This window comes from Cavia porcellus, unplaced genomic scaffold, assembly GCF_034190915.1.
Source record: "Cavia porcellus strain 051 isolate PalLab524CR breed Dunkin Hartley unplaced genomic scaffold, mCavPor4.1 scaffold_11, whole genome shotgun sequence".
Lineage (NCBI taxonomy): Eukaryota > Metazoa > Chordata > Mammalia > Rodentia > Caviidae > Cavia > Cavia porcellus.
This window is the reverse complement of record NW_026947494.1, coordinates 71,875,708-72,017,745: the sequence shown is the minus strand read 5'-3', so window position 1 is coordinate 72,017,745 and position 142,038 is coordinate 71,875,708. Positions and strand designations below refer to the sequence as shown.

Here is a 142,038-nt window from a genome sequence, read left to right as displayed (position 1 = left end):
GTGGTTTCTTTTGATGTGCAAAAGCTTTTTAATAAGATGAGATCCCAGTTGTTGAATCTTTGTGATTCTTATGTGATCAGGGTTTTTTTCATAAAGCCTTTGCCTACACCAATGTCTTCAAGAATTTTATCTACCTGCCAGCAGATTTAATGTTTCTGTTTTAATATTTAGATCTTTGATCCATTTTGATTTTAGTTTAATGGTAAGAGACATGGATCTAATTTTAGTCTTTGCTATGTGGAAAGTCAATTTTTCCAGCACTATTCATGAAAGAGGTTATCCTTCTTCTAGTAAATGTGTTTGGCACCTTTGTCAATGATAAGGCTGCTAAGTATGTCTAGACTTATTTCTGCATCCACTGATTTTCAGGTCTGCTGTTTTTTGTTTCTTTGTTTGTTTTCCAGTACCATGTTGCTTTTATCACAGTAGCTTTGTAGTGTAATTTGGAGTCAGGGATTGTGATGCCCAGAATTGCCTTTGCTGTTTTAGGTCTCTTCTGATTCCAAATGAATTTTAGGAATGGTTCCACTAATTCTGTGAGATATGCTGTTGGAATTTTGATCAGTTACATTAAATCTGAACAACAGTTTTGGAAGTGTGGCCATTTTCACTATATTGACTCTTTCTACCCAAGATCAAAGGATATCTTTCCATTTTCTTGGGGGTTTTTTGGATTTTTACTTTTTGTATTGGCAACTGAACTCAAGACCTTGCACTTTCCAGGTAGGTGCTTATGCCACTGAGCTATATCCCTGGCCCCTTCTTGCCATTTTCTGATATCCTCTTCAATCTCCTTTTTCACAGCATTATGGTTTTCAATGCAAAGGTCTTTTACTTCCTTCATTAGATCGATTCTTAAGTATATTATTTTGGGGGGTGCTATTATGAAAGTGTTGTTTCCTGAATTTCTCACTCAGTGAGTTTGTTATTTGTGTACAGGAATTCTATTATTTCTGAGAGTTGATTTTGTATCCAGCTGCACTGCTGAATTTGGTTACTAAATCTAGAAGTCTTTTGGTGGAGTTTTTGGGATCTTCTATGTAGAGTATCTTGTCATCCATAAATTATGATGATTTAACTTATTCCTTTCCTATCATTGTTCCTTTTATTTCTATCTCTTGTCTAATTGCCCTGGCTACAGTTTCCATAATTGTCTTGAGTAAGAGTGGTTGGTGGTAGAGGACAGCCTTGTCTTGTCCCTAACTTTCAAGTGAAAGCCTTCAGTTTTTGTCCCTTTAGTGTGATGCTGGCTGTTAGTTATAGATGACTTTTATCAGATTGAGGTAAAGACCATAATTCCAATTTTTCTGTTGGCTTTTTTTTTTATTACAAATGGGTGTCACACTTGTTTTTCGTTTTGTTTTTGTTTTTGTTTTAGATTTTGAGACAGAGACTTGCTAAGTTGCCCAAGCTGGGTTTCAACTGTATCAGTCTTCCTGAGCATGGGGATTACAAGCCTGGGCAACAATTCCCAGTCTTCTCTTTTTGTTTCTTTGTTTTTATTTTTGAGGCAGAGTCTGTTTATGTAATTCAGGAAACCCTTGAATTTGCTATCTAGTCATGCTGGCCTGGAACTTGTGATCTTTCTGCCTCTAACCATCTGTACACATTCAATATTTAAAGGGTTGGTGATGTTTAAGAAAGTGGGGCAAATTGGAAGATCTCATGGATTCACTTTCTTATACTAAACTCTAATTTTCAAAAACAATTATACCATCTAACAGATCTGAGATTTTCTTTCTTTCTTTCTTTCTTTTTTGTTTGTTTTTTCTGAGACATGGTCTTGCTGTGTAGTGTAGGTTGGCCTTGAATTCATGGTGATCTTCCTGCCTCAGCCTCTTAAGTGCCAGGATCACACCTGGCTTGAGCTTCTTACCTTGTTTCAGCCTATTGAGATTGAACATCAAACAGAGAGTTTTTTTAAAGCTAGAACTTGGACTTTTCTTTTTTCCCTAATCACTACTAGAACCCTGTGCACGCATATATTATTCTCATCAACCCCTTTGAAACTGACCTCTTGGTAGCGATTCTTTTTTTTTAGTTCATGACTCATATGAAGATTTAGGTAGCAGCTGCTGGGATCCAGGCTACGTTCAGAGGTGATGTGAGGGAGCGGCGGGTTGCTGAGGGAGTGACCCGGAAGGGGACTCTCTCATCTCCTGCTCCTCCCTTCTCCCTGCTTCGTGGTCACAGTGGGCTCAGCAGCCTCCCACTTTCCTCTGCCATGCTGTCCCCATGCCACCTCTACTCGGAGCCAGCCAACCCTGGACTGAGCCACTTAAACGTCTCCTCCTTTAAGTTGCAGATGTTGGATGTTTTGAGAACAGGACTAATAGAGCAACTGTTTGGATTTTGAATACTAGAAACAAAAAATATTTGATAAAAACTTTCACCTGAGAAAGAACAAAGCAAGCTGATAAAGCATACTTACTGTTGTGGGAAGTAAAAATACTTTTAATTGGTCCATATTCCTTAACTGCTCTAATAAGCCACTATGCTTAGATTTAGTTTGGTCACTAGCAGACAAGGACACACAGGCTGTACAAAGGCTCACTCTGGAGATAAGCTTCTGGGGTAGAGGGTGATTGCTCACAAGTGTTCCCAAGTCCTGGGAAGCCCAAAGGCTGAAAATGACCACAAAGAGAAACACAGAGGAAGGAAGGGTAAAAAGAGAAAGGTGTTTGGGGAAGAAACAACAGGTGTGGGATGAAAGTGATTGCCCAGGACAGTCTGTGAGCCCCAGACGCCAGGCCCCAGCATATGGGGGAGGAGCTCCTATGAGTCAGGCGTGAAAGCACACAGCCTCTCAGCCATACTGTGCCCATCTCTACGTGGACCAACTTGTGTGAGCTCTATACTAATGGCCTCACAGTCATGGCCTCTGGAGTCCAGTCGCTCCTCCCCCCAGCAGTGATGGGGGTGTTCCTGAATAAGAGAGATTATTTATTACAGTGGAAACAAGGAAAAATGAAAGAAAACAAAATATCTAAAAGTAATAGTAGCAGAAAATAAAAATGACCAGAGGTCAATGAAAAATAAAGACCAGTACTTAGAATTTAATTTGAAAACTGAAGTCAAATATAGTCTGTATTTGTTTGTTTCTTTCCATGTATTTTGTTTTATTTTTTTCTGAGGCAGGTTCTCAGTATATAGTTCAGGCTGACCCTGCACACACTGTGTAGCCCACGCTGACTCTCAGGGACCCTCCTGCCTCAGCCTCCCAAGTGCTGGGTGTAAGCCATCATATCTGACTGAAATAAAGCATTTTAACTGAAGAGTTAGGAAAATGGGTTAAGACTACCTTCCCAGCACTGGGAGAAAAAGAAAGTGATTTAAAAGAAAAGAACAGGTTACAGAACATGGAAAAATCAAACCAAGAACGAGAAAAAGAAGGAAAACAGATGACACAAATATTTCAAGGAAAAAAGCACAAGAAAATCTCCCAAAACTGAAGGGTGTAGACTGTCTGGATTGGAAAGGCTCTCTGAGTGTCTGGCGTCATGGGTAGTCAGCACTTCAGGAATAAGCAGGCAATGTTTTTTTGTTTGTTTGTTTTGTTGTGTTTGTTTGTTTTTGTTTTTGTTTTTGTTTTTTTGGTACAGGGGACAAATTCATGACCTCGTGCTTGCCAGGCAGGTGCTTGTGCTGCTGAGCTAACCTCCTGGCCGTGGTAATCTTAAAACCTTACAGTTTCAGAGTGACAAAACAGATTGTATATACAATAATGAGTCGGAGTGCCATGACATTTCTTACTGGACAGAAGAGATCATGAAATACACAGCACCTTTCAAAAGACCCCCCCAAACCACGAAGTAAGTGTGAGCAGGACTAAGACACTTTACTTCCTTGGAGCCTGCCAGGGTTGTGCTCCGGCGCACACAGAAGGGAAACCCAGGGAAGACCAGCACTGGGTCCTGAAAAACCTACCGGGCAGGACAGAGAGAAACCGCAGGGGAGAGGAGGGAATTCATGAGATGGTAGCTGTGCAGCAAGTTCTGCCAGGAGCTGTGCAGGCTGCAGGAAGGAGCAGGGTGAAGTGTGTGGAGGGGGCCCCAGCAGAGAAAGAAAAGGAGGGAACTGAAAGATTACCTAGCTTGCTTGAGTATCAAAGAAAACTTGAAGTTATTTAACAGGGCAAATGGGCCACGTAGTGGGAAAACATTACAAGTAAAAAATAGAATTTTAAAATCGTCAGTCCTAGAGAAACCAAAGTTTAGCTGAAGTACATAACGACTCAGATCATCACTAAGCCTATGTGCAGTCATAATGATACAGCAACCCCTGATTTATCTGGAGGAACAGGGAGGGTGGGAGATAACCGTGGACCAACTCATCGCCCACTTAATAGGAAGGTATAGCTTCAAATTGTTAAATCGAGAAACAAAAGCAGAGGGCTAAGATATATGAAGATACATAAGTGCCAGGGTTTTTTTAAACAAGCTAAATTAGATCGAGTAGTTCTTCTAGGGGGACAGGGCATGTCTTCTTGCTATGATCTTCCACACTATTGTGAGCCCCTACTACATGCCTGACTTAGACCTCACCCTCTCCTGTACCCTCGTCATCAGAGCCTGCGCTCCTCGGGAGACACAGCTGGAGGCCCCTTTAATGTGCCCCCAGGGCCCTGCTTGGACCCTCATTGCTTCTTTCATTTGTATCACCAGCGAATGACCCTGGCTTCCTTCCTTTGGCTTATAACAGTGTCCAAGAACTTCCAGGTTGGAAACTGACTGATGACTCTGGCCTCGTTCCCTGGGTTATGATCTCATTTCTTGGCACAGAGTATTGCTGGAATGCTACCCACTACGAATGAGCTCCCCTGGGCCAGCTCCAGGACCTCCCGCACAGGAGTGCTTGTCAAATCTGCTGTAGGCTACAGCTTGGGGTGCACAAAGCCAGCCCTACCCGCAGTGATGGGCAGGCACTTAGTTAGGCATGAGAAGTGCAGGAGCTGTGGCAATCACCTTAATACAGAGAGCAGTGGGACGAGAGAGTGAAGGGTGACTTTAAAGAGTGCGAGGTTGCTGGGCGTGGTGGTGCACGCCTGAACCCCAGCACCAGGGAAACCAAGGCAGGAGGATTACTGTGAGTTCAGTGCCACCCTGGGCTACATGGTGAGTTTAAGGCCAGCCTGAACTACGTAGTAAGACCCTGTCTCAAAAAATAAAGGTAATAAATCAAACCAAAAGTAAAGAATGCAGTGTCATTTCTGCCACTGGGAACTCAGGCACAGGGACCCTCAGTGAGAGAGCTAAGGCAGATGGGTTTTCAAATCTATTTTATTGCAAAGAGAGGAAAAAAAGGAAAAAGTCAAACACTTCAAACAGGAGGCAACAATGATACATACATTATACATTGTTGTCTCTAAATCATCACCCAGAGCACAAGACATCTGCATTTAATGGCCTGAACAATACCAGCACAAATCTTTCTCTTCAGTGAACTTAGAGAAATCTTAACTATTTTTATATACATATATGTATATATTCATATGTTGTAGCTTTCAGCTTCTTGCACTACTGAGACAATATTCTATTTACACTTATTTCAGCTATGAGTATGGTCTTAGTTGTTTCCACTTACCTATAAAAGCCTCAGGTTTATCCTTTTTTATAGCTGAGTAACACTCCATTGTATAAAATACCACTTTTTAAAATCCATTCCTCGGTTGATGGGCTTTGTGTTGTTTGCAAGATTTCACTGTTACAAACTGTGCTGCTATAAACATGGGTACACATATTGCACTGTGGTATGATGTATTTAATTCTTTTGGGAAAATACCCAGAAGAGAAACACCTGGATTGAATGGGACCTCCAATCCCAGTTTTTTGAGGAATCTCCACACTGATTTCCACAGTAGTTGTATCATTCTACATTCCTACCAGCACTGGAGAAGGGTTCATTTTTCCCTACAGCCCCACCAGCATTTGTTATTGATTTCTTGATGACAACCATGCTTTCTGGAGTAAGATGGAATCTCAGTGTTGCATTTCTCAAATGACCATTGATGTTGAGCATTTCTTCTTGTATTTATTTGACATTCATATTTCTTCATCTGAGAAGTATGTATTCATCTCAGATGTCCATTTTTGGATTGGACTTTTGAATTTGAGGGGCCTGTGTTTTCAATTCTTTAGGTGTTCTAGATAGAAGTCCTTTGTCTGAGGGACAGTTAACTAAAATTTTTTCCCATTCTGTGGATTTTCTTTTCACCCTGTTAGTGATTTCTTTTGATGTGAAAAAGTTTTTTAATAAGATGAGATCCCAGTTGTTGATTCTTTGACATATTTCCTATGCAGTTGGTATTTTGTTCATGAGCTCTTTGCCTACCTCTATGTCTTCAAGATTTCTACCTACCTTGTCTTCCAGTATATTTAGTGTTTGCTTTAATATTCAGATATTTGATCCATTTTGACTTTAGTTTAGCACAAGGTGGTAGACATGGGTTTAGTTTTAGTCTTTGGCATGTGAAAAGCCAATTTTTCCAGTACCATTTATTAAAGAGGCTATCCTTCTTCCAGTGAACATGGTTAGCCCCTTTGTCAAATGTAAGGTGGGTGAGTGTCTTTGTAGTTGTGCCTGAACCTTCTAATTTGTTCCACTGACCTTCAGGTTTGTTTTGTGGTTTTTGTTTTTGCCAGTACCATGCTGATTTATCACAGTAGCTTTGTAATGTAATTTCAAGTCAGGGATTGTGATGCCTCCTCACTTGCCTTCGTTGCCCAGGATTGACTTTGGTATTCTAGATCTCTTCTGTTTCAAAGTGAGTTTTATGCACATTTCCTCTCAATCTGAGGTATGCTAAGGATATTCTGAATGGAATTGCATTAAATCTATATAACAGTTTTGGGAGTATAGCCATTTTCAGCGTTGATTCTTCCTGTCCAAGAGCAAGGGATGTCTTTCTATTTTCTGATATCCTCTTAAATCTCCTTTTTTCAGAGTGCTGTAGCTTTCAATATATAGAATTTTTATATCCTTTGTTAGATTGACTCCTAAGTATTTCATTTGGGGGGATGCTATTGTGAAAGGTGTTGTTTCCATAATTTTTCTTTCAGTGAGTTTATTGTTTGTGTACAGGAATGCTTTTGATTTTTGAATGCTGACTTTCTATTCAGCTATGCTGCTGACTTTGCTTATTAATTCTAGTAGCCTTTTGGTGGAGTTTTTTGCGGTTTTCTATGTAGAGTACCTTGTCATCTGCAAATAGTGATAATTTAACTTCTTTCTTTCCTATTCTTATTCCTTTTGTTTCTCTCTCTTGTCTGATTGCTCTGGCTAAAATTTCCAGAACTATATTAAGTATGAGTGGTGATAATGGACATTCTTGTCTTGTTTGTGATTTTAGAGTGAAAGCCTTCAGTTTTTATCCATTTAATGTGATGCTGGCTGTTGGCTTGTCATACACAGATTTTATCAGATTGAGGTAGAAACCATCTATTCTGACTTTCTGTAGGATTTTTATCATGAATGAGGCAATACTGTGTTTTAACTATTGTTACTCAATTATTTTGTTATAGAATTTTCTTGTTAAAAAATGTGAAGAGCCCTATTGAGTCAATTTGAAAACAGAATAGTAAAACACATGGGTTTTTTTTTTTTAAAAAATGTGATCATGATGTCTGTATGTGCATGATGTCTGTGCTCAGGATAAATGTATTCAGTTATGAAAATCTTTCGTTTCAAAAGAAGAAACTGCAGTTCCCAATGTCTCCCAGTTTCCAGTTGAGTAACTTCTGAGTGCTACTTCTTAGAGTATTTTATGCCCAGACATTTTTTGGGAAAATCTTCCCTAAGTATCCCTTTCTTGAGCTGGATTTCTGTTATAAATGCTGCATGTATTCCCCAGGAAGCGGTTGGGGTAAAAGCGTTCTTCTTTATAAATCTCAGAAAGTGACAAGATAGAAGCTACTTGAGTGCTGCTATGCTTGGCTGGACAGGAGGCCTCTGGACTGCGTGGAGGGGAGCCCCAGAGTTATGCAGCCATGCAGGACTTTCCCTCCCCAGGAAGCAGCTCTGGACCTTTCTGGCACCCGGCTTAGTTGTGTCAGCTGTCCTGTGCAGTTCTGTGGCTTCAAGCCCATCGTGATCTCCCCGGGTTTAGAAAGGGCTGCTCTGTATTTGCCAGCATTTCTGCTGAGTAGTGACTGCTCTTCCTTTTACAGTCAGGAAAATTTCTCAAACATAACAATGCCTTCAATAGAGCTGAAGGGAACAGTCGAGCACAGAGGGACCTGGCAGTGATTTGAATCATTATGAGGCTCATTGCTAGATAACTGTAATGCTTGGCTAATACGCTGGGTGAGGTTTTATTTCACAGAACAGCAAAGCGACTCAGTTCACTGAACATACATAGTCTTTGGTAGAACATTCATTTGTTAAGGCCTAGTAAACTTTACGAAAGCAAAAGAAGAGTAATTCTTGAACATATGTTAACTATTAGCATTTGAAAACAGCCATAGGAATGAAAGTGGGTAAAAATGAAAGAAAAGTAAACATTAAAATCAAAATATCATATAAATGTTACCTACATGTTAGGTATTGGTTTTCACTTTTAGTGCCCGCACTGGAGACCAAACCCTGAGGCTTGCTCATGCGAGGCAAGCACTCTTTAGTGAGCTACACACCTAGCTCTAGGCAATATTTTAAGTACATTACATATATTAACTTGTTTGATAATATTACCTTCATTTTAGAGATGAAGACGCTGAGGAACATAGATTTTTTTAAGTTAAAAAAGTAAGACAGAGACCAAGAGAACACGACTCCCTCCCTCTCTCTGTCACTCTCTCTCTCTTCCTGCAAAAGAATACATCCACTAGGGAAAAAGGAAGGAAGAAGAAACTGAAGTGGCCAATAAACATAAAAAAGATGCACAATGTCAGCACTAATCGGAGCAATGCAAAGCAAAACCACAGCGAGACAGCATCCCCACTGCATCTGACTACCAAACATTTAAGCACGACAATGTCAAATGTTGCCAAGAATGGAGAACAACTGGAACATGTCACACCGTCCATTGCCACAGTCTGAAGCACTATTTGCCTCTGCTTAGTAAAGTGGAATCTTATGATTCAGTAACTCCATTTCAGGAGCAGAATACCCACGAGCAGTAACTGAAAGGAGGAAGGACTCACACTGGCTCGCAGTGGTAGTGGCGATAGTCCATGGTGACCTGCCCTGGTTACTGCGGTATTTAGTGAGGCTGAAATTCATAGCTGGGAACGACTTTAGAGCAGAGCATTCAGGAGGTAGAGAGAGCAGGAAGAAGGACATAAGCTCAGCACATTCCCTCCCATGGCACACCCTCAGTGACTCCCCACCTCCTAAGGTGTCCATCCCTCCCCAATAGTGCGGCCAGCTGGGGACAAAGCCATCCATACCGGAGCCTTTGGAGGGGAAGCATTCTAGATTCATTCTAGACCCACTCCTAAACATATATCTAGAAAATACAAGCTCATGAGCGCAAGGATGCGAAAGGCTGTTGAGCACTGTTTATGATGACTACATACGGAAACCATCTTAATTTATACCTCTGGGAGTGTTATGGCTTAGGTCAAGAATCTCTCAAGGCCTCCTACCCTCATAGGCAGAGCTTTTAAGGGGTGACTGAGTCCTGGGGGCAATAGAGCTGATTTGCTACCAGGAGGTGCGGTCTAGTTAGAAGGGGCGCTCACCAGGGATGTGGCCTGGGAGGGTGTGTCTCTCTCCCCGGCTCCTTCCTTCTCTCTCCACTTCCCGGTCACCATGATGTGAACAGCTGTCCTCTGCCCAGGCGCTTCCACCACGCCATGCTACCTTGAAGCCAGCTGACCACGGACCGCATCATGAGCCAAAATAAACCTCTCTTTAAATGGTGGGAATTTCTCTCAGCAAAGAAGAGAGTAAGACAAGGAAACAAGCTGTAATCAACTCAAATGCTAGAATAATCTGCAGCAGCAGAAATGAATGCTGTGGACCTGCTGCCCTGTGCCTCTGCGTATCCTTGTCTCCCCGCTTTGTCCTCTGTGGCCCTTCCTGGTCTCACCAGGGAAGATGTGTGATGTAGATAAGGCCCACATAATTAATTGTGCTTATTTATAAAATTACTTATTCCCATATCGACTACTGAGATTAACAAATTTTCATACTCTTTTTAATGTGAGAATGTCCATATTTCTCAGTCGCATATTCATACACAGTTGGTTGGTCGCCTCCTTCAAAGCACTAATCCCATTAAACCATGGTGAACGGTGCCTGCTTGCTTTATTGCGGCAGCGCTGTTTCTAAATCTCTGGGTTGCAACGTCTCCCTGTGATCTCCGTATAGAAAAGATAGCTACTTTTGAAAGATAGCTGGAGTTCACCCAGCAGCCGGGGTCAGCTGAGCCATGGAAACAGTGAAAAGCACAGTGATGCTAACAGCTGGGCTTGCGTGAGGACAGGTGAGCAGGTTATGAAGCACTGTGTGTGACTGCAGCAGTGTGGAGGCCCACTCCTAACATCCCAGGGGGACGGGGTGGCCCTGCGCAGTGTGGGAGGGAATGAAACACCAGCCGCTGCCCGTGACTGCCCTGCGCAATCGTGATCTTCCTTGTGCACTGCCCCCTGAGGGCTCCTCCTCATCACGGTGTGCAATATAGCTGGCAACATAACTTTGAAGAAATATGCTAAAAAAACACATTTTTGCAAGAAAATGCTTAGGAGGGGTAGGCTTCCTTTTGTTCCACCTGCAGCAGAGCCCTCTGAAAAGGGAACAGCATGGAGGGGAGGAGGCTGGAAGCAGAGGCAGCAGAGGCCTGACCACACAGGGCTTGCATGGCAGGTGCAGAGCACACTCCTCACCTGTTCAGGGATGCACAGGCAGCAGACGCTAGTGAGGGGTGTGTACCTTCTGAATAAACACCACAGTGTCCCACGTGGACACGTATGCGCATACGGGAGAGATTCCTCACAGTTAGACACACTGAGTAGATTTTTCAAGTATATATGCAAATATATACACAAATAGTTGCCTAATTTAGTCCTACACATATGCATACATATAGGAATATACAGATGGATATATGGAGTGTATGTATATACAAGGAATGTAATAGCATGTGCATGTATGATGTATGCACTTTGGCATATAACATACCTGTACACTGCTGCAGAGCAAACAATCCCAGAGAAACAGAAATAGAGACAGATATGGAGAAACTAGGGGGACATTTCCCCAACCATGAACCACGGTTACCTCTGAGGGCTGGTTTGGAGAACTTTCAGTTCCTATTTTATAGCCTTCTCTATTGTTTACATTTCCTGTGAGCATACATTTTGTCATATAAAAACCTCAAAAGCATAAAGTCTTTAGACTATCGGGCATTCTCAAGCTAACTGTAGGAAATATCCCACCTTGCCTAGGAATCCAGGAGTCCTGGCAGCGGAGGCAAGGCAGAAGCAGCTAGGCCACAGGAGGGTGGATGTGGGGCTGGGCCAAGATGAGGCCAGCAGGCCTCGGAGCAGATCCAGGAGAGAATGAGACATGTGTGACCTGCACCCTCTCACTGCAGAGGTGTTGCTCCTGCTGCTCCCTAAACCTGGAGTCTGTCTACCACCCCAACTTCTCCCTTGACTCAGATAAGGCTGGTCCTTCAAGGCTGAGTTCAAACCTTCAGTATTACCAAACCATTTTGTTTCCTCAAGGACACTGCTTCTTGCCTTAGTCTGTTCTTTGTTATTTGTATCTCTCAACTGGACTGTAACAACTTTGAAAGTAAGAATCATTTTCTAGCCAAACAAAAAAAGAAAAGAAAGCTCACACGAGACTATGTCACACATAGATTCTCAAGGAAAGTCATTCCAGGCACACTCCCCGTGATGAATGTGATCATAGTACAAAATGTACTAATAAAAACAGTATCTTGTTCTGAGATTAGAAAGCTTTTTAAAGCTGTAATTGCTAGGTGCAGTGGTTCCATCAGTTGTCTTAGCAACTTGGGAGGCTAAAGCAAGAAGATCCCTTGAGTCCAGGAGTTGGGGCCAACCTGGGCACCAAGCCAAGGCTGTCTGAGAAGAGAGAGAGAGAGAGAGAGAGAGAGAGAGAGAGAGAGACTTTTCTGTCCCCCTTACCTAATCCTTATTTTGGAAATTCTTCAGAGACTGCCAGCAGGCAGCCAGGGTTAAAGATACACCGATCTGTGTCCTTGACTTGCACCCCAAGGGAATGCCCTTAAACTGTTTTACCAATTCACAGGATTGTCTCAATCTCATTTGGTCATCTGGCTGGTTCTTTAGGCCCTCCTCATGCCATCAATATTGTAGCAATGATTTTAAAATATTATTTTATATATTATTTTATTTTTGGTTTTCTGAGACAGCCTCCCCAAGTAGCCCTGACTGGCCTCAAACTCACAGCAACTCTCCCCCTCAGGCTCCAGAGTGCTGGGATTATAGGCATGCACCACTATTTGACAACTAAATTAGGTAGGCAGTTAGACAGGACTAGGCCATCAAAAGACTTAATACAAAAGATAAACATACATGACTGTAAGGTTCCAATCAGACTGACTCCCCCCAGCCTCCACTCCATACCCCGCTCCCCCTACCCCACCTGCTTGCCAGCAAAAGCATTACCCCCTGCAGGAAACCCAGCTCTCAGCAGGAAACTCAGCTCAGTTCCCAGCCATGGCAAGCACAGCAAAGGAGGTAAACAGGACAAAGAATCCTGCAGCTCCTGGAACATCTGCAAACATCAGGAGAGACCCCAAAATTTACACTGGACACTTCAAGGACTCTTCCCACAGAGATGAAAGAATGCCAGAGAACTTTGGGAGCTCCTTGCCTAATGTCCCCTGCCTTCTCTCCATCCCTATAAAGATGGACACACTTTTCTTTGTGACAAATGGTCTTATTGTGCTCCCTGCCTGAACCCAGACACAATAAATTTCATGTCTTGTTGGCTTTACACAAACCTGTTGCTCTCCGCAGCTTCCCCCTTCCCTCTGCCTGTTACAGTTACAGCTGGGGAGGGAGGCACATCTGTGGGCGGCCAGGCCTCATGATGCAGATGGAGTGACCAGGCCTACGTGCCTCCCCTAGTGATAAAATAAGTGATAACACCTGGTAAAATAAAGTCTAGATAGACAACAGATAGATAGACCCAGACCCTCGGACGCATCCCTCCCTGAAAAGTGCTTTGTGTGAAAAGAACTTTCTTTCTCCCGTGCACACTGGCTTACCCATGGGATCAACATTACCTAAGTGGCTACACTTGTAATCTCACTGATTGATCACAGCTGCATCCTACCTTGTACCCATGTAGTTGTGCTCTATAAAACTTCCCCTGAGAAGTGGGGTTCTTGGTAATCTACTCGGGGCCCCTCTGCCTGTCAGGAGTTATCTCCCTCCCTCCCTCCCTCCCTCTCTCTCTCTCTCTTTCTCTCTCTCTCAATCAATACTTCCTACTCTTAACTTCTGTTGTTACTTAGAATTCATTCTTTGATATTCAAATGGGAAGGGGAACTAGGGAGGAGGCAGAGAAAAAGGAAGAAAAGGAAAAGAAAAAATGAGAAAAGAAAGAAAAAACGGAAGCAAAGATTTTGTAAATAAAGAGGGGACGGGAAAAGGTTGAACAGAGGGTAGAGGAAAGAGAATAATAAAATAATCAAGTTATACCATGTACAGTTACAAATTTCCTATAATGAATGTGATTTAATACATAATTGTATACCTAAAATGTACCAATAAACTTAATTAATTAAAAAAGCATTAATTAAAAAAAGCATTTTGAGAAACACGAACTTGATATATGTGACATCCAGCAGATTGAGAGTTATAGTATCTCCCCTGTTTCATTTGGAGGTCTGAGGCCAACCCTGCATCACACTATGCCGGGCATTACACTGCACTACTGGCCGTGGCTGACCAGTGCACGCCCCCTCGTTCTCCAAAGCACTTGTACTGACGTATCCTCAGATCAGCAGGCCTTCAGGCCCATTGCTCATGTCTTCCCCTGACTAATGAGTGGAAGGTACAAATGCTGATTGATTTAAGATATATTCTTACTATGGTTTTAGTATATAATGTCCTAACTATAAGATTAAGAATATATGGAGGTTTATTAGCCATTGGGTTTATATTTCTATTTATTGACTGTCAATTTCTTATATATATGTGTATGCCTGTGTATAAGGTGGGTATTTATATGTATAGTATATTTTTTAAAATATTAAATAGTAGATTTGGAAAAGGACTTGTACCCACAATATGTGAAGAGCTTCTACAGATCAGAAGAAAAAGACAAAAAAATTTTAAACACAAATGAGCAAAGATCTCAGGACGTTGCTCAGTGGTAGAATGCTTGACTGACTTGGGTGAGGCTGTGGGTTCAGTATCCAGTAGCACCAAGAGGAAAAGCAATGAGCAAAGACTTGAACAGACCCTTCGCATAAGAGGATAATCTACTGTCTGATAAGTTTATCATGGTGGTGTTTGTCAAAGGAACAAGTTGAATATAAAAGTGGAAAAAGGCATCGTGCAGACAGCAAAAGAGAACTAGAATGGCTAAGCTATCACAGTAGACTTGAATACCAAGAAGATTTTACAGAAATGAACAAACTTTTTAATGATGAAAGGATCATTAAAACTAGATGCATGAGCTGGCTGTGGTGGTGGTGCATTCCTAGAATCCCAGCACTTGGGAGGCTGAAGCAGGAGGATTGTCAGGTATTGGGACCTCCTCAGACCCAGTCCAGTGACAGGTTGTAGACACTAAAACACATCTTACTAAATTTTAAAAATTTAAAATTATATAAAGTATGTCTCTGATGCCCATGGAATGAAATTAGAAGTTAATGACACCTGAAATTTGGAAAACTCACAAACACATGCACATGAAACAATGCACATTTTAAAAAAATGGGATCAGAGAACAAATCTCTACAGATTTTTAAAAATGCTTTGAAATGAATAGGATGCAGCACAAATAGTGCACAAAGGGGAAAATATGCTAGTAAAAGCCTACATCACAAAATAAGAAAACTCTTAAATCAACCTGACGATCATTTTGAGAAAGTAGTAGTAACTTGCTTTTGCAAGATTAAAAATGTAAAGTACAAAGAAGAAAAAAGATGATAGATTTGAGTTGATAGTAGAAAAACAATACAGAAAATCAACAGAGTCAAACAATGGCTCTTTGGAAAAGATCAGCAAATCTGGCAAGTCTTTATTTATTTGGTTTTTTGAGATAGGGTCCCACTATGTAGCCGAAGCTGGCCTCAAATTCAGTTGATCTTCCTGCCTCAACCTACAAAATTCTGGGATTACAGGTGTGAGCCACCACACCTGGATCTGTCCTACTTTTAAAGAAAAATTAACACTAATCCTTCTCAAATACTGTCAAAAAATAGAACAGGAAATACTTCCTAAATCATTTTATGAAGCCAGTTTTACTCTGATAAAAAAAAGATATCACAAGGAAAGAAAACTATGAACACAGATGCAAAAATGCTCAACAATTACTAGGAAAGTAAATCACAGTGTAATACAAAAAGGACTATGTACCATAAGCAAGTGGGATTTATTCCACAACTACAAAATTGTTTACATTTGAAATTTAATCAGTGTAGTACATTGTGTGTTAGAATAAAAGAAATCCAGGATAATCTTAATAGAAAAAAATTCAACAATATCCAACTATTTTATGATAAGAACACTCAACAAAATATGGTAGCAATTTCTTCAAATTAATAAAGGGCATTTATGTAACATTTACAGCTAACATTATACTTCTTGGTGAAGGACAGAGATTTTCCCATAAGACAAGGAACAAAAACAAAGTTGTTTGCTCGTATTGTTTCTATTAAAGACAAGGTGATCCAAAGTTTCATATAGAAATACCAGAGAATCTCGAAGTGACTGATGCTCACCAATGAAAGCTATAAATGGATGATGGAAGAAGATACTCTACATTCAACAACATGAAAGAGTCTCATACATAATTTTTATTAAAGAACATAGATTTACATGATGTTCAAAAATAGTCAAATCTACGATATCAGGCATCAGAATAATGGTTACCTCTTGGGAGGGATATTGTGGGTTCGAACCTACTGGAGTGTTCACAATTGCTGTCTATCTGGATTTGAAGACTTGTCTTAGCCTAGTCAGGCTTCTATAACAAATATACCAAACAGCAGGTGGATTACAAACATCAGAAATATATTTTTCACACTTCTAGCGATTGGAAGTCCAAAATCAGGGTGCCAGTGGAGGTTCTAGATGGTGTTTTCTTCAAGTTACAGATGGTCCACTTCTCAAAGCCTCACATGACAGAAAGCAAGATCTCTCATGGTTCATAAAGATACTAATTCCATTCCTGAAGGCTCCACCCTCAGGACCTCATCTAATCCTTTTTACCTTCCAAAGGCTTCCCCTCCTAATATTGTCATAAGAGGGCATTGCATAAAGTATGTTTCAATGTAGAAGTTTGGGGGCACGTAAATATAAATTCATAGCCATAGTAGTTATCTAGGTGTCTACCAAGTAAATCTTCACTAAACAGTGCACTTAATAATATGTAATTTATGTATTTCCTGTTACTGTTAAATTTGAACACAGACTGTGGCAGTTAGAGAAGTATCAACCTGATAGGCTTTAAAATTTTTCTGGGAGATTGGTGGAGCATGCTTCTGGGTGTTTGTGTGGGTCATGTAGTCATGGGTTTGGTCCCCACTCTTTGTCTCTGGCACTGTTCTGCTATACCTCCCAGCCACTACGAACCGAATAGTTTTTCCTGACTACACCATTTTGCCATGATGTTTCTGCTTTGAAGTCATGTTATCATTGACTGAATCCCCTTGAAATGTGAGCCAAATCAAATCTCTCTTCTTCTAACTTGTAGACGTTGGTTATTATGCCTAGCATTGATAAGCAAACACAGAAAATTGGTATGAAGAGTGGGGTCATTGCTGTGACAGTGCCTGACCATGTGGTTTATGAGCTTTGAGAACTGGCTTGGAAAGTTTTGAAAATGTGAACTAGAGAAGTATTACAGTGTCATGAGCAGAATCTGATAGATAGTCAGATCCCAGAAGACCAGAATGCTGATAGGAATGCAGGTAGTAAAGGCCACGTACAGGAGGTTTCAGCTGGAAACAAGTAATCCATTAGCAGTTAGACTAACAGCCACAGGCACTACACTTTTACAGAAAATTCATCTACATTTTGCCAATGTCCTGAGACATTTGGGAAAATTAGATTAAGGGTGGTGAATCTATTGACCTAGAGGATGAAATTTCAAGGCAGCCCAACAGTCAGCCTATGGCATGGACACTGCTGCCTTCTTTAGCCAGATTTATAGTGAATATAGTATTAAAAGCAGAGCAGAAATTTTTGAAAAACTCATATTTGTCCCCACATGGAATCATGTGCAAAACTGGGGCCAAAAGAGGTGTGGCTGAGAAAGAGATTAGTGCTATTAAATAAAACTAGGAAGAAAGATGCATTGAGGGGATCTTAGAGAACAGCAAGACCCCATCCATGACAGGTTCAATGGTATAAAGTTAAATCTTTCATTGGAGGAAAGATCTCCTGGGAACCCTGCTTGAGAAGTGCAGCCTTGGGAATAGATTCCCAGGAATTAATGTCACTCTGCTCAGCTATCTAAAACTCAGAGGCAACTATAATCATGATCCAATGCAACCATGATCTCAGTCTGTTCTGATCAAACAGACTGGCATTGTCCTCATGATACTGATATTACCAGCATAAAGAATGTTAGTTAGTTGTGGGGTCAGGAAGGCTTCTACCTAGATTTTAAAGGAAGCCCTAGCAGGACAGGAAAGAAGCCCCTGAGAGGACAGTGTGTGAATGAATCTGTGGGAATAAAGCAAAAGGTGCGGTGGAGACCCCAGGAAATTGAAGGTGCCAGGAGTATAACACATCTACCGAGGAAGGCTGAAGACTATGGATGGACTCAACCAAAGAGAGAGGCCAGGTCATCTGTGACCAGCAAGGCCAGAGGGGTGAGGCCACCCAACTTCTCTGAAACTCGCATCCTATAACTATATGCCCCTGGTGCTGGATGTGGAGCTATAGGATGCAGTGTTTGCTGCATTTCAGTCCTGCGTTGGTTCTATATTTCTCCCTTCCTTCCTCCTCCCTTTTGGAATGAGAATGTTTATGCTGCCATTGTAACGTGAGATTTTGTAACTTGTTTTTTGTTTGTTTGTTTGTTTGTTTGTTTGTTTTGTTTTGTTTTTTTATCACTGCTAAGATTTTGCCTTAAATCTCAGAAAAGACTGACTTGGGCTTCTAAAAAGTGCAGGAACCGTCGAGACTTTGGGGAAGGGATCATTGTTGCTTTGATTGTGTGAAAAATCATTATATTATTCAGGCAGAGTTAGGAGCTTGCATTGTCTGTATCTGGAGACTGAGTACAGTTTAACTAGATGTGCTCAGGTGTGAAAGTGACAAGGACTGGGAGGTGACAGTGTGTACTCCCCACTTGATTGGCTTTGGGGTCCAGCTGGAGAAGTATAGCACATTTCTCAGGGTCTATGTCTGGTCCTTTGCCCCTTCCTCTCTGGTTCCCCTAGTCTGCTTCCCAGTCACTCTGAGCCAAGTGACTTCTCTGCACCAGTGTTTCTTGTTGGAGCCATCTGACCATTGACCATTATAGTGACTGAGTTTCCTTAAAATGTGAATAAAATCCAACCTCTCTTCCTATAAGTTGTGCATGTTGGTATTGTCTTCAGCAACAGGAACTTGACTAATACCCAAGGAAAAGTTATAAGTTGAAATTTCTTTATTTTGCCATAAATATGACTTCTTTTTCCAGTTTCTTATCAGCTATGAGTTTTGATAAAGATAGCACCTAAGGTAGTTTTTTGAAATACAGATTCAAGTAAAATGGGCAAATGCAGAATGACAAATATGTTATGATCTGGCTCACACTTGATATGACTTAAAATGCACCCCACCAAGGCTCATGAGTTCTCAGGTAGGGCTCTGGGGAGGTGAGTGGATCAAGGTGGTGGATTAGTGCACTGAAGAGCTTATAGCTAAATGCATGTTGGGAGGTGACACCTAGTCGGAGGAGGCCGGTCCCTGGGGATGCGGCCTAGAAAGGTCTGTCTCCCTTCCTCCTGCTCCATCTGTCTCTTGGTGCTTCCTGCCTACCATTCTGTAAGCCAGGTCTCCTCTGCTACACCACCCTTCTGCCATGCCATCCTGCCTTGGAGACAGCTAGCTAAGAACTGAAACTTCTACAAATTGTGAAGTAAAATAAACCTTTTTCCCTTTAAATTGCAGGTGTGAAGTACTGTGTTTCAGTGACTAGAAAGTCACCAAGACAATATCTAAATCCAAAACAGTGGATCTCACAGTAGAGAAAGTAGAATATGCTCCCTATCAAATGCAGAAGAGGAAAGGAAGGGAAAGGAGAGGTTAGTTACAGTTAGAAAGAATAAGTTCTGATGTGCTTAGGGTCACTATAGATAATGATAATGTACTGTGTGTTTTAAATTAGCTCAAAGAAGGTTGTGTACATCCTCACCACAAAAAAAAAAAAAAAAAAAAAAAACGGTGTTTGAGGTCCTTGATATGCTAATTACCTTGATTTGATTATTACAATGTATACTTGTATCAGAGTATCATATTATACCCCACAAAAACACTTATTATGTGTCAGTTAAAAAGAATGTATATCTTTTTTTAAAATGCAGTCTTTGGCTGTATTCTTGATCTCTTGGATTTGGAATTATTAGAGTGAGGAGACCCAGGACCTTTCGCTTCAATACAGAAATTCAAGAACCAGTGCTAAATGTGTGGAAGGCCCCAGAAACCAGTCCACACAGTCTACAATGAAGGCCTGATTCTGCGCATCCCCCAGCCCAGTGCTAATGGGTCTCACTGCGGCATTTTCAGACCAAGGCCAGGCTACAAAACTGAGACGCATTATGCATTGTTTCAGCCTTGATGTGGGGGAAGCAAAACTGTCCTTCCCTCAGCTTGGCAAGGCATGTTTTCCCCGAAGGAAATACTTCGTGTTCACTGAAAGTTCATCTCTGTTCCTGTCTCTCCTTTTGCATCTTTTCAATAAGAAACAATTCAAACATCCACTAGATCCTTTCTCCCCTAATTGTCCAAGCTGAGGTGGAGTATTTAGAGTTACACAGGCATTTGTTTGTCTGTTTGATTTTACTTTTAACCTGGAATGAAGAATTCATTGCTTTATGTTTTTCTTGCTTACACCTATTGCCTACATATGCAGATTTTTACTCTGAAAGCATATTAAGTTCTATCCTTATCTATAGGAGGGAATTTAGTTTATCATATCCCTTGTTTGGATAACTAATCAGGATGCAGAAAACCAAGCACTAATATTGTTTCCTCCTGTGTTAGAAGATCTTTCTAAATGTATACAAGAAGCTAATGGAGTGATTGAAGAGTTGAGTAGAAGGATGATTGGTGTGTGTGGCTAGATTATAGTGTCTTTCTAAAGTTAGTAAATACGGGGGTAAGTGTGCTATGGCTTAAATATGTAAAGACTCATGTATTTTTGGCTTTGGGAACTTCCCGGTGCAGCATTGTCAGAAGGGTGATAGAGATATGACTGGATCATGAGGCTACTGACCTCATCAATCAATTAATCCATTCATGTGTTTATGACTGAATGGATTTAGTAGGAGGTGGCACCTAACTGGATGAGGCCAGTCCCAGAAATCATGAATTTGAAGGTTATATGTTGTCCACAGAGCCTTCTTTGTTTTCTCTGTCTCTGTATTTCTGTCTCTATGTCTCTCTCTGTCTCTGTCTTCCTCCCTTTTCCCCTCCCTCTCTCTCTCCATTTTGGCTGCAATGAGATGAGCAGGTTTCTTCCCCCAAGCTCGTCAGCTCTGATGTTTCTGCCATACCTCAGGCCTAAAATCAATGGCACCCCGTAGCCATATACTTAATCCTCTGAAACCGTGAGCCTAAATAAATCTTTCTTCTTGTAAGTTGTATACCCCAGTTATTGGTCCTAGCCATAGAAAGTTGACCAATACAAAACAAAGTACTCCCCTTGTGTTCACTAATAGAGTGGTGCAAAGCATTGTCCTCAGAGTGTGGAATATGCCACCAAAACCCAAAATAATATGTTGAAATTAATATTGAGTGGTCTTGTCATAGGACTACAAAGGTGTTCTCAAATTATGTTGGGTCTGTTTTTCAGTGTCAAAAATTTTTGACCTAATACAATTCTGGTCACTTTAATACAGAAAGATACTTTGTGTGTACGTGTATGTGTGTATGTGTGTGTATGTGTGTGTGTGTGCTTATTAGAAAAACCTGTTTGCTTAGGTAGAAATATGCACCTCCCTCTGTCTGATGAAATTTACATTTTGGGCAGTTGGCTTGGTACCTGAGCCTGGGTAAGACTGTGTCTTTTTTTCTTTGTTCCTTCCCTTCCTTTCTTTCTTCTTTCCTTCCCTTCACCCATTTTTAAATCTTTTTCTTTTACAAAGCAGCCTGCTATGTAGTTCAAATTGGCTTCAAACTTGCTGTGTAACTCTGGTGTGGTGGCACATACCTGTAATCCCAGCATTTGGCAGGCTGAGGCAGGAGGATCACTGCGAGTTCAAGGCCAGCTTGGGGAAAAGTGAGTTCAAGACCTACCTGAACTACATAGTGAGATCCTGTCTCAAAATGACAAAAACAAAACAAAACAAACAAAATAAAATAAATAAAACAAAATTTTAAAAACTTGCTGCATAATCCAGTTGGCCTTGAACTTGCAATCCTCTTGCCATACCCTGGCACTAGGATTACAGATATGTGCCCCTAAGAGATTGCAGACTTTTGCATGTGTGTGACCTTGTGCAAGGGACTACTGGGTGGAGAAGCCACAGTACAAGGAAAGTAAGGCATGCACCAAGATCTCCCACAAGTGGACCTTACTGGGCACTACAGGATTACAGCACAGGGACTTCATATAATCGTGCAGAAAGACAACCCACTCAGTCGTCCCGGCTCTATCCCTACTTTTTGATCTTGTATATTAGCACAAATGCCTTCAGTCAAACCTCTGCCCTGAAAGTCTAGGCCAATTTCTGGCCATGCTTCAAGTAGCCCTTAGCCATGTCCCCATGATGGACCAGGCTCAGGACTGCCAAAGAAATTTATCATTTTTTCCAGTCAAATCGGCTCTTGATACATCCTTTGAAGCATTTATTTATTTATTTATTTAAAAGACTGTAGAACTGTGAATTCTTCCCCTGCCCCTCTGAAGTGTATGTGTTTGTATCTTCTACAATTCCAGATTGCCTTCTTTAAGAACTGAGAACCATTCCTTTGCATGTAATTAGCAGGAAGGACAGGGTGGCCTCTTTCTCCTGGACTTTCCATGGATGCATGCTAGTTAGCAGGTAAGGGGCTGGGGGCTCGACACACTGGCACTGACCATCTGCTCTACAACATTTTGCTTAATTTTTCAGTTCTCACACTGCTCCAGCTCAGATCACTCCCCATTCTTGCTTCTTCACTTCCTTTTACAAGTCTGAATTAATTTCAGCTCTTTTCTGTACTGTAGTAGCTACCGAAAAATACTTATCTTTGCCATCTTTAGTTTCGGCTCTGTTTACCATTGATGGCTCTTCTGCCAATGTCTTGTCCTGATGTTTTCACTGTAAAGCCATGTAACTTGTTAGAATTTGATGTTACAGCATTCATATTTATATATTGCTGCTTAGTTTCCATAAGTACATGCAGTCACTGCATATTATATACTACTTACCACAAGTTTCTTAGCCAAAAATCCATTAAATTTCCTTATTATAAAAGGACTATATGTTCACCATGAAAAATGAGAAGAATACAACAAACAAAATAAAAATTATCCATCTGGCAATCTCTGTACCCTGTCTTGCCTCTTTCTAATCTATCTGCAACTTTTTTTTCATCTCCAACTTTTGATGTTAACATTTCGTGTATGTCCCTCTAGCTTAAGTATTCTGAATATATCTATGTAATTTAGCATAATTCTATAAATTAAAGTGGCATCACACTTTTTAAACAGATGCTTTTTCTACTTGGCATTTTCCCATGTCACCTCAGAAATATGATCTAAAGCCACACAGCTCTCTTCTACTGGACACGATAACATGATCTAACAACCGCTTCACCATGGATCCCCCCCTTTTCCCTACTGCCAATGTTTGCCATTGCCGACAGTATGGAAGTCGTCTTGTGCTCACCATTAACTTTTTCCTTTAGATAAGTTATAAATCATAAAGGGAGCATTCATCTCTACTCATGATTTCCTTTCAGTTTCTGTGGCATCTTCCTTCTTTTCTTTCTTTCTTTCCTTCTCTCTCTTTCTTTCTTTTGAGATGTAGTCTCACTGTGTAGTTTAGGCTGGCCTCAAATTTATAGCACTTCTCCTGCCTCAGCTTCCCAAGTGTGGGGATTACAAGCATGTGCCACCACACCCAGTTATGTCCCCATACCCTTTCTTGTATCTGACCACATCTAGGATCCCTATCCTGGTCGTTGTGGTCCTATGAGAACTCAGCTGGGCCAGTTCTTTTCTTCCCCATTCTTTCTAAGCCAGCTCCATCATTCCAGTACCCTCCCTATGCAAACCTTTAGTGTAGATATCTCCCCTGAGCACCATCCTAGACACCTCACTATTTTGGATGTCCCCACCTGGGTAGCTCACAAGCCCATAAAATTCAGTGACAAAATTAAACTCATGACTATACTTTCTCTCACCAAGTCCTCATTCTGCAGTGATGTCTCTTTTAGTAAAAACACCAGCGTAGCCAGTGGATCGAGCAGAAACCTGGCTGTCTTGCTTCTCTATTATGTTGCACATTTTTCAGCTCCTGTTGAGTCTACTTTCCACCTTTGAGTTCTAGAATCCATTAACTTCTCTTCATGCTGTTGGCTCTAGACCAGGCTTTCATCTCTTTATTAACGAATAAATGTGGTTCTGTCTTCCTTAGACTTAAACTTTTTAAGTGAGTCACCACTGTCCTCAGGCTTGGTCCCTGACTGGCCAGGATTTCTTAAAAAGACTAGCTTGTCCTGCCTGAGCCTCCAGCTTCAGTTCTCAACTGCTCACATGCTGGTGTGTGTCACAGGTCCTCAGGCTACCTCTGTACTGTCTCTATCTGTCCCATCTACCACTGTCACTTCACAGGGTCTGTACTTAACAAATGTATAAATACTAGGAGAAAAGGTGTCAATGCAGTATCTTCTGGAAGCTGAGTACTGACTGAGAAGCAGCACAACTAAGTTGATAGTTCATCCTCTAAAGTCTAGAGTAATTCAGAACCTTAGGTCAATTTCTTCACTTTGATAAGTCGATTTCCTCTCTGTGAAATGAGGATAACAGTACTTCAAATAGGTATTGTGGAGATCAAATAAGAGAGGTCACTTACGTATAATATTTAGTACTTGTGTTAGTACTTTTTAAAAGGGCCATTTTTATGGTTTAGATCTAAAATGTCCCGCATCTTCTCATGTTTGTGGAAGGTAATTGAAACATGGTGACGCTATCCTCACGGGTGGACTCATTCAGTGATGAGTTCAGTAACTGACTGAGCTATTGGAGATGGGGCCAGGCTGGAGGTGATCACTGGGGGTGTTATGTGGAGGGAGATATTATTGTCCCTGCTTCTCATTTTCCTCTTTGGTTTCTGGCTTGCATAAGGTGAGTAGCCATTTTCTGCCCAGGTCAATCCTCCATGGTGTTTCTGCCTTAGAAACTGTAGACCATGGACCGAATCTTCTGAAATTGTGTGCCAAAATAAGACTCTCCTCCTTTAAATTGTAGGTGTTGGGTATTTTGTCCCAGGGACAAGGGAAATGACTAAGAAACCCTTGTTGATTACAGTAAGATAGCTGAAAAATGTATCTTTCTTTCATTTATAGTAATGTGCCTACTATTAGACATCCATGGTATTTGCACATTTTGGCTTCCTTTAAAGAACAACATGTTTCAGTGACATCTTTATGCACATAATTTTTTCTTCTTAAAATATTTCCATGGATAAGTTTATAGGGTGATATTATGGGTAATACATTCACATTTTCATCACTTTTGATATGTATTGCCAGGTTGATATCTAAAATATACAGACTACATTCTGTTATTCTTCTAGGTAGTGGGCACTGAACTCGGGATCTCATGCTTACCAGACAGGCACTGCACTGCTGAGCTGTGTTCCCAGCCCCTACATCCTCTAATTTTAGAATCCTTCTTTATATCTTGATTCTTCTACTTGTTTTTAATTTAAAAAAATGAAATTTATAAACCAAGCATGATGGTGCAAGCCTGTAATTCCAAGACTGGGAGGTTGAGACAGGAAGATTACAAATCTGAGGCCAGCCTAGGGTAACTTAGTGAGTCAGCAAAACCCTGCCTTAGAGGGAGAAAAAGTATAATTATACTTTTCCGTCTGCTTTTTATTGTTGGGTTGCCTCTTTCCTATTGGTGCATGTTGGTTATACAGACTAGTGGGTTTCTTTTTGGCAGATTCATTTAAGCACATAGCATACTTTGATCATTTTCATCTGCCTAAGGCCCCCTTTGCTCCACCCACCCGCCCAGTTTCACATTTTTGGAGAGAGTTTCAATTCATGTAATATATTTTGATCTTATCTATCTTCTCTATTACCTATCTTTATTTCCCTCCCCTTACTCCCTTTCTTCTTGTCTAGTAATAGTTCCTATCTACCTTTTTTTCATCTTTTTTTTGGATTCTACATATTAGGGAGAACATGCAGTATTTGTCATCTGAGCCAGCTTTTTTTACTCAACACAGTGATCTCCAGGTCCATCTGTTTTCCTGAAAATGATGAATCATTGTTTTATCTATGACCGAATAGTACTTCATTAAGCACACACAGTGCAGAGTGATCAGACGATATGGTGGTTGCTTAAATTAAAAAATTTATTACAGTGAAAGACACATTGTCTTTAGTCTCCCTCAAACTACTCACCCTTGATTCAAACTTACTTATCCCATCTTGCTTGCCACTTTCTGAAGCAGTTCTGGAATTCTTCTTTTGTGAGTGTCTTTTATAGTGTGATAAAAAAATATATTGAAATTTTGTGCTACTTGTCATCCATCTGAAAGGTAGGCTGATAAAAAAATTACAATATATTCTCATCTGCCTTATTCACAGGAGCTGGCATCATTTGACTCCTGGCTCTTTTCACAAAGTAATTGAGGTAGCCACAACAGGATAATTAAAGATTTTTACTTTTGGTTAATTTGGCCAAGGCTTTATGAATCTTATGTTTTCAAAGCATCATATCTTCATTTCATTGATCCTGTCTATTGTTCTAGTTAACTTAAGCTCTGATCTTTATTATTTCTTTCCTTTTGTTGCTTTAGTTTTGGTTTGTTCTTATTTTTGTAGGATCTTGAAATGAATGATTAATTTACTTGAGATCTGCTCTTTTGATGTGGACACTCATAGCTATAAACTTTGCTCTAAGAACTGCCTTTGTTGTATTTCCATTCTCATTTGATTCTAGTAATTTCTGCATTTCCTTCCTGATTTCTTCAAAAACCCACCAATCATTCAAAAAAGTGAATTGTTCAATCTCTATGTGTTTGTATGGTTTCTGTGGTTTGTATTGATAGTGGTGTCTAGTTTCATCCCATTATGATCTGATAAGATGCAAGAAATTTATTTTTTAAATTTGCTAAGGCTTGCTTCATGGTCTATTTTCTGTCTTTCTTTACTTGGAATGGTGATAACTAATGCCGTAACTTATTTCTACATTATTACAATTACCTGCTACCTGTCTCACTGTACAGTTAGGGACTTACCAAGACAATGCATGATATGAATAAAGTCACACCCACTAAATGAATATAAAATGTCCTTTCCTTTCCTTCTTCTACCTTCCTTTCCCTTCCTTCTTTTTCCTTTTCTTTGCAACTGGTGTCTTGTTATATTTCCCAGGTTTTCCTCAAACTTACACTCTTCCTGAGTAGCTGTGATTATAGGCGTGTACCATTTTGCCTGGATAAAGTTTGAAGTCAGGGTTTTATGAGTCTTCATTAAATTCTAGGTAGGTAAATTGTGGAGAATACTAAGTTCTGCAAGACAGTTACTTGGTCCAGAGGCAAAGTCAAAGGATAGGGTATGTATGTGTTTAGGGTAAGCTACAGATTTGTTCTTTTTTTTCTTCTGTACCAAAGACACAGTTTTGTTGTTGTTGTTGTTGTTGTTGTTTGTTGTTTGGTTCTGGGGATTGAACTCACAACCTCGCACTTGTCAGGCAGGCACTTATGCCACTAAGCTAATTCCCTGGCCCATAGACATAGTTTTTAACTTTGATATAAGTTAGGCTGTTCTTTGTTGCTAGCAACAAAGGAGAATGGTGGTATGGTCTGGAGCTGGTATAGAAACTCCATGACAACCTCATTGTCCCAGGTTTTTTTTTTTTTTTTTTTTTTGAAGATAGTAAAACACAACAGAACATATCTAGCTGAGACAGTGTAGTGAAATTGGTACAGAATATCACAACAGGTTACCAGGATAACAGTAATAGGTGCCATAGTATATCTCGTTATCTTCGCAATAGTTGTCTTTTCAATCAGGTATAGCAAAATCAATCCAAATACAGAACTCCATAGAACTTATCAAAACAGAATATTGAATAGAGCAATACAATCAATCAGAACAAAGCAAAACAGTGATAACAATATTTGCCTTCAAAGAGATGGTAAAAGGAAATCCCCCCTATTTGCTATACTGCATATAGTCATCCTTCCAAGAGATGTGCAGACCTCTGGCTCCCATTTGCTAACGGGCGTGGAGAGGGCAGCAGAAATTATATTTGATTCTCAGCCCGCATGCCAGTAGGCTCAGGGCTGCTTACCAGGGAGCTGGGCTGGTTGCTTGTTTCACAAGGCCCCAAGTTCCAACTGGTGTGGGAGACACTGGGTGGCTCTCCCCTTGGGGCAGCCGCCACTTGCCTGAGCCACAGCTGCTTACCAAGGAGCTGGGCTGCTTGCTTTGGCCCAGGTTTCTATCTCCGACCTCTGCTATGTAAGTTTCATTTTCATGATCACAAAATAGCTGATCTGTTCCTAAACTTAAGTCCTCCTTCCAGGCAGGAAGGAAAGAGCACAAAGGGCAAAAAGTACATGCTAGTTGAAGTTGTCCTTTTTAATTGGAAAAACAAATACTCTTTTGGAAACCATACCTCATAATCTGGTTATAGGTTAGTGGTTAAAATGGCCATGTACTATTCCAGCTACAAGAAGAGTAGCCCAGGGGAGAAGAGTTTCAGGTAGGCATGTTGCCCCCTGGAAAAACTGAGTTTGTTCAAAGAAGGAGGAAAATGGATGTTGACTAGGCAGCTTGCTGTATGTACCATGAATGTGAATCTGTTCTTTTTCACTAGTAATATAAGGAACACCGCATGCTATTTCTCTTAAACCCATGCTAAACATATCAGGAACTATGTCCTTAAACTTAAACCCCATGCTGAGATAGTTAGACACTGCAATGGTGGGACAGAAGGCTAAAATTGCAAAATAAGCCCCTGGTGCAAAAATTATGATCACTGTAGCATGGAACATTTCAATACACTCATCATGAGACCCTAGTAAAACCACAAAAATAGGGTGTTTGCATGAAGTGAGAAATTTTTGCAAAGAGTAAAATCCCTGTATCTTTATTACTTAGTCAACTTAAAATCACTAAATTCAGAAGTCACACAGCTAGACAATGCATGATTACTTTCCCAGTAGATGTGCTGTAGATTACACCTCTGACATATGGGTTATGAAAAGAGTTGCATGGGTTTTTTCCCTGGGCATTGAAGGCCATCTCTGCTGAGAATATGGGCTCTCCACATGGGCCCCCAGATGTCTGATGTGTGACCGGAGTGGCTAAAAATCTCAGAATTTCTATCTTCATAATGTGTCTGCCCCCTTTGCTGGCTTAAACCCTGAGTCAGATTCTTCTCAGCTCTGCACATGGATATGTCAAACATTGAAAAATTGTCTGTTCCAAGGCTATGATACAAGTTTGATTTGGTCTATTGTCTGGCAGAGCTGGTGTGTGTTTCTCCTACTCCAACCTCATGTTTTTTCAGCAGCCCAAGCACTGAGTGTCTCATGCCCTATTACAAAGACAGGGCATTTATACAAGATAAGAATACCTGGCAGAAGAGTTGAGTTACTCAGTTCCTGAGCAAAGTTGATCATCTGTTAATCAACCAACTGCAAAGTCAAATTGTTTCATTCAGAATGATGGTTCCAAATACACAAAAAGTCAACAGTCTCTATGATGAGTTGATGGTGAGCACCCAGTGGTCTTCCACATGAAAAAATATCTTTTGAAACCAGGTCCTTGACCAGTGACAATTCTTACACATTATCCCACCCTAACGAATCCATACAAATTTATTGCTCTCTGTTTTGTGAGCAGCAACTTGGTCACTCTCTGTCTGTAATATAAGGAACACTGCATGTTACGGCTAAAGAACTCCGACACCTCACCCCACCCTATACCTCCTGAAAAGGTTTTGCCCAACCCTTCCATAGAACAGGATGGTAGGGCTCCTGACTCTTGTTGCAGAGAAAGAAATTTTAGGATGCACCGAGTGGCTCAGGAAGAGTTTATTAGGCAGAAATTTTAGTGGTATACACTCACATGTGGAGTGCAAGTATGCAAAGATGAGACTTTTTGGGGATCAGGTACATTTATATTTCTTTTGAAGAGTGGAAACCTAGGAGAATGGGTGACCTAGCCCTTTAGGGGAGTACTCACTCATTCTGTATGAGTGGTTCCAGTTTGGTTTTTAGATAGGTAATTTAAACCATTTTTTGATTTTTCAACCTGTTCCTTTATCTTGGCATGAGGTTGCTGCTCTTCACTTTTTTTAACTAACCCAGTTTATGACCTCTTAGTTTTCTTGAGAAATTTTTGATACCATGGATCTAGAAGGAAAAAAGCCTAAATTTAACCAAAGGAATTTTGATATGGATCACCTTAGGTAACTTCAACTTGGACCTAGAAGCTGTATTCTTTTTTAGAGTACAAATTTTAATTATTATTGTGTCTCTTTTTATTTTTTTCTTTCCCTACATAGGCTGTCTCAGTCATAAAAAACTTCTCATTTTGATTTTATGAATGTAAAACATATAACGGGGCTCACTTCTACCTTTTAAAATCTTACCAGATTGTCAAAATTGTCTATAAAACTTTTTGCAAGAAATGTTTCTTTCTATTCACTAAATGAATATAAATAAAACTTACAATTTTCTCTAAAAGCCTGGAAAACAACAAGAACTCAGACCACAATTATCCCTAAAAGATGTGAAAAGAAAAAATGCACCTTTAAAAAACCAATAGATTATAAAATTTTGCTTACTATATATCAGAGAAAGCCTTATAACTTCTTTCTTTTTCCTTTTTATATGGAGGGATCTGGGGATTGAACCTAAGGCCTTCACACTGGGCTATATTCATGGTCCTTTTTAAAATTTTCAATTTTGAGGCAGGGTCTCCCTAAGTCATTAAGTTGGAAATCATTTAAGTATGAAAACATGGTGTACTGGATATGTTTCATAGCTTCACAGTACAGAATTATGTTTAAGGGAGTACACTACTATTTTTTTTTAAAAATTTGTTGTTACTAGTACATGTTTGCAGTACATGATGATTACACTCACGAGAGGGGCAGTATGTGAGAAGTTGGTGCCATCAATGGTAACAAGAATTTACCAATAGTCAAGGAATATAGAAAAGTTAGAGGTTTATTGATAAACTGCAAGAAAATAACAAGGGAGTTCAAGGAAATACTGCGCTGTCAGGGTTAAGGCTGCAGTTCTCACATTTGATCTTACGGTGAGGAGAGCATCTCAAAACGCCATCCCAGGAACGCTATCATCACAGCAATTCTCCTATGCGCCCTTCAGTTCTAAGGGCAGCCGGGTGTCATTTGAAGACTGAGAACTGTTTTGTTTGACAAAGTCCAGCGCTCCAGATGTTGTAAAAAAAATAGTTCTAAATAGAATTAATTAACAAATGTATGAGCATTGAGTAACATTTGTGCTCAAGGTCTCACTGGATGGGGTCTGAGGAGGTCTCTACAGCTGACATGAAGGACATAAGCCACCCTAAACATAGAATGTTTGAAGGGTTCCTAATTCTCATTGCGGAAATTGAAGTTTAGGACCAGTCAGTAACAAAGCATGGGGAAGGTTTTAATCAGCAGAAATTAGGCAATACACTCTCAAAAAAATAAAATAAGGGACCTCTGGAGAAAGTAATATACCACAATGTAGAGCTGGGAATATGTTTGGGATCTTGGGAGTATCTTTGTAGCCAGGTTTTGGGGTGCTGGCGTCTCTTTCCAGAGGTAGTTTCTAGGTTCTTTCTGTGAGTAAAGCATTGGTCAAGACAAATATAAGGTAGCAAAATTTTACTTTATGAAAAGTGGAAAAGAACAGAAATACGTTCTGCAGAGAGATTGTGGGCCAATTCAAAATAGTAAAAGTAGACTCTGAAGGGTGAAAGAAGACTCCTGTGAAGAGCGCATGATGACCCAGATCTCACGATGGCCATCTTTGTACCTTCCTCATTTCAGGCTGAGGTCAGGTCAAGGCCTTCTATCAAAACTGGCCCCAGTTCTTGTGAGAAGAACTGAAGATAACACTTTCTGATTGGTTCCACATAAAGAGCTTTGGGTACTTACTGTCCTGGAACTTTGTAATTAAAAAATCACTCCCACTTCCCAGTCTGATCATCCTAATCTGCCTGTCTTCAAGGTGGGCAATGTAGGATGTGTATTCCCATTGTTTGTCAGCCTGCCCATTTGACAGGCTGTGTCAGAATGCAAATCATCTACAAGCGTTTGAAGTTGAGCTTTGTTTCTCACAGTACCACTTCTTCCTTGAGGATAGAAGGAGTACAATTTACTGGTGAGAAGGGCAGGTTCAGAGCCCTGTATCTTTAAAATCTTTAGGAAGCAAGCCAAGTAATAAGGGTACTGTACATGGGAGGAACAAAGAGCTTTCTAGGAACGGATGAGTCTGAGGGTCTTGACCACCCACTGAGGTGACTGATGTCTGTCTAGGCTGTATTAGACTAGGTGTCTGTCACTACTTATCCCAGGCCTGGTCATTCCATCTGTATCTTGAGGAGATGCCTCTAACAGATGTGCATCTGGCCACAGTTTTAATAAGTTTCATCTTTGCCCTGACTCCCAGGCAGCCCCAGCATCATCTTGACTGTCTATAATATTTCTGCCTAACCCAGCTGTCTATAATACTTCAGGTCTATAAATTACCTTAGTTGAGTAGGTAAAAGGCAGAAAGCTGACCTTAGGAAAGTAATAGACTGGCCCCCAATTTCTCCTGTGAAATGGGCTATCCTTTCACCCGTAAAATGAGTCCTTACCCTTTTACCTGTGGGTGGGCCATTCTTGTTCTCTTGTAAACCAAGACAGAACTTTTTATGGATCCACAAATTCCATAGCTTTTCCACCCCCTCAGGAACAAACATTGTCTTACTTGTCTCCTTGCTGAGACAAAATCTAACACTCAAAGTTAAGGGGGGAAATGTTTGTTTAGTTCACAGTTTTTAGAGGTGTCAGTCCACAAGAGGTTGGCTCCAAAGCTGGGTGACTGCGAAGAGGGCCATCAGAGAGAAGAACAGTTGATGGCATCCACAAGATAGCAAAAGCAACAGGGGCCTTAACAGTTTTTCTGCCCCTTACATTTTATCCAGACTACTTAGGGTAAGTAGTACTCACACCCTTCATCCTAGTGCCCTTGAGCCTAGCATTGCACCAGGATTCAATTCCAGCATCACACATTCTAGAGCCAGCCATCCTTACCTAGGGATGAAAACCCCCACCTAGGACTCCATGAGGCTCTGGGAGGACATCTAAACACAAGTCATAGCAAACGGATGTATTCCCGGTTCTAGAAACTAATGTGCCTCTCTCTTGAGGGCTGACATGCTATCTCTTTGAATGTGTACTTTACATTCTAATAGATCACTTTATGCCTCTTGCTGGGAAGTCCTGAAAATGTCTTTTCTGTCAGTGGACTTGTAGCCTGTCCCATGGGCAGGGGCAAGACCAGTTTCCTCAGCTCCGTTTTGGGGACCTCCATGGACCCTTTCTGGTGACTCAGTCATTTCAAACATTTTAACACTAATTTTGTCATAAAGGCACTGGAGCACGGCTCTGTCAGACCCACATTTATTCTTTAGACTGTTTCCATTAATGAATTATTAACTTTAATTTTATGAGTTTATTTTATTAAATGAGTACTTAACAGTAAAAAAAATCACAAAAATAAAGTACTGAATTTGTAGTATCTAACAGTTTATAAAAACATCAAAAATTTGAACATTGACTTTTTAGATGTATGAAAACTAAAAAAAAAAACCAACACAAATAAATTCTTATGAACTACAATGAAACACCATTAGCACTTTACAAAAAAATAATCTTTACTTCAATTACCACAGCTAGGGCAGTCTGCACATATGACAATAGCACATTCTATACACACATATTGCTTTTATTGACAGCACATGTATTTTGCTTTCCTGGATTTTTTGTAGAATATACTTGACATCTTACTAGTTTTGCTGTTTTGTCAGGAGATTCTTATTATATTATGCAATGTGTACTTAACAGAAACACAAAATATCAATAAAATAAATTATGAAGTTCTTAACATGTATTGTATGCTTAGAATAAACATCAACATTTTCATATCAGCTGTGTACTTGCCTGTAAAAACCTCAAAGATAACAGCAGAAATAGATTCTTATATGAACTACAATGAAAATACTAACAGACTGCTACAAAAAAGTAATCTTTGCTTCAACTGTCACACTTAAGGCAGTCTGCACACATGATAACTGCATGCTCAATGCATGTTTTGCTTATATCGATAGCATATGTACTTAGCTTTCCTTTCCTATGTGGCAGTCTTGTCACTTCTTTTTCTGTTTTGGTTTGGTTTTTGGTACTGAGAATTGAACTCAGGATGTCACACTTGAAGGTAGGCACTTGTGCCACCGAAATATATTCCCAGCTCCTCTTTTTCTGTTTTGTCAGGAGTGTCCTACCATTGTATAACATACACTTAGCAGGGAAATTAGGTATCAATAAAATAAAATATCAAATCTGGAATGAGTGCTTAGAACAGACATAAACATTTTTACATCAAGTGTTGGCCTTCTTATAAAACCTAACAGATAAAATCAAAAATAAAAACTTACATGAACTACAATGCAAATACAAACATTTACCACAGAAATAAGTTTTACTTCAACTGTCACACCCATCGCAGTCTTCATACATGACAACTGCATATTCCATACACAAGTACCCTTTACACTGACGGCATGTATGTTGTTGTCCTGTTATTGTAGTAGATTTTTGGGGTGCTGCAACTACCTGTTCCCCTGTCAACTCACCAATGTGTTCCACAATTTTTTTGCATAGTTCCCTGGGCAAGAACATTTTGTTTTTCCTCTGCTGCAAATGATCTCCCCTGAGTTTTAGTCTCAATCCAATAAGAAAATTTCTGCATGGTATTTTGCACATTTTATTTTCTTTGTAAATTATCAAACTATTTACGGATCAAGTAAAACAGAGCCATTTTAGCCAATGCTTTGTTTTTTGAGTAACATCATAGTCGCAGCATAATTCGGCAACAATATCTATTACACCTCGGTTCTGTTATAAAAGATTTTCATCTCAGGCTTTTGCTTTGTTGAGGTTTCCCTGTCAATATTTTCTCTTCATGATGCAATGTTGACATCAGCAGTACGAGTTTGTTTTTCTTTGTCATGTACAAGGCCAATGTTATATCTTTCTCCAAAAATTGTATTGTACAATTCTGCTTTGAAATTACAACATTTCATTTGGAATTTCTGCTTTGTTCCTGTGTGTAATTCCTGTGCTGATTAACTTGTGCTGTTAGCAAAGGTAGCATCAAGTGCACTGGGGACCTGGCCTAGATCTCCAATCTCCCAAATGAGTATCTGGCAAAGACTTAAATAAGTGAGACAAGTAGTACGATTTTAGGGCTCCAGGAGGATCAAAATTCTCTGCAGAGTTTGAGACCCTGGGGGCTAAGACAAGCAATGTCTCTGGGTAGCCCATATTTATGTAGAATTCAAATAAGGAAGAGGTAGGGGCTGGGGATTTAGCTCAGCGGCATAAGAACCTGCCTTGCAAGCAGGCAGTCGTGAGTTTGATACCTGGTACCGATAAAAATGAAAAAGACAAAATAAATAAAATAAAATAAGGAAGAGGTTAGAGTGGAAAATGCAAGAAACCTGAGCAAGACCTTGGGAGGAGGTTCAAGGATCCCTCCAAGAACAGACTATGATAATTTAGAAGAACTCTTCTAGGAGAAAGTCTCCAGGTGGCTTTCACCACAGGAGTGAAATGCCTGCAGTTACAATCTCTGTCTTATCGACTGGGGTTGGAGCCAGGTATCCACAGCTGTGGCCTATCTTACACTTTGAGATGTCTCTTGTTCTCAGTTTAGTTATGCCTCAGCCATGCCACAGCCTTGCATGTGTATTAGGCATCGAAGGCTCCAAAAAACTGGAAACTGGTAAGCCAACTGTGTAATGTCACATTCAATTTAGTTTGGGAGATGGGAGCAACAAGTCTGTTCACAATGTCATTTGGTTTATTACTATATGAATAAAGACCTGATGGCTGAGTCTTAGATAAACATCTAAATTTAAATAGGTCTTTGCATCTATAAGGGCATAAATTTTTATACAATATTTATGCTTTTCCATATGACTTTCACATTCTTACAGTTACTATGAGAAATCCCTGCTAAGTATAGCAGACATATAAATGCTTTTTGACTATGGCTATTGGTGCATATAGAACACTTAGTTTTTCAGCCTTTGTGTACATTATAGTTTGTGTCTTAGTGTTCCCCCAGAGCTTCAAAGAGTTATCAGGTAGTGGACTTTCCAGAGGTGGCTGAATCTAGGTTGTGATTGATTCATGGCCCAATACTGGCATTAAGGGAATGAGTCCTGTACCCTTCATAGGGCAGGTAGCCTGCTGGTATGGTTTGTGCCTAGATGTCGCCCAAATCCTCATGTAGTCATGGGGGCAGGCTTCTGGTAGCCTGCTGGTATGGTTTGTGCCTAGATGTCGCCCAAATCCTCATGTAGTCATGGGGGCAGGCTTCTAGAGTTTGTGATTGATTCATGGTCAAATGCTGACATTATGGGTGTGAGTCTACACTCACCCTAGAATGGGTAGCCTACATACAATATGAGGGATAGAAATCTTCTCTCTTTGCTCCTTCCTTTTGGTTCTTGTTGCTTTTGCTGTTTTCTGGCCACCATGAACTGTTGCCCTCTGCCATGTTCCACTCTGCCTTGGAACCAGCTGAGTATTAATTGAAATTTCCACAAACTATTGGCTAAATAAACCTTTCTTTCCTTAATTTTGGACATCAAGTGTTTTGTCTCAGCAACAAGAGAAAAGTAACCAACACACCTGCATATAAAATAAAGGACAGAAAGAGGATTGTCCTTCTCTTTTTTGTTTGTTGCTTTCCATTGTTTTCCATGAACTGTTGCCTGTAGAGCCAGCTGATTATGGACTCAAACCTCTACAGACTGTGAGTTAAGTAGACCTTTTCTCCCTTAACTCATAGGTATGGGGTATTTTTCTCAGCAATGAGAGAAAAGCAACAAGTCAGTGTATTTTACAGCCTCTTGTAGCATTTTGTCTGTTACAATTTCCAACACTGAAAGGGAGTGCTGGCATTCTGTCCAGTATGTTTCACCCCTGCCAAGATCCTCACTATATTTTTGCATTTAGTTCTAGCATTAAATGGTTCCATTGGTTGGGTGGTGATATTACAACATTTTGACTAGTCAGATATGTACTTACATTGCCATTTTGTCATCTGAATTTGAATCAAGGAGGTCTGCATCTCCTATGTCTATATCAGTCGATTCTTGTTCCATTTCACTGTCATAGGAACTTTGGCTCACACAGCCTATGCCATCATCATCACCATCATCATCTTACATATGCACCATCCTTCTGTTATGAAAGCATGTACTTTACCATAGTGGATCATCTTTATCATCCATGATTGGACAATCTGATGATTCACTTTCAACTGCCTCAAAACTTGCAAATCTAATTCATGTGCCATTGTACCAAGTTGTGTTCCTTCTACTAGAAAAACTAAAAGAAAGCTTAAAAAGAAATTCTGGGAAGGGTGTGGGTCTTTTGGACCCTCTGTGATGCTTGAATAAATATATATATAAAACCAACAAAATGTATAAAAATTCCATTTCATCACTTTTGCACAGGTGCATACACCTTGCAGTTTGCCATACCAAATGAGTAAACATATAGATTTCTTCCTATATCCCTCAGGGAAAGGTACTGAGATGCACAGTCAGCTACCATAAAGCTAAAGTCGGGTGTGGTGACTCATGCCTGTAATTCCAGCACTGGGGAGGCTGAGGCAGGAGGATCATTTCGAGTTCCAGGCCAGCCTAAGCTATAAAGTGAATTCAAGGCCAGTGTAAACTGCAGAGAGACCCTGTCTCAAAAAGAAAAAAAGAAAAAAAAATCCCTGCTAGATCTAGTTAAATTCCACTAGAAGTGGTAAATGATGTAATTAAGATTTCTGCTAATTATTACAAATTATACACAAGAATTGTGAGGTCGAGGCAGAAAACTGTGTTTGTAAAAAAAAAAAAATGGAAGTTAGGGGCTGGGGATTTAGTTCAGTGGCATAAGCGCCTGCCTTGCAAGCAGGCAGTTCTGAGTTTAATTCCTGGTACCAATCAAAAGGAAAAAGACCAAAAAAAAAAACCAAACAAAAAATTTAAAACAAATGGGAGTCAAATCCAAAGTACTGATTGATCTTATGTATCATTAATAGATTTATGAAAGATCAGTAGTGTTCTCATTGCTTTTTCCCATAAAATATTTCAATCTTACATGGATGAAATGAAAACAGCTCCACAGCACTTGTATGATTTCATTTTCTAGAGTTTAAGTCTGGAAATTACTTCAGTTCTTGTTTCCCAGCACATCTACTAAATACATCTAAAGGACAGGCATCACTTTGAAGCAAATCCACCACATTTCCATGATGGCGAACCGGTTTTCCTGGAGGGCGGGTGTGTGGGGCACACAAGACCCCCGGTGCGGTGTGGGGGAAGGGAGGGGACAGGAGGAGGACGGCGCCTGTTCTCGGGTAGGGGTCAGCTTCTGCGCCTCGGGCTTTGAATGTGGTGTCTTCTGGCTGTGCTAGAATTGGGATCCAGGCTTCTCCTGTGGTCTCCTTGGGTAGAAAGTGTCTAGGAAGGCGGCGCGGGGCGGAGGCCTCAGCATCCTATCTGCAGGGTTCTCCGAGGACTACACGGGGAGGGGGGTCCACTCGTTCGGGGGCGCTACGGGGCTTCGGGGACTCCGCGCAGGCGCCCTAGGCTGATCCGCATCTATTTTTGCGCCTAAACCAAGGTCATCTGCTAATCCCCGGTCCGCGCCCTGAGGGGGCGTCGCACACCTGCGGGCCCCGCGCGCTGGGCGGGGCCCGGCGGGGCGGCAGGGCGGTGTTGGGGTGCGTGCGTCACGGCAGGACCGCGGGGCTGCAGCCCACCGAACCCGGACCTCGCGGCCTGGCGGGCGGGGTCGCTCGCGAGCTGCGGCGGGCTACATTCATTCGCGCGGCCCCGCCTCCCGCCGGCTGCAGCGGCTCACGCGCCGCGTCTGGGAGAGTGCGAGGCCGAGGCTGAGCTGAGCCCCCCGCCCGCCGTCTCCCGACTCGGGCCTGCGCAGGCCAGGTGCGCGGTGCCTCCATCTTGGGAGCCCGCCCGCCCCCTCCGTGGCCCGCGCCTCGCAGCCGCCGCCGCCGCCGCTGCCGTCGGCGTCGCCGTCCCCGCTCCGGCCGCCCGCGGGGCCAGGTCCCCGGAGCTCTGACGCTTGCGCGCCCGTGGCCACCTCGGAACAGGTAGGCGCCCGTGGCCACCTCGGAACAGGTAGGCGCCCGGCCCCTCCCCCCGTTTGGGTCTTTTCGTTCCAAGCCAATTCGCTCCCAGCGCCGACGGCCTGCGCCTCGGGAGGCGCCAGGAGGATGCAGCCCTAAGCCCCGGGTGGTTCGCGACTCGCTCCGGATCCCATTTTCTCCTATATTGTCCTTGGAGAGGAACGGTGGAGCGGCGGAGCGTCTAGCCGGCGCTTCGGCCCGAGAAATTGGTGTGGGAGTCGGTTGTACGATAACCACCTGATGCAGGTTTCCTTCCCCGGGGAGCCTTTCACGCCCGGGACGGCTAAGCTCCAGGCAAAGGATATTTTGAGGGGGTTGGGGCTGGAGGGAGGTATTCTTGGAAGATTATCCAAGGGAACGTTTTCATTGTGATTCAGAACCTGTGGACGATTTGTCATTCTCCAGTTCCGGAGAATTTGATAATTCTTGCTTTAATTTTGTTGTCATGTAAATACTACTAAAGAACCGAATAGATTGTACCCTTGAGATTTTATCACAGCATTACAGGCAGGGATTAACATCTGGAATGGAGACTGTTGCATAATGCATACATTTGAGCCCTGGAGGGATTTCTTCAAAATGGATTTGAATTTAGTGTGCCGTAAGTTTTGATTTCTCGAATTTTGTGCATATCATAGGATGTATAGGTAGTCCATATAATTATATCTTGTTAACCTCGTTATGAAGCATTTACTAGGTGAAAGGCTTTCAGTGACAAAGATGGATGGAGCGGACGCAAATTTTATTTTATTTTATTTTTTGTCTTTTTGCTTTTTATCCGTACTGGGGATCGAACTCACGACTGCCTGCTTGCAAGGCAGGCGTTTGTGCTGCTGAGCTAAATCTCCAGCCCCCTTATTTTTTATTACTATTTTTAAATCTTTGCTTGTTTGGTTTAGAGGACAGAGAATGAGATGGTGAGAAACATCTGGGGAAAAGTCTATTCGTAACAAGACTTCCAGCCCAAAAAGAAATAAACGTTGTAGTGTTTCACAGGAAGCCCAGAGTTGTCATAGTGTGTGACAGTTTATGGTGAGGATTCATCTGGGAAATTTAGAAATATCGTATGTGAGTAACATTGACTTTTTCACGTGAGTGACATAAATTATGATCTTTTACCTGTGGGTTTTAGATCTTGGAAAGTTTCCAACTAGTCTGACTTTAGAAGTACTGTTCAAATAATTACAGATAGTATAATTTCTTTTAAAAAGGAAGAATATGCATCAAACAAAAGACTTAACTCTGATTTGGAGAAAACAAAATATGTAATAATTGTTTTGAGAGTATCATTTCTACATCTTTTTGAAGTTAATCTAAACTTTTTTCCTGTTGAGTCAGACTCACACTAACTCAACAAACACTGTACCATCTGTGGCAGAATGTTGTGCTGCCCAATCATGACACCTTCTATAGTGATGGTAGTGGAGGCAGAGGGCCCCTGGGTATTTTGAAAAGAGCCTCTAAGAATGACTGCTAGGAATTGCCAGGGAATTGTCTGGACTATATCCTAGGCCTATCGGGGTGTGGTGTTGAGATTATTTGTTGTTGCAAACCCAGTTTGAAGTTAAACAGAATGTTACATTGATTCCATTATAACTGTTACAGAGCTTCACTGACTTGGTACAAATGGTATCTTAATGACTTTGGAGGTGATTTGGTGTGGTTTTTATCTTTATGTGGCTTGAGATTTTGCACATTATTTTACCATTGATTGAGAAATTGAAAAGAAAAAAGCTAGTATTTTTCATTAGCTCTCACGTGATAGCCCTTTAGAAGCCTTATTTGTGTTAAATTCAGTCATTGCTTTAAAAAAAATGTGGAAAATTTACTGTTAAAGAGTAATTAAAAGAATTTAATATTCAGGCACTGCTGAATATCTGCCAAGGATTCTGAAGAAAGGATTGTTCATTGGGTTGGAAGTTAAAATCAACCTTCCTGTCCCTTTCATTTCTAAGATTTTATGATTCTAAGTAGAAAAGAGAAATGGAGTGACTGTTAAGGTATCTTTCACACTACACGTCAGTAGACTTTTGCAGGTTTATCTCTGAATTTAAGTTGGTATAGTGTTAGAGGGATATTTCATAACTTTGAAGACATTACTGAAGGTTGAATTCATGAAGGGGAAGGTGTGATGAGAAATAGAAGCTGATAATTTTACTCCAGACATCATAAGTATTGCATGAAATTTTAAGTTTGTGTATGAAAACCAAACGTTTATCAATTCTGTACACTGAACTGTTCATTCAGCTTAAGCTATGCTTTGGACTAGAAAGAATACCTGCAGTGTCTATATCTAAATATTTTAGTTTGTGAACATAGTTTGTTCCAGAAACATGATTGTAATGTACAGCACTTGTATATTAAAGGAAATTTCCCTATAAGATATAATGGAAACTCAAATGACTCATTCTACAACCTGAAAATAAGCATACAAACATGGCTACAATATTGTAATACAATACAATACGAAGTAATAAGGAACATACAAAAGACAAAGAAAAATAAATTAACCTGCACTTAGCTTAAAAAACCTAGTGGCCGGCGTCTGGCGTGAGAGACAAGAGGGTCATTGTGTAGACCAACTTTTACTGTCATTAATGGATTTGCTGCTATCACCTCAGTGGAGGTTTTTTTTTTTTATTGTCTTGCAACTTGAACAAGGAACTTGCTTTTGCTTCTTTTTGAAGATTTCTTGGAAATGTAACATTATATTGTTAAACAGATTCATTGCTCACACTGCCACAGCCTTATTTGAGTGGTGCTTTCCTACAAAATTTGCAGTTACCCACATTTTACACATCTCCCTAATGTCATTTGAGGTGAGGGATTCCTCCACCTTTTTCTTCCCCTCTTACACAGATGAGATCCCTTCAGTAACCTCTTGCTGTTAGGAGATAATCACCCACAGTCTTGCAGAGGAAGAGGGAGAGAGATGGAAAAGGAGGGAGAGAGAGATTAGAGGCAGGGGGAGATTGAGGAGGGAGAGACGAAGGAGGCAGGCAGAGAGAAACCATTAACCCAGTTATGATCATGTGACATTTGGCATCACAGCCTGTGTACTTGTAATTTACTAGAAATGTTTGTGTGTCTGGCAGAACACTCAGAGAACAAGTTATTCGCAATCCAAGTTTTACTCTTATATTTACAGTATATTGTATACATACAGGGTGTGCTGAAGAGGGATGTATTGAGTTTGGATGGACTTCACAAAATAATAGTTGAACAATAGACAAAGAGTTTGCCTTGGAGGTGTGGGACGTGAGGAGAAATATTCACAGCAAACACTAAAGTTTGAGTTAATGACTGGTATTGTTGGATAGCAGTGAAGTCAATTGAGTTGGCCCAGATCCCATGCTGGGTTGAAGCCTGGTTGTGATTAGAGATGTGTAGGGGTTTTGCTCTGTGGTGAAGAGAAGAGTTGTCAGTTTTTTTTTTTTTAAGATCATTTTTAGATCACTCTATTGGATCTTAAAGGCTAGATTGAAGTCATCAGGAACTCCCCCCCCCCCAAGAGTCTTAGAATCAGGAACTCTTATGATAATCTGCAAGATTCTGAATCAAGGTGGTGACACTGGTCAACAAAGTAAGGGTGGGGGGGAGACCCCCGAAGTAGAAAGGCAGCCTTTCAGATGGCAAGAGCTCTCTGTGACACGATGTCAGACAGATTGGGTTCCAGAGGGCATCAGAACCCTGTTACTTGTGTATCTGTGAACTTAAGCTTTCTTGAGGCATGGCTACTTTCTTTAGCTGTGAAATTAGTGAAAAATATTTTTTGTAAGCTTATTAGAAATAATGTATGTGGGAGACAAGGCCAGTGACTCCCCTTGAAGGCAAAATAATTACTGTGACTTTATTTGGAGACTTATTTCCTTACACTGACATGTAGAGAGCTGGCTATGATATTTCCTTCTGTCTTGAATTGGCTCTAAGCATTGCAAATAGGGCAAGCTGAGGTACTGGTATGTACTCTCTAAAGCCAACAAACAGTCCTGTTTCCTCGAATAGTGTTCTCAGGATATGAGCACAGTAGGATGTTAGAGTCAATAGCTCCAGAAATGTCAGCTGGGTATGAGCCTCAAGGTAAAGAGGCTATGACTCCCCAGGACACAAGAGTTTGCATATCGGAAACCCAAGCGACAGCCACCATAAAAAATTCAGCTGCTACCTTAATTAGATTATGTGAACTGATCTTTCTGCATATCTCTTTCACCTGGCTAGCCAGCTCAAGTTACTCATGTAATTCCTACCCTCCTCACTGTCACTCATCCCTGAGCTACCACCTTCTTCACAAGATAATAAATTCTGGGAGTGGCTTAGGATCAAGGCCTTTGTCAGCACATCCTTTCGGGGATTGGATTTAGGACCCCTTGGCTGCCTTTAATTTGGAATATGTCATGGTATCCTTATTCTTTAATGGTTGCATTAGTGGTGGTAGATTGGAATTAATTTGTTGGGATTACAGTGATGTCTCAATGGGATTACAAATACAACTTGTTGGATTGTGAGGAAAATTAAATAGAGGATTACAATACTTGGGATTACTGTTATATATACAATTCACTGCCTGCCAGGTGACAAAAGTGTTTAATAATAGTGCAGCCAAATTTTGTTTGTAATGATAGTAAATGATTGTGACCCTAAGGGAAAGGAATCATTGAGTGTAGGGTGCTTCCAACAGGTTTTGGCATGCAGTTTCCACCGGAGATGCTTCATTAACATAAGAAAAGAGGAAGAAGAAGTGGGCTTGAAGAGGGAGAAAAGTTAATTTTGGATCTGTTTTAGTTTTGGATTGCTGGGGGAGAATCCAGGTAGAGACAGGGATACTGTCAAATTGATGTGGGCTGTTACAAATGTATGAATGACCTGGAGAGATTTAGGCATTAGTACAGATTTGGAAGCTACTGGTGGATATAGTTGGTTCATACAGCCATTAGACAAGATAACATTCCTAACAACCATCATAAATACTGTGTATTAAAATGTGAAAGGTCTTTTATGTCTGCATACACAGAGGTTTTGAAAATTATGAATTGGGAATACATCAGTTTAGTGGTTTGCATGAATTGATGGGCTTTGCAGAAGAGAGGGCTAATTCCCTGAAATTTGTGGATAGAAAGAATTGGGAGAGAGTATTGACCTGGGTGTCCAGGAACAAGAGAAACTTTTAGATAGCAGGAGATGGTCAGCTGGGTCTGGTCTGTGACATAGTCAACAAGAGTGATAAGGAAAATAACCAGTTGAACTTGGGAGTTGAAATGTTATCAGGAACCTTTAAGGATTTTTTTTTTAGATGTCTTGCTCTGCAGTTCACACATTAAATTTAGATCGGCCTCAGATATACCTCATGATCTTATTCTAAACTTAACAGTATTATCTAATTAATTTTTATTTATTTATTTAGTTAGTTAGTTAGTTTTTTGGAGACAGTGTCTCACTGTGTAGTACAGCCTGGCTTTGAACTCACTGTGTATCCCAGGCTGGCCTCAAACCCAGGTGATCCTCATGCCTCTGTGCTTCAGGGATTACAGGTGTGTACCACTAAAAGCCAAATTGCCCAGACTGGCCTTTAATTTACAGTCCTCCAGCCTTAGCCTCCAGACTAAGGTGATAGCACCATCATGCCTGGCATGAACCTGTGTTGTAAAGTACTGTAACTGTAGTGGTGAAGATTATGCCAAACACTTGCTGATTTTTTTTTTAAGTCACCAAATTGCACTGACTAGGCTTGAATTTGGGATTCTCCTTTCCTTCCAGAATACTAAGATTGCAGACATTCACCACTGTGCTTGCTTCCTATTAATTTTAATAAAGCCCTGCGTAGGTTGATATATTGTTTGTTGAAGAAGCCAGGTATCATGGTTTATGTCTGTGTCCCCCAGGCCTCATGAGTTTGCATTGTGCATTTGTGATTGGTTCATTGTCTAGCGCTTGGATTGATGGTGTCAGTGCTACACCCACATAGGGGTGGAGCCAGGATGTGATGTAATGGCAGGAAGAAGGTGTGTCTTGCTCTTTGCTAGTTCCTGTTGCTGTTTGTGGCTGCCATGAACTGCAGCCCAGCCATGCCCACCTGTCTTGGAGCCAACTGAGTGTGGACTGAAACCTCCAAAAACTGTAAGAAATAAACCTTTCCTTTCCCAACTTGGGCTTCAGGTATTTGGTCTCAGCAAGGAGCATAAAGTAACTAAGACACCAAGTATAAAGAATGTTAGAAAAATTGGTTAATGTTGAAATGCGTGAAGTTTTTATGAGGTATCCTATTAATAGTTCTTATTATTTTTTTCTTGAGCCTTGTAAACTGCTACCTATCTTATTAAATAGTGCTCATTAATCTGGGCCATGACGTACTACTGTTGTGTGTCTTAAAGGCAGATGTGTGGATTTCTTTATTGTGGCATGGTATGTATTAGGGTCAGGAGGAAGTTTTGACTCAAAACCTATTTTTTTTTAGATTATCTATTAATTTATAGTTAGACTTCTGCAAATAGATCTGAAGGATGAAGAAGCATTCTCTGTATCCGAATTTTACTGTATAGGTAGCAAGATAAGGTATTGTTTTATGTTCCTTAGTGTTATTTACTGTTTATTTTGCTTTCTGATTGTTTAGCACCTTTTAAGACTTTGTCTATGAATATCATTTTAGTCTCATGAACCCTACTTTTTTGCACCAAGGTGGTTTGCCTTTCTCAGAGGTCAGATATAGTCATGTCATCTGTAGTTTGCCTGTGTAGTGCATCTGTGGGAGCCTGCTGTGCAAAGCTAGCTGCTGGAGAAACGGTGCTCAGGCTGGAGCTCGCTTTCCTATATTTTCTTCACTGGGCTCCTTCCCTTCCTTCGTGAGGCACAATTACTGTTACCAATACTGTCCTTGTGTGTCTTTCCAAACTTTGCTTTATAAGCATACACTGATATTATCCATAAATTAAATTTTTTGTGGTACTAGGGATTGAACCTGGGACCTTTGCAGTGAGCTATGTCCCTAACATATTTTCTTTTTCATTTTGATAAAGGGTCTTGTTCAAGCACTAAATTGCCCAGGCTGGGCTTGAACTTTTGATCCTACCTCCTTAGCTTCCCAGTGTGCTTGAATTATAGATGTGTATGACCATATCCATCCATAAACTATTTAAAAAATATATTCAGGACGATTTTTTACAGACACAGATATTGAGAACATTTGATATTTATTTTTCCTGTTCCATGAATTATCTATTATATCTTTTGCTTATGTTTTAGCTTTTAAAAAGAATTACTTTTATTTTTTTTCCCCTGTAAGAATATTGGCCAGGTGTGGTGGCACATGCCTATAATTCCAGCACTTGGAAGGGGGAGGCAGGAAGATTGCTCTAAGTTAGAGGTCATCCTGGGCTACATATTAGCTCTTATGAGCGATCGGCCATATTGATTATACTTTGCCTCTGATTTTTCTTTAAAAATACCTCCGTATATAGTTCAGACTGACCTTGAACTCATTATATACTCCAAACTAACCTCAAACTTGTGGTGCTCCTTTGGCTTTAACTTCCTAGGTGTTGAGGTTACAGGCATGCACAACCATTTTTCTGTTTCTTCATACAGGGTTGTTTTTAGTTTTGGTTTTGTTTTGATAGGGTCTTGCTTTGTTGCCCAGGATAGGTTCAAACTCTGCTCAAGAGATCCTTCTGACTCAGCCTTCTGAGTAGCTGAGACTACAGGCATATGATGCTGTACCTAGCACAAATGCAAACATTTTAATATATACTTAGCAGTCAGTCACAGAGTGTTCCTTAACTCTTAGATTTTTTTCCTCTGCATGTGTTTTGCATGTTCAAGTAATCTGCCCATTGTTATACAGCTGGCAAGCCCATCCATTTGGTTCGAGCACATTCCCATGCCCAGGACTAGCGTCTTACACAACCTTCACACATGCAGAGCCTTAGGTCATCTGAGTTTGTTTTTGAAACTCAGTAGCAGACCACCTGCCTGGTAACTTTGTGTTTGGATGAGTATTCTCCTGGACATAAAGACTGAATTAAACCTCCTGTAAGAAAGAATACTCCCAACATTCCCCTTTTGTAAATAGTAAGCAGTTGTTGAGCCATCTCCTCCTAAGATATCATACTTCTAGCCACACTGTTGTGATTGCGAGAGCAGGCTTCAGAATCAAATGCTGGCTCTGCTGCTTACTAGCTGTGTGCCGAGAACACGTTACCCAACTGCTTTATTTCTTAGTTTCCTCATCTGTGAAAAAAATTAAAGAACCCATGTCTTTGGTTTGCAGTAACAGTGAGCTCAGGAAATGCAGCTGAAGTGTTTATAATAGAGCCTATTACTACTGGGTTAGTGAGTGTTACGTTAAAACATGGGTTTGCTTCCTACTTTAAGAGACAACACATGAATAGTGCTTGTCTTCCTGTCTTTTGCCTACAAACTTTAGGCAGTCCTTAGCTAATTACCATATGTAATTAAATCTTTCTTCTTTCACAGAGGCTGAAACGAGATTGACAAGCAGTGTTGAGGCCATTGGAGATTTGGATAGTTGTAGTCTCTTGAGTCATTTTGTTTTTGTCATACTCAGCATCTCAGCTCTCAGAGTGGAGATGAGTAGTACCTAGGTGAGCCTAGGATTTAGGGCCTTGTGTGGGGCCGGAGGGCTAGCAGAATAACAGGTAAGTACTAAGCTAAAGAGATCAGTTGAGCTGATGTAATGTGGGGCCTGTGTTAGGGAAGGAAATAAATGATGGTAGCAAGAAAAAGAAGGGAGGAATTGAGAGAAAACTCAAAACTGATAGGTTGAGATAATTATGTTTCTCTGAGAATTCTTCTAATTTTGAAATCTTCTCTTCCCTCTAAAGCCCTCAAACAATTGCAGTAACCTATGAGAAAAGCCTGGAGTAATTCAGGAACTGAACGTGTAAACATGTTTCCCTCTTTTTAGAGTAGAATTGACAACCAGTAATCAACAATAAATAGAACAAATCATAGTGATAGAAATTTGTTTTCCAACTTAATTTTCAAATTTTTCTTAATAGCATCTTCATTCTTTCAAATAGCTGTGTAATTCCCTGAGGGAAAAGAAGTAAAATTATTAAAAGACGGATATTGTCAAGCTTTTTTAAAAATTATGTTGAGTTTATTCAAGCTCTTATGTAAGAGTCATCTTGTTTTTTATCTAGGTTAGCCAGAATTAATGAGCTTACTGTTTGCTGAATTCAAAATTAATTTGGACACTTTTTACACTTCATTCCATTTGTGACAATATTTTGATGATTTGGCTAAGGCTACATTAATCTTTCTCAGTCATGTAGAATCTAGTTAGGCCTTTTGGTTTCTCATGGGCAGAGCATAAAGTGCTTGACAAAATTTGATCTGACAGCTTTACACTTATAGAACAGAAGCTTAAAAACAAACAAAAAAAGAGAAAGAATTGAAGGATTTATCTTAACCTATATCTTACCACTTCACTTGTCTCTTTAAACTGGAGCAGAACCATCATAACCCTAGTTGTTATGTAGCCTTAGATTTAGCAGGACTTTGAAAAAATGCATGAGAAGCTTTTGGAGGTGACAAGGTTTTAGGATTATCTTGTCTGACTGAATCACATTACCAGTGGGCACACCCAAGCCTGAAGAGGGGAAGTGCAGTACTTGCCTTGGAAAAGCTAAAGACGGGGTGGAACTGACCTGGGAACCAGGGTCACAGAAATTCAATTCCAGTGCTCTTTCTGGTACAATATGGAATAAACCAAGAATGGGTTATGATTTTACAAACGTAAATTTTGTATAACCATGATGTAATCCACTGATACTTGATTTTGCATATGGAATAAAAATAATTACATTGGAAGGTATAGCTGATTGCCTGGGTTCAGTTCTTCTGGCCCTGCTATTGGTGCGATGTGGTCAGGTCTCTTGAACCTCAAAGCTTTCTTGCTTCACTGATTAAGTAGGACTAATAGAAATGCTTGTCATATGTCAAATCCTGGCATATGGACACTTCAGTAAATGTTACCTGCTACTGCTAATCATTTAAAATTAATGAAAATTAGCATTCAGAGTGACTGTAGCAAAGTAAGGAATTTAATTAAGGACAGGTTGGTATGTGTGTGTGTAGGCTTCTGGAATTAGGGAAATAATTTATAATTTTTTTGTATTAAGAGTGGTGATGAATAGTGTTTTTATTTATTTTATTAGTTTTTTGGTTTTGGTGATTAAACTCAGGATTACGTGCCTGCCAGACAGGCACTGTGCCATATCTCTGGCCCTGTTTGTTAATTTTTATTTTATCTTACTTTGTTTTGTTTGGTGTCATGACATGTTATGTTACGTTATTTTGAGACAGGGTCTTGCTTTGTAGCTCAGACTGGCCTTGAACTCCTGACTAGACTCCTGCCTCGGCCTCTATGGAGCATTAGAATTACAGGTGTGTTCTTCCATGCCTGGCTGGGTTTTTTTTTGTAGTTGTTTTTTAAATTGTGTTTAGAAATCACAGCTTCTCTTTTTTTCTGGTTCTCTTTTGTGTGCAGATTTGAAGACCTAAGTAGTCACATGGAAACAGGATTGTTTTGCATTTGAATAACATTTTTGTATATTAAAAAAAACCTTCGACTAACAATAAAAAGTTATTTTTCTGTCCGGAAGTTTTAGGCACAAAGGGTAAGGAGTCCTGTTGCATGCTGCAGTTGCCTTCCACTGGCCTGAGTAAGGAGGCTTTGTGACAACAATCCCTCAGTGCAAGTTGCACTTTCTCCTGCGCTGATATCTGATAGTGAATTAGGTGCTTTTAGGTCAGACTCATGAACATTTATTTATTTATTTACTTCTTTATTTTTGATACTGGGATCGAACTCTCATATGAACATTAAAATAATGATAGGAATTTTAATGTTAGGAAAATATATAACCTAATCTGTCTAATCTAATAGAAACTTGTAGTTTAGGTCTAAATAGTTCAGGTGAATAAAATGTTTTTAAAAAAAGGCGAGTAGAAATTCTAATACATACATCCCCTTGGAAGAACCTTCAACCATCATACAGAACAGAATAAACAGGGACTCGAAAAGATAAAGTTAGCATCAGGTAGCCCGAGATGGAAGCTGGCTGTGTTGCCATCGCCTCACTGTTCCCTTCTGTTCTGTTTGGGGCAGACTCTTGCTCCGTAGCTCTCAGGCTGACCTTGAGCTCTCAGTCCTCCGGCCTCAGCTTTCTGAGTGCTGGGATCGCAGGCACATGCTAGATATTTCACAGCTAATGTGAACATTCATTCATCTCTTGCCACGCTGCTGAGCCATTTGAGAATGTTTTCACAACACTTTATTCAGGAACTTCAGTTTTTTTAGGGAAAGGGTTAGTGGAGAAATCAACCGTAACTATTTTCCTGGGCTCACCCTTACTAAAAACTGAGTCACTCCGTGAGACCAAAAAGCTCTTATGAAAATGATTTCTGAGAAGAATTATGGTGCTGTAAGTAAGGTGCGAAATGGAAGTGTTAGAAAGCAAACGAAGGGAGCAGGCCGAGAGTCCCAGCGCTCTGGGGACAGGCAGTCCAACTCTCCCTGGGCCACTGAGCAGCTTCCACGGCCCTGTCCCAAAACATAAAAAGGCTGGTGGCTGCAGCTGTGGCTTCAGTCCTCAGTACCAAACAAGAACATGGAACACAATGGGGAGCAAGAAAGCAAAAGAAGAAATAAACAAGCAAAGCCTTTGGAATACGCCTGCGTTTTTACCTGATGCCACAGGTAATTCTCTTTTGACCCAGGAATTCACAAAATGTTCTCCCTGAGGAAAAATAAATATATATTACTAATTGTTTAGCTTAGTTGATACACACCTATCTAGGAATAAGACCTGAAACCATTCTTCTCCTGCCATGAACAGTTTCGTTAGGCAGAATAGCAGAGTTGTTAAAGAAGCATATCCTTAATTGAATTAGGGAATTTTTAAAATTTTTTGAACTGGAAGTTGAACCCAGGCCTTTGCATTGAGTTATCTCCCTTCCCCTTTTTAAAATTTTAAGGCAAAGTTTCACTAAATTGTTAAATTTCTAGGCTAGGCTCAACTTTTGATCCTCCTGCCTCAGCCTTCCAGAGTGCTGGGATTACAAATGCATGGCACCCAGCTAGAAAATGTTTTTAATGCAGTTTAAAACAACAGCAGTGAAATGTTTACCCGAACTCAGGAGGAAACTTCCTGAAGGCCCCTTTTCACAGCTTACAAACAGAACTGCGTTTGATACCACAGAATTTTGATTAATTAAGAAAGATCTAACAAGGAAAGTGAACTCAGAAGAGTTATATACTGAGCAACTAATCCCTCTGAGATAACTGCACCCAGATTTCTTCCTCCTCTACTTTTCATGCATGTTGTTGTTTTGTTCTATTTTTGTTTTTTTTTTTTTTTTTTGAGACAGGGTCTCAAGTCCAAGCTGGCCTTGAATTCACTATATAGCACAGGCTGACCTCAAATAGCGATCCTTCTGCCTCAGTCTGCTGAGTGCCGGGATTCCAGGCATGTGCCACCATGCTTGGCATTCAGCCCATGCTCTTTACAGGGTTTTGGTCTTCTGATTCACATAGCCAATAAATCTTTGTAGTTTCAGCCAGTTTGACCTGGGCTTCTGCTCACTTCCTGTAACCCTGACTGCTGCAGGTTAAAGTCCCAGCAGGAGCCCTCAGTGGTAGTGATGCCAGGCCAGGGCACCTTACTAGCAGCAGAGGTGCCAGGAGCATGGCCTCAGCTGCAGAGTGATGATCAGAAGGACAGGCAGAGCTGTCAAAGGCCAGCTTTCTCCAGTCCCTAGAAAAGGGACTGCTAAGTGTTCTGGAGTAGCAAAAGGATGTAAAAGATCATTTTCTTTTCTTTAACTACTCTGCAGATGAAAGGCAGAAGAATCCAAAGAGAAAGGAAAGAAGAAAAAACTCACAACATAAAAAGAATGCCTCTCCACTTGGGATTCAGGTACTAGGCAATCAAAAAAAGACAGACTGAGGAAATAATTCTCATTTATGTTACCATCACGCCAACAAATCCCTGGTAGCTTTGAATATACTGAGCAGTTTCCTCTGAGGACTTCTTACTTTGAAGAAATTCACATCTGTAATTTAAAATGTAATTAAACTTTACACTGTGACATAAATGTTGTGGATCACATTAAACATAATGAACATGTTGAAGTCAGCCTTCTATAAAACTGTCAAAATGTTTTACCACTAAACCTACTTTGAGAACTGTCACTGTTTTGATGAGAGTTACTATTCTTATCAGCAATAACATGTGTGATTATTTAAAAGTAAATCTGAAGATTATCTCCCCCCCAACTCACAAAACCAACCTATAATATCTATTGTTTCATAATTTATTCTACAGATTTTCAAACAAGACCTTATCTAATCTGAGGCATTACAATGTTTTTTGTTTGCATGTTTGTTTGTTTTTGCAGTGCTGGGAATTAAACCCAGAGCCTCCTGTATTTTAGACAAGAGCTGTACCACTGACCTACACATATCTCCGCCCCTTTTTGTCTCCTCTTTTGAGGTTAGGTCTTGCTGTATTGCCCAGGCAGGCCCTGAAGCTCTGATGCTCCTACATCAGCCACTCAAACAACTGGGATTACAAGTATGCGCGCCACCACACCTAGTTATTTTAAAAGGCTTGGATACATCTGTTATAGTTCATGTTGCTTTTTCTACTTAGCCTATCATAGTTACCCTCCCTTTTTGTTTGCGTGGGTGCCCAGTACAAGATGACTTACAGATGTAAATACCTGCCCAGTCCTTGTAGGGCTGATCCAGAATCTAACCAGCAACTTTCTCACAAGCAGTAGACAGAGGTTGTTCAAGAAAAGAGAACCTGAACCTGGTCAAACAACTAATCCAAGGGTCAGGTTATTGGAACAGAGAAACTAGAGGAACACAGCCCAGTGTAGTGGTGCACATCTATAATCCCAGCAGTCAGGAGGCTGAGACAAAAGGATCGCCATGATTTTGAGGCCACCTAGGTTACACAGTGAGTCCAAGGCCAACTTGAACTACATAGTGGGACCCGTCTCAAAAAAAAAAAAAAAAAAGTAGGAAATACTAACTTGTGTCACAGAAACACAGTCAGCCAAATCTGGAGAACAGGCAACTTTACATGGCAGAGAATTTAGATTCTTTCCTGAATTAATGGGTGGGGGAGATGGTGAAGGTGATGAGTAAAAACTGCAAGAGAAAGAGAGAGGGTGGGGGCGCTGGAGCTCTGACTCGGTTGGTATGTTTCAAGAAGACTTAGTGATATTGTAGTTATGGTTTTTAAGTCATATTCTTAGCAGTTAGTTATGTACTAAAATAATAATATGAGCTAGCTGGGGTTGGCTTTACAATAATCTGGCTAATATTAATTCCAGGGGGAGAAAGGTGGGCGACATATGATTTGGCCATGTGTTGAAACAAACATTCACTATATTATTCTCTCCACAATTAAAGCTTAAAAATTTACTAAACTGATCTATATGTGGTACAAACAAAGTCATGTAGAAGATACTAGTAATGATAGTATTAAAAATAGTCAAAATATAAAAAATAAATACATTTTATTCTCTCTCTCTTTCTCTCTTTTGAGACAGGGTCTCACTATGTAGCTAGGCTGGATTCAGACTCAGTGATCTGCCTGCCTCAGCCTCCCAAGTGCTAGGACCACAGCCATGCATCACCACATCTGGCTAACAGTTTTCTTTTCTAAGCAGGGAACTTAAAGACCACTGTAGTAATAAAAGCTGAGTTTCTGATAGAAAACATTTTCATTCAGAGCATTTTCACAAGTGTGTAAAATGATTTATAATAATATTTTATTTTATTTTACTTTTAGATAGAGTCACTATGTTATTCAGGCTCGTCTTGAACTGAGTATGTCCAGCCAGGCTGGTCTTAAACTTAAGGCAAAATCCTCCTGCCTCAGCTTCCCCAGTGCTGAGATTACAGGCATGTGCTGCCACACTTAGCTGTAAGTTTTGTTGTTGTTTTGCTGTGTTGGGAGGGTTTTTTTCTTTTTTCTTTTTTTCCTTGACACAAGGTCTTGCTACATAGTGCAGGCTGATCTTGACCTCACTATGTAGTCCAGACTGGCCTCAGACTTCAAACTTCTGGCAATCCTCCTGCCTCAGCTTCCTAACATGTGCTACCGTGTCCAGCCGAGCTGTAATGTCTTACACATTTTACTTACTTTCTAACTTCCTTTTCAGTCACTGTTCATTAGGCCTATGCAAAGTATCTTCCTAATAAGGTGAATCATGGAAACTTCTACCTGGCAAAACATACCTTGGTATTTGGCATAATAAAACAATGTTCAAAAACTGTTTAGGGTCACAAACTTCAACCTTCTCATGGTATAACTAGGCCTCTTCCACCTGGATAATTCTGGGTGGTCCGATTTTGGAGAGGGAGTAATTCAACCCGAAGTGGATACTCAGCAAGGTTCTTTGTCTTTGTCTCTATAAAAACTAAAAAACGTAGAGGGGTGTGTTTCTACACACCTGTAATCACAGCTACTGAGGAGGCTGAAGCTAGAGGACTCCAAGTTTGATCCTAGCCTTGGCAACTTAGTAAGGCCCTGTCTCAAAATTAAAATATAAAATGAAAGGCTCAGTGGTAGAGCATCCCCGGGCTTCAATCCCCAGCACTGCCAGGTAAAACCAACAAAGCAAAATGACACAAACAAAGGAAAAAAGCACAGCACAACAGCAGACCTGATCAGTGTTAGCAGAAAAACACGCAAGCACTTACTTGGGAAACCACCTGGCATGTTCCTGCCAGGGGTCGTCCCCTTCTTCCCAGTTTCCTAAGCATCCGCCGCAGGAGAAGCACTGCACGGTGTCCCTGTGACCTGTGGACACAGGACAGCGGCTCAGGGGCCAGCAGCGGCCCTGAGGGGCTCCCGGAGGTGACAGCTCTCCTCAGGGCCCAGCTGCCCCGCGTGCTGTTCCTCCAGGAGCGCTCGGCCACCCGGTCAGCCCTGCTGCGCCCCGCGAGCCCCGGCCTACGCACATCCAGTCCACTGAACTCCGCAGCTACAAACCCTCGCTGTTAGTTTCTCCACGCTGATTCTGTAAAATGCAGGCCCTTTTTTTGATTCTTGGTGAAAACAAAAACTGAAAGATCTCTGAGTCTTGATGAAAACAACTGTGACTTGGGAAAGAAAGGGGCAAATGGGTTGGTGCGGAATTAGAGTTCATCCATGCCTCGCATGAAGCAGCCGCTCAGTAAGCCACGGTCGCTCTTAGGAAGCCTCGGTCTCCTGTCACCATCCATGGTGAGGCCAAGACATAAACACACAGGCGCCGGGACGGAGTTCAGCGGCACACGCACCTGCCTGGCAAGTGTGACATTGTGTTCGATCCCCTGTACCGAGAGAGACAGAGACAGACAGAGAGACAGAGATACAGAGACAGAGAGACAGAGAGATTGATTTTAAAAAACCTTCAAAACCTGTAGGAATTTTAAAAATCAAAGAAAGCTTATGTGAGAGCAGTGAAGAGCTCCTCATTCATGAGGAGACTGGATTGAACAGCAGTATCAGGCTAAAGAACATAGTCTGTGTCACCTAAGGCCCCTATATATGGAAAGATAGTCTTCTAGTTTTATATACCTTTGACGAATTAACACAAGGTGCACAAAACATCAAGAAAAATTACTGAAGTGGAATTTGGGGGGGGGTTGCTTGCTTTTGTTTGTTTATTTATTTATTGAGTCAGGGTCATGCTATGTAGTCCAGGCTGGCTTTTAACTCACTGTGTAGCCCAGACTGGCTTAAAATTCTGGGCAATCCTCCTGTTTCAGCCTTGCAAGTGCAGGATTACAGGCCTGTACCACCACACTCTGCTTGAAGCAGAATTTTAACAAAACAGATTTTTGTCTAATACAACACATTGAGCAAGCAATGAAGGATTCACAAAGCAGCTCAACAGCAACCAAAGCATGGAACCTCAAGTTAAAACTTGGGGAGAAGCCCTGTAGGAGATGATTTCAAGTTACCTGTAAAGACCAAGCCAGAAGCTGCGAGGCCCTGCGGGGACACTGCGTGGACGCAGAAGGGCCAGTCCTGGAAGGACGCGAGCCTGGCCTCCTGCTCGCAGTACCTCGTCGGCCACCGCTCGGCTCCTCCACTGGGGTCTTCACCTGCACATCGTACTTGCCCATGTTGCCCACGTCCCTGCCCAGCAGGAACTGGCAGCTGGGGCGTAACTCCCTGCGATGCTCCACGGGGACCCTCCCGCAGCTGCAGCCGCAGAGGACCAAGCTGCAGCAGAAGCACTGAACCCGGACTTGGGCTTCACCCGGTGCAGTAAAAGCCTGCTGCTGCCATGTCCTGCGGCGTGCAGGAGCTGTACGGTGGCAGGTGGCGACGGTCCTCGGCCGGCGGCCTTGCTACACGTCTGGGGTTGCAGCCCTCACTCATCCGCCTGCTCTCTGTGCTCCTCCTCCTGCAGCTTCAGCAAGGCCACGGCGTCCACGCCCAGGAGCGCCCACATTTCCGGGGCCAGGCCTCGTCAAACTGGAGATCCTCTTCTCCGCCTCGTCCAGGGCGCTCATTTTCTGAAACAAGAGTTAGCGTCCCTGTCAAGGAGGCACAAACGCAGGAGAAAGCTGTGCTCCAGAGCAACGGTTTGATGAAATTACTCGTTTTTAAAACGACGTTGTTCTCACTGTGTCCACTTTCCAAGCAGTAGTGCTCTGTCCCCAAGCTCAAGAGGCCCCATAATTATGGCTATAGATGCTATGCATTTCATTTTATAAACTACTTACCTAATCAAAAATTATAAAACATCATCATATTGATAAATACATAGCTCTTTGTGCTTTTGAATGGCTTCATGTAGGACACTTAGGTTGTTGCCATTTTTCTCTTCATCAACAAAGTTCAATACGCTTTAAACAAAGTCTTTGTTCTTAATCTTTATTTCCCAGGCTACATTTCCCAAAGAATAATGACTGAGGCAGTCACACCCTTTTTGGACTCCTGGAGTTTTTTGGTTGAACTGGGGGTTGAACACAGGGCTTTTCATTGAGCTACATCCCAGGCTTTTTAATCTTTTTACTTTTGAGACAGGGTCTTGCTAAGTAGTTAAGTTGCCCAGGCCAGCCTTGAACCTGTGATCCTCCTGCCTCAGCTTCCCAGAGTGCTGGGATCACAGGTGTTCACTATCACCCCCAGATTCTACCATATTTTTTTAATAAACAGTTCATTATACTAGAACATCTGCATCTACTATGTTCTTAACTAGGGCTGAATCTCTTGGCTGTTTCCTAAATATCTTGTACTGTTACCAAGTGAATACATAGTTGGGTAGGCTTAAATAATTGTAAAGATTCTCAGGTGAGTGTGGTAGCACATGCCTGTAATCCCCGCACTCAGAAGGCTGAGGCAGGAGGGTTGCTGCAAGTTCCAGGCCATGAGTTCAAGGCCAGCCTTAACTATATAGTGAGACCCTGTCTCAAAAAAGGCCAAAAAAAAAAAAAAAAAGGATTCCCATCTTACATTACTCATTAAAATCAGATGAAGACCAGATTTTCTGCATGAAATCTTTTCTTAAAGGGTTGGGCAAGGGATGTGTTAATTCAGATATCATGTTTATTCTAACAATGTGACAATGAAAGATGATACAACACTTAAAGTTTGCTCTTAGAACGTCCAACTTTGAGTCACTCCCTACTTTTTAAATCACAACTTTATTGAGATATAATCAACATACCATAAATCACCCATTTAAAATTTATTACTTAATAGAGCTGAACGTAGTCGTAGACTTGTGCAGTCATCCCCACAATCAATTTTAAACTTATCCCTCTCCAAAGAAATGCTGTATTCATTAGCAGTAGCTTCCTATGTTTCCTACACCCACCCAGCCCTATTCCAGGACTAATGTACTCTCTATATATTTATTTTGAGCCAGATGCAAGGGCACACACTTGCAATCCCAGCAATGAGGGGGCTGAGGCAGAAGGATCACTGCAAGTTCAAGGCCAGTGTGGTCTATATAACGAACGAGTTCAAAACAAGCCTGAACTACATGAGAGACCCTATCTCAAAAAAATCAAAAGGAAAGAAAAATTCAATAATAACAAGAAATATACTTATTGCCAACATTTCATATGAATCATACAACATGTGGTCTTTGAGGGCTGGGGATGTAGCTCAATGGCACAGCGCCTGCCTGGCAAGCGCAAGGTGCTGAGTTTGATTCTTGGTACCAGGAAAAAAAAAAAAACGCTTTGTAATCTGAGCAAGTGCTTTGAAGACAATGCCACACAATATGTTTACCATTGTTAATCTCCTATTATTGTGTCTTGAAATTCTCTATCATTTTTCTCTTAAACAGTAATGTTTGTTTTTCCTAAACAATTGATGTCTAGGCACATTCGTTTTAACGTTAAGGGTCAGCCTGGGGTCTCACCTATTAGGTACTAGGGTAGCGTTCCTTTTCGTGGTCAAACCCTGCTCCGTTCTGTGGCTGTGTTACATTTCATCTCCCTACCTGTCCACACCGGGTTTGTTTACACTCGGGGCTGTGAACAGCGCTAAAGTGCACTCTGAGCACGTGTTACCTGTGGAAGTGTCTCGCTCCTGCAGCCACAGCGGCACTGTCCCATCACATTCACAGGATGGGCACCCCCTGACTTCTCATCAGCAGGCCTGCACGCAGCAACGCGTTTGTGTTCCGGCCCCAAATGCCAGTGAGGTTTTCCCGCCACTCTCAGGCTATTTTATCTTTGCCAGTACAAAGGTCCTCAGGTTCCTGGCAAGGGCAGCACCAGAACTCACCAGCCTCTTCTTCACAGCAGATTGCTTTGAAGGGACAGTAGTTTTGGCTTTTGTGTCATTACAGGGTTTATTTGCTAGTAAATTAGGAATCTATTGTGGTCTTGGACGGTATGAGGAGAGGTTGGAGCAGACAGACCACCTAACCGCTCCATCAGTGGTGGTGAGTCTGTGGCGTGCTTATTGCTGTGTTGTTTTTTTAAAGACAAAACACAGTAATGTTTAAGTTGTTTTTCCTAAATTAAAACCTCAGTACTCAGATTTAATTGCAGTGCTGGCATTTTGTGATAAACAAATGGGTTTGGAGTTGTACTTTGTTTTTTATTTTTCTTTTTATGTTTATTTATTTTTGGTACCAGGGATCAAACTCACGATCTCATGTTTGCTAGGCAGCGCTTACACTGCTGAGCTAAATCCCTAATCCTGCTTTGTTTTTTACAGGGTCTCTCTGCATAGTTCGGGCTGAACTTGAACTCATGGTGATCCCCTTGCCTCTGCCTCCTGAGTGCTGGGACTATAGGTGTGTGCCACCATGCCCACATAGGATTGCAGGTTGGCACTCATCTTTAAAAGGTTCATCATTAAAGAGATGCAAATGTGGCTGGGGATTTAGCTCAGTGGCACAAGTGCTTGCCCGGCAAGTGTAAGGTCATGAGTTCAATCCCCAGTATAGAGAGAAAGAGAGAGAGAGAGAGGCTAACAAATGCTGGTGGGGTTATGGGGAAAAGGAACCCTTCTCCACTGCTGGTGGAAGTGTAGACTGGTATAATCACTGTGGAGATCAGTGTGGAGATTCCTCAAAAAACTAGGACTATAGGTCCCATTCAATCCAGCTATTACCCTTCTGGGTACCTTCCCAGAAGAATTAAAAAGATCATACATAGTAATATATGTGCCCCCATGTTTATAGTAGCACAATTTGTAATAGCTAAATCTTTGAAATAACCCAAATGCCCATCAGGCGAGGAATGGGTAAAAAGAGATGTGATATTTTTATACAATGGAGCAGGACTCAGTCATAAAGAAAGTTAGGCTTGAGACATCTCTAGGTAAATGGATGTAACTCAAGACCATACTCATATGTGAAATAAATCAGACTCACATGTGTAAACATCATATGCTCCTGGTTTGAGAAACTGAAAGAGTAAATAAGGTCCAAAATTTACAATATTGTGAAATGGGAAGAACCTGTTCAATAGGAAAGAGGAACTAGGGTGGGGGAAAGAGGAAAAGAAGGAAAGGTAAAGGAAAAAAATTACAAGATGGTTATACTACTAGTTTCTCTAGTTCATTGAAAAGAAAGGCTTGTGCTCATACCATTTGGAAAATTTTTTACATGCATATCTTGTACTCTGCATAACTATTTAAATATAACAATATACAATGTGTTAACTATTGTTATATAACAATATACAATGTGTTAACTATTGTCATTTTGCTTTGAAATTTTTTTCATAAAATATACTATTAAAAAACAAAAGATTCACCACAGCACTATATAAACCATCTTATGGTGATATGTTAACATTTTGCTGTGCCTCCATTTTCATGTTTTTTGCCTTCCTTTTTCATGTTATTTCCTTGTTTTATTTTGATGTGATGGGGCCTGAGGCCAGGGCTTTGCACTTGCTAGGAAAATGCTTCACCACCAAGCTACCCCCCGGCCCTTTCATGCCACTCTAATTATCCATCAGAACACTTCCACCTGACTGGCTAGTCCCGACATTTTAAAATCTCTTTTATTCAACTGTTTCCTTTCTCAGGGACAGTACTGATCTCACACACGCAGAGCAGATGGGCTGCTCTTCTGCAATGGTCCCTCCGCTCCTCTCCCAACATGAGGAGTCTGAGTGGTCAGAGGCCTCCTGTCACAGTGTCTCTTAGGTCAAAGATGTGAAATCAGGAGCCCTAGTAGCATGATGGAACCAGTTCAAAGGTCCTTGTTCGCATTCTTAACATTTCAGCCACCTCACTCATAGGTAAAGTTAAGTGATGGATTTCCTCTACCCAGAATGTTACCTAGCTCATCCGATTTGGAATTTGCCCATCACCCGCACTTCTGTAAAAGCTGCTGTTAGTTGAAGTTTTATATTAAGACCAAGCATTGCCTTTCATTTGAAGCACCATGAGATGGTACCTAATCAAAAGGAAAGAGCTTCTTTGTCTCTGGTAAGGTTCATTATAGCAGTGGTTCTTCAGGAAGCACTCTACATCACTCCACAGTTTATCTTGCTTTAAATGGTTCTTTCTGTTGTCTCGTGATGGTCTCTTCAGACAGCGAGTCTTTGGTGATCACCCATAGGAGGACAGGCAGGTCCCCATCAGACCAGCACTTTAGTAGTAGCAGGAGGAACTGTCAGGTGGACACTCTTCCTTGCTCACTTTGTTTTCACAACACTAGCAAACATACAGGATTCTTGGCTAACTTCCTCTGAACTTAGCTATTTCCTCTGGCTTTTGAGCTACCACATTCAGGTTCTACTGAGAAGTGTTTCCTCTTAAAAGGAACTTAAGTACTTGAGTGAACTCAAACCAGCAACCAGCCTGGCACCAACAGTGTGAAACATTTCTCCCTCCCAGATAAAGTCTCTGATATCATTTAACTTATAAAGTGGCAGACTGCAGGGGAAGAGAACAAGAAGTCACCAGGAAGCAAGCCCTTTCTGCAAATAGGTGCCATGCATGGGCTGGTGGGGGAGAGCCAGATGCCAGCCCTTACCAGCACACAGGCTGGGAAACAACAGTCAAATAACATCCCCTTTCCCACTGTAAGGAACTGGCTGAACCAGAGAAGCACAGGCTGCAATGATGGACACTGAGGTAAAATACAACTTCATGCTTTTAGTGTTTAGTTTCTCAGTGACTTTGCAGGTCTAAACCTGGTAGTCTGATCATTGATTCAAAGAATAAAAATATACAATACAGCATCTATAGGGGATCTCCTTCTGAAGGTGGTAGCCATTGTTAATTCTCACTATCTTGTTGTGAAGTTCTGTGTCACTTTCATTGCTTTGTTGGGTTGGGTTTTATTCTGTTTTGTTTGATTTTATTATATCTGATGGCTTGGGCAGCTATTTCAAGAATGACAAGATATATTATTGCAGTCATCTTATATTTACTATTATCTTGTTTTGAAGTCCTTTATTACATTCATTGTTTTGCTTTTGTTGGTTCTATTCTGTTCTGTTCTGTTTGGTTTTTATTATGTCTAAAATATTTTGAAGACAATAAGAGGTATTATGGTAACCATTGTTGATTTCCTATTGTTTTGAAGTTCTGTGTCACACTGGTTTGATTTGATTGGTTTTATTCTGTTTTATTTTGCTTGGTTTTATTCTCTTTAAAATAAAAATGTTATAAAGTAAAACATTCATTTCAATGATCCTATTCGCAGTACCATCTTCAGCAATGACAAAAGGTTGAACAATCGACAGAAACTCATGAGGCTCTCTGTAGTACACCTACCTAAGGCTTTGATGAAGCTCCAAACTCGCGCCAGACCAAAGGAAGCACCAGGCGCAGCTTAGTTCCTGGGAGCCTTTCTTAGTCCCATGAGACCAGCTTCATCTCTAATAACAAACCACTCTGATGTAAACTCTGATCACAGCTCCTCCAACGTGCCCTGGTCTCTCACACTTAGCCAGTGTCCCATTAATCAAGTCTTGGGACATTCATTCCACTTGGCCAGTGAATGCCCACAAAGCTGGGGCCTCCCCAGAGATAATTAAGCACAAGCTCACAGCACTCTGACTGAGATCAGCATTGTGAGTGGCCAATTTTGCTAGTCCTGGGACCATTTCCAGGGAGAAAAGATGATTTTTGGAGGCCCTTTCCAGACCTGATGTTCTTTGACTAAAAGTATTAAGAACACCAACAGGGAAAATATGTCACAGAACTAGGATTTAAACCCACGTCTATGTGATCCCAGGGTCTGTCCTGCCTCTTCCCCACCAGGCTGCCTCCAAAGAGAGAAACAAGAACACACACAGACAGAAGAGCCAGGATTGTGCAGTGCTTTCTTGGAGGAGGCTGAAGCAGCAGCTGTAACCCCTGGCCTTTGGGATCAGGGGGTCTCCATGGGGCTCTGAAGGCACACAGCCCCCTCACTTCTTGTGAACAGTGTGGACTTGCTGGCCAGACAGGTGGCCTGCCTTCCGGAGCAACCAGTAAAGGTGGGCAGGGCTGCCACTGTGATCCCCTTGACAAGGCCTTGCAAACATTTAAGGATCAAGTGTTGGAAACCTGGACTGCATTTCTGTGCTGGTTATGAACTGCAGCAGGATCACTATCTGAGAAGGTATTCTGTCCTTTCCAGGGCCTCTTTGGGGTTCACATGTTAGGGTCACTGCATGTGTTCCCGCCTTCCCACAGGGGGTGCACAGAAGGGTGGGACCTTCAATGCCAGAGGCACCACACCTCTCCAGTAGGCTTGTGCAGCAAGAGTCAGGCCTCAGGGAGCCATGGGCTCTTTCTTCTGCACAGGGCAGAGTTGAGCCTGGGTCCCCATCACTTCCTAACACAGGACGGATCCTTGGAGCACTCAGGAGGAAACTGGAACCCTTTTCTCAAATGATTGTTTCTTGTAAAGGGCTGGAATGTCTTTTTTGATTACAGACACTATAGAAGCTTAGAGCAAAAGCCTGTACAGTCACTCCCTAGACAGCGATGCAGCCACATCTGCAGCCTGACCTATGTGTGCACTCTGAGTCTTCTGAAGGCCACGAGCCTCTTCCACATCTGTACTATGTGGCAGGGCACTGGTGATATTACAGAGCCTCTCTACCCAGGAATCTGTGCTGACAGTTTCACCGGCACAGCAGAGGTGCCCAGGAAGTGTCACCATGCATAAAGGCTGTAACTGCTCACCTCGGCTGTGTTCACAGACACCAAATAGGGCTCACCGTGCGGCTGCTTGGGTGCAGCTGCCAAATGCTGGCTCCCTGCTCTCTGGCAGCGCCAGCTCTCCTGTGGTTTCGCCAGGCTATGGGTTTTGACCAAACTGGATTGTGAAATCTCTCTTGAAACTCATTTTCAAAGTTATGCATGAAGCAGAGCATTTATGGTCTTTGCCCATTTGTATCCCTTGCCTGCATTTACATTACGCATTTCCCCTTGTAGATCTCAACACGTCCTGATGGTGGCAGTGCGTCTGTCGACTCTTTCATCATTTCCCTGTAACGTAAACAGTTTTATATTTTGTACATATTCAACTTTATAATGTCCTTTAAAATATTTAAAAATACTACATGTCTGAAAAGAAAAGCTTGTGCTAATATTGTTTGAACAATGAAAAGCAAGTATCTCGTACTTAGAGTAACTAATTTAAAGATACCAATGGCAATGTATTAACCATTGTTACCCTCTTCTCTTGTTTTGAAATTTTATTTTCTTATCTTTAAAATTGAAAAAGAATACTAAGTGTCAGAATATTTGTATATTTGTGTCACATGACCCTTTGTGAAAATGTACGTGGCTCCTCTGCCGGGCATCTACCTGGGAACACTAAATTGTGTGTGCTTGCCTTTCTTCCAGAGCCTGCAATAGTTAACCTGCCCTTCTCTGTGCTAGCATCATTAAAGATGGCTGCCCCTTTAAAACATAAAAAAAAGAGCAGGAATGGGAAGAGCCAGTGGAGATGTGGAAGAAGCATTTCTGCTCACCAAATGGACGGTCCCCAGGTCCTGGTTCCTGGAGGGAGAGCGCTGGCTGAAGAAAGAAGAATGAGAGGGTGCATCTCAAGGGAAGATGCCCTGTGCTTCTCCAGTAACAGGGAGCAGAGTTTTAGGGGAGGAACTGAAAGTGAAAACAAATGGCACATTGGAGAGCTTACTGGTACGGTCTTGAGGAAGCAGGGTCAGTCTGGACTCTACAGGAAGCACGAAACCGACCAAGTCTTGCACCACAAAGTAGAGTCCACCAAACAAATGTATACCCACTTCAGGAAAAGAAAATGGCACACTCTTTCCTCCACAGATGGGGTCACCCTCATGTGAGAGATGCTAGAGGATGCCACGCATCACAGAAAACCCACTGCACCGCCGGCCCTGAGAGGAGAAATCAAAAATGTGTGTGCAGCAATCTCAGTGACTAAGGTGACACACACACGGGTTTGCTGTAGTAATAAATGTCAGGAAGCTGGTGGACACCACTGAGAGCGCCTTTTGTAACTGTAGAGGCCAAAGGTAAAAAGGTAACGTACTAATCTCATGATGTCTGAATACATTTCGTATTAAAATATTTATATAAGTTTTGGGCTTGGGATACAGCTCAGTGGCACAATTCCTGCCTGGCAAGAGTAAGGTCATGAGTTTGATTCCTGGTGTAAAAAAATTATATGAATTTTTCTTTTCCTAAAGTGTACGCACATTTTTTATTTTTGTCTTTTTTGTTTTTATTGGTACCAGGGATCAAACTCACGACTGCACACTTGCAAGGCAGGTGCTTATGCCACTGAGCTAAATCCCCAGCCCCATGTACACACATTTTTTTGGTGAACTCTACTTATTCTGAAGTTGGTAAAGATTGGTTGTTACGTTGTTGGTGTGTTTTTCTTTGATGGTGACAAGTTTCTACTCTGGTATCTTTTAGGATTTTCTTTTTAACTTTGAGGTTATAAAATTCCCAAATATTGTGTCTAGGTATAGGGTTTCTGTTTTGTTTTGTTTTGTTTTGTTTGAATCAGGGTCTTATTATGTAGTTTAGGCTACCCTTGAAGTCATCATGTGGGGGGGAGTAAAATTTATAGAGATCCTCCTGCCTCAGTCTCTCAAGTCACCTTCTATCATTTCTTTGCCAATTTGCCTTTTTTGGGGGGTATTCTCACTTGTTAGGTGGGAATTTAGTCGGTCACTTATGTTTTTTTTCCTCACACATATTCTTAGTGGTTTTGCCCTAATTACTGGATTTCCTCTTTTATTTTCCAATATTTCAATATTTTAAAATTTTACCAATTTCCCACAGTTCTCATCTTCTTTTCCATTTTTTCACATCTAATTTTTCTTATCCAATGCAAACTTCTTGAATGTTTCATATGATATTAGCTCCTTTGAATTATCTATTTCTTCCATGATTGGTATAATTTACCTTGATGTTTATTTTTCCCATTACCAGATATCTTCAAGTGTGTAGAGATCCTTAATTTTCCAATCATGTTTAAGAAGTGGAAGATTTAAAAACAAACTGGGGCTGAGCATTATGGCACAAGCCTGTCATCCCAGCACTCAGGGGCAGGAGGATGACTGTGTGTTTGAAGCCAGTCTGGGCTACAAAGTGCCTGAACTGAACAGTGAAACCCTGTCTCAAAAACTAAAATAAAATAGCAAATTGGTTATAATAATTGTTTAAGAGTCTAATGAGGGAGGGGCTGGGGATTTAGCTCAGTGGCATAAGTGCCTGCCTAGCAAGCACAAGGTCTTGAGTTCAATCCCCAGTACCACAAGAAAAAAAAAAAAAAAAAAAAAAGAAGAATCAAATGAGGGGGAGTAGCTTACTGGTAGAGTACTTGCCTGGCATACATGTCCTGGGTTTGATCCCAGCATCAGGGAAAACACCAAATTAGGAACTACATAAATGTGATGTGAATGTTGGCCTTTCAGTTTAGAAAGAATAAATCAGGAAGCCAAGATTTAGCCTCAAGAAGACTAGGTGTCAGAGAAGCATCTCAGAAAATGATCTCAGGTTATCTGGAAAGATAAAGATAGCAGCTGAAAGCTCACTTGGGACAGTCCTTTGGCCTGGAAAGGCTGTGCCCTTAACTTGTCAGGACTGTGACTGTCTAGGCAATGCCAGTATTGAATTAAACTGCAGAACATCTAGCAGGCGCCCTGTACTGCAGCATGAATACCTAGAGGCCTGGACGAGACTCCTCACCCTGCATGAGCCCTGTAGTGGCCTAACTTGGGTTGCCAGGTACGGAGGCAGCAATGGCACGGAGAACAGAAAATAAGAGGTGAGGGAGGAAGAGCACCAAGCTCCGTCCCTGCTCGGGCCATGTGGCGTGCCTGCGCACCTCAGTGCCTCCCTGCCTCTGCCTCGTGGAGGAAGACCGCCGAGCCCTGCCCTGGCTCAGGCCACTGAGCCACTGAGTACGCCTGCGACCCAGCATACTCCTCCAGTGTGCTGACCCAGAGGGCGCCCCCACCCACCCTGGCTCAACCCGCTGCCCTCAGCTACCCTCCCCATCTCTGAGACCAAGCACTGCTGTGAACGTTTGGCTCCCACTCTCCCTCCCAGAACCTTGAACTGCAGTGGACTGGCAGTGCTGGTTTGACAGGAGACTTCGTGGCCCCTTGTCCAGACAGAGGACCCTGGAAGGTTCCAGTCACTACTACCCAACAATCGGGCAAATATCAACTACACAGTAGGACCCTGGGACATACACTGCCAACAGTTGTGACCATTGGGATTAAATAACCAGATATTGGCCCAGAAGATGAAAATGACAAAATGAAAAACCAAAATGCAATCTCAAACATCTAGTCCATCGGGTGCAAGAACAGGGGAGAGCGAAATGGAGGACTTTAAAAGTCATACGCCAGAAATCTCTGATAAGGTAGCAAACAAAGTAAAGAAACAAATCCCTGAGGCTATAGGGGAAATCAAATTAAAAGTAATGTCTTATGTAAAGACAGAAATAACAGCCTTAGTAAAGGATTTGCTCAACATAGCTAGGGAACAAATAGATTAAAAAAAAATACAGGAGCATGGGAAATTGATTGAAACTTTGAATGAACAATGTGGAAAACAAACAGAATCCAGGAAACAAATTCAAAGAGATAGCCAAGAAACAAAAAATTCTATTTTTTCTATTTATTTTATTCTATCACATTGTCTCTCTAGTGTAAACAATAATAAAAACTGACAGAATAATTGGATCCAAAAAATATAATAGATATTGTGAAAGTGAAAGGGAAGTGCTCTAAAGCATACAATGGAATGTACATTGTGTAAGATGACCATATTACTGAATTTCTGCTGGAACATTGAACAGAACGATTTGCACTGTCAATGTTGAGTGTCTAGCCACTATTTATGCTTTGATTTTGTGACTTTGGCAACTGTTTTTTAAGATGACAATGAGTAATGTATATACTAGTGATTCTATGATGATGATTTTTTTTTTTTTTTTTTTTGTCTTTTTCCTTTTTATTGGTACGGGGATCGAACTCATGACTACCTGCTTGCAAGGGAGGCGCTTATGCCGCTGAGCTAAATCCCCAGCCCCGATGATGATTTTTTAAATTCAGTATTGTCCTACCCTTCTTTTCTGTTTTTCTATTTTCTTTAATTTTATTTTCTTTCTTTGAGAAAAAAGAGAATAATATGCAACATAACAAACATTCTTAAATTTCTTTCATTCTGTTTTGAAACCTATATTGTTATTCTTTTGAGTTTGCTATTGTTTATGTCTTTTGCTTTTTGTTTTACTTTTTTGACTTTTCTCTTTTTTAAATAAAAAAAGTAAAAGAAAATAAGGGGTGAATTGAAAATCCGTGCATGGGACAGTCACCTGGGTCTGTCTTGTCATCGGAATATTTGACATACAGGTATTACCATGAGATCAAAACATTCTTAAGAAAATTTCCCCCACTCCCACTCTCAAACTAAATATTCTGCTTTAGCAGACCTAGAGAACTAGTATGTGCATTGGTACCCTGAATCAAAGAATTTTGGTTTAACACCACTGACAGTCTAAACAAGTTAAGTATTGTTATCTTCATCTTCCAGGTGAAGTAACTCAGGCACATGGCTCAAGATTTACCAGGCAGCCTAACCAGAGTCTGCATATTTGGCTGATACACTGTGCTGCCAAAGAGGATTTTTTCTTTTTCAAGACAGAGTCCACTGTGTAGTCCAGGGTGGTCTCTAACTTGTGGCAATCATCCTGTCTCAGCCTTCCAACAGCTAGGATTACAGGTGTATACCACCAAACCAGGCAAGAGAACAATGTTTTTAAGGGTATTTTTTCCCAAATCCATTTTATTTCAAGTAGAAAAAGAAGAAAAAAACTAAAACAAAAATTCAAAACATGTCAATCAGAGGGTAATAATGGTACATATATCGCACATTGCTATACCCAAATTATTTACCCAGAGCACATTTGTGTTTAGTTGTCCAAACATTACCGGCACAAATCTTTCTCTTTAGTGTACTCAGAGAAATTTGTAGTATATGAACTATTTTTGTATAACATATACATATGCGTATGTTGTTTCTTTCAGCTTCTCACACAAATGAGGCAATACTATGTATATCTTATTATTTCACTAATGAGTATGGTCTCAAGTTGCAGCCATATACCTATAAAGTCTCCACTTTATCCTTTTTATGGCTGAGTAGTACTCCATTGTATAAAATATCACATCTTTTTTATCCATTTCTCAGTTGGTGGGCATTTGGGTTGTTTCAAAGATGTAGCTATTACAAATTGTGCTGCTATAAACATGGGTGCATATATATCACTGTGGTATGATCTTTTTAATTCTTTTGGGAAGATGCCCAGAAGATAAATAGCTAGGTTGTACAGAACCTCTAAACCTAGTTTTTTGAGGAATCTCCACACTGATTTCCACAGTGGCTGCACCAGTCTACACTTCCACCAACAGTGGAGAAGGGTTCCTTTTTCCCCACAGCCCCTCCAGCATTTGTTATTGCTTGATTTCTTAATATTAGCCATTCTTTCTGGCATGAGATGGAATCTCAGTGTTGCCTTTACAATATAAATACTAACTGTAACATCTATTACTTTTGTTACTTTTGTGAACCAGCGTGTGTGTGTGTGTGTGTGTGTGTGTGTGTTTACAGGGAATATTAGTTTCTAGGCTTCAGCCAAGATTTATTAAATAAAATCTCTAAGACCAGGGATATAGCTCAGTAGCCCCACACCTGCCTGGCAAGCAAAAGGTCCTGAGTTTGATTTCCCCAACCCCTGGAGATTGAACTCACAATGTTACACTTGCCAGGCAGGCATTTATGCTGCTGAGCTAAATTCCCAGCCCCAATTTTTTAAATAATAATTTTAAAAAATAAAATCTCTAGCATGGAATTATATCATCATTACTGATCATGTCCTTCACTAAGAATTCTTATTTATAAGATCATAAACCTCATGGTGAAACTCTACCTAGAGTGACTAAAGTCTACAGATATAAAATACACAGTACACACCTTTGTTACAGAATGGAAGCTTTATTCACTCTCAACAGGGCACATCTTGAAGAGTTCTACCAACAATACAGCTGCACTGGACCTAAAAAAACAGATTTTGGGAGCTAGGGATTTAGCTCAGTGGCATAGGCACCTGCTTTGAAAGTGCCTAATCATGAGTTCAAGCTCCGGTACCAAAACAAAAACAAAAAAACAGATCTTCTCAGCTAAATTTCCCTAGTGACCCAGCGCAGAATAATGGAAGACAATAATTAAACACTCACTGAGGTTCAAAGAAGAAGATATCTCAACTTTGGTTTCATTTGCCTGAACTACACAAGCAAGACTCAGGTAACAACCAACCAAAATGGTGGCATTCAACATCCTGCATTCTGTATGGTATTTTAAAAGCAATCAGTGTAGTGCATAAAAGAGGCCAAAACCTTTTCCCACTGCATTGGAATTCCACTGTTGTTTAAGCATGGAAGCCCTGTGACCAAGTAGAGGGAAGATGCCAGCCTCGCAGTTAAGAGACCCCTGCCTGCAAAGCTGTGTCCAGACCCCATGGCGGGATGGGATATGCCCCTACTCCAGGTTGTGGTTCCCTTTCATCTCTTTCTTGTGAACTGGTGCCAAGCGTGGTGTGGGCTTGTGAGTTGGTGTATTAAACCTAAAAAGCCTCCTGTTGGTCACAGCCAGAGAACTTCACTTCAGATTTTATAATTGAACTCCAAATATTTTAAGTCCAAACAGAACACTCTGTGGAGGATGCAGCACTGCATTATTTCATATGTGTTACCATTTCATAATTATTATATAATTTCCATCTTACAATGTGTTTTTTGTTTGTTTGGTTGGTTGTTTTTGTATCTGGCATCAAACTCACCATCCTACCCTTGCCAAGCAGGCACCTACAACTCTGAGCTTAACTCCCACCTCTTACAATGTGTTCTTAATGTCTTCTTACACTAAATTAATGAATTAAAATAAATCACAAACATTTAATGTACTTCAGTTATAATTTGCACATAGTAATGCACAAGGACTTTGAACACATGACTCTAAATAATACAAAATTCATTGAATGAAATACTATTGAATTCTAGGCATTTTGTGACAAGAAAAAAATAGTTTTGTAACAAAAGGTTGTTTTTTTCTTGCTGTGTAGTTCAGGCTGGCCTTGAGTTCACTATGCAGCTCAGGGTGGCCTCAAACTCACAGCTATCTTCCTGCCTCAGCTTCCCAAGTGCTGGGATTACAGGTATGTGCCAACACACCCAGCCACAAAAAAGTTTCTTATATCAGATTTTTCTCTTAAACTGTTCTTCATGTTTTAATTGGAGCTTTCTCTAAAGAATCACCTTATAGTTTCAAATCTTTTATTTCTTTTTCTTTTTTTTTTTTTTTTTTTTTTTTTTTGAGACAGAGTCATGCTATGTAGTTCATGGTGGCCTTGAACTTGCTATGTAACCCAGGCTGGCCTCAAACTCAATGATCCTTCTGCCTTAGCCTTCCGAGTGCTGGGATAATGGGTGTGCCCAACCCAAATTTCTTTTTGACACATTATGTATACTCATACTGGAATCAAATACCTGAAGGAATTGGAATCTTATGAATGCAGCCAGGACAACAGTGGACAGAGTCATGAACAAAAACATCACAGTCCACACAAAATACATTCTGGAACACAATGCACACATAGACCTGCAACAGAAAGAAGCAAAAGGAATCAACCAAGATAGTGTCTAGAAGTTAAGTGAAAAAAATAAATAAAAAATAAACTGTTAAGTGAGCACAGCTAGAAGACATTTATGTTGCTTTGCTAATTTATATTGGAAGCAAGCTTCCCTACCCACCTCGAGTACATATTTTCAAATCTGATGTGATTTATGTCCCCCCAACTATCCTTAGAAATAGAGAAATGACTCTGATTTGATTCCTCAAAGTCTATTTATTTATTTATTTATTTATTTTTATTGGTACCAGAGATCAAACTCACGACTGCCTGCTTGCAAGGCAGGTTCTTATGCCGCTGAGCTAAATCCCCAGCTCCCCAAAGTCAATTTATTATAACATATTCTCAGCTACTTCATTTAAGTAACAACATAGAGGAGTCATGTGAGCACAAATCAGTGCTAGCTATCAATGTTTAGAGGTGGTCATCAGACAGATCCGAGTAAAAAGAGAAGCACAAAAATTTAACATGGGTTTAGTTCTTTTTTTAAGAGGCTTTTTTTTTTTTTTGGCATCAGGAATTGAACTCGAGGTCTCAAACTTGCTAGGCAGGTGCTGCCCTGCTGAGCTGTATCTCCAGCCCTGGGTTTAGTTATTTTTAAGAGAACAACCTCACAACTGCAAAAATTATATTCCTCTTTCAACTAAGCCATTAGGCAGTAGGTCAACTGACACATAGACAATAAAAGCTCACAAGTCTATCAGCATTGCATATACAGATACCTCTGAGTAGAGATAAAACTTACTCACTATATCCTAACACACAAGTAAAGATGATGTGTTGTTTTGTTTTGCTTTGTTTTAGAGAAGATCTCACTATGTAGTTCAGGCTGGCCTTTGACTCTGGGTGATCCTCAGCCTTCTAAGTGCTAATATTACAGGAATGAGCCACCACACTCAGCTAGATTATGTTCTTAGAAACTAGAAAACAAGGGTTAGGGATATGGCTCGGCAGCACAGTACCTGCCTGGCAAGCATGAGTTAGAGTCCCAGTACAAAAACCAAAAAAAACTGTAAAACAATTGAAAAAGTGATTTTAGTGAGGATAAACTACAGATGTCAAAGAGAAATGTTCTAGAGATTGAACCTTGGATCATACACATTAAGTAGGCTCTCTACCACTGAGCTATACCCCTCATCTCAAGGACTGTAAAATTTAATAAAATTATTTTATGAAACATTCATATATTGGTAATAAATCATTCCATATATGGAATAAACAAGCAATTTTTGTTTTGTTTTGTGGGGTGCTGGTGACTGAACCCAGGATCTTAAAATACATACTGAACATGAGCTTTACAACTGAGCTACACTGCTAGCCTCAAACAAGTAATACTGCTAATTAACACTTGATAGACTTTGTATTTTTAAATATGGAAATGTCACTAAATATTAAAAATAGACATGACATTTGCATTTATGTAACTTTATATAATCACACTGACTACTTTCAAAAACTTCTTTTTAAGCTCTGCCATGGTTGCTTGACATGGAGCCTCGCTGTGTGGCTCAGGCCCATGAACTCCATCTCAGTCAGGCCCCTGACTGGCTGGGACTACAGGCAGGCACCACTAGCCTGGCTCTGTATTAAAAAATTTTAAAAATGCTTCCTAATACTAACAATTTTTATCTGTGGCCAACTTAAATGATAACTTCCAAATGAGTCACAATGGGGCCAGGGCTGGGCTGTAGCTCAGTAGTAGACGACTTTCCTAGTGTGGGTTAGGCCCTGGTTCTACCCCCTAGTAATAAAAGGAAAACAAACACTTTAAATAAACAAAAGCAGTTAGCTTAAAAACAGAAGACAAAGCACTAAATGTCTTCATACCAAAATCAGAATGCAGAATTACAAAACTACTATTTAGATTATTTTCCCCCATTTTATGTCTACTAATTAGTATATAACTATTTATAGAAAATAAGCTGATGTAAGCCTGGTCTTCAACAACCTCCAGAAAACTTATTATAATATTATTTTCTTATGCATAGCTTATTATTAGAAAGTCAAGACTCACATGTTGGTCCTTCAGTTGCCCCTGACATCCATAACAAAATCTGAAACAGAAAGTTTGAGAATCATTTTTTAAAAAAGAATTCACTAGTTAAAATGATGTAACCAAGTTGGAGTAACTAGAATCCCTTACTAATTACTTCTATACCAAACTTTGGCAGAAAGAGTTAAGAATGCCAACAGTTTCTTAAAATTCTACAGTATGTTGGCTGTATGTGTCAATTGACCTACAGCCCAAAATGTAGTTTTTGTTTTCATTAAGGTTAAATATGCATATACTTCCTAATTGGGGTTGTAGAAGAGAATTAAGCCCTACAGAAAATAATTTACTATTTTTAACTCTCCTATACTTAGTAGATACAATCCTAGATGAACAGAAGACACGTTAACTTCTTACACAGAATGGGGGCCTAATGGTTTTATTTTCTTTCTTCTCAAATTTTTTGTTTTCTGGCTGGTTTTTGATATAGGGTCTCTCCAGGTAGTTCAGGGTGGCCTTAAACTTGTGGCAACCTTCCTTCCTCAGTCTCCTGAGTGCTGCAGGTGTGCATCCTCAAGGCTGGCAGTCTCACTTTCAAGGAACACTATAAAGACCTGGGACTCGGGGTTCAGTGCAGTGCACGCCAATTATATATGAGGCCCTGGCTTGATTCTACCCCAGAACTCTCAAAAAAACAAAGTTCTCTGTTTATTACTGAAAACAGCAATTCCCTGGCTCCTCCCCATTTCATTCCCAGCTCCCAGAGGCACTTTCATAACTTTTAACCTTGTGCCAAGTGGGGTGGTGCTTGCCTATAATCCCAACACTGAGGCAGGAGGACTGCCGTGAGTTTGGGCCAGTGAGTTTAAGGTCAGCCTGAGTTATAGAGTGATACCCTGTCTCAAAAATCCACAAACATGGAATTAAAAAAAACTAAACGAAAGGAAACTAAACTTGTAACTGTGATATTTACTTATGCTTATATAAGTGCTAACTCCTGCTCTGTGAATACTGGCTCTGAGCCTCCAACCATGGAAGATGAGAACTTAATTCCTTCAGACTTCTTGGACTAACAGTGCATACGTGTAAACTAATGTCATGCTCATCCTTCTCTGTAAGTCTTTTTTTTTTTTTTTGAGACAGGGTCTTACTCTATAGCTCAGGCTGGCCTTGAACTCACAGCAATTCTCCTGCTGCATTACAGGCATGCACCACCACACCTGCCTGAACTCTAATATATTTTCACTCCAAAGTCTGAACACTGAAATTCTCTGTTAGCATTCAATATTGTTGATGAAAAGCCGAGCAATTTTAATCCCAGATCCTTGACATATGACCTAATTTTTCTCCTCTGGAAATGTTTAGGGTATTTCACTACATATTTGGAAATTATACAGTTATATACTTTAGCGTGGGTCTGGTTTTTTTCAATAAATTAACCACTTGACAGTCCTCTTTGACCAAGAAAATACTATTCTTCAATAGTAGAAAACTTCCTTAAACTATTTATTTGATGATCTCCTATTCTATATTTTCTCTTTTCTTTCTTTCTCACATATTCCTATACTGGACATTCTTGAAAAATCTACCAGTTTGGATTTTTTTGGTTTTTTACCTTTATTGGGTTCTTCATTTTATGCCATGTATTCTACTTCTTGGAATGTTTCTTCAATTCTATCTTTAAATCTGTCTACCTCAATCATAAGTAAATAAATAAAGGCAAGTTAAAACAATAAGATTTTTTTTAAAAAGTTGGCCAATATAAAAAATTTCATAATCCTAATACTGTTCAAGTTTAAGCAAACAACAAATGAAACCTCCTTAAAGGATATCTTTACAACGTCTATTAAATCACTTGTTTTTTTTCCTTTTTGAGGCAGGGTCTCATTATGTAGACCAGGCTGCTCTGGAGCTTACTAGGTAGCCCAGGCTGGCCTCTAACTCATGGTGATTCTCCTGCCTCAGCCTTCCAAGTGCTGGGATTATACAGGTTTTTACCACCACAGCTGCCTTAAAATTCACATAACTTTTGATTCAGCTGTTCTACCTCTAAGAATTTGTCATGCATTTATACATATACAAAGTTAAAGTTATTAACATTATTTGTTAATACCAACTGATTGGGGCTGGGGATTTAGCTCAGTGGCACAAGCTCCTGCCTTGCAAGCATGTGGTCCCCGGTACCGATTTAAAAAAAAAAAGAACTGATTATATAAAACATGATAATATCTACATACACAATTTTGAAAAATATTCCTCTAAGTGTGCTTATATGAAACAATTTCCAAATGATTTTTCCGTTCTTATTTTTTGGGTCACAATTTTCTATTTAACCCAGACTGGCCTGGAACTCAAGATCCTTGTGCTTCAGTCTCCTAATTGCTAGGATTATGGCATGAACTATCATACAGTACATCACTCTCACTATGAAGGCTTCAGTACATCACTCTCACTATGAAGAGGTGAAAGTAAGGAAATTAACAATTTCTGGAGACACAGATGTGTTTAAAATGAGTTATTTCATTCATAAACAAGGATCCTCCCTGATTAAACCCAGGGGTATTCTACCGCAAATCACATCCCCAGCCCTTTTGTTAAACTTTGAGACAGGATCTAAGTTGGTCAGGCTTTCCTTGAACTTGCAATCCACCTGCCTCAGCAGTCTCTACAGCTGTGTTACAGGTATACACCACTAGGTCCAGCTGTGTCTCATTTTCTATATCAGAAGTAATCTTACTCAAGTTAATAACTATTTTTTAAAAGGCAATGACAATCTACTCAAACATTAGTTCGCCATTATGAAGAGATATAAATAAATCAAAACTCATACCTTTCCCCTTTATATTCTTCTAGGGGAATTTCTTGAAAAGCATCCAAGGGAAATAAATGATGATACAACCACGCCAAGTGGGGAGCTGAGACCAAAGTAAGACCTAACATACAAACAGAAGCATGTTTAATCAGCCACACCTCATAGAGACAACAGCTAAGCAGCCAAATCTGTAACTCAGCCTAAGCACTTGCAAGTGTTTTTAGGGGAGTTTTGTTTTTTGCAGTGCTGGAGGCTGAAGCCAGGCCGTGCTGCAGGCTTGCCAGCCCTTCCACTGCTGAACTCCTTCCCTGGAGAGTGAGCGGCATCTGTTGCTGCTCGGTGCTCAGTTTCCTTGGACCACAGGCGTGTCCAGGGGTGAGTAAGCTCTGTCACTACACATATTACCTCTCTAGGCCTATTTGCTTACTTGTAAATGAAATAGACTTTATATATTATGTTTATTCTTGGTAATGTAGTACTGGACATTCAATTTAAAAAGTAATCTACTTCTCTTTGCAAAAAGTAAAGCCACACCAGGCCTGATGACACACACCTGTAATTCAACACTCCAGGAGGCTCAGCCAAACACTTTGCAAGTTTGAGCCCAGCCTGGGCAACTTAGTCAGACATTGTCTCACAAGTATAAAAAGGGCTGGGGATGCAGCTCAGAGCAGAGAGTGGGTACTGGGATCAAGCCTCAGTACCACACACACACACACACACACACACACACACACACACACACACACACAAATACATACATACATATATACACATAAATACCCAGAAACCTAGGTGGAATTCAACATTTGCATTTTTTAACATTTATTTTTACCAGTATAATAGATAATAAATTATTTGAAATTAATTTACTAAATAATGAATAACTGGGTTCTTACCACACATTTTACATTCAACAGGAAGCTCACAGTACTTTGCCCAACACTGTGGGTAGAAATAGCCTCCTAATGCAAGTCCTGGTTCAGAACTGCTATCCAGGTGCCTGTGGGGGAAAAAATTACTTTAAAGATGATGCATATAAAGATGTAAAAAGTAAAAAAAAAAAAAAAAAAAAAATTTAAAATTCAAAACTAAAGAAAGTATGTTGCACTCCTGTAATCCCAGCACTTGGGAGGCTGAGGCAGGCGACTGTTGCACGTTTGAGACCAGCCTGGGCTACAAAGTGAGCCCAACACCAGCCTGAACTGCACAGTGAGATCTATCTCAAAAAAGACAAAAAAAAAAAAAAGGAAAGAAAGAAAAAGAAAATATGTTACCTTGACTTTAAACTCTGGATTTCAAAAATTTTTAATTTTATTTGAAAATGTGTGTGTCATTTAAGTGACCACATACCTCCCTCTTCCTCTTTTTTAAAAAATATTTATTGAGACAGGGTCTTGCCCAGCCTGGCCTTGAACTCTTTGATCTTCCTGCCTCAGCCTCCCCACTAGGATTACAGGCATGTGCCACCACACTTGTCTGTGTGACTATTTCCTCTAGAACAGTAAATGTAGTCCTTATTATACCTTTAATGGAAGGAGGCCTGTGACTTGGAAAAAATCACTTTCTTTTTGTTTTTTAATTATATAAAGTGCTGAAGTTCAAACAAGGTATACTTAGTAGAAGTCCAGGTTCTATCACTTTGCCTTTCCTTAAACACCAACACACTCTTTAGTTTTCACTCCCTATATCCATTACTATTGTTTTTATGCTGAGCACAACTGAATCATCTCACATCGCTTCCTTCTTTTTAGATAGATGGTAGCAAATTACACACCTTCTCTCTTCCTTATACTGACATTTCCTGAAGATCTCACTACAGAAATATACTGTATATAGTCATTCCTTTTTATGGCTATCTAAACGGTAATTTTTTTTTTTTTTTTTTTTTTTGAGACAGGGTCTCACTGTAATTCAGGCTGGCCTTAAATTCACAGTGATCTTCCTGCCTCAGCCTCTAGAGTGCTAAATTTACACATGTGTACCATCACACCCAGGTCAAAAGGTAATTTTTAATTACAAGCCACATTTCAAGCCCATCTTTTAATTTATAATTTAGAGCAATGAATTTTAAGTGCTAAAAAATTACTGGTCTTTACTTACGCCATGCTGAAAGAAGGTTTTGCATCTTGATCAGCCAAAGCAGCAATGGTATGCTGAGGAAATCCTTCACAGAAAAGATAAAGTATTAATTTCTCTTATCAAGCAAAAAGCACAATTCTAGGGGTAGGAACCTAAAAATGTTTCTACCAGAGAGCCAACAAAGTTGTACAAAAGCTGTTTTCAAAAAAACAGTTGTTTTTCCATCTCTTAGGAGATATATATGTGTATGCTTATTATCCTATCTGAGACTAACTGTAAACCTGCGCTACTGTAAAGAAAAAATAGAGGAATGAGGGAAAGATAGGTCTACACATGACCTCAGATTCTGAAGTTCTTATCTATATTTTCTTTTCTTTCTTTTTTTTTTTTTGGTACCAGAGATCAAACTCACAACTTCATACCTGCCAGGCAGGCAGTTGTGCCACTGAGCTAAACCTCCAGTTGCCTATATTTTCTTTTTGGGAGTTTTCTTTTTGCTTTGTTTTTTCCAAGGCAAGGTCTCTTGCTTTGTAGAGAGGGCTGGTCATGAGCTTGTAGTGATCCTCTTGCTTCAGCCCCAAGTGCTGGGATTATAGGTGTGTACCACCACATGCAGCATATCTATATCCTCTAATTTAATAACAACACTGTCTTTTTGGGTGTGTGTGTGTGTGTGTGTGTGTGTGTGTGTGTTGTGCTAGGAACTGAATCCAGGGCCTTCACACTAAGCTACAACCTCATCCCCTTTTATAAATTTTGTGACAAGTCATTGTGCTAAGTCATTAAGCTGCCTCAGGCTGGTCTCCAATGTGGGATTCCCCTGCCTTAGGCTTCCAGAGTGTTGGCATTACCAGTCAGTGTGTGACATAAAACATGGCCCCCAAAAAAATCCAACTCAAATTTTAAAATAACTTAAGTAAATGAAAACAGAAAGCCTCATATGAATATGTATTTTTAAAATAACAAAATAAACACATACCCATATGAATAAGGGAGCATTCAGAACTTGAGCTGGCAGGAGGAGGACTAACATGATGCGTTAGCAATTCTTTGTAGTGGCTTTCATCTAAAATCTCATGGTATGTGCCTAACAAGAAACAAACAACAGCTTTACACATGTAAGAACACATTACAATTTCTATGTAGTCCTGTAAAAGCTTTAACATCTACAAATGCACATCTTCAAAATTAAGATTTTAGTTAAATTGTCATTTTTAAGAACTTTATCTCTAAATAGGTATCTCTAAGAACAGTAATTACAATTTGATTAAAAGCCGTCATGAAATCTTTAGAAAGTATTACACACAGTAAAATTTCTAGCTTTTCAAGAGTTATGCTTTCTCTAAACACAAACATTACTGAAATTTCCTTCCCCTTTGAGGTGATTTCTCAATGCAAAATATATTTAAGATGACTTCATATGCTAGACTATGGATATGAAATAATTTAGATTCAGTGGCTTACGACAGCCGCCTAGCTTAGTCAGTGAATCCTTACATGATGATTATGAATAGAGAGTGAACACAGTAGACATACACTTCCAGTTTCCCGAGCAAGTCCAGTGCAAACCCGAACCTCTGCTGACATCCCAATGACACACATTTTAGCTGTTTTCAGGGTCTTCATCAAATCCAAGAAAAAGAAGAATTAAGAAAAGTATTTAATTAAGAATTAATGTACTTGAAAAATAATGCTCTGGACACAGTACAGAATTCTCTTTAGTGTTTTAACTTTGGGTTTTTTTGTTTTTTGGGGGCCCCAGGGATTAAGTCCAGGGTCTTTCCACTGAGCCACATTCCCAGCGCCCTTTTAAAAGTCTTATTTTTATAGCATTTAAAAAATCATTTTATCAGTACATGAATACAGTGCAAAATGTTTGTACTTTTTGTGTAGTGTACTTGTACATAAGACATTTTAATTCCTTTTTTCATCCCCTTTCACTTTCCCTTTCCTTTTTTCTTTTTGAGACAAGAGTCTCATTGTACAGTTTAGGTTGGGTTTAAACTCACTATGTAGCTCAGGCTAGCCTTAAACTCAGGGTAATCCTCCTGCCTCAGCCTCCGGAGTGCTGGGATTACAGGGGCGTACAGCCATGCCTGGCTCCTTCTCCCCTTAAAACAGTTTTTTTTGGTTTTGTTTTGTTTTGGGGAAACTGTTTCTTTTTGTAGTTTGGGCTGGCTTTGAACTCACTATGTGGCCTAAGCTGGCCTCAAACTCATGGCAATTCTCCTGCCTCAGCCTCCAGAGTGCTGGGATTATGGGCTTGTGCCACAATGCCTGCCAAAAAAATTGTGAGATAGTGTCTCACTAAATCAGTAGGTTGCCCAGGCAAATGTACTCTCATTAAGTTATAGCAAACTGTACCCCCAAAAATGTATCTAAAAGGAACAATATTCATGCTTTATACATTCAGACTATAGAATATCTCATTTGTCTCAACATTGTAGGGAAATGAATTGAGAATGTTTTAAATACATTTTTTTTTTCTCTTTTTCAGTGCTGAGGACAGAGTTCAGGACTCGTGCCTGACAGGCAAGTGCTCCTTATGTTCATTTTTCAAAAAATGAGCTATAAAGCCAGGTATATTGGTGCACACCTGTCATCTCAGCACTTGGAAGGCTGAGGTAGGAGGACTGCTGTGAGTTCGAGGCCAGTCTGGGCTACAAAGTGAGCCCAAGGCCAGTCTGAACTTCATAAAGAGACCCTGTCTCAAAAAGACTGAAAGAGGGGCTGAGGATTTAGCTCCATGGCATAAGCACCTGCCTTGCAAGTGCAAGATCGGAAGTTTGATTCCTAGTACAAAAAAACAGAAAAAAAAGAGCTATGTATTTTTTACATAATTATTTATGGAAATACACAGAAAGGTCTCTCAAATTCTAGGGAAAGAATGATAAATGATACTGACTGAGCCCCTGACATTATGAAGCTTATAGTCCAATAGACTTCTTTCATATGAAGTCGAACGTGTACAGTGAGAAACAGGACTATACAGTAGGGTCAGCTTTAAGGTATGCACATATGGTTTAACAACAATAACAATTAAATGACCACCCAATGAGGGGTGAAGCTGTGTGAGCTCTTTCTATGCTAGAAAGGGATTTCTGTCATTTTTGGAGCAAGTTTACCAGTTAATTATATGTTTCATTATTATCCTCCCCACTAACATCTGTAGATACCACTGGAGAGCTTGCTTTTATGATTTTTGTTATGTACTTATCTATCTCAAAAGTAAAAGTTTTCTTTGGGGTTTGCTACAACCCACACAGCTGGACTTGCAGGAACCGTGTACTATTAATTTATATATATACTGTCAAACAGGTTAATAAATGTCAGTGAAATACAATCAACTCATACTACACTACATGCCACTTGTGATCCCTAAACCTTTGGCAGCCCTGTACTGAGAAATGAACCCAGGCCCTTCACACTGAGCTATATCCTCAGCCCACCTCCCACTCTCTTTCTGTGAGACAGGATCTTGCTAAGCTGCCCAGCCTGGGCTCAAATTTCCAATCCTCCTGCCTCAGCCTCTCAGGGTGCTGGAAGTATACATGCGCGTTGCCACACATAGCTAGTTCTCCTACTTACCCACTTTGTTATAACTGGCTTTATGGAGACTTCGGTTAACATATTCTCATTTCAATTAATTCATTAAAAACTTCTAAACCAACTTTCAGTAAGAAATGTAAAATACTAACTTTAGAGTCTGCATGGCCATGCTTAAGGAATTATAAAGAGATGGTTCTCCATGACAGGTCATATCAGTAGCTTTCTTCAAAGATGTTATGTGTTTCCTTGGGTTTCCTTAAATTAAATGGAACAATTTGCTTTTATAAAATGCCATTAAAAAATACCATACATACACTATGAACATGTTGGGCAATCCATTTGGGACCTTGCTTGTTTCTATTCCCCCCACCCATTTTCCCAATAAATTTTTCTATGCTTAATTTTTTTTTTTTTTTTTTTTTTGTCTTTTTCATTTTTTATCGGTACCAGGAATCGAACTCACGACTGCCTGCTTACAAGGCAGGCACTTATGCCGCTGAGCTAAACCCCCAGCCCCTCTATGCTTAATTTGTAAAAAAAAAAAAAAAAAAGTGCCAATTTTGTGTCGAGGTCTCACTGTCTCACTATGTAAGTCTTGACCTTTCTGTGCAATCCAAGCTGGTCTTGATCTCAAGATCCTCCTGCCTAAGCCTCTCAAGCAGCTACGATTATAGACATGCCCACCGTATCTGTTCCAGAGGATTTTTAATCTTCATACATATGACCTCAGTGGCACACAAAATTCCTCTACATTTGGGGTGGAAAAGTCAAGACAGGAGGGAGCAGCTCCTGCCACCATCATGTAACCATCCTGTTTGGCCCATGCTGTGCTGAGCCTGCGGCCATCCTGCCTCCATTCTGCTTGGGTCACAGGATTACAACCCCAGGTGGTGGCCAAACTCCTCACTGTCCTGTGGTGCTGGTAGCTCATGGGTAGGCAGATGGTGAAACCAAAGTCTCTCTGCACCTGGGTGTAGCTGGACAAGGGCCATGCAGGCATAAGGCTGCTGTCAGAGACCTTTTCATCTCCCAGGAACCTGACCAAAGGCTGAAGCCAGACAAGGCCTGATGCTTAGAAACAACTACCACATGTGTCAGCACAGAACACAGAGGGCACAGAGGTAGGTCGTTGTGAGCTGCAGAAAGCTAGTTATGGCCCCACCTCTAGTGCTAGAGACCAAACCAAACTGGGGCCTTCCAGAGCCACACTTCCAACCGAGACTGTTATATTTTCTTGCAACTGAGTTTCTTGGATCAATCCATATAAATAAACCTCTTATTCCTTACAGTCATAGTGAAAAATTATTCGTAAGCACAGTGTGTCACTTCACTTATGCATTGCAAAGATGGAGAAATTGATTTAAGGTAGAGCTATTTTACAAAAAGTAAAATGGAATTAAATGATGTCAGTTTGTAGCAGCACATATAGGTAAGAAAATAAAAACGGCCATTATTATCTTTTATGAGGTAAAATTCGGTTATGTGAGGTAAAATTCATGTTATATGAATAGAAAAGTGGACTCAGTGAACAACAGCTATAATTCAGGCCAGGGATTTAGGTCAGTGGCAAGGTGCCTGCCTGGCAGGTACAAGGTTCTGAGTTCAATCCCCAGTACCAAAAAAAAAAGCTGTAATTCAGTTTTTATACATGTGCTCTTTAAATTCAATGTTTAACTTTTTGAAAATTCAAGTTGAAGATTAAGTGGATTTTATGAATGGTTTCAATAAGATTATTTTAATATTTTCAGAAAATATTAAAGACTGTACATATCTTAAAGAAACAGATTCACATTCACAATAATACTATTCACCACTGTGCAGAACTCAGTTTAAAACAGTTAATCTTAGATTCCAAGAGTTTATTGGGAAAACAGGCATTATTAAGTTATTTCACCTAAAAGGCATACAGGAAGGTGTCATTTTACTCACGAAACACCCGTAAGAACAGGGTTACATGTCTGGGTAATTAAGACAAAGTGCCTGTGTGCTGGAAAGGTAATATAACGCATACCTGAGAGTTCAGTCAGTTTTTCAGCTCTTTTAGTTACAATTATGCCAATCTCAAAACAAAACAACAAAAGATCATTAATTTCATATGACAAATTACTTCCTCGATAAAATTTATGTAAAATAAATTGGGCTGGGGATTTAGCTCAGCGGCATAAGCACCTGCCTTGCAAGTGTGCGATCGTGAGTTCAATCCCTGGTACCAATAAAAAAACGAAAAAGACAAAAAAAAAAAAAAAAGAATTGTAAAAAAATAAATTAGTATGCCTACAAAAGAAATAAGCAACACACGAGAAACTTTTCTTTGTGCTATTTTGAACAAATAAATTTAGCTGAGTTTACCACCTACTATTAAACTTTTAGTTATTTTGCTTTTTGCTAAATGTACCCAAAAAGAATATATAATCTAGATCACTTAGCAAATGATACAATGTATATCCTATTTTTTAAAAAACAAATTACAGTATATTTGGTAGCAAAATAGTTATGCAAGTCTGAATTCTATCATTTATCTACATACTTGACTGATAGAATTTTGATCAAAATACTCTTCTACAAAGTACTCCAACAACTGTTTAAAGAGAACAAAAAGAAATATTACACAAGGGCAAAAAACAACCAAACATACAATTATGCTTTGATAAACCTGTTTATCAAGGATCCCTTCTGATATTCTGTTTTCTTTTTCTTTTTGTGCTGCTAGGGATGGAACCCAGGGCTCTGCACAAGCTAGGGAAGCACCTACCATTAAGCTACAATCCCAGGCCAAATGTGATTATTAAGTTATTTCACCTAAAACACACAGGAAGGCTTCGTTCCTTCAAACTCCCATAAGATATTTAAACTTACAGATTTTCAAGAAAATGTTTAGTTGCAAAAATATTAAATAGTAAAAACTATATTTGAAATAGTAGGTGATAAAACAATAATGACCCAGATTTTTTTAGATTTGATTTTGCTTTATGGTATTGAAGACTGAATCCAAGGCCTTGGTACCAAGCTACATCCCATACCCTTTTTATTTATTTTGAGACAGGGTCTTGCTAAATCACTGAGTTGTCCAGGCTGGGCTCAAACTTGTAATCCTCCTGCTTCAGCCTCCAGCTGGGATTATAGGCATTTCCCACCATGCCCAACTTGAATGAATTAGAAGTAAGCACAATGGCAAGCACCTTACAATTCCAGCGGCTTAGCAAATTGAGGCAGGGGCTGGGGATATAGCTCAGTAGCACAGCAGCTGTGTGTGGCAAGTGCAAGGTCATGAGTCCAATTCCCAGTACCAAAAAAAAAAAAAAAAAAAAAAGTAGAAGAAGAAAGAAAAAGGGCTGGGGATTTAGCTCAGCGGCATAAGCACCTGTCTTGCAAGCAGGTGGTCGTGAGTTCGATCCCCAGTACCAGAAAAAAGAAAAAAAAGTATTAAAAAAAAAAAAACAAAAAACCAAGTTTGGTGTGGTGGCACATGCCTATATAATGCCAGCTACTTGGGAGGCTGATGCAGGAGGATCAGAAGTTCAAGGTCAGCCTGAGCAACCTATATGTTAACTCTAAATAAATAAATGAAAAGTGCAGTGAATATAGCTCAATGGTAAAGCATCCCCAGGTATAATCCCCAGTACTCATCCCCATCATCTCGCAGGGAACCAATTCAGCTACTGAAGAGCTACTGCGGCAGAAAGACTGTGAGCTCAAGATCATCCTGACCACACAGTAAGATCCCATCTCAAAGAAAAGGGAATAAAAGAAACAAAGCACTAACATACTCTACAACATAGAAGAGCCTTGAGGCAGTATATTAAGTGAATGCCAGATACAACACACCACTTTTGTTTTGGTACCAGAGATCGAACTCATGACCTAGCGCTTGCCAGACAGACACTTAGGCTGCTGAGCCAAATCCACAGCCCAACGCACCACATATTATATGATTATGGGAAATCAAAAGGGAATATCTATAATAAACAACATAAATTAGTGGGTGTCTACAAGCAGTGAAAATGGAATTAAATGTAAGTAGCCATTAATTAAGTAGTCATTGGAGTAGTTAAAGTGTTCTTAAAACTGGTTTATAGGAGGAAAAAAGGACTGATTTATGGTGCCACATGCCTGTAATCCCAGGTCTCAGGAGGCTGAGGCAGGACTGTGAGCTCGAGATCAGCCTGGGCTACAAAGCGAGCTCAAGGTCAGCGAACTGCATAGTGAAACCCTGTCTCAAAAAGACAATGGCTTATGATAGGAAATTTTCGGGCTTATGATAGTAAATTTTCTAAAAACAATCACTGAACTACACACTGGAAGTGGGTGATTTTTAACACATATAAAGTAATTTCAATAAAGATGTAAGCAAAAAGAGATAATATCTACAAGAAAAAAGAGGCCTTAATGCCATACTTACCAAGTTCTCTCATAGCCTCCTTCCCATCGCTTAGTTCTTTCAGGTTCTTCATCCATATTTTAAAAAGTGTGTATTATTTCAGCACTCTGTAAAAGCCGTAAGACTATGAATGTTCTAAACATGTCTGTACAAAATGCATCCACTTATTTAAAAGTTAAATGGGGGGGGGGGACAGGCATGGTGGCACACACCTGTAAACCCAGCACTCAGGAGTCTGAGGCAGGAGGACTGCAGTGAGTTCAAGGCCAGCCTGAACTACAAAGACAGAGCATGTCTCAAAAACCCAAAAATGGACTGGGGATATAGCTCAGTGGCATAAGTGCCTGCCTGGCAGCTGCAAGGTCATGAGTTCAACCCCCAATACCAAAACCAACCAACCAACCAACCAAAAAAACCACTGATGGGTATGGCAATGCATACTGTATTACAAACTACTCTGGAGGATGAGGTAGAAGGCTTTCAAGCTCAAGGCCAGGGTGGGCAATTAAGCAAAACTGTCTCAAAATAAAATTCAAAAGAAGAGCTGTGTCTATAGCTCAAAAGCAATTGCCTAACATGCAAAAGGCCCTGGATTTAACCCCTCGAACCAGAAGAAAAATAAGAATGTAAGTACATCTTTTTTTTTTTTTTTTGGTCTTTTTCTTTTTTATTGGTACCAGGGATCGAACTCACGACCACACACTTGCAAGGCAGGTGCATATGCCGCTGAGCTAAATCCCCAGCCCCAAATGTAAGTACATCTTATTCTTTGTACTTTATTCAATCATTTTTGTTAGGCCCAGAGATATAGCTCAGTGGCACAGCCCTTGCTTGGGCAAGTACGAGGTCATGAGTTTTTGTTTTGTTTTTCTGTCTTGTCTTTTTTTGAGACAGGGTCTCGCTATTTGGTTCAGGCTGTCTTCGGGCTCACTTTGTAGTCCAGCCTGGTCTTGAACTTTTAACAATTCACCTCCCTCAGTCTCCTGAGTGCTAGGATTACAGGAGTGTGCCACCACACCCAGCAAGGTTATGAATTTGATCCTCAGCACCAAAAAAAGAGAAAAAACAAATTGTTGTTAGTGAAAATATCCAAATATGAATATTTATGAACAAACAGGATTCCAATACAAATAAACACCCTTTTACAATTTGTGAAAGAATAAAAATGCTTTATGGACATCACAAAATAAGAACATAGATTTATGGGAGTCAATACAGGTGTAGCTGAAATATTATCCATAAGTGACATTTACCACAATTGGTAAGTATCTGATGATTCATTTCGTTCTCTCTCCACCTTTGTGCAGGTTGGAATTTTTTGTTTTGAGGCAGGGTCCTATTATGTAGCCCAGGCTGACCTTAAATTCATGCTGATCCTCCTGCCTTGGCCTCCCAAGTGCTGGGATTACAGGTGTGTGCCACCTCACCTGGCTGTAGGGTTTGAATTTTATTATCAAGTTTTTAAGAATGAAACATCATTTATAAATGGCTAAATGCTTAAATATCATAAGTCAAAAGAATAAAAATAAATAGCCAGGTGTGGTGGTGTATACCTGTAATCCCAGGGGCTGAGGCAGGAAGATTACCACAAGTTTGAGGTCAATCTGGGCTACATAAAGAGTCCAAATTCAGCCTGAACTACATAAAAAACAAACAAAACCAAGAAACCAAAAAACAAAAACACCAAAGTTGGTGATAGAAAGAGCCCATGAACCATAACCAAGTAATACACATCTCTAGCACACCCAACCTCCACCCTCCTCAGTGGTGTCTCCTGGCCCAACCCAAGATGAGTCATATACCCTGTCCCTGGCATGGATAAAGATAACTTTTTAGTCAGGATGAACTGTTTTCCACACCCTACTCTGCCTTCTTAGGCCTCTACTTGCTAGATAACATGGCAATAAGGAGGAGTGCCTGACCACTGTACTCTCACTATATGAGGTTAGATTCCAGAGTTGTATTGTAGCCTAGGGGCCTTTGACTAAGGAGAAAAAACAGAAGAAAACACCTATCCCTTGGCAAAATCTTCCTTACCCTTTAAATTCCATACAATTGTAAATGGAGAATGTACTGAAACTGTTCAGTATGACAAATATATTTAGTATATTTGACACAGTCTATACTGACTAGATTTTCATTTCAAGAATGTCAACAGGAAGTTGACCAAGGACTAAGTGTGGTTTCAGAATTCAAGGATAAGTTTACAGAAATTTGCCAAAAATATGAAGTTGTTAAGGAAAATACTGTGACTGACCAATGTTTGCATGTGTGTTGAGACAGTCTCACTACATAGTTCAGGCTGGGTTTGAATTCACCATGTACTCCAGGCTGGCCTCAAACTTGTGGCAATCCTCCTGCCTCAGTCCCCCCAGTGCTTGGACTCCAGGGGTGCACTACTACACTTGGCTTTTGGCACTGACCTATGTTGATGGCTGTCTCCTGCCCTGAGCTGGAGGAGTGGCTGATCCTAAATTGAGGGAATACATCCCCACCTGGACTCATCCTTCTTCGCCTGTGTCTCAGTAACTATGACTCTCACATATAAGGGTATTATCCCTGCTCCTCCAGAATCTTTCCTAATTGCCCAGGAAGACTTATCAATTCACCAAGAATAAAAGATTTTCTCTAAGTGCCCCTGTCTGCCTACCTAAGGTAATTGTATATCAATAAGATCTTCCTCTACCTGCTCGGTAATGCTTAGCCTTGAAATAAATATATACAGAGAAAATCTGCCAAAAAAAGGTACACACATTTTAGAAAAACTTGTATCAGTGTTTTAATACTTTATCTGTGGAGGACCCTAAATGATGTCCTGTATCGCAGGACACTACACTGCTACACTAATCCACTACACTGCTGGCCCTTAGAGAAGAAATTGAAAATGCATGAGCAGCAGTCTTAGCGACCAAGGTGACCCATGCAGCAGTTCAATATACTAATAAATGTCAGGAAACTAATAAGCACCACTTTGAGTACTTGTTGTAATTGTAGGTAACGTATTAATCTTATGATGCCTCAATAAATTAACTATCAATAAAATATTCAACCAAGTGGGGTTTTTTTTGTAGACTTGTTTTGTCTTGCTTTATTTTTCATAAAAGGTCCTGCTATGTTTCCCAAGCTGGTCTCAAACTCCTGCCATCAAATAGTTCTGCCTCAGCCTCCAAAGCAGCTGGGGCCATAGGTAGTTGGCACCAGGTGCAGCTTTTGGAACAATTTTTTTTTTTTTTTAAAGAATCTGCCTCTTAGAGCTGCTGGCACACTTCTGTAATCCCAGCAGTCAGGAAGTTTAAGTAGGCAGATTGTTGCAAATCTGAGACCAGCCTGGGCTACAAAGTGTTTCCAAGGCTAGCTTGAATCTCACCAAGGGTTCTTTTTGTTGTTGTTGTTGTTGTTTGGCCTTTTGTCTTTTTGAGACAAGGTCTCACTATGCAGTTCAGGCTAGTCTCCAGCTCCCTTTGTAGCCCAGGTTGGTCTCCAACTTGCAATGATCCTCCTGCTTCAGCCTCCAGAACGCTGGGATTAAGATGTGTGCACCACCACAGCTAACTTACAACTTTTTCTCTTCCTTACATGTGTACACATATTTTTAGCAGACTCTGTAAATATAGATAAGGAACATAACCAATGTTTTACCCTCCATTTGTATCATGCTTTTATAGAAAATACTTTAAAGAGGCGACCTATAAAGGCACTTGTGAAATTAAAATCCACTGATAAGTTGGAGACTACTGCTAAGGTATCACTTTTTTGTGACACCTTATAATCAGATGTTATTAGCTAAAATTCCGAACATTTTCCACTGAATTAACAAACCACACACTGTAAGAAATTAATTTCTTTCAGGAATTTGGTGATCTGCTGTAACAACCTGAAAAACTAGAAATGACAGTAAGTTTAACATTTATGCTATTCCGCACATGGTAGCATAGTACACAGTGACTAAACACTGTCCTATTTTCAGTATTTATCCTGCACATCCAAAAAAAAAAAAGGACACGTAGTGTTCAGTTATTTTGTTGGACGAGATTGAAATGGTATCTGCAAAGAAACGTGAGCGGCACCCAGCACCGCCCTCGGGAAGGCATTCGCTGATAAAAGAGGCAAGTTAGCACTGGGCCTGCCCGCCAAGTGCGAACTCAGGGCTCCGAGGTGGGCAACTCAACCGCTGCCACAGAGCCAGCCCAGAAGAGGGCTCGCACCCCGACCACCATTCCAGTCCTCGCGCTGGGCCCCAGGCGGAACCACGTCCGCGTTCGCGGCCCTGCGCGTCTTTCGCCACCTGCCCGCACTCCCTGCCACAGTCCTTCTCTACTGGGCCAGCCAGGCCAAGTCGGCCGGTCCTCCGCCCGACAGCCTCCCAGACGTCTCGCCCAACCTCCCGCCGCCGGGCCAGGGCACACCCCAGCTGCACGTGCGGACTCACCGGCCCGACGCGAACGACTCTCCGCCGGAAGCGCCGCCCGCCTAGAAGCGCGCCGCTGAAGCTCTTCCGCAGAGCGCTGCAGCCTGGCAGAAACGTTCCGGCTGCTGCGGACAGCAGCTGCCAGAGCAGGGTGCAGGCCGGGGAGCGGCGGGGCCTGCTGAGTCGGCCGGGCAGCGGTAGCCGCGCTCCGCTGGGGCCGGTTGGAGGAGACTGATTTGATTTCTAAAAGATTTCAACGAAAGAGGCTGACTGCGCCTGTTCATCTCACAGGATTTATTAAGCTCCGACTTTGCGCTTGAAACCTCTGGAGCCACTGAGGAAACAGCAATGAAATCTGACCAGAAAAACGCTTTGGACTTGGAATTTCGCTTTAAGGACAGTGATCCAGAAGAGCTCACTGTGCCCACTGTGCACTGTAAGGATGGTGCTGCCGAGAGAAATTAAGATTGGAGAAGGAAAGGGTTGCAGTTCAAAGTAAAGGTAGTCCGAGGAAATTTTCAGGACAACAGGCGAGCCATAGTCCAGTGAAGGAAAATGTTCACCACACTCCTACCTGGGGAAAGAGCTGTGGAGGCAGAGGGGCTGGGAGTGCAAAGGCCCTGAGGCAGAATCACCTCAGTGTGGGTAGGGGGACTCCAAGATGAGCATGTGGCAGCTGAGAGCAGTGCAGATGGTGAGGTGGTTTTACTCTAAATCTTGTGAATAGGGTGGCTGTATATTATGAAAGAAGAACCAGAGGTTTTAGCTGCGCAGCTTTAAGGGTGTAGCGCACCTTTGAGGTTGGTGGGGGGATCACATCAGTTTACTTTGGGCAAGCTGATATGCCTATTAACACGATGGAGTTACATTTCCAGGCTTGGAAAGTGGAGAAGCAGGGAAGTTCCAGAGTCCCTGCAAAGGTTAGGACCAGGAGAGATAGTAGAAAGGAGCTCCATGAACTGGGACTTTTTCTTCCCTGTCGGCATATCTACCCGTTGCTTATTTTGTTTTGTTGGTACCAAAATCTTCCCCATATGCATCAGGCCTCAATCAAAAATGTTGACAAAAAAATAAAAAAAGTTGCCAAAAGGTTTCCTACATTGTACTGTAAATAAAAGAGCTGGATTTAAAATCAAGGTCTGGCCAGCATGGTAGCACATGCTTATAATCTCCACACTTTAGGAGGCCGAGGCAGGCCTGCAACATCAAACTCATCCTAAGCAACTGAGATTCTGACTTCAAATAAAAAATAAAAGGCCTGGGTTCAATCCCTAACGCCGTAAAAACACAAGTACATTAGATCAGGCTCTGATGCCATCTGTGGGCTTCAAGCAGTCACGGCCTAAACCAGGGAGGCCATCTGTAAAACACCAGGGAGGCCATCTGTAAAACACCAGGGAGGCCATCTGTAAAACACCAGGGAGGCCATCTGTAAAACAGAGGGCTCCACCTCCACAGGGCGTGGTGGCAGCAAGAGGGAAATGGAGAGATACTAGCACTGCTGCTTGTTTCTTTGTGCCCGGAGCCTTGTAGCCTGGCCGCCCTCATACCTTTCACCCTTGTCCAGGACACAAGACTTACACTTTTCCTTTCTCTTACCTACCCACTCCTCTCTCATTCTTTCCCCTTTCCCTTTCTTCCTTGCCCTGTAATCAGCCATCCTAGTCCCAGGAAGGGGGCGTGGCCATGCAGCAAAGAACTGTAATTCCAAACCCTGTTTGTTAGCCACCACTCTGGGAAGACTTTTTTTTTTTTTTTCCAAAAACCATGAAAAGGTCAGAAGATTCTCCCGACAAATATGAAGCATCTTTGTGAAAGACTGACACATTAAGAATTTTCCCAACTGTAACTTGCATAAAGGAAGGGTTAGTAGAGGAAAGCAAAGCATGTGTAAATCCATGGTAATCTCCCGGCGTAATTACGGCTAATATTCTAATCATATCCAAAGTGGTAGAATAAAGGAACTATCCAATTTAGCCAAATGCTTTTCTCCACTTGTAAAACTAAGGAACTACAATAAAGAATGAATCTATTCTTTGCCATGGCTAGTGTCTTGGTTACTTCTTATCTTGTTGAGACCAAAATATCTAACGCCCAATGTGAAGGGGGAAAAAAAATTTATTTCTTAGTTTTTGGAGATTTCAGTCCATACTCAGCGGGGTCCAAGGCAGGGTGGCATGGCACTGGGGCAACACTTCAAGGCAGCAGCCAGAACAAAAAGGAAGAAAACAAGCCTTTTCTCCTGGTTTATATTGTACACAGGCCATGCCCGCACCCAGGGTGGGTGTAGCACTCAGGACATCTCCCTGCCCTCCTTTGCTCAGGATGAGGATATTTACAAAGTAAGGACCCTGCCTCCCTGCTGAGTCTCTCACACTTCTAAACTGCTCAAATTGACACAATGTATTAACCATAAGGACATAATCCGGAATGTGGAAGTTCATCAGCAGCTCAGCCAGTGCAATCTAAGTAAATAGACAATGGATGTGACCTGAAAGACCAGCAGAGATAGACTTTCTTTTCCTGTTTTTGAGACAAGGTCTCACTGTGTAGTTTAGGCTGGCCTTGAACTAACTCATTCTTGTAGCCCCGGCTGGCCTCAACCTCACACAGTTCTTCTCCCTTTGCCTCCTGAAGTGCTAGAAAGTAACTCAGATCCACAGTTTGCTACAGCAGTTTAAAAAAAATTTTTTTAAATGTTATTTACTTCGTGGTACTGGAGACTGAACTCAGAGCTGTTACACTGAGCTACATACCCAGCCTTTTTTTTTTTTTTTTTAAAGTTTTAGTCTGGGGATGATAAAATAAGTTGCTCAAACTGGGATAGAATTTGGGATCCTCCTGCTTCAGGCTTTCAGAGTTGGGAGTAGAAGCACATATACCACTCAGTTCATGATCTTCACTTGTAAATTCTATTTGTTCTATCCCTAGAGGCATTTGTTCACCACCTAGGAATAGTCACATGCCAAGCCTAGTGTTTACCTATATGGCATAAGAGGATTTAAAGCTGTACCCAGCAAAGACTAAGCTATGGGATAGGAACACACATACTCCCCCCACCACCACCACCACTTTAGTGGTACTGGGGATTGAACCCAGGTCCTCTGCACTGAGTCACATCTCTAACCCATGTTTTTTGAGATAGGGTCTTAACTAAATTTCCTCAACTGGGCTTGAATTTGCAATTCTTTGCCTCAGCCTCCCAAGTGCTGGGATTACTGGGATGCACTACACACTTGACTAAACATACACTTTTTTTTGAGACTGGGTGGTGGTATGTAGTGTAGGGTACCAACACAGTCAGCTAAACATAGACTTTTAAAAACATAATTTGTTGGGGCTGCAGGTTTAGTTCAGTGGCATAAGCGTCTGCCTTGCAAGCAGGCAGTCGTGAGTTCGATCCCCGGTACCGATAAAAACCAAAAAGACAAAAAAAAAAAAAAAAAAAAAAACATAATTTGTTTTTGTTTTTGGTACCAGGGATCAAACTCATGACCTAGCACTTGTGAGGCAGGATAAATGCCCAGCTTTAAAAACACAATTTGTTAAAATCTCTTAGTTTCAATTGGGTGTGGTGACGCATGCCTGTAATCCCTGTAGTCAGAAGGCTGTGGCACTCCTGCCACGTGGCACCCCAAGTTGGAGGCCATCCTGGAATATATGGTAGGTTCCACTCCAATTTGGACTATATAGCAATACTGGTCTCAAAAACAAAACAGTAGAGCTTATTAATTTCACTCTTTGGAAGACTAACTGGCCGTACTATGTTTGGACAAGGACTGCTCATACATTCCCTTCACAATGAGATCGTTGCATTTGTCACACTTACCTTCACAGTAAAATGCTATCTTTTACAAATAACAGAAAATTGAGGTTCAGGAGGGGCTGGGGATTTAGCTCAGGGCATAAGCAAGAGCTTCTTTTTATGTATATCTCCTACCTGTTCTTCTGGTAACTTAGAGCAAGTTCTGTTTACATGATGCCACTTGCAGCAGTTGTAGACAGCTGTCATGATCATACATAAATGTCCTGATCATTTCACTGAGGGAATTAAAATATTATAAGTCGGATTAGTGGCATATGCCTTTAATCCAAGCTGTTTAGGAGTTAGAGGTGAAAATCAAAAAGTTTGAGGCCAGTCTCAGCAATGTAGCCAGAGCCTGTCTCAAAATGAACAAATTAAGCTGGAGCCAGCTGCGGTGGCACATACCTGTAATCCCAGCCCTCGGGAAAGCTGAGGCAGAAGGATCCCTACTTCAAACCCACCCTAGGCAATTTGGCAAGACCCTGTGTCCAAATACAACAGTGCTGAGAAAGTAGCCTCCTTTGAAGGCCCAAGGTGAAGTCCCCAGCACTGCAGAAAAATAAACAGAATGACGGCGTGGGCATGAAGTAGTGAAGTGGAGAGGCACCCTGGGTTTGATCTGCACTGCCAGAAAGTGTTCTTTGTACTGGGAGTCATTCTCAGATCAAAATAGAATGTACAGCCCAGCTGCTATTAACTCAAATTTTTCTGCTGTTTGAAATAATGAGGAAATACTCTACTGCTTACTTTTTGTAGATCTTTTTTTATAGAATTCTCATGTATAATATATTGTTTTATTTTAACCTAACAGAATTAAAACATGCTTCGGAAAGTAAGCTTCTAAAACTACAAACTGAGAATAAAAAAACTGAGAAAGGAGCTGGGCAGTATGGAAAATTCAGACAAGATAAACACCATGCAACAAAGCCTACAGACAGAGATGGAGCTTGCTACAGTTACTCAACATGTGTTCCAGGTAACATTTGTATAAATCAGGAAAGGAGGGATAAAGATCTTTTAAAAACACTGCTGATATGGATACCTTACCATGGTTTAGGTTAGGCTGTGGTCATAAGATATTTCAGTACAAGGACTGAGTACGTAGCCGCACTGGAGAACGCTTGCCTAGCATTGGTGAGGCCCCAAATTCAGTCCCAGCATTGCAAAAATCGTACTTGTCTACTGATATTTGCTGTAAAATTCATGTACAGTAATGTACATTTCTAATGTACATTTTACAGAATATGTAAAATTCATGTACAGTCAGCATTTAGGGGTTCATTTTTCATTGTGGTTAATCATTAGGATTTATAACTGGCATATTTTCTATAGCTCTGCTGGTAATTTGGTGTACAGCTTTATTTTAGCCTCCAAGTTTGAGGACAGAGGGGACCTGGGTGAGAGTGGCAGCTAAGAAGGTGACTGCTGCCACTGGGAATTTAGCTCAAGTGGGTGCTCAAGGACATGGGGTTGATCCCAACCCCATCACACAGAGAGAAATATCAGCATGATGACTGGTCCAACTAAACTCTAGTAAATGTTGCCGTAAGATGTTTCCTCAGAGACATTAATGGACAAAAAGACAGACAGACAGACAGACAGACAGACAGACAGAAAGAAAGAATGAAAGAAAGAAAAAAGAAAGAGACAGAAATACAGAGAAAAAAGAGACAGCAAAAGACAGAAAAAGAAAGAAAGATAGAGAGAAAGAAAGAAACTAGAAAGAAAGAAATTAAGAAAGGGAGAAAGAAAGAAAGAAAGAAAGGAAGAAAGAAAGGAAGAAAGAAAGAAAGAAAGAAAGAAAGAAAGAAAGAAAGAAAGAAAGAAAGAAAGAAAGAAAGAAAGAAAGAGATAGAAAGAAAGAGAAGGCTGAGCTGGCTGTGGAGGCCCATGTTTGTCCGCACAAAGGGCTGGGAAAGCAGCTCAGTGTGGTGGCCATGGGTTCAAACCTTGGGCCTAGGGATGAAAGAAGCAGAAACTGTCCATGGAAATTGATGAAGTATTTGCAAACATCATAAGCATACCTTTGCCCTGATGAAGCCTCTTGTAAGTAGAAATGAAGGCAACAGTGTATCATGCGCTGGGACTACAGGCAAGTGTCACAGCACCTGCCTGGCTAGCATGAGGTCCTGAGTTGAATTCTTGGGACAGAAAAAAAAAACTTGTGTATTACTCTTTTCTGTGAATACAGAGCTACTGTACCTTTCTAGTAAATGTTAAAAAAAAATTAGATAAAGTTAGTGAAGGGATTATTTAACAAAAATCTTGTTAAAATTTTAAAGGGCTTGTATTTTAAAGTTGTTATATTTTGAGTTATTTTTGTTTTTATTTTAAACTATAGAACGTCATTTTGGGGTGTAAAGTCAACTGGGCAGCAGATCCAGCACTCAAGGAAACTGTTCTGCAGCTTGAAAGGCTCTCACCGCAATCTAACAAGAATTCCACTGGGCCAGGTGTTGCCATGTGTGCCTTTGATCTGAGCACTCAGGAGGCTGAAACAAGATTGCCACATGCTGAAGACCAGCAAAGATTTGTACCTTGCAGTTTTTGGAATTTTGTCTCTGTATGTCATTTAAATAGAAAGTTTCAAGTGAAATGAATTTGCGATGTTTGGGGAACTCTCCTAATCTGTAATTGCTTTTTAGCTTCAGTTAACACTCTAACCTAGAATCGGTCATTTTAAATAACAGTAAAGTGACTGTGTACTCTTCAAAGGGGAATGTCTTAGTCATAGAAAAGACACCTGGTCTGATATCTGAGGAGTAGGCGCAGTTTTGGACATTCACAAGGTCCCAGCATTTAATTGTAATACTTGTGTGCATTTCTGCATTTGTCAGTCAGGATGCAGAGAGGTCTCCAGAGTGTCAGCAGCTGGTGTAATTCGTAGTGGGGTTCTGAGTAACTGTCTTGTGTTCTCCCTGGGTCTGTTTCTCCCCTCACACATACTTCTGCACATGCACATACATAATGCTGGCTACACCCTGGCAATGCTGATGTACAGTGACATCCATGCCCATTTTCACTTCTGTTTAGAGACAAGCTCTTGCCAACTTAGCAAGGCTGGCTTCAGACTTGGAACCCTCCTGAACAACTGGGATTACAAGCATGTACTGCCATGTTCAGTACAGCTCTTTATTAATTAGGAGCTATTGATCATATTTATGGACAGTGTGGTGTTTTCAGTATTCTTACTGGAATAAAGTGAAACTTGAAAAGATGTGCTCATTGGATAATAGCTCGTGAAATCTGTTCTTTAGATTAATAACAAAGAGAGATTTTCCTGAGCTGAAACAGTAGGCTTTTCTTTGAAATACTTATACCTTGTTTTCTTTGATCAATCTTAATGTGTGCATAGTTTTATTCTTTTTGTCAGTTATTGTTTTGAGGTAGAGTCTCACTGTGTCCTTCAGGGCCTTCTTGAACTCACTATGTAGCCCAGGCTGTCCTAGGACTTCCTGCAGTCCTCCTGCCTCAGCCTCCTGAGTAGTAAGGTTACAGGCATGCACCACCACACCTGACCTCCTGTTGTCTATATCAATTGTTATGAAGCAACCTACTTTTTGTGTGCAAATTATTATTTTGGAAAATGCTTTTCTGTTCCAGTAATCCACACAGGAACTGTTTGTTTGTTGTAGTACTGGGCATTGAACCCAGAGCCTTTGTGCTAAGTTCTCTTCAGCCATTTATTTTTTTTTTAATTTGTTATTTTGAGATAGGATCTCATCAAGGTGCTGAGTTGCCCAGGCTGGGCTGAAACTTGATCCTCCTGCCTCAGCCCCTAGAAAACTGGCAGTCTAGCAGTGCACTACCACAGTCACTTGACACTGTATTAGTAAATTTCAAACCGCGGACCACCTGAAAAAGTGTGCCTTTATCTGGGACCTCAGTGGTCTTTGACTTGTCTGTTACCCAGCTCTGAGAGAGGAAGAGTAGGCTTTGCCTGAACTGTTGCTGAATACGGACCTCACAGCTCACTGTTTTATGCCATTTACTTCTGTCTGGGTTTGAGGTTCAGCCGCCCACTCTAGGACTCCATTTGAGGGAGCAGCCACTCCGCAGAAGGCAGGGGCTCCTTAGATCAGGTCAAGTGCATTCCACAAGCAGAATGTAATCCTCTGCTTGGGGAAGGCAGCCGTAGTCTCAACCCCACATCACAGAGGCCTTGGTTTTTCTCCGAGCAAGCGAATGCTGCATTTCAGAGTCAGGAAAAGGAAATGGGAATTTGCTACAAATGACATGATCTACCTTAGTCAGCTTTGCTCCATAAATAGACACTCAAGACTAGGGAGGTGCCAGCTGTCCTAGTGACTTGGGAAGCTAGGGCAGGACTGCTTCAGCCATGGAGGTCAAATCCAGCCTGGGAAATACTGGAGACCTAATGTCTGGCTTATAACCACATCCACAAAAAGACACCCCTCTCCAGGAAGTAAGCCAACAGCACAGCCTCTCCTGGTGTTATTTCAAGCTTCAAGAGAGCTCTCTCTTTCCTCACTCTCTCTCTCTCTGTCTGTCTGTCTGTCTGACTCTCTCTTTCTCTCTCTCTGTTTCTCCCCCCTGTGTCTCTGTCTCTCTGTCTTTGTGTCTCTCTCTGTCTCTGTCTCTGTCTCTCTCTCCCTCCCTATTCCTTTTTTTTTTTTTTTAACAGAAAACAATGTAAGCTTTTTTATTGCACAAAAATAGAAATAAACTTTGCTATTTTAGCCATTAGGTAGATAGCGCAAGGGCACCTTCACAATGCACTGCAGTGGTCACCACTCTGTCTGTACAAACTTTTCCATCTTTCTAAACTAGAACTCTGCACCACTAAGCAGTCGTTCCCCATCGCCTCCTTCCGAGACTGCCCACCACCCTTTGGCTTTTCACTCTGTAGTTTGACTATTGTAGTCTTTTTATCTAAGCGGGGACTTATGAGTCCATGTTAAGGCATGTTGGGAATTCCTCCCATTTTAGGGCTGGATAATGTGCCATTGTCTGTCTACACTGCATTTCCCTTATTCATCGTGTGTGAGTGTAGCCCTGGGTTGCTTCCACCATTTGCTTCCAGGTACAGTGCTACTGGGAATGTCTGTCCCAAAGCACTGCCTCATTGTCATTGCCTGTTACTGGACTGTTTGACTTTTAAGTCTTCTTGGTCCAGTTTTTTTTTTTTTTTCCTAAAATTCATTCTTCAATTTTATTTTATTTTTTTTTTTTAATTTTATTTAAGGAGAAAAGAAAAAACAAACAGGGAAAGGGTACAAGTTATACAGATTTACAGAAAAAAATTGAACAGTAGGAAATCACTAGTTAATGGATTACACATTGTCATCTTAGAAATAATTGTTCAAGTCACAAAATTAAAGCTTGTAAAGTGGACATTCCATCAATGATACTGCAAACAGTTCTGTTCATTGATCCAATAAAACTCTGTGATATCATTTTCTATCTTATACACTTAAATATACATGCAGTTATATAGTTTGGAGCACTCCCTCCCTATTCCTGTTGCAGGCGGTCTCCTTATGTAACTGGCCTAGAACTCACAGGGATCCTCATGCCTCCGCCTCCCAAGTGCTGGAGTGAGAGGTGTGCTTTACACACACAGATTGTCTTGTTCTTCAATTGTTCTTCGCTTCAGTATTGGGGACTGATAACCTGGTTCATAGGCTGTTTTAGTATATGAAGTTTTACCGCAACAATGCCATGCCAGTATGTTCACATGTTAACTGGGCTTGCTTTCTTGCTATGATAAAATAGTGTAACCTAATGAAGTAACTGTAATAGTGACCCAAAGGCAGCTGCAATGCGTTTTTCCATAGGACAAGGTGTTGTGAAAAACAGGTTACCAGCCCTGTGGGAGCTGGCTTATGTTTGAGGGACAGCAAAGAAATACCAGTACGGCCCTCTCTCAAGGGCTCAGGGCTCTGCATGGGAATTGAAGAGGGGATTGTCACTACCTTCAGTCAGGGTTGCTTTGCGAATAGTGACCTCCATGCTGTTGTGCCCACGTGTGTTTTTCTGCTCCTTTTCCTGTCATAAGGCCTCACGAACCTTGGTGGTACATGGGGTGGCAGTTCTGCCTCCCTCATTTTTGCCTTGACATGTGCCCAGGCATCCTGGGGCTGGACCTAGTAATCCTCAGGTTTTCCTTCACAATGGATTGAAAAATCTAATTATGGTGTGGAAAGTTTATTTTGAATTACCTGAATTATTCTTAATTGTTTATGTGATTCATTTCACTACTGAATTACTACACCCTACATGTTAGATCCAAACATTTTATTAAAATATTTTTTATCAAGAGACCTCAGCCTGGACTAGGTACCTCCTGTCGCATCACCCACTGTGCTCTGGCCTGACTTCCAGCCAACATTGGGGATGGAGTCACTGGCCGAGCAGAGGAAGGGCGAGGACAAGGAAGGTGGTGACACTCCGGGCACACAGGCCGAAGGTGGGCATAGGAGTGGAACAGGCAGGTGCGTGCACTAGGTCCTAGTCAGTCCTGGTGTGCACCCTGCCACCCAGGGAGCAGTGCGTACAGATGGCGCATCCCATGCCTTGTAAGCAGACACAGTGAAGATGAGGACGGACAGACTGAGCACTGATGGTGAATCATTCAGTGACCTGGTAGCAGTCTCTGGGCAGACTCTACCTGTGGGAAGTGAAGATAGAATTCCTGCTTTTGCTTCAGAAGCATTTACCATCCTCATCCTGTGGAAAAGTCATCTGCAAGGAGCCTGCATTGGGAATTCCGTGAAGTAGAGTCAGTGCCAGCACTCTCCTGGCAGGCTCCCTGAAGCGGTCCATTCGGATGTGATTGGGACTGTGATTCACTGAACACTCTCTTATGCCTCCTGTGTGACTGTGTTTTGCTTAGTTTATATTTTTATTGGTATGTGATCACAGTACATAATGATTCTATTCATCAGAGGCAGTTGGTGGATATGCATGATAGATTTTTCCTTGATGTGGTAGAAAAACAAGAGTAAAGAAAGGCAAAAACAAAAAGGCCTTTATTGCTGGCATGGGAGGGCTGCAGAGGGGTGCAAGATCCCTTCAGGGCAGGCAAAGAAACCTGGAGCCTTTTATTGAGTTTGAGAGGGGTGGAGTTCGAAGGGGTGGGCAGAGTGACATTTTGACAGTTACTGGAGGGATTGTTGATGTGTGCACAGCAAGTGGGAAGTTCACTTTTTGGGTTTGCAAGAACAATGTGGAAGTCAGTTTTGAAGTGAGGTACTGTCCAGTGCCATGTTGCGCAGGCACCACGCTGAGCCTGGCAGTGCTCCACAGGAGCGGAATCCATTATTCCCATCTTTTGGGTGTTAGAGGCAGCAACTCTTAAACTGCTTCCTGCTGACTGAGGTGACATGATGGGCATTGAAGTAGTCATTGTGATGACAGGTTGGACCCGTGTAGAATCTGGTACCAGGGGTGCCCTCAGGACAAGGAATTATCTTGTTATAAAGGCCCACAACCTGGATTTGAGGAAATCTTCAGGAAAGTTTAAACAGACAAGGAGCTATAATCAAGAAATAACAAGTAGTATGAGAGGTCCTGCCAGGGGAAGAAGCTAGGAGGAAAGTGTTCCCTTTTCTATAATAGCAGCAGTTAGACGTTTTTGCAGATATTAATGTAATGTATTGTTTTTTAAATTTTATTTAAAAGGAAAAAGAGAAAAACACAAAACAAAACAAAGCGGTGTAAGGGTAAAAGTAATACAGAACTGCAAAAAAAAAAAAAAAAGTAAGAAATCACCAGTTAATAGATTACATATTATCATCTTAGAGATAGTTGCTCAAATCACAGTATCAAAGCATAGAAAGTGGACATTCAAACAGTGAGACTGCAAACAGTTGTGTTCAATGAATGATCCAACCAAAAACATTAATATGGTCAGCTATTTAACACCCCTAAACACACTTGCTCTTGTATCCTTTAGAGCTCTTTTTTACAACAAAATTTACACATTTTGGGTTTTATTACTCCTTAGTTCTTATTACTTTTGGGGGGGGAGAGAATAAATCAAATGTGGCAAAACAGAGCTGTCGGTCAAAACCAAGGATAGACATAGCACATGATGTAAAACAGAGTACAAGGTTATCAACAATGGTTATCAACAATGTCTCTTGTTTCCTTAAAAAGAATTGTCTATCTCATTAGATATTATAAAGTTGAACAAAACAGTAGAGAACAAGACCAATAAAACTTAAGCATTGTAAACATTACAGGACTTCCAAAGGAGACAATAGTCAAACCAGAATGGGCATCTTAGTGAATCTTATTGCCTTCAAAGTAGTTGCCTATACCCTCAAACTTGATACTATCATACACAATGGAACAGAGTCTAAACAGCCAAAACAAGATAGTGGGAGTATTACAGGACTTCAAAACAAGTTAATAGGAAATCAAAAAGTTACTATTATATATCCTGCTATTTTTTTAAAAATTTCCCCTTAATTATAACAAACATAAGAAATAAATAAATAATTTTTTTAAAGAATAAGGGAGAGATTGAGATAAAAGAGGACATAACAATATAACAATACAGGTCAAAGCATGACTGTTTCAGCAACCTAGTGCTTCACCACCAAATAACCGGACTTAATAGTAGTTACCATAGTGTCTGTCTTTTTCCTTGAAATATTTGAATAAAACTTCATATACTATAGCTTCAAATATTTCCATATCAAGAAGCCCAGAATATAGCCTTTCCAATTAATAAGTGAAAACCTTATAAGGCTTCAAGGCCACATAATGGGGAATCATGATTACCACATATTTTTATATATTTGAATCATTACTTACATTAGGGAAATTATTCGGTATTCACACATGTGAGATTCGTTTATCTCACTTATGAGTATGGTCTCAAGCTGCGCCCATTTATTGATAAATATCTCAATGTGATCCTTCTTTATAGCTGAATAATACTCCATTGTATAGAAATACCACAACTTTTTTATCCATTCCTCAGTTGATGGACACTTGGGTTTTTTCCAAGATCTGGCAATTACAAATTGTGCTGCTATAAACATAGGTGCGCATATATCACTGTGGTATGATGCTTTCAATTCTTCTGGGAATATGCCTAGAAGTGGAATAGCTGGAATAAATGGGACTTCCAATCCCAGCTTTTTGAGAAATCTCCAGACTGACCTCCACAAAGGCTGCACCAGTCTACACTCCCACCAACAGTGTAGGAGAGTTCCTTTTTCCCCACAGCCTCTCCAGCATTTGTTGTCGGTTTTCTTGATCCTGGCCATTCTTTCAGGAGTGAGATGGTATCTCAGTGTGGTTTTAATTTGCATTTCTCTAATGACCAGTGATGATGAACATTTTTTCATGTATTTATTTGCCATTTGCATTTCTTCATCTGAGAAGTGTGTATTCATCTCAGATGCCCATTTTTGGATTGGATCTTTGAATTTTGGGGGTCTGAGTTTTTAAAATTCTTTATATGTTTTAGACAAGAGTCCCTTGTCTGAGAGAGAGTTCACTAAAATCTTTTCCCAGTTTGTGGGTTTTCTTTTCACTATGCTGGAGATTTCCTTTGACATGCAGAAACTTTTTAATAAGAAGTGGTCCCAGTTATTGATTCTGGGAAGTATTTCCTGTGCGGTTTGAGTCCTGTTCATGAATTCTCTACCTACTCCTATGTCTTCAAGGTTTCTACCCAATTTGTCTGCCAATATATTTAGTGTTTCTGTTTTAATATTCAGATCTTTGGCCCATTTAGATTTTAATTTAGTACATGTTGATAGACATGGGTCTAGCTTTAGTTTTCGGCAAATGGAGAGCCAGTTTTTCCAGCACCATTTATTAAAGAGACTGTCGTTCTTCCAGTGAACCTGCTTGGCTCCTTTATCAAAGATAAGGTAGTTGAGTGTGTTTGTAGTTGTGGTTGTATCTTCTAATCTATTCCATTGATCTTCAGCTCTGTTTTGATTCCAATACCATGTTGATTTTACTACTGTTGCTTTGTAGTATAACTTCAAGTCAGGGATTGTGATGCCTCCTGCTTTGTCTTTGCTGCTTAGAATTGCCTTTGCGATTCTAGGTCTCTTCTGGTTCCAGATGAAATTTAGGAGTGATTTCTCTATATCTATAAGGTATGTTGACGGTATTTTTATTGGGATTGTATTGAATCTGTATAACAGTTTTGGGAGAATGGCCATTTTCACAATGTTTGTTCTTCCTATCCATGAGCAAGGGATGTCTTTCCATTTTCTGAGATCATCTTCAATTTCTTTTTTCAGTGTATTATAATTTTCACTGTATAAGTCTTTCACTTCTTTCATAAGAGTAATTCCTAAATATTTCATTTTTTTGCTTGCTAATGTGAAGAGTGCAGTTTCTCTTATTTCCCTCTCTGTGATTTTGTTGTTCATGTATAGGAATGCTATTGATTTCTGAGTATTGATTTTGTATCCAGCCACATTACTGAATTTATTTATTGTATCTAAGAGTCTTTCCATGGAGTTTAGGGGGTCTTCTATGTAGAGTATCATGTCATCTGCAAACAATGATAACTTAACTTCTTCTTTTCCTATCTTTACCCCTTTTATTTCTCTCTCTTGCCTAATTGCTCTGGCTAATACTTCCAGTACTATATTAAATAGGAGTGGTGATAAAGGACATTCTTGTCTTGTGCCTGATTTTAAAGTAAAGGCTTTCAATTTTTGGCCATTTAGTATGATGCTGGCTGTTGGTTTGTCATAAATGGCCTTTATTATATTGAGGCAAAGACCATCTATTCCAATTTTCTGTAAAGTTCTTATCATGAATAAATGTTGGACCTTATCAAAGGTTTTTTCTGCATCTATAGAAATGATCATGTGATTCTTATTTTTGGCTTTATTGATATGGTGGATTACATTTATTGATTTACGTTCGTTGAACCATCCTTGCATTCCTGGGATGAATCACACTTGGTCATGTTGTATAATCTTCTTGATGATTTGCTGCATCCTGTTTGCCAATATTTTATTGAGGATGTTTGCATCTGTGTTCATTAGGGAGATCGGTCTATAGTTCTCTTTTTTAGTTGGGTCTTTCTCAGGTTTTGGTACTAGAGTAATATTTGCTTCCAGGAATGACTTAGGAAGGATTGCTTCCCTTTCAATTTCATTGAATAGTTTGAGGAGTGTCAGCATTAGGTCTTCTTTGTATTTCTTGTAGAATTCTGCAGTGAATCCATCTGGGCCTGGGTTCTTCTTGGTGGGTAAGGACTTAATTACATCTTCAATTTCATTAACAGAGATTGGGTTATTCAACAGTTTTACATCCTCTTGATCTAGCTTTGGTACTTCATATGTTTCTAAGAATCTGTCTATTTCTTCTGTGTTATCAAACTTTTGAGAGTAGAGGTTTTTGAAATAGGTGTTGATGGTCTTCTGTATTTCTATTGGGTCTGTAGTGATTTTACCTTTTTCATTTCTTATTGCATGAATTTGAGCTTTTTCTTCCCTTTTTAAAATAAGGTTGGCTAGGGGCTTATTGATTTTATTTATTCTTTCAAAGAACCAACTCTTTGATTCATTGATTCTTTGGATTGTTTTCTTAGTCTGTATTGCATTGATTTCTGCTCTGATTTTTTATAATTTCCTCTCTTCTTTTGGCTTTGGACTTGACTTGCTCTTCTTTTTCTAGCTGTTTGAGGTGTAGCATCAAGTTATTTATTTGTATTCATTCTGTTTTCCTGATGTGGGAACTCAGTGCAATAAATTTTCCTCTCAGGACGGCTTTCATTGCATCCCACAGATTCCGGTAAGTTGTATCTGTATTTTCATTTTCTTTTAGGTATTGTTTAATTTCTTCTTTAATTTCTTCTGTGACCCACTGATTACTCAAGAGTGTGTTATTCAGTTTCCATGTGTTTGCGGGATTTTTGCAGTATCTTTTATCATTAATTTCTAATTTCAGAGCGCAATGATCTGATAACATGCAAGGGATGATTTCAACTCTTTTGCATTTGTTTAAGTATGTTCTGTGAGGTAATATATGGTCTATTTTAGAGAATGATCCATGTACTGCTGAGAAGAATGTGTATTCTGATGTTGTTGAGTGGAACATTCTGTATATGTCTATCAAATCCATTTATTCGTAGATGTGATTCAATTCTGTTATTTCTTTGCTCATTTTCTGTCTGGTTGATCTGTCCCTTGGTGTCAATGGCGTATTAAGGTCTCCTGTTACAATTGTGTTACTGATAATTTGAGTTTTCATTTCTGTTAATAGTTGTTTTATATAACTGGGTGCTCTGGAGTTTGGTGCATATATATTTAAGATAGTTATCTCTTCCTCTTTGAGTTTTCCCCTTACAAGTATGGAGTGACCTTCTTTGTCCTTTATGGTCATTGTTGGTTTAAAGTTCACGTTGTCTGCAAACAGAATGGCTATTCCTGCCTTTTTTTTTTTTTTTTTTGGATTCCTGCTGCATGAAGTATTGTTTTCCATCCTTTGGCTTTCAGTCTGTGAGTATCCTTCTGGGTTAGATGGGTTTCCTGTAAACAGCATATGGTTGGATTTTGTTTCTTGATCCATTCTGCTAGTCTGTTTCTTTTGATTGGTGCATTGAGACCATTTACATTAATGGTTATTACTGTTAAATGCTGGTTTCTTGTTGACATGTTATCTCTCTGCTGTTGCGTCTTTATCTTTCTGTTCTGTTTAATTATCTGCTTTGCTTAGTGGTTTTTTCCTTTGTGTATCTAAACTGTCTTTCAATATTTTTTGCAGGGTTGGTTTGGTGTTCATGAAGTTCTTCAGCTGTTCTTTGTCATTGAAGTATCATATTTCACCATCAATTTTGAATGATAGTTTTTCAGGATACATCGGTCTTGGTTGGAAATCATTTTGCTTTAGGATCTGGAATACTTCACTCCATGCACTTCTTGACTTTATTGTTTGTGCTGAGAAGTCTGTTGTGATTCTTATAGGCTTTTCTTTATAAGTGATCTGTCTTTTCTCTCTGATAGCTTTTAATAATCTATTCTTGGGTTGGATTTCTGGGATGGTGATTATTATATGTCTGGGTGTAGTTTTATTTTGGTTATGACTATTTGGAGTTAAATATGATTCACTGATCCTGATGTCGGTTTCTGATCTCATGCCTGGGAAATTTTCAGCTATTACTTCTCTAAATATCCTCTTGACATCCTTTATGTTGTCACCTTCTTTTTCATTAATCCCTATCATTCTTATGTTATTCTTCTTTGCATCATCTTGCAGTTGTTGAATTGTTGTTTCCTGATTCCTTGTTATTTTTAAAAGATCTTTCCTTTCCTGTTCACTAGCTGCAATCCTGTCTTCAAGGTCTGAAATTCTATCTTCACTTTCATTAAGGTGGTTTTTACAACTTTCAGTGGAGTTTTTTATTTCCTGTATATCTCTGTGCATCTGCATTATGTATTCTGTTTGTTTCTTATATTGCTCATCTAGGGATTCTATCTTTTTGTTTAGTTCCTCCAATTTTTTATCTGTGTTTTTTTTAGATATATTCAGAGTCTCTTTCATTTGTTTTATCATTTCTTCTTTTACCTGGGAGATTATTTCGAGTTTGAATTTCTTTAAAGCTTCCTGGAGTTGCTTGTTAATTTCAGTAGCTACTGTGTCCGATATTTGAGGTGAATGGCATATATTTTCTTCTATATACATTGCTCCTAGGGTTTCTTAAGATGGGCTGGAGGTTTGAGGTTGTAATTTGGTCTTTCGTTTTGTCATTTTCCTATATTTCTGTGTTTCAAGTGTTATTTGAAAGTTTCCTCAGGATCTGTTGGAAATCCCCTTCTATGTTTGCAGCTCCTGAGACTCTGGCACCCGCTACCCCAAGCCACTGGGCCTGCAGAACCAATGGCCCTCCTCTGCCTGCTCAGAACTTCACAGTTCCAGACAAGCTGGGCCTCCGGGACACTGTGCGCCCACCTGCCCGATGGAAGCTCCACAGTTCTCCAATCGCAGCCGGGATGTGGAGGCAGATGTAGACGCCTCAAACCCACCTCTCCACTTCACTGCACCTGGAAGCCTGGAGGGACCCAAACAGTCTGGGCTCTGGGCAGAATGCGCTGAGCACTCACCATAGGATGCAGGGCCTCCAGAACCCGTGATGCTCCACCGCCCGTGGAGACATCCACAGTCCTCTAGACACACGGGGCTGCCGATGCAGGCGCCCCAGATCTGCCCAGCCCCTCCTCTGCACACCGTTGGCTAGGCGCAGCAGTCCCAAACAGGCTGGGCTCCGGGGAGAGCGTGGGCCCGCCCACCCCTTGGAAGCTCAGCAGTTCTCCAAGTGCAGCCAGGATGGGGAGGCGGATGTAGAGGCCTCAAACCCACTTCTCCACTTCACTGCACCCGGAAGCCTGGTGGGTCCGGAACAGTCTCTATTGTAATGTATTTTAATGTAATTTAATTGCCCATAACAGTTGTTAATTACTGGGATAGCTGAAAACTGCCTGAAGAAGTTAAACTTGGAGCCCTTTTTATATTTTTAACTTATGACACACTTTCATAGCCTTTGATTATATTTTTTGCTGGATGTTTAAGACCAAGTTAAATTGAGACCTGTGTTAATTAAAACTAACCTCTTGCTATCTGTCAAGGGCAGGTAAGTCTCCTCAGGTTTTGTCTTGGAACCATGTATGGAGCCTCTCAGTTCTTGACAGTTTCAGCCATCAGGATGGTCAAGCAATGAGCCATTGCTTGACCAAGTTGGTTTCTGTGAAAGCTTGGGAGAGATTTCTCCTGGTGACTCTCCTTAGGCACACTGTATACTGTGTCACACTTTTTTGTAGTCCAATAATCTCCTTGATCACAAGACCCACGGAGATAAGGAATGTCACTGCAGAGGTTCTCTTATATCCTGGGTCTCCAGTGACCTCAGAAGGCTGGAGCCAAAATATTGGTTGTCCTCCCAGCCCATTCTTCTTTTTAGTTTTTGGTCTCCAACCACCTATTGTTGAACATCAAGAAGTAAGGATTGGTAATATTATAGTGTAATAAGGCAGCATGTTTAACATTATTACCTTCTCTGAATGTCAAGGACCTTAGAACATAAAAAAGCAACCAGTATTTCTATCAAGCATTGATGTCCTAGTACTTGAACCCACGGAAAATGTTGACGGTTACATAGTTTTCACAAATGACAATTATGACACTTTGTGTCAATCTGAATTTGCATTTTGACCTAAGATACCCCTTTTAGTCAATCACCTCTATCTAGTATGTAAGCTTTCACCTGACTGGTTTACCTTAATGGAATGTGCATGCAGTGTGTTTGTGTTACAGGCAGAGGTCTGAATCTGAAACAATTTGTTAAACAATCTGTGTTTTACATTTTTGGAAGGAAGACCTGTACATATGGAAGCAAGAATACATTAATACACTGTAAAGTTAATAACAATCTATCATTTTATTTGAAACCTTTGTATCAGAGCATATTTAAATCAAAAAAATTATTGTATGATTTCTTTTGACAATGACCAATGTGAACATAATACAATAATGTGTGCTCGAATTTTAGTTGGGATGTCTCCCATAAGGCTATGGAGGTCATTGGAGCCTCTGATCAATGAACAAGAACTGGTTAAATGTTACCAAGTAGCCACTTTGTGAGTCAGCAACTCCATTGAAGTCCAATCCAATAATGCCCCCCCACCCTACAGGATTTTAATTATCTTAACAATTTCTTAGCGACTTAGGAAAGACACAGACACAACATTTAACATACAATTTTTAAACAATGAGAGACTGTTATGTCACGAAACATAAATGGCAGTATTATCAAATTTACATAACCAATTATAGCCTCATTTTGATGACCTGGCAACTCAGGTAGAAGCAGGGTTTCAGACATATAACCCATATTTTGAATCCCATGATCCAAATATGGGAAAGGAAAAAATTATTGAGCTCAAGTAAAAACCAATTGTTCATGGATATGACAAACAAGTACATATACACAATGTATACAGGACATAGAAATATACACAATTTTTTTTGGTTTTCTATTGGTTTTTTAGTACCAGGAGTGGAATCATAATCTCATGGCCTTGTGCCTGCCAGAAAGGCACTTACGCTGCTGAGATAAATACACAGTCCAGAACAGACACAGTTTAACAGACAAATACAATCAGCGTGCACTCAAATATATTTGGCCAATTTGATTTCTCATAAATTTTATAGGTTGTACAATTGTAAATGTAGACTAGTGAGAACCTTTTTGCAAGCCATTTAACAGAGACCTCTTGAAATAACAACCAAAAGGAACACGTTTTATACCTGTGAAAGAAAAGATAGTAGCAAAGCAAAGACAGCTATTAGGAAGTCATAGGAGTTTACCCTGAATTGAAGCTCTTTGACAGAATGACACGGGTTGGTAGCTAAGAACCTCAGTGCTGTGAGACACGGGAAAAGGCAGAGAGAGAAAAAAGGACGTAAACATGGACCAAGTCCCCAGTGCCTGTCACCTCACAGGCAGGAGGGAGAGGTTGGCTGAGTGACACTTGGAAGCAGGCTGGGGTGGAGATAGCAGCAGCCATGCAGAGCTGGCAGGTGGTGGCAAGCAGGAGGGGACACAGAGGCTGGGCGGGGTCAGAAGGCAGTGGAGGCTGGAGGAGTGAGTTGGGGTGTGATGGGCAGGTGGGGAAATGGCCAGAGCAGGAGGAGACACAAGGTGATGGCGAGGGGCGGAGAAGATGGCAACAGAGAAAAGCAGGAAGTTTCTTGGGGATATGGCAGAGGTCCATGGTGTGGAGCAGGCCAAAGAGCTGGGGCCACCCCATATGCTGAAGGAGGGAGGGACATGCCCTGAGAGCAAAACAGGCCCCTACTTGGGCTTGCCACTGTGATTGCACAAGTCATCCAGTTTGCAGAGGGTGGCCTAGTGTATGTCACCCCCTCTGGCCAGTGGTGGACATTATGGATACAGTGGCCAGCTGTCTGGCAGGAAATGTGTGTTTTGGGGAGTGGGAAGAAGTATTTCCCATTGTGACCAAATGAGAGGTGAGCTGGATGGAGGCTCCAAAAACTGAGCCACAATCCCTTAGAGTCATCACCCTTCTCAGGCTTGTGGGAGAGAGAAATACTCTGTAGACCCCAACACCTGCACCCGCCAGTTGTCACTTAGGGAAAAAGGGGTGTGTTTCCTGAAGGATGTGGGGGAAATCCTGACATGAGCCCATGAGTTACAAGACAGGCACCCCAAAGCACGAGGTGCCTCCCCTGTGAGAACGAGGTGCTTTGGTATTGGATGGAGGATAGCAACGGCAGCCCCAGAGATGGGAGAAAGAAGAAAAACAGGGAAGAGAAAAAGCAGAGAGGGGGCTCATTGATGGGGAGCTCAAACAGGGAGTTGTCCCCAGTAACCACCCTGCCTGTCAGTCTGAGTTATGACACCAAAAATGATAAATTTTTCCTCACATGGCACAAAACAAGAACAAAGAAAGGAAAACAGGAAAAGACCTTTATTGCGGTATAAGATGGCTGTAGGAGAGTGCAAGATCCCCTCAGCTCAAACAGAGAGAAGCCTGGAGCTTTTCTTCAGTTTGACAGGTGTAGTTTGAAGGGGTGGGCAGGGAGACAGTGAGACAGTTGACTGGGGGATGTTGGCTTGTGCAAGAAAAGCAGGGAGTTCAATTTTCAGGTTTGCAAGAACAATGTGGGAGTCAGTGTTGAAGGGAAGTGCTGTCCCTTGAAGGGAGGAGCTGTCCAGGGCCATATTGGCCAGGCTCCCTGCTGAGCCTGGCAGAGCTTCACACAGGCAGAACCCATCACGTAGCACATCTCAGTTCTTTTTATGTTCTCCTCTTCCATCTCAGTCCCCTTGAGCTCAGGGAGCACCGAGCTGCATACATCCCCATAGCTTTGGATTGATTTTTAAATTCACTCATTGTTGCCAGTTGTGGTGGTGCACACCTGTAATCCCAGACTTGGGAGGCTGAGGCACGAGGGTCTCCATGAGTTCACGGCCAGCCTGGGCTAGATTAGATAAGCAAGTTCAAGGACAGCCTGCATTACATAGCAAGACATTGTCTCAAACAATCCAAAAAAAAAAAAAAAAAAAACCGGAAAGAAAAAAGAAACTTAATTTACTACTGGGTTTCATTACATTGTGGCTGGATTTGGGGTTGCTTTTTTCAAAGATGCTATACCATAGGTTGAGTCCAGGTACAATGTGTGTGTCTCTGCCTTGAGAACAAGATTCAACTCTCTGCAGAGCCCCAAAGATTGGGTGTTAAATCACTGCTATGCTGTTTTTGGATTTTGGGCTTTGCTGTTGTTTTAATTGTTGCCGTGTTAATGCAAGGTCTCACTATGCAGTGCAGGCTGGCCTGCAACTCACTATGTATTTGCAGTGATCCTCCTACCTCAGCCTGCTGAGTGCTGCGATCATAGCTGTCCGTCACCACACCCATACGGTGGTTCTTACAAGTCCAGGAAAAGCATCTCACACTGAGACAAACTAAAATACCTGAATTACTGTAGCAGATAGTGGAGGAAGCACTCAAGGGGAAGGGCATTTTGGAGTGGAGATTTCTTGAGGCCAGAAAACCTAAGGACAAACTGGGAAAAAATGAAGAGCCATTTCACCAAGAAATAAGCACTGAAGTAATGCAACACCATAAGACAAGCCCATGGGAAGCCCTGGGGCCGGAACCCATGGAGAGAGTGGCAGGGCACCACAAGGGACAGGGAAGGGGCAGTGCCCTGGGCTCCCAGGCCTGGAAGGTGGCCAGGCAGGGGCCACAGCTTTGTGTACCACTTCCAATGGGCCGGATAGCTCACAAAGTCTGCAACAGACTGCTCACCCCTGACTCTGCCTTTACTCCTCCCTCAGGACCACAAGAATGTGAAGTCACCCCAACAAGGACAGGTGAGGGGAGCACATGCCTGTGCCAGCTGAGGATTGAAGGGGCCACCAGCTCCTCTGTTGAAAACTCACTGCAATGCATGCCCACCATGGTGTTGAGTCAGACTCAGGAGACCAAGATGTCACTGAGATCGATGGTGTGTTGAGCTGCGCTGCTGTTGGCCAAAAGGTGATTGGCCACAAAAGGTGTCCTGGGACACATTCCATAAGCACTAGTGCCATAGCCAGAGAGCTGAGCAAAGAAGCCAGACTGTTCTTAGGGACGTTTTGAGGAGAAGAAACATGAGCCTCTCACACTGAAGCTACATTAGCTATTATGAAACGTGCCGCTGTACACATGTGTCTGCATGTATCATTCAGTAGTTTATTTATTTATTATTCTGGCAGTGCGAATCTAATTGACAGCCTTGTGCTTAGCAGGCAAGTGCTTGAACCACTGAGTTAATCCTCAGGCCTGCACATATCACTGTGTTATATGTTTTTGTGGGGAGGATACCTAGAAGAAGAATAGTTGAATCTTATGGAATTTCTATTTTCAGGGGTTTTTGTTTTGTGTTTTGTTTTTTAGTTTGAGACAGGGTCTTGCTGTGCAGTTCAGGCTGGCCTTGAGCTTACTTTGTAGCCCAGGCTGGTCTCAAACTTGCAGTGATCCTCCTGCTTCAGCCTCCCGAGTGCTGGGATGACCCAAGAGCTGTTGACCCCCACTTTGAATCCTCACGAGTTGATGTTGTTAGAACTCCTATTTCACAGATTCCTAAACTCCCAGCAGTCACCTCACTCGCTCTCCCTAGCTAACAAGTGGCAAGGGGTGCAGACCTGCTTAGCCTTTTAGTTCCAAGTGGAGTCCTACTGAGACACCTTCCTGTCACTTCAGCACTGCTTCCCTTAAGAATTCTCCCTTCCTGCTCCTGGTTCCAGCAGATGCTCCGCTGTGCTTCCCCCACCCTCCCACTCTCCCGCCTCCTTTTGCACACAGGCCAGTGTCCCCTTGAGATCCTCCAGCGAGCTGACTTGTGTGCCGTGAATGGGACAGTCCCAGGGAAGTTACATGGGTCTCACATTGTGGGCTTGCTGACCACCTTGGAATCTGAGGACGGTCCAGACAGGACCAAGACTAACACATCCCAAACCAAGATCCTCTCCTGATTGGGGCTGGCAGTTGAGATCAGGAAAGTCTGAGGCTCCAGCCTCAGAACACTTGGGGTGGGCCCTGCCATCTGATCACATTGGGCACATCTCTGCACCTCAGTCGGTTTTGCTGTAATGAGAACGAGATATTTTCAGTTAACATGCCCACAGCATAGGTCCTCTGTATTTTCTCCTTCCCCTTCACTTCCCGACTTTCTTTGCTCTTCTCCTTGGCACTTTGATGACGTGGGTTACCCTTCACTCTATGTTCTTTCTCATCCCTTCAATCCATCTCTTAGAGGTACCTTCTTTTTCCTCAGGGATATCAGAGCAGTATGTTCTGTTAAATTAAACTAGTATTTTTTCTATGTGTTTGCATCCCTGTAATGCCAGCACTCTGGGAGGCTGAGGCAGGGAGATAGCACATTTGAGCCCAGCCTGGGCATCATAGTGACTAAATGAGGCCCAATCTCACAGTGACAAAATTTGAGAGGCCTGGACATGCAGCTCAGTACAAAGGTGCTAGGTTCAAACTCCAATTCTGTCCCCCAAAGGCTGGGGTAGCTGGGGTGATCTTCAAGGTTAGTTTTCTTTATTCAGTGGGACCTCCCAGAACATTGGCTGTACTGAAATCCTGGTCACACTCAAGAAATCAGGGGTATGGAGGAAGTGTGTAGGACAGGGAGAGAGAACCTTTTAGAGTATTCAGTGGCACAAACAGCCTGCTGCCACATGTGTTTGTCACTGATGTAAGTCATTCTCTCAAGTGTATTTGACCCCAGAAACCTTTACTGGAACCATGCATCCTATGGCTTGTGAAATGCAGAACTCCCTCTGGAAGGAGTAGTTTATGCCTATAGCAGGATTTTAGAGAAGACCCCTGTGTCCTCCACCTGGGTGGATGTGGTGGCCCTAGCGGCTTTGGTCTTCCAGCCAGAGCTGCAGAAGCCAAGCTTGCGTGGCGTGGCTCCTGTACCTGTGGGCAGCTGCTCCGGGAGCATACCTGGGGAGTGGAAAGCTGCCAGGGGACTCAGCATGAATACACACTGGCTCTCAAGCTCAGACTAAAAGAATTATTTTTCTTCTCACCAAAATAGTTACTTTCTAAGTTATAGAAGTAATGCTATCTTATGATAGCAGTTCACAGTATAAACAATGCAGATATATTAAATCTAAAAATTATATACTGTGATCTTGTTGTGCGTGCATGATGACTGACACTTGATGTGGAATGTTCTTTAGAGTTCAAACCCTCATCTACAGCATTTTCTACAACCTTCATTTTATAGCATTTTATATGTAGCTGTCGATACAGAGGCCTGTATAGATCTAATATATAGTCATAGATTTTCTATGTATCTGTAAGATATAATATGCTAAGCTTGCATATTATCTACCTATAATATATAAGATGTATAGGTTATCTGTATTGGTAGGCACAAATCTACCTAGTTGTAGGTATGTAGCATTATAGATTTTATAGATTTCTGTCTGTGTGCATGTATATTACATCAACAGAGATGTTTTATCTATAGCTAGGTATCTATCTTATTTCTGATCTCTTATGAAATAATTATATAGAATATATGTTGATAAATCTATGTAAAGTATTACTGAGGAATAAAGTTCTGGGTCTCAATACTATGTATATGCACCTTACTATATCCCTTATTTTTAAATGTGCTTGTATTATGCATACTTGCATTGTAAGCCACCATCCTTTATGTCTATTGTATAGACACCCTCTGATTTCTAAACAAGATATTGAATGTTAGAACCTTGCACCACTTATGAATAGTCCATAATTTACTCACATCATTCCTGAACAACACACATCTCTGTTCCTCCTTTCTCTTTTTAACAGTTACTGCAAATGGTATTGCAGGTGATGTAACGATGAGCACAGACCTTTCTGCACCGGTATTGTTTTTTCACTTGTGTATATGGTGCGTCCTTTAGATGGTGGTTCATTTTTAGGCTGCAGTGTCCAGTTACTCCAGTCCCCCATGTGGAAGCCAGTAGGGTTTGTCCACTGGGTTACTTTTGCACTTTTATTAAAAATCAGTCTCTGTGTGTGTGTGTGTGTGTGTGTGTGTGTGTGTGTGTGTATGCTATTCTGGTTCCTCTACTCTGTTGTATGATTTCTGTGTCACTAGTACTGTCAGTAGCACGCTATCTACACTATGGTGAGACACACAAGAGTCTAAATATTTTAGAAGCCACATTTTAAAAAGCAGAAAGACAGGGCTGGGTGTGTATAGCTAACACACTTGCCTAGCATGTACCAGTCCCTGTTCGAATCCCCAGCACTGCAAAAATAAATAAATGAAGATGTAATGAATATCCTTAAACATTGTATTGTAAAATAATTGTAAGCTCATAAGAACTTACAAAAATCATCCCGAAATCCTATTACCTACACTCAGGAGTAACATCTTATGGAAAGACAGTGATAGGTTCTGCTTATATGAGACTCTGCCAGGCTCAGTATGCCGCCTGCCCAACACGGCACTGACACTTACAACAACAGCAAGTCTCTCCTACACTAACTCCCATGTTCATCTTTTGGTCCCAAAACAATAAACTTTCTATGTCCCTTCTGTTCATGTGCTTAAGGTTCTCCAAACCACTCACGGCATTGTCCACTCAGATAGTCTCCACCCCCTCTACCAAAGGTCCTCAAGTCCTCTCCCAACATCATGACATGTCCACTCATCCAGTCTCCACCCCTATCCCAAACTCTCCCTGACTGTTTTTTGAGGGCCCTTGAAATCTGCAAGAGTCCTTTTGCACCAACAATAAAGGTGTTTTTTTTTTTAATCTTTATTGATGTCTCTCAGCTGTGCAAAAGAGCTAACATTTGGTTGTGATGACTGAGACCATTTGAGGCCTGCAGCTCTGGGGGGCTCCCGCAGTTTGCTCTCCCCAGCCAATGAGCCAACCTTTATATTCCTCTCATCTCTGCCTTTGCCATTGTCTGCCCCCATCCAACACTGATCCAATCTGCTTCCCACAGGTGAGTCTCTCCTTTTACTCTCTCTCTCAAAATATGTGGGTCCCATGTCAGGACACCCCTCCATACTGTGGATGACAATCAATGGGTTTCATGGGGCACCTCTTTCTCTCTGTCACACCCCCAACTAGGGTGATAATCCCCCTTAGGGTTTGTGAGTAACTTTGGCCTTCAGATCACCTCTAATTTGATCACTATGAGAAATACTCATTCCCACCCAGAAAAACACACTGTACTCAGGTGTCCCTTAAAGAATTTAAACACTCTTGGTCTCAGAGAGAACTCTAAACTAAAATGACTAATCTCTTATTTCCCGACAAGTTGGATCCAATATAAAATGAACAATAACAGCTTCTGGCCAGAACAGTGCACTTTCCATTTTAGCATTCTCTGCAACTTAGACAGCATTTGCTTTCACAACAGCAAGTGCTTGGAGACACCTTAGCTGCCAGCCTGTGATGCTTTTAGAATGCATCCCTCTCATTCAAACATGAGAGTTGGCCCCAACAGTTCTGACCCACCCTACACCACTAAACCCTCCTGATAATCCTAACAATCCTATTGATGAAGTCATTTTTGCTTTCTCTCCTGCCTTTCACTGTACCCACATGTTCCTCCCTCTGAACCTCTCCAACCATCTCCTTCTCACTCTGTGAGCCTCGCCACTGCATCCTCCTCCTCCTCCTCCTCGTGTCCTCCATCACCATTTTCTCCCCTAGACACACGTACTCTGTCTCTTCAGTCCACTGCCCCCACCACTTTCTCCTCCCCTACTCCTCCATTGCCATTTTTTCCTCCAGAAAACCACACCAAATCTCACTCCCACACCTCCAGCCATCTTCTCTCCAACCACCACTGTCTTCTGGCGACTGCCACCCCTGAAGCCCATAAAGGGCTAGTCCTTGTTCATGTCCCTTTTACTCTGTCCAAGCTGTGCCAGATCTCCCATAGGTGAGGCTCCTTCTCCACACATCCCCACAACTACATAAAAAAGCTCCAGTTTGGGACTAATTCCTATGATTTACAGTATACAGTTCTCTACATTGTTCTTATAGTACCCTTTCTCCTTAAAAAAAACACCTCAACTATGGAAAGGGGCCCAAAATGAGACTGACTATAGACCACCAACTAATCTTAACCATCCCTCTGGGGCCACTGCAGTACCGAATGCAGACCCCCCCATTGTGATTATCAAAGAGAACATGGCTCACAACATATGAATGACCATCTGCATTATTGTAGGTCTAAACCAAATTTCTCACAATGTAACTAGCTTATATAATTTGATAATTCAAATCACACTCAACACACTGAGGAAAACCCTGTGGAATTTGTTTCTTATCTTACAGTTACTGTAACCAAATGCACTAATTTAAACCTCCAGTCTGCTGAGGGAATAATCCTAAACCCCCATTTTATTACCAACCTGCAGGTGACATCCAAACTACAAAGAAACAAATTTTGGCCCCCTAATGCCCACAAAGAGATCTTCTCAATCTGACCTTTCATGTCTTCAATAATAGATAGGCACAACCACAACAAGATAATCTTGAGAAGACTAATATTGTATGCCCATTTTTGGGTGCAGCACTCAAGGCTTCGGGGAAAGACAAATCCAAATAAAATGGTACCACCCAAGCAACCTCTACACCATGCTTCATGCGCAGGAAAGAAGGATGCTGGGCATGAGCCCGTCTCAAACCATGGCCACCACGAAGACTTGTCTCCTCTGCAATCCTGAGGGTCACTGGAACTACCACTGCCCTGTCTGCCAGAGAGCAGGTAAGTCATCAAACTGCCTACCCTCACAGGAGATCTCACTGCCACCACCACTGGACTCTTCCTTAGCTGTTCTTGCTCAGTCTCACCACTAAAGAGGATTGATGGGATTGATGGGTTCACCAAGGTATCTCTCACAACCCCAACTTTCACTGAATATCTTAGGTAAGACACTCTCCTTCCTTACTGACACAGGGGCTGTTTGCAGTATTCTTCCTGAGTTCATTTGGTTCCTGCACCCAATCCATGATCTCCGCTGTAGGTGTTGAGGGAAAACCTGCACAACCCCTCTAAACAGGACCCATGCCCTCCTGATCCCAAACCTTTCTTCACCCAAAATTTACTTATACTTCCGAACTGACCAGCACCCCTATTAGGCAGAGATATCCTCCAAAAGTTCAGCTTCTGTTTCACTTCCTCCCTTCTCACTGCCCACTTTTTTGACTCAATCACCCTGTGCTGTCAGTACCACACAACTTCTTCCCCCTCCCTTATCAATCCTATAGTTTGGGATACCACCAGCCCATGCCACTACATGCTATTGATGTCACTCCTGAGCTAATTCATCAGAATCCCTTCAAACTTTCTGTGCATTCTCCAATATCCACTAGCCCCCAAACATCCACAGGGACTCAAACCTATGACCTCACACCTATTAACCCATGGTTTCTTAAGCCAAAACACACAGTCAGCATTCTTCATTCCCAAGCTGCCATCTGGCAGAAAAGAAGCTTGATCAGTACTCAAGGAATCCCCATCACTAGTGCACCCCTTATCCTCAAACTACTAGAGGCAGCACAACTCTCAAAACAGGTAGCAGTCATTCCCTGCAGGGGACACCAAACATCGTCAGATCCTGTTTCTCAGGGTAATATCTTTGCTGGCACACAGGCCAAGTTGAATGCACCATAAACATATATCCTTCTCATCTTCTCTCCCTTATCCCAAATATCCTGCCACCACCTCAATATTCACCTGCACACCTACAATTAATCCATAAATCTGCCTATTTAAACTTCTAACTCTGATCACTACCCACCCCTCTTTACAAACCCTCATGTGCCAACCCACGCACAATTGCCATCTCTGTGCCAAGACCTCTCCTCGGGGATATTTACCTCCTTCCTCTTTCCCAATTCACCAACTTTCTGGACACACTCCAGGCAAAGATTGGAAGATAGATTTTACACCCCTCCCTCATCATAAGACCTCCAAATATCTTCTTTCCTTTGTCTGCACTTTCTTGGGGTGGATACAAGCCTTCCCAATTATGTCTCAGAGACTGGAGACATAGTTATTAAAATTCGTATACAAGAGAGTATCTGCCATTGGCTTACCTCAAACTACCCAAGCAGACAACATATCACCTTTTCTCATTCAGATTACTTGACAGTTATCCTTGAAACTAAACATCCATCAGAATCTACACACACCATACCAACCACAATCCTCATGAAAAGCAGAAAAAGCAAACAGTCTTCTAAAGCCACACCTGGCAAAACTCATCCTAGAACTACATCTACCTTGGCCTGAACCTTTTCCCTTAGCACTAATCTGTCTTCAGAGTTGCCACTTCCTTCAGTGTCCACTCTTCTGAGTCCTTTTGAGCTCATGTATGGGTAGCCTCTTCCTGCTTCACAACTTACCTGTCCCACGGAACCTTGCCTGTTTTGCTGATTGTACCCCAATCCTCTCCATTTTTAGACATCTTTTATGACAATATGCCCATCTATGTCTCCCTCTACCAAAAGATAAACCAAAACCAGAACATTCTATAACTCCTGGAGACTTAATATATCTCAAATCCTCTAAAACCACAAGACTTCAACCAAAGTGCATGGGACCTTACCTGGTCAACCTCATGACACCAAGAGTGGGCAAGGTTGCCAGTCTTCCAACAGTGCTCAAGACTGCCAATCTCTCATCTTGGATTCACATCACCCATGTTAAGTGTTGCCCTGACAGTGCTAACCCCAAACCTCCATCCCCAGACTGCTCATCGCACCTTCTGTTCCCCACCCATCTTCAGCTCATGTGATTCTAAATCACAGTATTCTGTGACTCAATACCCTCTTTGCTGTTTTTGTACCACTGGTCTTCGTATTTGCTGAGGCACTTTGGACAGTCTCCCCTAGCGACACCAAGATGACCATAACCCTTCTGTTCCTTGCTAGATTCTTGCATAACCACTGTCCATTGTCTCAAATTATCATGATGGCAAGGGTATTAGCCTTAATATGCCCCTCCTTTCTAACCTTTATACAAATTTCACAGACTTTCTCGTGGACCCTTCCCTTTCCTTTCCAAACCATTAGGGACAATTTTCCAGTTCACAAGATTATTAGAAATACAAACTCTTGATTTATGCAAAACGGCCTCTCTTATTGTGAACTGTGCTAGGAGATAAAGGAACATACCTCACCATGGCCAGCGTCCTCACTGACTAAAAACCTCCTCCTCTAGCCCAAAACATTTTTAGTGCTCCACATGGGACTGCAAGACTATTGGGGTCAGGGGCCCAAGTCCTACAAATGTTTGGAAATAACAGGACCCTTGGATCAACTTTTCTTGACACTTTGATCTGCAACACACTAGGTTCCTATAACCCTGTTACTTTAATGATTAGGCAATCCTCTTGGCTGATAGACCACACCTGGAGGATGAGACTCTGTAGTAGGGGAACAGACCTGGGAGTTAACTTGAATATAAAAATGATCCCAAACCAAACAAGATACCCATTCTTAACATCCTCATCTTTAGCTTACCTCTGCCCCTTCCCTCACTATACTTTACACCTCCACTATTCCTCAATCACTAAATCACACATATGCCCTTATCTGGTCTTCACTTCACACAGACTGGACCCAATGCTGGTTCTGTCTCCCACTCAACCAAAACCTGTGGCTTGCCCCAGGGGTTCTTTGTTCTTGGGATGGCCATGCCACAGCCCTACACATGTGATCCATTTCCAACTTCAACAGCTTGTGGACACCCTGTAAATGTGTACAGCTGCTCCTGCTAGGTCAAACCTAGGAGGGACCTGGGATGCAGCAGGACACAGCATCTGTGCACCAGGGCATTTGCATAGCATGTGTGAATCCTGGGTTCCTTCCTGACCACCTGAAAGGGAGATTACCAAGTGCTGAGAAGGTGCTGGCCACACTGCCATACCAATCCCAGGATGACCCTTTCTCCTCGTGCAGTCAGAGCTGGGAGAGTTCAGGGTGAGATCTTCCTGAGGTTGCATAGGAGAATGTATGCAAGTGAACTGCAGTTCCCTTGGCCCCTGTGCAAGAGATCTCGTGTTCCTTCCATGCCTTCTGGGTGCTGGGCACATGGCAACTGGGTAGCTGCACATCTGCAGATGCACTAAGTAAGCTGCTTGTCAGGTATTGTGGTGTGGGGTCAGGAGGTAGTCAGTGATGTGATACATGCCAACCAGGGGTTGTTTGCATACATCGGGGCTCCTGAGCCAGGCAGGACAAGGGGTTGGCCAAGGAAGGCCCCTGGAGGAACTAACTGCTGGATCCATGTTCTTTGAGAGTTTGCTTTCCAGGCAGAGACTGAGAGAGGAGACCCAGAGGAAGGAGGATGGCAAGAGCACAGACCGGGGGGAGGCCAGTGTGACATGTGGTGCATGTCTGTGTGGCTGCTGGGGTGAAGGGAGAAAGACATGGTGCACAGGAGATACTGGAACACAGAGTCCTGGGAATAAGGGCAGCTCTGAGAGATGACGTGGGACAGATGAGAATGCAGGCTGCTAAGTGACTTGGAATACAAGGGGCAAGACAGGACACACAGGGACCTAAGAGGAGGCTTCTGGGGTCATCCAGGTGAGAGGTGGTGGAACTGGCCTAGGATAAGCAGGGGGGCAGGTCTTGGAGAGGTCCAGGAATCTCATGGGGACCCAGGCTACCTGGGATCATCATGTCAAAAAGCCTGAGTGTTCACCTTTCTCTTTCCTATTTAGGTGCATTCTGATTGCAGGAAGCTACACCAAATTCCCCCACTTTATCCTTGCACTCAAAACCTAGACCAACCCAGTAGCCAGCAATGTCTGCTCCAGCTTACACATGGAATCGGACAGTGTCCCCAGGTTCAGTTTAGGGCCTCTTCCCACCTAAGGTGCAATGGCCGGTGGGGGTCCATGGCATCAGCAGGGGTGCTAGCGCTCTGGTGGGGTAGAGGTAGGGTGGGGGTCCTTGGAAAACCCAGAACCACTGTGTGTGCTGAATGGACGCCTGAGGGGCTGGCAGATGATTTTACTCACAGGCATGGTGCCTCAAGATTGGTGGGCCAGTCACTCTCCAGAAGGGACCTGCAGAGTCCCTGGGTGGGGTGCACAGGCTGACTATCTGCTCTCTCAGCACGTGGCTGGCATCCCTTGCCCTCAGTGAGCTGGCAAGAATGCTGCAGGAATGCAGCATCCCTGCGTTTGGAGGAGGAGAGATAGAGGGAAGGGGCTGGTACACCAAAAGTGTGTCCCAGGAGCCCAACCACCACGCTGTGTGTCCTGCACTGGGTCTATTTGACATGTGCTCTCACACTGGCTGCTCTCCAGAAGGACGGCAGAAATCGTGTGGATCTGCTGCCTGGCTCTGCTCCCTGCTTTGAGTGATTTACATGTTGGCTGTGATCTACAGGGATCACCTTTTCTGATTTGGGGTGTAAGAGTATCTGCAGCTCAGTGACTCTTCTCTGAGCAGCTCTGATGTGACTCTTCTATGCAGTTAGGTGGGGTCTCCGTTTTCGTTATTTTTATTCATCAGTTCACTAATCTTTTCTTTGTTTTTTGGAGACAGGGTTTTGCTCTGTAATTTAAACTAGCCTTGAACTCACTATGTACCCAAGGCTGGCCTTGAACTCACAGCAATCCTCCTGCCTGAACCTGCAGAGTGCTAGGATGATATGCATGTGCCACCACATACAGCTTTGGCCCTATCCTTTCTCTAAAGTTATACATATTTCTTAGGGCATGATTCTCAGATCTAGGACTTCTATTTGGTTCTTCTTTACACTTTGCACTTTCTGCTTTGATTCTCAAGATCTTTCTTTTATTATTTTATCTTTGAGCATATTTATAATAAATATTTTTCAATGGTCTAGATTGTTTCAGTATCTGAGCAATCTTTTCCTCTCTCTTTAATCTTGCTTCTTTGCTCTTTATTTTCTTTCCAGTTACCCCAAGGACTTCACAAGGGGCCACATCTGCAGCCCATTTTAAATTCTTGATTGTGAGACAGGGTCTCAGGAATTCACTAAATTGCAAGGCTAGGCATGAACTTTCAATCCTCTCCCTCAGCTACTGTGACACTGATGGTAGGATGGGAACTTGGTTGCTTAGGTGATCTCACGGAAGGGGTTGCCAGAAGGAGGAACACACCTCTGGGTATATCTGGGTAGATCCTGGTGGGTTGGTCTAGGGGTCTGTGGCCCCGGTCCTGTCTTCTGTTGTGATTTTCCGCAGCTCTGCTTCCCAGTCACCTTGAAACAAGCACCTTTGCTCTGTTGTACCCCTTTGTCATGATGGTTTTGTGAGCCAGCGAGTCATGGACTGAGTCCTCAGAACGTGAGATCCCAATGAAATATTTCCTTCCTTAAACTGTGGGGGTCAGTACTGTGTCTCAGTGTCTTGGTTACTTTTTTCTTGTTGCTGGGACAAAACACCCAACACCCTGAAATGAAGGAAGGAAAGGTTCATTTGTCTGGTTGTGGAGGTTTCAGTCCCAAATCAGCTAACTCCAGGGCAAGGAGGGGAGCAGGGCACCAGGGGTATGCTTCCAGGCAGCAGTCAGCAAAAGCAGCCAGCGTAAAAAGCCAGGAAACAAGACTCTTTCCCTCCCCTATACTGCACACAGACCACCCCCACTCTAGGTTGGGTGTAGCGCTCACACCCTCTCCAGGCTCTGCTCTTACACATGCTCAGAACATTTACAAATATGCTGGCTCCCTGCAGAGTCTCTTAGGCAACCTTCTTCTGAACTTCTTAAACTGACACAGTGTATCCACCATAACACACAGACGGGAGAAAGCTAATTATTCAGCCTCCCTAAGTGCCACAGGTGTGTGCCGCCATGCCCTGTTGTTTTGGGGGTTTTTCCACTTGACTTTGTTAGGGCTGGGGATCAAATTTAGGGCCTTGAGCGCTGTAGGCAAGTGCTCTACTCGTGAACTGCCTCTGCACCCTGCTTCAAAGTTTCTGTGCACTTCTCCGTTAATGTCCATGGAGGATTGCTTCCAGTACACACACATCCATCCAGCCAAAACTACCCAAATGTAGATGCTCTCTTCCCTTATACAAAACGATGCACTGTGTGCTGCCCCCATACACTTTCAATCCTCACTAGATTATTATAATGCCTGAACCAATGCAAATGCTAGGGAAGTAGTTATTCCACATTTTAGGAGGATAAAAAGGAAAGGAATTTGGTCATGGTCAGTTCAGGCACACTTTTTCCCCAAATATATATGGTCTGCTTAGAGTTGCATCCACATGTTTTGAAACCCCAGACATGAAGGGGCTACTATATGTACAAAAACTGGTGATTGAGGAGCACTGTTGTCTTTATTCCAAGACTTGGAAGGGGTTTTAAAAAAAGCACAGAGCCTGAGGCAGCCCACTCAGAGATGGGTGTGGAGGAGTGCAGGAGAGAGAATTAGGAAGAACTCCTGCATCTGGGGACAGCTCCAGCCCATCTCACCAGACCAGCCAGGACAGCCATCCCCCTCCATCAAGCCTCACCTTGCCCCTGCGCCTCTGAATACCCTGGAACCTCTGAGGCTGTCTGTCCTGAGGGTTGGAGGAGGTTGCAGGTGAAGCAGAGAGGGTGGAGCACAGACCTCAGCTAACAGAGCCTGGGAGGTGAGAGGAAAATTAGATGGAGAGCTGCTCCCAAGCCCTGCAGAGCTTCAGATCCTGAAAGCACCCATTCAGGGCCTGGATTGTGCCCCCCAAGGATGCCTGACCTTTGTAATTTTTGTTGTCCTCTTATCCCTCTGAGTAGCACAGGTGTTCCCGGGCCCTCTTGTCTGTCAGTGCAGTTTTGCCCCCACCATCACCTATCCCAGCCCTCATGCCCTGGCTGAGATGCTTTCTTCTGGCCCCCGCCACAAGCCCCAGTGGTTGGCTGACCAGCATCATACACAAACATACCACACTCAGCCCCAGCTGCCACTGCCCAGGATACCCACCCCCAGTACTGTCAACGCCATTGTCATCCTTCTGTCTTCTCAGACCTCACTCCTTAGGGCCATCTCTGAATCCTCTACCACTCTTCAACAAAGGAGCCACTCCTCAATATCCACAGCTGAAACTCAGCTTTGGTCTCTGGGGTGTCTTTGGTCCGTGCTCCCCTGGCCCTCCCCATGTGCGGTCAGAGTGTGTGTGAAGCCTGGGGCACAGCCGGTCCCTCCCATGCCTTGTACCTCGGTGCCCCCACTCCTGCTTCCCCTGTAAGCTCTCTTGGCATGCTGCCTTTGGACCCCTCACTCGCCTGGATTCTTCTGTCACCACACTCAGTCCCATGGCCTGACCTTCTGGGCTACTCCTTCCTGAGTTATACCACCTGGCTCCTTGTCTCTGGTGAATGAACCTCTCCCACCTGGGTATCTCCCAATGTCACCTTCCTGCCAGGTCCTCCTTGGTCACTTTGTTTAAAATGTCCTCCTTCCCTCCCATGCACACTGCTGTTTGCTCCTTACTGTCTGCCAGTGGAACGTGTCTGGAGCTCAGCTTATCTGGGGGCCTTGGGGCTGACTGTTAGCACTGTTGGACCAACAGAAGCATGGGTGCTTGCACCGCTCCACACAGCGGGAGCTCTCTCCTGGCCTGCATGTAGAAAACCTGCAGATTGTATGAGCCAGCAGCCCCTTCCTCTAGCCTGTACCTGTGTGTCCTGTAGGGCACCCCTCCGTTCCACCTGGGTACTCTCATGCCTCCACACAGAAGGGGGCCTTGCTGGGCGTGGCTGAGGCATGGAGCTGCCAGTCTCCCTTGCCTTCCTGGATTACTGCACTTAGTAGGGTGCAGGCATTGGACAGGGCTCATGAGGATGAAGAAAAAGAGGAACTACATTGTGATCCAAATATTATATATTATAATCCAAATGCTGTATGCTGTAATCCAAATATTACATATTATAATCCAAATATTATAATTACTTTTGCATTCCTCCTCACAACCCGGAAAGGTATATTTTAATTCCACTGTAACTTAATTGGCATCTCAGCAAGTTAACACCAATCTACCACCTCCAATGCAAGTCTTGGTGAGAGTAAAGACACTAAGCCCTAGTCTAAGTTCTGGGCAGCCAAGGAATCCTAAGTCTGATCCAAGTGAGGATACACAGACAAAGGCCTTGATGTAAGGTCTCTCCCACGGTGTATTATCTCATGAAGAAAGCAGTGCTCCAAGGATGACTGACAGTGAGGATGGCATGAACTACATGAGTAATTTTGTTTTACATGAGTACTTTGAGCTGGCTAGCCAGGTGGGGAGAAAAGCATCTTTTCAATATGCAAGGAGAATGATATGCAGAAGGACCAGTCTGCATAACCCAATGACGGTAGCATTTGAACAGTTTTAGGAGGGTTGCTTTGGTCTCTGCTACGCAAACTGTTTTACCCTGGGAGGTCACGGACTTTTATTTAGAGGCTCATACCCAGTGGACATTGCTGGAGCTCACTGCAGTGGTTCTGCCATCCCACTGTGTTCAACTGTTTCACAGGGAACCCAGTGTGAGGAAACTGTCACTTGGCCTTAAAGAATACATATCAGTATCTTGGCTGCCCTGATTTGCCTCGCTTGGAGCCAGTTGAAGGGTGATGGACATACCATAGCCAACTCTGAACATATCAGGGCATGGCAACAAGACTCAGTTGAACTAATGCTGAAGCAATTGTTCTGCATTGAAACGGAGCTGCTAAACATGGCTCCTACAGGGGTGTCTAGATAGAGCCCCAGATCTGCCTTACCAACTGAGAGGCACCAAGGGAACAACCTCCCTCCTCAACCACAGGCAGTTATCAGGATTGGCACAGACTTTTCAGGAGCATGCAGACTGTCCCAGGGACCATTTCATCCTGCCATACCTGTACCAGCCAGCACCATGACCTGCAATCAGAAGAAAGAAGCCTGGAAACAAGGCCAGGAGAAAACACTGCAGACACTCAGGTGGCTGAGCCGTGGGAAGTGTGGATAGGAAGGCGTGTTCTTTCATAATTCACACTCTACTCAGTTTCAGAGTGCATCCCATGAAAGTATATTCCTCTTATGATGGAAACAATAACTTTCTTCTGTGCTCTCTAGAGGCACTAAGCTCTGTTTGTTCAGTACTTGCAGTGGATGTGGGAGATGGCAGGGGCCTGGCACACCACAGTGGAGCAGGAGTTTTCTGCCTCTTTTCTGCAGAGACTAAGGGAGCAGAGCCCCTGGCAGCCTCCGAGGCCAGGCATCCCAGACCCTGCTCCCCAGAAGCCAGCCCCTCCCCATCTGGATCCATGTGCTTACCTGTGTCCACATCTGCTATGCTCTGCCACTTGGATGGTGGGGGCCAGGGCTTTGCCTGGGGATGTGACCTGAGAGAGAGGGCCTGACTGTTGCAGCCCCCTCCCTGGCACCCCAGCTGACCACGGGCCTGGGTCAGGTGGGCTCCGCTCTGTCACCACAATGTTTTTCTTCTGGTCTAACCTGTTCCAGCCTCAGAGGTTTGAGATCACTGGGAACTGTAGCTCGGACCAAGTCAGATCTCCTATGGCCTGTGTGGCCATCGGATGCTGATTCACATGAATGCTTTCCTCTGGGGGCACAGGGGTTACTGTCACTGGCATCAGGCATGGGAGGATCATGTGGGTAGTGCGGGGCATGTGTGTGTCACGGTACCTCCACATAGTCTGGAGAAAATCTTGCGTAGGTTTCCCAAAACCATCCGAAGAGCTTGTCAGGGACATCCTTCACACTGCACGTGGACAATGAGCTTCTGGCAGGTCAGAGCATCGCCTACCCCAGTCCTCTTATCTGGTCCTTCTTCCTAGAATTTGGTCTGTGCCACCTCTGATTCGACCCTGTCATGCCCAGAATCTGCCCTGTCCTAGGCACAGTTTACGTCCTTGCTCCTGATGTCCCTGAGCTCCAGACCACATCCCTGTTGGTCTCAAACCAGGGGCAGGCAGGTCCAGCTCCTTTTGGTTAGTAAACAATTTCTCATGACCTATCTTTCTATCAAATGTAATAGGAATGAACAAACACTGTAAAAATGGCATTCTCCCAAAATTGTTATACAGATTTAATGCAACCCCAATCAAAATGCTACTATCATATTTCACAGATCTACAGAAATCATTCTAAAAATTCATGTAGAACCAGAAAAGACCTAGAATAGCAAAGGTAATTATGGGTAACACAAAGGCAAGGCAGAAGGCGTCACAGTCCCTGACTTAAAATTACATTACGAAGCTGCTATCATAAAGTCAGCCTGGTACTTCAATAAAAATAGACCTGAAGATCAACGGAATAGATTAGAAGATACATCTATAACTACAAAGACACTCAGCCACGTTATCTTTGACAAAGGGACCAAATAGGTTCACTGGAACAAAGACAGCCTCGTTAATAACTGATGCTAGAAAAACTGGCTCTCCATATGCTGTAAACTAAAACTAGACCCTTGCCTATCACCATGTACTAAACTATAGTCAAAATGGATCAGAGATCTCAATATTAAAACAGAAACATTAAATCTGCTACAAGACAGAGTATGTACAAATCTTGAAGGTAGTGAAGAGAATTCAACAAAAATCAAACAGCATGGGAAGTACTTCCCAGAATCAATAACTGAGATCTCTTCAAAAAGAAATCTCAAAGTTCAAAGAACCATGAATGTTAAAAAAAAATCTTAAGCAACAGTTCCTCAGACAAAGGACTTCTGTCTAGAGCATTTAAAGGTATTTAAAGATCAGACCCTCGAAATACAAAGGCATCCAAAAATGGGCATCTGACATGAATACACACTTCTCAGATGAAGAAATACAAACGGCAAATACAGACATGAAGAAATGCTCAGCATCATTGGTCATTAGAGAAATGCAAATGAAAACCACACTGAGATTCCATCTCACTCACATCCTGAAAGAATGGCCAGGATCAAGAAAACTATCAACAACAAATCCTGGAGAGGCTGTGTGGAAAAGGAACTCTCCTGCACTGTTGCTGGGAGGTGTAGACTGGTGCAACTCTGGGGAGGTCAGATTGGAGGTTTCTCCAAAAGCTGGGATTGGAAGTCCCATTTGAACCAGCTATTCCACTTCTGGGCATATTAAAGAAGAACTGAAAACATGATATCACGGTGATATCTTTGCACCCATGTTCATAGCAGCACAATTTGTAATAGCCAGATATTGGAAACAACCTGAATGCCCATCAACTGAGCAATAGATAAAAAGATGAGATACTTTTTTACAGTGGAATCCTACGCAGCTCTAAAGAATGATCACATTGAGATTTTTATAGGTAAATGGATGCAACTGGAGACCATACTCATAAGGGAAATAAATCAAAGTCACATAAATACTATATTGTCTCCCTAGTGTAAGAAATGGTAAGATACAAAATCACAGCAAATTCTGTGAAAGGTTAAGAATCTGCTCAAAAGGGAAAACAGTATCATGTCAGGGAAAATGAGGGAAAAAAAGGAAAGAAAAGCACAATATATATAAATTTGTATAAACCCACTTAAGATAACTAAGATGATTGTGCTGCAAGTTCTATTAGTTCTTGGGACAAAACAGTTAACACTCATAGGATTGGATCACTTTTGGCTGTTTATGTCTGGTGATCTGAAGAACTCTTTTGAAGATCCCTATGTAAAATAGTTCCGTTCTTACCACCTTGTTTTGAAGGACTATGTCATCATTGTTTTAGGTATTTTGCTATTGTTGTCTTTTTTGTTTCTTGTTTTCTAGTATTTTGTTGTTTTGCTTTTCCCTTTCATGCAGAAAGATATGCCTAGAACTTCTCCCTAACAGTTCATGAGCATCGATTGTATTGCGTGTGATGAAATAAACAGCTACGTTGAAGAAAAAGAGACATTATGGTTTCCATTGCTGATTCCCGATCATCATGCTCTGAAATCCAGTAATGCTTTCATTCTTTGTTCGGAGTGGCTTTAGTCCATTTTGTACTATTTAACTTCAACATACATGACGGTATGACAGCTATTTTGGAGAGAACAAGAGACATTATGGCAGCCATTGTTGATTTTCCTATTGTCTGGTTTTGAAGGCCTAAAATGTCTTCATTATTAGGTTGTGATCCATTTTATATTATTTTGTTTTGTATGAATTCATTGTGTGTGAAATATAGAAAACTATTTAGAAGAAAGCTACAGATATTATGGTAGCCCACTGGTGATGTCCTGTTGTTTTGCTTGGAAATCTATGCCACTTAGATTGTTTTCTTCTGATCTGCTTTGTTCTGTTTTATTTTACTGTCTTTAAATTTCTAAAAAAATTTTAAACATTCTTTGCTAGAACCTGCCATTATTCTGATACAAAACAAGATAAACCTCCACACAAGAACTACAAGACGAAAACTACAGGCCAATCTCTTTAATGAACATAGATGCAAAATTCCTCAGAAATATCCAGGCAACCTGCTGTGTAATTATCAAAATGATCACATACCTTAATCAAGTTTACATCCCAGGGATAGAAGGATGTTTTGACCTATGAAATCAATAAATGTAATACACTACATAAAGAGATATCAGAAAAAACATCATACCATCATCTCAATAGATGCAGAAAAAGCTTTTGACAAAATCCATCCATTCATATTAAAAACGCTGACGAAAATAGCTATAAAAGGACATTATCTCAATCTGATAAAAGCCATGAGGACAAGCCAACAGCCAGAATCATACTAAATAGAGAGCAACAAATGAGGAAAAGTTCCTCCAAAAGTCTCCAAGCAAAGTCAAAATATAGCAGCAAAATATACAAAAGTCAGTAGTGTTCTTGTAGACCGGTAACGAACCAATTGAGAAATGAATTAAGAAAACAATCCTGTATTCACAATAACATAAAGAAAACCTAAATACTTAGGACTGACCTAACCAAGGAAATGAAAGACTCTACAGTGAAAAGTACAGTACTCTGAACAAAAGGGATCGAAGGGGACACCAGGAAATGGAAAGAGATCCCACTCCTGGGTAAGCAGGGGTGATGTCATCAAAATGGTCGTACATACAACATTTAATGCAACCTCAATGAAAATGCCAACAGAACTCCTCACAGCACTAGAGAAAACAATCCTCAAAGTCATGTGGAATCAGAAGACACCTAGAATAGAAAATCCTGGGCAACAAAGACCAAAGCAAGAGACCTCAGCATGCCAGATTTCAAGGTATATTACAAAGCTACATGGATAGAAAGAGCATGGTAGTGGCATTGGAGCAGATCTGTGAATCATTGGAACAGAATAGAAAATGTAGAAACGACCCCACAGGGCCTTGGCACTCAGGAAGCAGGAGGATCCCCACAAGCTCGAGGCCACCCTGGCCTACACAGTCAGGTCGAGGCCAGCCTGAACTGCATAGTAAGAGCCTGTCTCAAAAAAACAAACACAAACAAAAATAAAAACAACTCCGGACAGCTTCAGCCATCTGATGTTTGACAAAGGAGCCAAAAACATTCTGGAGGAAGATAGAGTCTTTAGCAAATGGTTCTAGGAAAACTGGCTGTCCATGTGCAGAACATTGAGCCTAGACCTGGGGACATCACCAGGTACTAAACTAAAATCAAAACACACCAGGTACATAAATATTAAAACAGAATCACTTAACATGCTAGAGGACAAAATATGTACAACTCTTGAGGTCAGGGTTGTAGGCAAGGACTTGTTGAACAGAACCTAATGACATGAGAAATAACATCAAGAATTCACAAATGGGATCACGTCAAATTAAAAAGCTTCTTCACACCCAAACAAACAACCAACAGAGTGCTGAGATACCTACAGCATGGCAAAAAAATTCTGCCACCTATGTTTCCAATAGATGACCAATATCTGGCGTATGTAAAATAAGAGAGAAATTAGATCTCCCAAAATCAAAGGTCAAATATGGGCAACTGACAGGAATTGACACGTCCCTGAAGAAGAAAGAAACCCAAAGTATACATAAATTAAAGAGCAGGAGAAAAGATAGATAATAGGAAACAGGAATAGAGACCTTTTGCAAATGAGAAGAGGGCCAAGAAGGGAGGGGAAGGCGAGAGGAGCAGGGAGGCAAAGAGAATCAAGACGTGTCCCGCACAGGTACCATCGACCCATGATGGATACAGTCATTATGTATCAGAAAGACGCATGACTTCTTTAAAAGGTGTCTGTATTGTGCTTCCAACCTGTCCAGGACCTGAGCGGCACCTGTGCTTTCATTCTTAAAGATCTTTTTGCTGGTCCTCCTGAGGAAAGAGCAGGTTTATCAACCAAATCGTCATCTTTGGCAGGAGCTGCAGAGCCTGGCCGCCAGGGTTAGCAGTTACCCTTGTGTAGACTTTGGGTACTTTTAGGCCCCATCCCCTCGGATGAGACAGGGAAGGGAAGAGGCTGTCCTGAAGTGTCTGTGCCAATAACCTCAACTCTCAAGCTAAACACTCACTCAGCAGGACACCCCCAATACCACAGTGCTCAGCCTGAGCTACCGCCTCTGCTCACGCCAGGTCACTGCATGTCCTGTGGGCACCTCAGTTACTGATGCTTCCACCACAGGCCAGGCCTGCCCTTCTCCTGTCCAGTGCATGCCCCATTCCTTGATCACATGTTGCAAAAATACATCACACAAGCAGGCCATAGCATCTGCGTCCTAGCTGGCAACCAAAACAGAACGCTTACATACAAATTCTCTATGCCAAACATCAGAGCTTACTTTGTATTAATTTAAACGACCTTGTTATAGAGTTCAGTTTTCATTGGCGCCTTCAGCTTCACTGTTAAACTTGGCAGGCTAAAGGCCCACGTGCCAAAGGTCAACCCAGGGCAGTGCCAGGGGGAGGGGTACAACCTTGAAGAGGTGTGGCCTAGTGAGAGATTTTGCTTCTTTCCATGAGTGGGGTGGTTTCTCTCTGCCACATAGGCCCACCATGATGTGCTGTTTGCCAAGGGCCAAAGCAGTAAGAACAACAGTGTAATGAACCCTGGACAGGAACCTTGCAAACTGAGCCAGTGGATATCGTTTCTATACAACATCATTCCCTACACATTTGCTATATTAGAAAACAGCTAATGAGGTAACCAATTCACATTTCTAAAATTAAACAGAAAAGGAATTGAGAAGGGAACCAAACCGATACGCCACAAAACAAAACAAAACAAAACAAGACACAGGCAATAATGGAGGAAATGAACAAAACTAATAGAGACATAAGACGTGAGAGGCAAAGGTCACAGTAAATAAAAATCAATGGAATAAAGTACGAAAGTCAAAGTCAGAGATTGAAGAATGGTAACAAAATGGGATCCAACTCTATGCTGTCACTGTGCAGGTTAGACTCTACACTAGGAATAAGTGGAAAGTGAAAGGACAGAAAATACCAAAGAACATACCACTGAACAATTCTAATAGAATTCTAGCACCAAAAATTCAATCATAAATATATGAACCACCAACCAGAGCAATAAAAAAAAGAACTGGAATAAAACTCTACAGTGGTTAGACCTCAGAGATATCCACTGTGCACCATTCAGGAGCGCCAACATAGGATTTTGTCCCAATTTTACATGAAACATGCCGTAAGTCCCATATGTGAGGTCATGCTCAGGATATGGTTGAAATCCCAAGTCATACAAAGTATCTTCTCTGACCACAGGGGTGCAGGACCCAGAAGTTGCACAGTGTTTGAAAGCTTTGACTTCACAGGAAGTATCTTCTCTAAGCAGGTGGAATGACAGATGTTTCTAACCAAGGCACAAGAGGAAAACAAAAGAACTGTGCTGAAACTAAGTAACACACTTGGAAAGGCTGGGCTCCTGGGCTCCTGGGCTCCTGGGCTCCTGGGCTCCTGGGCTCCTGGGCTCCTGGGCTCCTGGGCTCCTGGGCTCCTGGGCTCCTGGGCTCCTGGGCTCCTGGGCTCCTGGGCTCCTGGGCTCCTGGGCTCCTGGGCTCCTGGGCTCCTGGGCTCCTGGGCTCCTGGGCTCCTGGGCTCCTGGGCTCCTGGGCTCCTGGGCTCCTGGGCTCCTGGGCTCCTGGGCTCCTGGGCTCCTGGGCTCCTGGGCTCCTGGGCTCCTGGGCTCCTGGGCTCCTGGGCTCCTGGGCTCCTGGGCTCCTGGGCTCCTGGGCTCCTGGGCTCCTGGGCTCCTGGGCTCCTGGGCTCCTGGGCTCCTGGGCTCCTGGGCTCCTGGGCTCCTGGGCTCCTGGGCTCCTGGGCTCCTGGGCTCCTGGGCTCCTGGGCTCCTGGGCTCCTGGGCTCCTGGGCTCCTGGGCTCCTGGGCTCCTGGGCTCCTGGGCTCCCAGTGTCAGCGTCAGTGATGGTAGGGCTCCTGGGCTCCCAGTGTCAGCGTCAGTGATGGTAGGGCTCCTGGGCTCCCAGTGTCAGCGTCAGTGATGGTAGGGCTCCTGGGCTCCCAGTGTCAGCGTCAGTGATGGTAGGGCTCCTGGGCTCCCAGTGTCAGCGTCAGTGATGGTAGGGCTCCTGGGCTCCCAGTGTCAGCGTCAGTGATGGTAGGGCTCCTGGGCTCCCAGTGTCAGCGTCAGTGATGGTAGGGCTCCTGGGCTCCCAGTGTCAGCGTCAGTGATGGTAGGGCTCCTGGGCTCCCAGTGTCAGCGTCAGTGATGGTAGGGCTCCTGGGCTCCCAGTGTCAGCGTCAGTGATGGTAGGGCTCCTGGGCTCCCAGTGTCAGCGTCAGTGATGGTAGGGCTCCTGGGCTCCCAGTGTCAGCGTCAGTGATGGTAGGGCTCCTGGGCTCCCAGTGTCAGCGTCAGTGATGGTAGGGCTCCTGGGCTCCCAGTGTCAGCGTCAGTGATGGTAGGGCTCCTGGGCTCCCAGTGTCAGCGTCAGTGATGGTAGGGCTCCTGGGCTCCCAGTGTCAGCGTCAGTGATGGTAGGGCTCCTGGGCTCCCAGTGTCAGCGTCAGTGATGGTAGGGCTCCTGGGCTCCCAGTGTCAGCGTCAGTGATGGTAGGGCTCCTGGGCTCCCAGTGTCAGCGTCAGTGATGGTAGGGCTCCTGGGCTCCCAGTGTCAGCGTCAGTGATGGTAGGGCTCCTGGGCTCCCAGTGTCAGCGTCAGTGATGGTAGGGCTCCTGGGCTCCCAGTGTCAGCGTCAGTGATGGTAGGGCTCCTGGGCTCCCAGTGTCAGCGTCAGTGATGGTAGGGCTCCTGGGCTCCCAGTGTCAGCGTCAGTGATGGTAGGGCTCCTGGGCTCCCAGTGTCAGCGTCAGTGATGGTAGGGCTCCTGGGCTCCCAGTGTCAGCGTCAGTGATGGTAGGGCTCCTGGGCTCCCAGTGTCAGCGTCAGTGATGGTAGGGCTCCTGGGCTCCCAGTGTCAGCGTCAGTGATGGTAGGGCTCCTGGGCTCCCAGTGTCAGCGTCAGTGATGGTAGGGCTCCTGGGCTCCCAGTGTCAGCGTCAGTGATGGTAGGGCTCCTGGGCTCCCAGTGTCAGCGTCAGTGATGGTAGGGCTCCTGGGCTCCCAGTGTCAGCGTCAGTGATGGTAGGGCTCCTGGGCTCCCAGTGTCAGCGTCAGTGATGGTAGGGCTCCTGGGCTCCCAGTGTCAGCGTCAGTGATGGTACGGCTCCTGGGCTCCCAGTGTCAGCGTCAGTGATGGTACGGCTCCTGGGCTCCCAGTGTCAGCGTCAGTGATGGTACGGCTCCTGGGCTCCCAGTGTCAGCGTCAGTGATGGTACGGCTCCTGGGCTCCCAGTGTCAGCGTCAGTGATGGTAGGAGCCCAGGAACCCAGGAGCCCAGGAACCCAGGAGCCCAGGAGCCCAGGAGCCCAGGAGCCCAGGAGCCCAGGAGCCCAGAAACCCAGGAGCCCAGGAGCCCAGGAGCCCAGGAACTCAGGAGCCCAGGAGCCCAGGAGCCCAGGAACCCAGGAGCCCAGGAGCCCAGGAGCCCAGGCATGACTTTGTACTTGGCAAGTCTACACTGCAGAGGAAAGTCTTCATGTTCCCTTGTACCACTAGACTGTGCTTTCTTGGCTTGTGCCTCAGAGGTGAGGAGTGTTCCCTGGGCTGAATCACATAGTCAGAGGTGGCTGGATCCTAGTAGCTGCCCTTCCCTGGTGAGGATGGAGACAGCCAGTGCTGGTTTGTCTGGGCATTAGCATTTGGAGGAAACTTAGATATTTGTACATAGCTTGTTTATATTTACATCTCTTTTCCCTATTTTGTCAATTTATTCAATAATTTTAATTATATCGATATGGACTCACGAGTTTTTGTGGTATTGATTTGGTGGCTCACTGAGCAGCATTGTGTGCAGAGGCCTTGAAGGCCAGCTTCCTCCTAACTTTGCCCCCTTGAGAAGCAGGAAGGCCAAGGTTAGAGGCCGGCTTGGGTGGGTGGTTTGAGGCAGCCTTGCTTCTCACATCCCTGGGCTCCCCAAGGCCCTGTCTCCTCACATTGAAGACATGCTCAGTACCCTAACTGTGGCTATAAGTTCTGGGTGCACCCATAGCTTCCCTTGGCTTGGCCCCTTGTTGAACCGGAAGCTGTCACCATCACTAAGCCTGAGCTCTAGCCAGGCTTTACCTTGGATAAGGGCTGAGCTTTACCTTGGAGAAAGGCCATCTGCTGTTCCAGACTTGGGTCAGAGCACTGGGCATGTAGGTGGCTGTGGCAGAGGCAGCTGTGATTGAAGCTCCAGAAGGGAAAAGAGCCTGGGTGACATTAGAAGCTGCCTGGGAGCTGTCCAAGATGCCTGAGGTCGTGTTTGTGAGACAGGATCCCCAAAGGCTGCCTGTGCTGGGCTACAGGAGGCTGGCTGACCTGAAACAGGAGGTGGGGCCAGGCCTAGAGCTGGAGCTGCCAGGGCCCAGAAACGGAGACCGTGGGTAGAGGTGGCTGCTCCGTGCTGCTGCCCATCAGCGGCCTCCAGGGTGGGCAGGGTGCTAGAGGAACACTAAGAGCGCCGTTTAGTGGGGGCGCACCAATGCTCAAGCTCTGTCCTAGCCAGGAAGAGGCTGCCCTCTTGCTGCCCCTGGTCCATGCCACATTCAGCTGTGCAGATGGGAAGGAGATCCCACTGGTGCCAGGGGGAGGCGCCAGAAAAAGAGAATTGTGTGGGGCTCCCACATATGCGGAGGTCGGCCCAAAGGTGGGCCACAACTGGGGACCAGAGCCCATGGCTATGGCTATGCTGCCACTGGGCGGTGCCACAGTCATCTGCACAGATGGGAAGGAGTTCCCACTGGTGCCAGCCGGAGCCCCCTGGGAAAGATCAGGTGGAGGTGTGGTATCCATAGGCTCTACACCAGTGTCAGTCCCTGACTGGGGAGCAGAGGATGTGCCTGTGGCTGTACTGCCACTCGGTGGTGCCATAGTCATCTGTGCAGATGAAAAGGAGTTCCCACTGGTGCCAGTGGGTGCACCCTGGGGAAGAGGATCAGGTGGAGGTGTGGTATCCATTGGTTCTACACCAGTGTCAGTCCCTGTCTGCAGAGCAGAGGATGTGCCTGTGGCTGTGCTGCCCCTGGGTGGTGCCATAGACATCTGTACAGATGGAAAGGAGTTCCCACTGGTGCCAGTGGGTGCACCCTGGGGAAGAGGATCAGCTGGAGGTGTGGTATCCATAGGTTCTACTCCGGTGTCAGTCCCTGTCTGGGGAGCAGAGGATGTGCCTGTGGCTGTGCTGCCACTGGGTGGTGCCACAGTCACCTGTGCAGAGGGGAAGTAGTTCACATTGGTGCCAGTGGGAGGCCCAGGAATAAGAGAATTGTGTGGGGGTGTGATATATATAGGTGTTGCCCCAAAGCTGTGCCCCATCTGGGGCCCAGAGCCCATGGCTATAGCTGTACTGCCACTGGGCGGTGCCACACTAATCTGTGTAGATGGGAAGGAGTTCCCACTGGTGCCAGTGGGAGGCCCCGGAGGAGGAGCATTGTGTGGGGGTGTGACGTATATAGAGGACGGCCCAAAGCTGGGCACCACCTGGGGACCAGAGCCCATGGCTATAGCTGTACTGCCACTGGGCGGTGCCACAGTCATCTGTGTAGATGGGAAGGAGTTCCCACTGGTGCCAGTGGGAGGCCCCGGAAGAGGAGCATTGTGTGGAGGTATGACGTATATGGAGGACGGCCCAAAGCTAGGCATCACCTGGGGACCAGAGCCCATGGCTATGACTGTACTGCCACTGGGCGGTGCCACAGGCATCTGTGCAGATGAAAAGGAGTTCCCACTGGTGCCATTGGGAGGTGCCGGAAGAAGAGAATTGTGTGGGGCTGTCACATATGTAGAGGTCGGCCCAAAGCTGGGCACCACCTGGGGACCAGATCCCATGGCTATGGCTGTACTGCCACTGGGCGGTGCCACAGTCATCTGTGTAGATGCGAAGGAGTTCCCACTGGTGTGAGCGGGAGCCCCCTGGGAAAGAGGATCAGGTGGGGGTGTGGTATCCATAGGCTCTACACCAGTGTCAGCCCCTGACTGGGGAGCAGAGGATGTGCCTGTGGCTGTGCTGCCACTGGATGGTGCCACAGTCATCTGTGCAGATGGGAAGGAGTTCCCATTGGTGCCAGCGCGTGTACCCCGGGGAAGAGGATCAGGTGGGGGTGTCGTATCCATATGTTCTACACCAGTGTCAGTTCCTGACTGGGCACCGGAGCCCATGGCTATGGCTGTGCTGCCAAGGGGCAGTGTCACAGTTGGCTGTGCAGAGAGGAGGGAGCTGCCACTGGTGTCAGGGGCTAGAGGCCCAGAAAGGAAAGGATCAGGTGGAGGTGTGATGTCCATTGGAAGCTCTATTCTTTTAGTGTCTGTGTGTACAGCAGAGGCTGTAGCTGTGGCTGGAGATGTCAGTGTCTTCCCAGAGCCCAGGAAGGGCTTCTCCTTTCTGTTCTTACTCTTCCCTGCAGGCACAGTGGATGGAGGTCCAGTCCCTGGGGCAGCCATGGGAGCAGAGCCCAAAGGCTCCATGCATTTGTTATCTTTGGGGGCCTTCTTTCTGTTCTTACCTTTCCCTGCTGGAATGGTGTCTGGAGGAGCAGTCCCTGGGGCAGCCAGGGGAGCAGAGCCTAAAGGCTCCCTGCTTGTCTTCTCTTTGGGGGCCTTCTTTCTGTTCTTACCTTTCCCTGCTGGAATGGTGTCTGGAGGAGCAGTCCCTGGGGCAGCCAGGGGAGCAGGAGAGAAAAGCCCTGAGAGGTCAAAGACCTCAGGGGACTTGTCCCTTTTGTTCTTAACCTTCCCCACTGGATTGGTGTCTGGAAGATCAGTCTCTGAGGAAGCCAGGGGAGCACAGCAGAAAAGCCCTGAGAGGTCAAAGACCTCAGGGGACTTGTCCCTTTTGATCTTAACCTTCCCCACTGGATTGGTGTGTGGAACATCAGTCCCTGGGGCAGCCAGGGGAGCAGAGCAGGAAGGCTCTGTGGGGTCAAAGACCTCAGGGGCCTTCTCCCTTTTGTTCTTACCCTTCCCTGTTGGAATGGTGTCTGGAGGAGCAGTCCCTGGGGCAACCAGGGGAGCAGAGCAGGAAAGTTGTGTGGGGTCCAAGACCTCAGGGGCCTTCTCCCTTTGTTTCTTACTCTTCCGTGTTGGAATAGTGTCTGGAGGAGCAGTCCCTGGGGCAGCCAGGGGAGCAGAGCAGGAAAGCTGTGTGGGGTCAAAGACCTCAGGGGCCTTCTCCCTTTTGTTCTTTCTCTTCCCTGTTGGAATGGTGTCTGGAGGAGCAGTCCCTGGGGCAGCCAGGGGAGCAGAGCAGGAAAGCTGTGTGGGGTCAAAGACCTCAGGGGCCTTCTCCCTTTGGTTCTTACTCTTCCGTGTTGGAATGGTGTCTGGAGGAGCAGTCCCTGGGGCAGCCAGGGGAGCAGAGCAGAAAAGCTGTGTGTGGTCAAAGACCTCAGGGGCCTTCTCCCTTTTGTTCTTTCTCTTCCCTGTTGGAATGGTGTCTGGAGGAGCTGTCCCTGGGGCAGCCAGGGGAGCAGAGCAGAAAAGCTGTGTGGGGTCAAAGACCTCAGGGGCCTTCTCCCTTTTGTTCTTTCTCTTCCGTGTTGGAATGGTGTGTGGAGGAGCAGTCCCTGGGACAGCCAGGGGAGCAGAGCAGGAAGGCTCTGTGGCATCAAAGATCTTAGGGGCCCTTTCTGTTCTTAGGGCCCTCTTTCTGTTCTTACCTTTCCCTGCAGGGATCATGGGTGGATCAGTGCCTGGCAGAGGCTGGGAAGCAGAGCAGGAAGGCTGAGGGCTACTGGTGAGGGTGGAGTCCTGCTGCTTTCTGTGGTTACTCTCCCCCGCAGAGATCAAGGGTTCAGGAGCAGTACCTGTGGCAGGCAGGGGAGGAGGGCAGACAGGCTGTGTGGTGCTGCTGATGTCTAGGGCCTGCAACTTACCCATCAGCCTGGCATTTAGAAGTTGGAATGCTGCCTCCTTCTCCTGATCTATGTGCTCCGCGGTG

At 42.4% G+C, this 142,038-nt stretch overlaps 2 protein-coding genes and 1 long non-coding RNA gene across 18 annotated transcripts in view; 1 reads left to right on the top strand and 2 right to left on the bottom strand.

Moving 5' to 3' along the window:
• The first annotated feature begins 38,432 nt into the window (after positions 1 to 38,432).
• Positions 38,433 to 110,075, top strand: LOC134478147 (uncharacterized). Of its 15 annotated transcripts, none has more exons than XR_010050595.1 (9): positions 38,433 to 38,999; positions 49,343 to 49,408; positions 49,512 to 50,723; positions 51,860 to 51,942; positions 53,830 to 59,328; positions 62,171 to 83,210; positions 95,492 to 95,656; positions 97,022 to 97,243; positions 108,460 to 110,075. It is a non-coding gene; the product is annotated as an uncharacterized LOC134478147 (long non-coding RNA). The 15 variants fall into 15 exon arrangements; XR_010050607.1 differs by having other exon boundaries at positions 49,343 to 50,723; positions 62,171 to 63,073; positions 63,895 to 83,210; XR_010050600.1 differs by having other exon boundaries at positions 49,343 to 50,723; positions 62,171 to 63,950; positions 64,309 to 83,210.
• LOC100729329 (general transcription factor IIH subunit 2-like) lies at positions 50,284 to 90,965 on the bottom strand. Of its 2 annotated transcripts, XM_063258471.1 has the most exons (12): positions 89,835 to 90,832; positions 86,489 to 86,574; positions 79,520 to 79,627; positions 78,562 to 78,625; positions 77,358 to 77,461; positions 76,477 to 76,579; positions 73,671 to 73,710; positions 71,514 to 71,625; positions 55,992 to 56,552; positions 54,744 to 55,358; positions 51,997 to 52,078; positions 50,284 to 50,763 (listed from the first exon to the last, which is right to left on the bottom strand). In XM_063258471.1, exons 2-9 carry the CDS (start codon positions 86,538 to 86,540, stop codon positions 56,449 to 56,451), a joined length of 687 nt encoding a protein of 228 aa, XP_063114541.1. In that variant the 5' UTR covers positions 86,541 to 86,574; positions 89,835 to 90,832; the 3' UTR covers positions 50,284 to 50,763; positions 51,997 to 52,078; positions 54,744 to 55,358; positions 55,992 to 56,448. The 2 variants fall into 2 exon arrangements, with proteins under 2 accessions (XP_063114541.1, XP_023418447.2); XM_023562679.2 differs by lacking the exons at positions 50,284 to 50,763; positions 51,997 to 52,078; positions 54,744 to 55,358; positions 55,992 to 56,552; positions 89,835 to 90,832 and adding exons at positions 69,944 to 70,024; positions 90,897 to 90,965.
• Positions 110,076 to 139,242: 29,167 nt separating the features above from the next.
• The window catches only part of LOC134478038 (putative POM121-like protein 1), a 3,452-nt gene continuing 656 nt past the window's right edge, over positions 139,243 to 142,038 (bottom strand). Inside the window, exons 1-3 of the mRNA XM_063257897.1 lie at positions 141,758 to 142,038; positions 140,180 to 140,500; positions 139,243 to 139,310 (exon numbers count right to left, since the gene is read on the bottom strand). The exon at positions 141,758 to 142,038 is cut by the window's right edge and continues 656 nt beyond it. Coding sequence (XP_063113967.1) covers positions 139,243 to 139,310; positions 140,180 to 140,500; positions 141,758 to 142,038 — 670 coding nt within the window. The remainder of the gene's footprint in view (positions 139,311 to 140,179; positions 140,501 to 141,757) is intronic.

What these genes read in the sequence shown, in the direction of transcription:
- LOC100729329 (XM_063258471.1), bottom strand. Translation starts at nt 86,540, where the DNA reads ATGAAGAACCTGAAAGAACTAAGCGATGGGAAGGAGGCTATGAGAGAA. An exon ending in AAACCTTCTTTCAGCATGGC is followed by an intron (nt 77,462 to 78,561) that starts GTAAGTAAAGAC and finishes TTTCCCCCACAG; the next exon opens with GCACCTGGATAGCAGTTCTG. An exon ending in TAAGATTCCAATTCCTTCAG is followed by an intron (nt 56,553 to 71,513) that starts GTATTTGATTCC and finishes CTCTTGTTTCAG; the next exon opens with AAAATGAGCGCCCTGGACGA.